Source organism: Sus scrofa, chromosome 6, assembly GCF_054392235.1.
Source record: "Sus scrofa isolate SSC_HxYL_T2T_F1_AM1 chromosome 6, Sscrofa_HxYL_maternal_Yorkshire_Landrace_v2.0, whole genome shotgun sequence".
Classification (NCBI taxonomy): Eukaryota; Metazoa; Chordata; class Mammalia; order Artiodactyla; family Suidae; genus Sus; species Sus scrofa.
This window is the reverse complement of record NC_139388.1, coordinates 138,872,554-139,016,732: the sequence shown is the minus strand read 5'-3', so window position 1 is coordinate 139,016,732 and position 144,179 is coordinate 138,872,554. Positions and strand designations below refer to the sequence as shown.

The 144,179-nt window shown below is 35.9% G+C and overlaps 1 protein-coding gene across 2 annotated transcripts; it reads right to left on the bottom strand.

The window, feature by feature from the left end:
• Positions 1–25,274: 25,274 nt before the first annotated feature.
• Positions 25,275–125,377, bottom strand: ADGRL4 (adhesion G protein-coupled receptor L4). 2 transcript variants are annotated; one of them, XM_005665360.4, is made up of 16 exons: positions 125,278–125,377; positions 123,672–123,821; positions 73,622–73,774; positions 65,599–65,748; positions 65,077–65,147; positions 64,033–64,215; positions 63,741–63,924; positions 62,041–62,157; positions 58,090–58,295; positions 52,871–53,044; positions 50,970–51,173; positions 48,430–48,650; positions 48,234–48,300; positions 28,593–28,684; positions 27,076–27,244; positions 25,275–26,703 (listed from the first exon to the last, which is right to left on the bottom strand). In XM_005665360.4, exons 1-16 carry the CDS (start codon positions 125,297–125,299, stop codon positions 26,641–26,643), a joined length of 2,226 nt encoding a protein of 741 aa, XP_005665417.2. In that variant the 5' UTR covers positions 125,300–125,377; the 3' UTR covers positions 25,275–26,640. The 2 variants fall into 2 exon arrangements, with proteins under 2 accessions (XP_005665417.2, XP_005665418.2); XM_005665361.4 differs by lacking the exons at positions 25,275–26,703; positions 27,076–27,244; positions 28,593–28,684 and adding an exon at positions 37,094–37,957.
• Positions 125,378–144,179: the final 18,802 nt, after the last annotated feature.

Sequence of the window (144,179 nt, the reverse complement as noted above, 5' to 3'; positions counted from 1 at the left end):
TTTCCCAAATCCTTTTTTTTTTTTAGGGCTGCATGTGCAGCATATGGAAGTTCCTAGGCTTAGGGGTTGAATCAGAGCTATAGCTGCTGGCCTACACTGTAGCCACAGCAATGCTGGACCAGAGCCATATCTGCAACCTACCACCACAGCTGATGGCAACTCCGGATCCTTAACCCACTGGGTGAGGCCAGGGATCAAACCTGCATCCTCATAGATACTGGTTGGATTTGTTTCTGTTGCACCTCAATGGGAACTCTTATTTCTCAAATCTTATTTCCTTCCACTATATCCTTGGCTCTTCCAACTAGCCATACTAAGTCTTTGCTGTTCCTTGGACCTAGGAAGCACTCTCATATTGAAAGTCCTCAACTGGACTTCACTATCCCCAAATAGCAGCAGTAGTAGCCAATTATAAAGTATTATTATGTTCAGGCACTATCTATGGGCTTCATGTAAAAAATAACTGAATACTCAGTGTCAAACTTCTGAGAAAGAAATTATTTTCATTCCCATTACAGAGATGAAGGAAACTAATTCATGGAAAAAGTATCTTACTCAGTGTTACACAGTGAACCAATAGCACAGCCAGACTGAAGCCCTAGGAACGAGGCTTCAGTGTCTTTACATTTTCATTCTTTCACTTCCTTCAGGACTCTGGTCAAAGCCCATTTCAAAGACCTGACCACCCTACCTAAAATAGTATCCCTGGTATTCTCTCTTTTTCAGGCTCAATTTTCTTCCAAGCATTTTATCAGCTCTTAGCATTATATTATATATTTATTGGTCTTTACCTGTATTCTCCACTATTATATGAGTTCCATGAGAGCAGAGACTTGATTTGTTTGCTTAACTACCTGTCACATAGGAACATTCAAATACAGGTTGGACAAATTAAGTTACTGAGTTATTACATGCTTCCTATGTGCCAAGCACTATTTTAGATACTTAAAATGCATCAGAGATCCCTGTTTTTGTTCATATTAGATGAGGATTTATGGGAAGAAAACAAATGATAATTATAATATAAAAATAATTTATAAAATGTAAAAGCAAATTATACAAGTAAAATTTTTTATTATGTTTGAAGGTGGGAAATTCTATGAAATGAGAAGGAAGTATAGCAGGGAAAAAGGAGATGAAAAATGCTCTTGAGGGATTTCCAAATAAAGACTTGGAGGTGAGGGAGTGAACTGTGTGAATATGGTAGAGTGGAGAGAGTAACTGGGGCAGAGAATACAGCCAGTGCAAAGGCCCTGAGGCTTGAGTTTGACTGGAGAGTTGTGTACTGTGGCTGAGTGAAGTAAGGAGGAAGTTAGAGGGAAGAATTGAGGTAAAGGAATTCAGAGTCAGGAGAGAAGGAAAGGGGCTAGTTCACTAAAAGACTTGAGGCTTAATGTCAGTAGCTGATATTCGAACAGAGAAGTGACATGAGTTTACTGGATGAATAAATGAATGAGTGATTATTAAAAAAAAAAAAAGGGAAGCCAGCTCCACTAAAAACAGCTCCACTAAAAAAAGCTAGCTCCACTAAAAAAGCTAGCTCCACTTAAAAAAAGTCTTTGGCATTACTGAACAGTTCTGCTTTGGGATTGCACCTGTTTCTGAACAAATCCCATGACATTGACTGTGGACCTAGGTAGCAAGTTTAGCTCAATTTCAGTCAGTTGCCCATCGTAAAAAAAAAAAAAAAAAAAAATCGCTGTGGATAGAAAGTACGTTTATATGAGAAATTTATATGTGATTTATTTTTCTAACATTTAGTTAGGTTGGAAGAGAAGGAACAGTTCCCCCAAACTCAGAGTGTGGTCCCAGATATGGCTCAGGACAGTAAATATTTTGCAGGTGGAGTAATGCAGCAAACAGTAAATTCTAATTAAATTTGTCTCTTTCAGTCATTGAGAAACATTCTGTTTGCACTTGTGGTGTCAACTTTAGATTATCTTCATTAAAGTCACTGTTCCAGGCACCGGGGACATAAAATTAATTGACCAAGACATGCCCTCAAGAAGCTCACATTCTAGTGAGACAAACTATAAACAATTCACATTAATACGTAGCACTTGGTTCATTATTTTCTCAAAGCAGTGTTCACAAGACACTGTTCATGGATTGCCCATATCAGAACCACCTTGGGGGCTAGTCATTAAAATACAGATTTCTGGGTCCCATCCCAGACCTACTGAATCAGAATCTCTAGGGATAAGGCTTAGGAATCTGCTTTTATATTATAACCAGCCTCCTAAGGATTCTTACCCACACTAAAGTTAGAGAACAACCACCATGTATTATTTTTCTTTCCTCCAGTTCTCCTTGGTAACAGCACTAAGCACAAAACCAGCTGCAATGAACTGGTTTACAGCTCAGCAGAGTCACAGGGGAACTTGTATGGTAGTCATCCTGCTGCAAAGCCTACGCATCTGAAAATTCAGAACTGAAAGTAAAACAGCGCAGGCCCCCAAGCTACTCTTTAGATTTTAACCCATTGCTGTGGTTGTCTGTGTTTAGAACCTCAGTATTACTGTGGGTGATACACTTTTTAAAAAATTTTATTTTCCATTGTGACTTAATTATTTTAAGAAACCCTAGGCTTTTGGAGAAAGTCATTCTTTGAGCCCTGATAAGCCAACTGTTGTTTTCCTCAGGTCAAATAAACCTTGTTATCTAAGTTAACCTGACAGCCTGGTTGGTGGCTGGTGGTTCAACCAATACCTTCTTTACATTACAGAAAGAAAGAAAAGGAGAAAAAAGAAGGAAGGTAGGAAATCAAAAGAGAAAATTAAAAAAACTCTCATTCTCGCTCATTAAAATTTTGGCCATAAGCCTTACTTATGATTCCCTCTACAAAGTGTTTACCTATTTATCTGTAGAATTCACTTAGAGAATTGACCCTGATGATAATCAGCTCACTGTACACTTGTGCCTCTTTATTCCTATGCTTATTTCCATTACCTTGGCCTGTAGCCCTCATGTTCCCGAGACTAGCTTGCTTCAATATATTCCTAGTAGTTCCCTTTGCTTTTCTGTTACCTAGCCCCAGGATTCAGCACTGCTGCCTGATAAATATTCCTAAAGTATCACTTTCATGATGCCAGTGTGTTAGGCTTCTTGAGCTAAAAGCACAGTGTTTTACTCTGATCACCTTACATTCAAGGAGATTATTGGAGGCAATTGTCTTCTCTCTTAGTCTCCGTTGTGGACTGCGTGGTTTCACAATAAGTTTCTTTCCTTTTTTTAAAAAAATTATTGGAGTATAGGTGACTTACAAGGTTGTGTTAGTTTCAGGTATATAGCAAAGTGAATCAGTCATACCTGTATGTATATATATCCATTCTTTTTCAGATTTTTTTCCCATATAGGCTATCACAGAGTTTTAAACAGATTTCCTCCAGCTATGTAGTGGTATCTTTGTATCTACAAGTTTCCTCTTTCAAATTCTTTTTTTTTTTTTTCGTTTGACTGTTCATAGCAGCTCTATTTATTTATTTATTTACTTACTTATTCTTTTTATGGCCACACCTGAGGCATATGGAAGTTCCCAGGCTAGGGGTCGAATTGAAGCTGCAGCTGCTGGCCTACAGCCACAGCCATAACAAAGCCAGATCTGAGCCACATCTGGTCTGCTACCTATGCTGCAGGCCATGGCAACGTCGGATCCTTAATCTGCTGAGTGAGGCCAGGGATCTAACCCTCATCCTCAGGGATGCTAGTCAGACTCTTAACCCAATGAGCCACAACTGGATCTCCCCACTTTTGCATTCTTACTCTGCTCTGAACAGTCCTTTATGCAGTCAGTCTGGTTGGCTTAACTAATCGTCATCATCATTCATCTCGGGCAGTTTACCCACTCTGACCCACATAGTTATCAGCTCGGCGCTGAGAAGTGGACATCTTTGCTTTCTAAGCAGGAGCCTCTGATCGAAGGCATCTGTACCTTTCAAGTTCAGGAACCTAAAGTAACTCTGTTATGACCATAACAATATCTCCTCTCTGGATTTCAGTTTCCCTGATAACATGATGCTTTCCTAACTTTTCAGTTTTACTGCTGATCACTCTGTAATATGTGCCATGCTTCCTGCTACAGTGATACCAGTTTCTTTCATGTGCTTCTACATACTCTGCATATGTCCCCACTTCTGGCCCACAGTGCTTACTCCATAAAGGCCATGTACCTCATTCATTTCACTCTATCGACACTTTCCTCACTGAGCCAGAGTGCACTCATTCTACAAGAAGCGTGTTCATCACCTTTATCCAGCCTCTTCAAGGATATTTTCCCATGTTGATCCTCCATTTTTGTCATTTTTTGAACATTATAAATACTGTCCTATTATCTATGACTTATTATTCAGATTCTTTATTTAGTGTGGTTTTTTTTTTTTTACACAATATTTTGTTCTTCAGTTGGCTTCTGTGTCACACTGGCTAGCACTGTCCTCCTGTGTATTAGGGCTATCTACTAATACGCTTGTGTGACATTGTACCCAGCCCAGTTCTAGACACACAGTCAGTGCTCAAATAACTGGTGTATAGACAATGTGAAACAGAATAAGCAATTGTGAAACAGGAAATTCCCTAAATGATTGCTACAAAGTTGATGATCAACAAGTATTACCCAGAAAATATCATGCAATATATTTGGTCAATAGAAAATTTATTTTCAATCTGCATTAATTATTAATGCGTGATTCTTTTTTCTAAAGAAAGGGAATTTTTAAAAAACTTTTTGATATGACTCAAAAACTATAAAGAATTTTTTTTTTTTTTTTGTCTTTTTAAGGCCACACCTGCAGCATTTGGAAATTCCCAGGCTAAGGGTCAAATCGGAGCTATAGCTGCCAGCCTACACCACAGCCATAGCAACTCTGGATCTGAGTGGGATCTGTGACATACACTTCAGCTCACAGCAATGGGGCCAGGGATCGAACCCATGTCCTCATGATTACTAGTTGGGTTCATTACCACTGAGCTCCAGAAAGCAGTAACAGGAACTCCAGAAAGAAAGTTCCTTGAATGAAGTAGAGCCTTTTATTGAAAAGGAAAAAGAAGAGAAAGACATTTAAGGTAGAGAAAATGTCTCAAACAAAAGCATGGAGACAAGGACATTTATGATGTGATCTGGAGTTCAGTTTTATTGAAGCAGAAGTAACGTCTGTGCCCATCACTCTCACTTCCAGGTTGGATGGTATGGACCACAAGGATTGGAATTTATCATGCAAAACTTTGTAGCTTCTGTGTGTTAACAGAGTAGCCGGCATATGTATATCTTCAATAAACATTTGTTGAAAGATCACTCAGGTTAGATTAAGAAATAAGCATTTTAAAAAATGAAAAGGAAGTATTCTTCAGAGCATCCCCAGAAAATGCAAAACACCCATAAAAGTATAAAAGAATTGTATACACATTTTTCGGTATTATAACCACACTGCCTAGTAATGAAAGTAAACTGATCATTTGAGAGCAAGCAATTAAAAAGGCTTAGTAATGAGGGCACTAAAGCAAATATTGGTTCTTGCAGCACCAAATGCTATGGAATGAGATTTCTACTGGGTATACAGAAAATGAACAGTGGATCTGTGACAGGAGCAGTAAAAAGTAACCCATGTTTAAGTGATTCAAAAGTTCAAAGGAGTTCCTGTTGTGGTGCAGTGTAAACGAATCCAACTAGCATCCATAAGAATGTGGGTTCAATCCCTAGTCTCGTACAGTGAGTTAAGGATCTGGCTTAGCTGTGAGCTGTGGTGTAGATTGTAGATGCAGCTCGGATCCCATGTAGCTGTGGTGTAGGCAGGCAGCTATACCTCCAATTAGAGCCCTAGCCTGGGAACTTCCATATGAACAGATGTGGCCCTCAAAAAAAAAAAGAGCAAGAAAAAAAAAATTCAAAAAAAATTTTTGGCTTTCCTTTCCAAGATTCTTACCAGTTTCTAATGCTTTGTTAATGTGTGCCTGGGTTATCAGTATAAGAATAACTTTTTGATTGATATTATTCCTTGTTAAAGATAACCTTGTATATACATTTTCTTATATATGTATTCTTTCACATAAGTGACAGAATAGATGGACCTTTTTCAGATCAGCAGGACTTTTTCAACACAGTCCTGGAAACTCCTTTAAATCACCATGAGTGAAAAAAGGAAACATCTAGGGCTTGAATGATGTTACCAGGCCTTTCTCTTCATCCCTTGACTCTATTCCTTGTTGTGTATCAGTTTGAAATTTTTCTACTCTTGATGAGTTTTTCACCTGTGGTTTCTAAGGAAGCTTCTGGTGGGTCCAGTTCTCTGTATTTACAGCTTAATAGCACTAGAGGACATAGACATTCTCTCTCTAATGCTTGTCTTCAGAAAAGACTGATGACTCCAGCAAGACATGTAGTTCCCATGAATTGTTTGCAAAGTTGGGTTTTATGATTATTTTAGTTTTGATTTTATTCCTTCCCTCTCTGACACCTCACCTCCAGTGGCCAAGATGTACTGAGCACCCCATGTAATAGTACTGCAAGATTCCATGTATTAAAGGGAGAATTCTCAGAAAAAAGTGATGTTGGCCATTTAACTTATGTCTACAATTGTGATCTAAGAGTGGAGATTATGTTTCCTAAATTGGAAACAATGAGTAAGCAGCACACACCCTTACACAGAACACCATCCTAACAAAATTTATTTTTGCCTTATGATAATTTTTAAGATTGTATTTTACAAAGTTGGGCACAACATAGTCTATCCCATGGGTTTTCTTCATTTGGTCTGACCACTTTCTAATCGAAAGGTGATGTCTAACTCCTTCACCCTGCCTCCCAAATCTGGATAGTAACTAACAGAATATGCTAGAAGTGATACTGCAGGGCTTCTGAGGCCAGGTTAAAAGCTCTGTTGCAGTTTCTTTCATGGTGTCTTGGAATGCTCGTATGGGGGATACTTCTTCCTCTTAGAGCCCCGAAGTCACACTGACTTGGCTGCATGTCGATGATCTGATCAGCAGTCCTAGCTAAGCTCAGCCTTTGAGTTATCCCAGCCCAGGCACCAGCCATGCGAGTAATTTAACTCTCTTGGAAGTGTGTCCAAAGTCCCAGCTGTTTCAGCTCCCAGCCATTTGTGTCACTTCCAGAGGAGTCTCTAGACAAAGGAGAAAAAGGTAAGCCACACCACTGCATCCTGGTAGAATCTCTCGCCCTCCAAATTAGGCGGCACAATGAAAAATCAGTTGTTTATACTACTAAATTTGGGTTGGTTTTTTATGAAACAATAAATAACTAGAGCAAAACCCACACTGTCAGTGCCCAGCATGAGTTTTGGCAGAGGACAGAGAACATATTTCCCCCCTAACATCTGAAACACAATTACTCCAGATGAAAAACATGTTCTAAAAATAATATTATCAGAGAGGGATTTAACTGATAGTATAAAGACAATCAGTTATGTTATTTTTAGAAGTTCAACTTTGAAATCTTAATGTCAATGAAGGATATTAATTAAAGGAGAGAAATATAAAATAAAATCTAGGAATAGAGAATTTAGTGATCAGTACCTACTTGGGAGAACAATAAGAAATTGACTTGATTGAAGTATATGGAAGGTAGTAGGAGGGAATATCAAAGCAGGGTAATTTACTGGGGTCTTATAGTCTCTGCTGTGAAATTAAGATTTAGATAAAGACTAAGTGTGTTAAAATGTATTCTGTCTAAAAGTTTTATACCAAAAATGGTAAGTTGGTTGTCATAATCACGTTTCAGATGACTTAGAGGGAGTCACAGTCCCACCATGCAGCGACTAGAGAGTCTGTCAGGAAACATGAGAACATGTTGAAATGGTGGAAGATAAATAGGATAATTGTCTGACCAATTATAATTAGGGGTTAATTATAAAATTTTGCTTCCTATAGATGATTAATCACTCAAACAATTCCAGAGAATGATCACAGATGCCGTGAGGGACAGCTGAGAGAAGAAGCTTCTTTTGAGGGATTTTCAAAATTTACTGGTTAGTATAGAGATATAGTTTTCAAAAATATCCATGGAAACAAAGTTGCTTTCATTTGCAATATTTGTGATTTTAGGTTTTTCACACTAGTCTTGTTGATTAGGGATCTTAAACCAGACTAACAAAACATGTTGCACTCGATGTAGTGTGCTTTTGGTTTAATATGTAAAATCCCAGTCACTAGCAATGGGGTTTAGAGCAAGTAACATCCCTAGAACTTAGTTTTAACATTGGGAAACTGTTATTTGATGATTTCATTTAGTTTGTGGAAGAATAAAGTGGATAAATAGATGTAGAAGTGCTTTTGTACACTATGAAATCATGTACACATAAAAATTCTTGAGATGAAACTAGAAGACTCAACAGTAGATTAGAATGTTTCAGTTATATCAAAGAAGTATGTTATAGGGGTAAAATCCCTGAGAGGTATATATACTGGATTCTATATGAGATTATAAAGAGGAATGGTTCAGCCCAGGCTGAAGACTGGGGAGCACAATCAGATGTTGGATTAGAATAGACCCATTTTATAGGATGAGGAGTCAGAAATGGGTGTGGCGGTAACAAATCATAGGTGTACAACATGGTAAGGCTAAAGGTGAGACCTGAGGCATCAAGGGAGATGAGTCAGAGAAACAGATTTCAATAGACCGAAGGAAGGAAGTGAGAAAGAGACCAGTGGACATCCTTGGGAGAGTCAGAGACTATGGTATGATCAGTTTGCCCTATCAATGGTCCTCTTGGTGTGGGGCTTCCTCCCTATGGGTTTAATGGGGGCATCCTCTTCATTCTTTTAATTCTCAAAATGGCTATACCTGATAATTTAACTTAGAGAATGCCTATCCATGTCTCAAGCTTAGACTCTGAAAGCTAAGGAATATAAAAACTGTTGTCCTAGGTGGCTCAGGCTCATTGTCATTGACCATGCCCTCCAATTATCAGGGCAGTAATGGTACCCTGTGTAACACCTCTACTTTGTATCATGAATCCCAAATGTAGCTACTATAATTTCCTTTTTCCCTTTTGAAATCCCGTTGTCTCCAATGTTGTCCTACCACCTTGCCCTCCTTCTTTGGATTGTTCATTCTATCAGCTTGGGTCTTCACCCTTTTTCTGACCTTAGAAAATGTCCAGCTTCTTTTGATCTCTTGCCCCTGAGCCACAGGCCACCCTTGCTCTACTTAAGCATTTTAATTTAGTGTTTGTTGTCAGGGTCAGAACCTCAAAGAGATTAGTCAGCTATGGCAATTACATATTCTGTTAGGTAGGTGTTAATGTGGTCAGTTGTATTTCAGGTCAGACATAGAGGTTATCTCCTATTTTCATATGTTATTTGAGTGATGGAGCAGAACGTTATCAGTACGAGGTAAAGCCATGTATTTGAAAGTAAACAGAAATTGGGTGATGGATACAGCTTATAAATAAAATGTACAAAGTGTATCTTTTCCACTTGCAAATATATTGTCATTTACTGGCATGAGAACTGAATTATATTTCAAGGTGAATTTTTAAAAACAATTATTAAAAATTTAAATAATCTTTTCTATTTTAGAATAAAAAGTTTAGATTTACAGAAAAATTGTGAAGATAGTACGAAGTTCCTATATACCCCTAAACCTAGTTCTTTGTCACATGGATGACACGATCAAAAAACACTGATACATTACTCATTATTATTACCTAAAATTCATAATTTTTTCAGTTTGCTTTGTTTTAATATTTATTTAGATTATATTTAGTTATGGTCTTCTTAGCTCCAGTGTCTATGATAATTTCTCAGGTTTTTCCATGTTTTTGATGACTTTGACAGTTTTGAGGCATACTGGTCAGGGTATTTGTGGAATGTCATTCATTTGGGATGTGACTATGTTTTTCTCATTATTAGACTGGGATTATGGACTTTGGGAAGGAATATCACAGAGAAAAATTGCCACTCTTATTCTATCAAGACTTACAAGATATGTCTAGTGGCATGTCTTATTACTGCAGATGTTGACCTAGATCATCCCATTGAAGCAGTGTTTCTCAGTTTTCTCCACTTTTACATTTTTTTCCTCTTTTCCATAGGGAAATCTTTGGAAGGAGGCCACAGTGAAAAGTTCATAAATAATAAGTGAGATTAAATCTGCATCTTTGAGTAGTATGATATTTACTATGGATTATTTGGACTTCTACTGTATGGAAAATTTGTTTACTCTCTTCTGTGTTCTTTCTTCCTTCTTGCCTGCCTGCCTTCCTTCCTTCTCCCTTCCTTCTCTTTCTCTCCCCTCCTGCCTTCCTCCCTCCTTCTCTCCTCCCTCCTATCCTTCCATCCATCCTTCCTTGCTTCCTCCCTCCCTCTCTACCCCCCTTTCTTTCTTTTTCCTTCTTTCTGTCAATCTGGACTCAGGGATATTTATTTTACACTTTGGGCTATGATCAAAGGCTTTATTTAAGTATTTATTTAATAAATTTTATTTTTTTAAGGGAAGTTTCAAGTTTCCAGCAAAATTGAACAAACGATGAACAGAATTCTCACATACCTTGTGCCCCCACACAAACATAGCCTCTCTCACTATCAACATCACACACCAGAGAGGTACATGTATTATAAACAATGAAACAACAATGGCACATGATTATTATTCAAAGTCCATACTTTACACTGAGAGTTCATTTTTGGTGTTGTGCATTCTATGAATTTTGTCGAATGTATTACAGAACATATTTATAATTATAGTATCATATGAATAATGTCACTATCCTAAAAATTCTCTTCTCTGCATATTATCCCTTCTTCCTGATAACCTCTGGCAACCACGGCTCTTTTTGCTGCCTCCATGATTTTCCCTTTTTCAGAATGTCATACAGTTGGAATCAAATGTATGTTGCCTTATCAGATTTACTTCTTTAATTGAGTAGTAAACATTTAAATTTTCTTCATGCATTACCATGGCTTGATAGTTCATTTCTTTTCAGTGCTGAGTAATATTTCATTGTCTGGATGTATCAACGTTTATTTATCCATTCACCTACTGAGGGACAGCTTGGTTGCTTCCAAGTTTTGCCAATTATGAATAAAGCTGCCACAAACATCCATGTGCAGCTTTTTATGTGGACATAAGTTTTCAGTTCCTTTGGGTAAATAGTAAGGAGTGTTAATTGCTGAGTTATATGATAAGATATATAGTTTTGTAAGAAACTTCCAAATTGTCATCCAAAGTGCATGTACTATTTGACATTCTGACCAGAAATGAATGAGAGTTCCTGTTATTCCATATTCTGGTCAGCATTTTGTATTGTCAGGGTTCTTGATTTTGGCTGTGTTAATATAGTGGTATTTTATTGTTCTAATTTGTATTTTCCTAATGACTTACGGTGTTGGGTTTCTTTTCATATGCTTATTTGTCATTTATATCTTTTGACGAGGTATCTGTTCAGATCTTTTGTCTATTTTTTAATCAGGTTATTCATTTTCTTATACCAGAGTTTTCAGAGTTCTTTGTATACTTTGGAAAACAGCCCTTTTTCGGATATGTCTTTTGTAAATATTTTCCCCAAGTCTGTAGCTTGTATTTTTATTCTCTTAATATTGTCTTTTGCAGAGCAGAAGTTTTAATATTTAATAAAGTCTAGCTTATCAATTATTTCTTTCATGAATCATGCCTTTGGTATTATCTAAAAAGCCATTCTATACCCAGGGTCACCTAAATTTCTCCTCTGTTATCTTCTAGAAAATCTGTGGTTTAGTATTTTACATTTACATAGTTCCAGTTTGAATTTTCTTGAAGGCTAAAGTTTTGTGTATGGATACTTTTTTTTGTATGTGAATGTAATTATTCCAGTCCCATTTTTTGAAAAGACTGACTTTTCCACAATGTATTGCCCTTACCTCTCTGTCAAAGATTACCGTGTTTCAGCTTTAACCTTTGGGAGCTTCTTTCCATTGGTCCCTTTGATGTATTTCCATCATTCAAACAAACAAACACACACAAACAAGCAGGAGTTCCCATTGTGGCTCAATGGGTTACTAACACAACTAGCATCCATGAGGATGTGGGTTCAATTGCTGGCCTCGCTCAGTGGATTAAGGATCTGTCATTGCTGTGAGCTGTGGTGTAGGTTGCAGACATGGCTTGGATCCCGTGTCGCTGTGGCTGTGGTGTAGGCTGGCAGCTGTGGCTCCAATTCAGCCCCTAGCCTGGGAACTTCCTTATGCCACGTGCGCTGCCTGAAAAAGAAAACAAACAAACAAACAAACATTTCTGAGCACTTACTTGCTTTCTGGAACTTCAAGAAAGATAACTAGGCTCATCCTGCATATTTCCTGCCCCATTCCTAGGAAGAGTCATGTCTTCAAGGAGCCCAGTTCCTTTTACTGAAGATTGATATTCACAAATCAAAATCTGAATGTTAGATGTGCTCATGGTTATCAGGTTATTGTTGTTTCAAAATCTCTCAGATGATCCAGCAAATAGATGTTTGTCTACCAACCCATGTATACAGGCGTGTGCACTGCCCATAAACACACATGTACATATTTCAATACCTAATCATCTCTATCTATACTAAGCCGTTCATACTGATATGTCCAACTCTAACATATTATCTTGTATATCATTCTAGCTTTCTCCTCTTGCTTGACTGTAATCTCTCACTCGAAAAGTGAGAAATTTGCCTATCAGCATCGACCTGACTTTTATTTAATTGTTCCCGTATAGATGTAAAGTGATTTCTGAATTGTTAACCCACACCTGCATGGAAAACAATTTTATCAACTAGAATAGAGTGCTGCTGTACATCTCTTTTTTCCCCTTTAGTCCTATAGACTCTACTCATTTCCAAAGTTACCTCATTTGGCACTCTTTCCCCCTCCTCCTTTCAGAGAGGGTGTATCATACATTTGCTCTAGAGTTATATTCTCTTATAATATTCTGCATTATATCCTGGAATCCCTTAACTTTCTAAATGAGTTTTTAAAAAAATTACTCACATTAAGATTTACTTTTTGTGCTATAACTTTATATGTTTTTTGACAAGTGTGTAGTGTCCCATATCCAACTTTACAGAGTATAGGGTAGTTTCACCGTATTGAAAAAATCCTTTGTATTCCCCCTAGCTATAGATACATTGCCCCGCTTCTCCCTGGCAATCACTGATCTATTTATTGACTTTAAATTTTTGACTTTTCCAGAATATATATGGAAGTATACAATGTATAATCTTTTGGGGCTGGCTTCTTTCACTTAGTAATATGCATTTAAAATTCCTCCATATCTTTGCATGGCTTCATAGTGCTTTATTTTTAATCACCAAATAGCATTTCATTGTGTGGCTATCTCACTATTTGCTTATCAGTTCACCTGCTGAAGGACATCTTGGTTGTTTACACTTTTCAGTGATTATGAATAAATCTTCTATAATATTCATGTGTAGCTTTGTATAGACATTGTTTTCAAGTCAATTGGATAAATATATAGGAACACAATTACTGGATTATATGGCAAGACTATTTTGAGCTTTTAAGAAACTCCAAAACTGTCTTCTAGAAATGTGTTGCATTCTTGCTAGCAGTGGAAGAGTTCCTGTTTCTCTGCCTTCTTTCCAGAGATAGGTATTATCACATTTTTGGATTTTAGTCACTATAACAAATATGTGGTGCTACTTGTTGTTTTAATCTGCATTTCTCTAGTGTCAAAAGATGTTGAGTATCTTTTCATATTCTTTATTTACCACATGTATATCTATCTGCTTTGGTGAAGTGTCCAGATCTTTTGTCCATTTTTCAATTGTGCTATTTGGTTTTTATGGTTGAGTTTTAGGGTTCTTTGTATATTTTGGATACAAATATTTTATCAGATATGTAATTTGAAAGTACTTTCCCCTAGTGTGCGGCTTGTAATTTTACTCTCTTGACAGTGTCCTCGCAGAAGAGAAGTTCTTAACCTTAAAAAAAAAGTCCAACTTATCAAGTTTTCTTTCATAAACTATGCTTTTGTTATATCTAAACTCTTATCCCCAAACTCAAGGTTATATAGAGTTTTCTTCTATGTTTTCTTGCAAAAGTGCTATAGTTTAGCATTTTATATTTAGGTCTATGATCTATTTTCATGGTTTTTTTGGTGTGTGTAAAGTCTGTTTATAGGTTTATTTTTTTATATGGATATTTATTTTTTCCATCACTATTTATTAAAACTAGTGTTCTTTCTCCATTGCATTGCCTTTGTACCTTTGTCAAAAATCAATTGACTATATTCGTGTGGGTCTATTTTTGGAGTTTAGTCAACTGGACACGGTCCCCAAAAGACTACTCTCATTTAGACACCAGCCGTAAGTGTAAGGGGTCCCCAGGACAGCCCCCATGTAGACCAATTGGTTACTGTGATTGTTAGTTTTATATGTCAACTTGGCTAGGCAATAGTATCCAAGTATTTACTTTGATACTGATATGGATGCTGCTTTGAGAGTATTTTGTAGATGTGGTTATTACCTACAATCAATTTACTTTTTTTTTTTTTTGGCCACACTAGTGGCTTATGGAAATTCACAGGCCAGGGATTGAAGCTATACCACTCAAACTACCGCAGTGACAGTGCGGTATCCTAAACACACTGAGCCACACAGGAACTCCAACAATCAATTTACTTTAAGAAAAAGAAATTACCCTCAATAATGTAGAGGAGTCGAATCCATTCCGTTGAAGGCCTAAAAGTAATCAGTGAAGTTTCCTAAAGAAGAAAATAGTTCTTCAATAACAACAACAAATATATATATATGCAAAAAAATTTTTTTCCTTGTTTCTCTTAAGAACTTGACTGCTATAACTACAAATTCAGGAGTCCTCATGATCATTCACAGATTTGATAATTCACTAGGACAACTAGCTCAGGAACATATTATACTTATGATTAAAGTTTCATTAGAGTGAAAGGATACTAATTAAAGTCAACCCAGAGAAGATTTGCATAGGGCAGAGTCCACGAGGGATCCAAACAGGGGACATCTGGTTTTCTTCCTCCTTTGTAGTTATAGGCAGCCTTACCCGCTCCTGGCCACCATGCGAGACAATACTCAGAGTATTGCCTCCAAGGGAAGTAACTTGGAGCATTTGGTGTCCAGAATTTGTTTTTTTTTTTTTTTTTTCACTCTTTAGGGCTGCACCTGCGGCATATGGAAGTTCCCAGGCTAGGGGTCGAATCAGAGCTACAGCTGCTGGCCTATACAACAGTTCATGGCAACCCCAGATCCTTAACCCACTAAGTGAGGCCAGGGGTCAAACCCGCATCTTCATGGATACGAGTCAGGTTCATCACCGCTGAGCCACAAAGGGAATTCCGGGGTTGAGAATTTTTATTGAGGCTTGATAATGTATTTCATGCACAATTGACCTTTAGTCTCCAGCTCCTCCCAGAGGGGTTAATGCTTTTAGCCCCCAGTTCCTCTGGAGGTCAGAACGAATATGGTGTGGCCCAAATCTCCTGCTGTGAATCACACTGATAGACTGATCTGGTGGTCAAAACTCCTAGGTCAACAAAGACTCTCATCAGGCCAGACATTCCAAGGGTTTTGAGATCACCTTCCAGTTACATGTTTTTTGTTTGTTTTTGTTTTTTTCTGGCATGTGGAAGGTCCTAGGCTAGGGGTCTAATCAGAGCTACAGCTGCCAGCCTATGCCACAGCCACAGCAACGTCAGATCCGAGCCTCATCTGCAACCTACACCACAGCTCACAGCAATGCCGGATCCTTAACCCACTGAGCAAGGCCAGGGATCAAACTTGCAACCTCATAGTTCCTAGTTGGATTCGTTTCCACTGCTCCATGACAGGAACTCCGAGATCACCTTCCAGGAGTTGAAGGTAAGGGTAAGACCTCCCTTTGGGTAGGGTTACTTCTTCACTGCACCTCACATAATATGAGACAAAAAAATTATAGGTGTTTTAAATTTCATGAAACAGAATTTAAATAGGCATGGCAGTGACAGTATTTACCAGTGCTGGAAAAATACACATTTCGAGATTTTTGAAGAACTTACTGTTTTTCCTTTTTACCATAAAGTAAGTTGTAAGTTATAATATGTTTGAGTGGTTTAGAACACAAACTTTTTAATAGGAAACAAGTCAAAAATGGTCAATTTTGGTACGTAGGCATCTTAATTGTTGTAGTCTTTCTATGTCATTATATGTTCATCTTTACAGGATGTTGTTTATCTTTAACTTTGCAGGACAAAGAAGAATGTCCCACATGGTTTTCCTTCATGGATGTATTCTTTTAATAAGAGGTCAATTCTCTACTTATAGCAATCATTCCTTGCTTATAAAGTGACATTATTTTTGTGTGTGTGTTTTTCAGTGATCAGGTTCCTGTATACAGGTCTTCTCATTGGTTTCCATTAGCTTATAATCCTTTTGGAAGACTACCTCTTGAAAACGAATTTAACTGAAACCAAAATATGTCTTCATGCCAAGTGTCTTAAGGTTTGCAGTGCCACCAGTAGGCCGTTATTGCTCACTTTGGGATTTAGCTGATTAGAGACAGGGCTAAAGGAAGCAGGCCAGTTTTGTAGAGGTGGTTATTTTCCCTTTCGCAGTGAGAAGTGTAAACTGTATGCTTAAGGCCTTGTAATGATGTGTGCTATATTCACAGGCTGTGTTGCTTGGGTGGATTCAGAGAAAAATACTTTCTGAACATAAGATTCTTCCCCCTTTCCCTAATATCCCAGGCTTCCCCTGCTGGGTCCATGGGGTGATTACATCTGACACAGTAGTCTGTGATATGCTCTTCTAACTTGGAAATGCTGCATATGAATCATCCCTTAAAAGGGTCAACCAGGCAATACCCTTGAATGCTGTTTTCAGATTCTGTAGACACCTTTGCAATTCTGTGTAGCTTCAGGGGAGGCATCCCTGCACGCAGCTTTCCTTTAAAACATCTCTAATTTCCTCACTAATTTATACATGCATTTTTCCTTAAACACAATGACGTTCCTTCCCTTTCTCTTTTGTACACTGTCGTGGTGAAGCAGAGACTCAAAAGTTTTTAATGCCATGGATAGCGCCCTTTTAACTTTTGAGTCAGTTGTTTTGTCTTAAAAAAGTCCCACAACTAGATCTGGGGAAGGTGAAATCTAGTTTTACTGGGGAATCTGTTGTATGTCATAGTTTTTTTTTTTCTTCTTTTAAGGGCTACACCTGAGGCATATCGAAGTTCCTGGACTAGGGGTCAGATTGGAGCTGCAGCTACACGCCTACACCACAGCCACAGCAATGTGGGGTCCGAGCTGCATCTGTGACCTACACCACAACTTGTGGCAACACCGGATCCTAAACCCACTGAGCAAGGCCAGGGATTTAACCCACATCTTCCCAGACATTATGTTGGGCTCTTAACCACCTAAGCCACAATGGGAACTCTGGTCATAGCTTTTTTACTTGTCATGGAAGGAGAACATATGACATATTTTAGGTTTGCTCTCACTAAATATTCAATATATAAGGGTATACTTCAAACTTTTGAAGTAGATTCCTTGTATATGTAAACTCCCTTCCTAATTTTTCTGATATTAATATTTGTCTTCTCTTATTTCTGGTCAGAGTACTATATAGTATTCTTCTGTAAGATAGTATCAACCGCCAGGAGCAGTGCCAGAACTGGATAAGATTATATAACCTTAAACATACTTGAATATACATTCTTTTACCTTCTAAATAATAGTTCACATTAGTTTAGAAAATACTACATTATTACTAGCTATACAATGATTATGTTTAGAATAATCATTATGAGATATCCATTATAATGTATATGCCAGCTTATAAAAAGAAAATATGTTCACCTGAATGTTTGGATTATAATTCTTTGAGAATTAAATATTTGCAAGTAAGGTCCACACTTGAAACTATTTTGAAAGTTATCAAGTAAGTGAAGGAAAGACACTGGTAGTTTTTCAACACTGGCTTTGGATATTACACTTAGATTTAGTATTAAGATCTAATTGTATTTGATATTTGCGTATATATTAGCCAGGGAGAATTTTAACTAAATTACTCCCACTCTACTACAGATATGAACGTGGGTTCTTAATCACCCAATCATTTGTTACATTTTATGAGTAAGATATTCCCTTGTTTTACTTCTAATTAAAGCTACTGAATCTTCTTCTGTTGTTGTTTTACAGAAGAAATATCAGCTACATTCCTGGATTAATTGAATGCAAAAGAATTTTATTTCACAGCTTACAGATGCTTAAGTTTATTCTCAAACAGAGTGCTACTCAATGTTTTTGAGCAACTCAAATGATGGAGTCAATAATTATGGATGAGTCACAGTGGAAGGAAGTGAAAACTCTGTATTGTATCACTTCAGTAAGTTCCAATCTATGTTCTGTGAGGTCTTTCAGAGCTTAGTGTACTCAAGGGGGAAAAAAGAAATGCTCTGAGTTTAAAAGGTGTGGCAGAAGTCTTGTTGTGGCTCAGTGGTAACAACCCAACTAGTATCCATGAGGACGTGGATTTGATCCCCAGCCATGCTCAGTGGGTTAAGGATCCCACGTTGCTGTGAGCTGTGGCATAGGTCGCAGACATTGCTTGGATTGAGCATTGCTATGGCTGTGGTGTAGTCCAGCAGTTGTGGTTCTGGATAGACCCCTAACCTGAGAACTTCCATATGTTGCAGGCATGGCCCTAAAAAGGCAAAAAAAAAAAAAAAAAAAAAAAAGGTGGGTGGGAGTATGACAAAACTATGTTTAGCTAACATCAACATTTTTGTTTGTATATTTTTAGAGCCAGAAGTAATACTCAAAATATTTTATGTATTAAAAAAATTGGGAGTTCCCGTCATGGCTCAGTGGTTAACGAATCTGACTAGGAACCATGAGATTGGGGGTTCGATCCCTGGCCTCGCTCAGTGGGTTAAGGATCCAGCATTGCCGTGAGCTCTAGGGTGGGTCTCAGGCACGGTGACTCGTCCAATGCTGTTGTGGCTCTGGTGTAGGCTGGTGGCTACCGCTTCAATTAGACCCCTAGCCTGGGAACCTCCATGTGCCACAGGTGTGGCCCTAGAAAAGACCGAAAAAAAAAAAAAGAAAAAATCGACAGACTGACTCAGAGTCAGTTGTAAGAGTTGGGTGGTGGTTATGGATAGACTGAAGAATTTCTCAAAATTTTTACTCATGGAATGGTCTTATTATTTTATTTTTTCAAATAGAACCCTATTAACTTTAATCAGAATATTGGTGTTTGGAATACTAGGATAAAGTATGGGAAATACTGATATAGACACCAATTTTTAAATCTACATCTAGATTAAGATATGATAGCAAAAATATTTGCCCGGGTCATATAATTTGGGACTTTTATAGCTTTTATTGCTTTCACTGAATTGTTCTTTGGTATGACTTCATTGGACTATACTCAATACTCAAGGACACTTCAGAAAACAGTTGCAGTGAATTCATTTATTTGTCTAATGAAATGATATTATTGAGATACATACATATTAGCAAGAACATAAAATTTATGGTAGATTATATTTTCCCCCAAATGATCTCAATAATATTCCCTTATTCATATGCTTTTATGCATGTGACTTTGTCACTCCATTAAAAGGTGGATCTAGGAGTTCCTGCTGTGGCACAGTGGGTTAAGAATCCAGCTTGGCTTTCTGTGAGTGAGTTTAATTCCCAGCCCAGCACAGTAGGTTAGAGGATCTGATGTGGCCCCCGCATGGCATATGTTGAAGCTGCAGCTCGGATTCAATCCCTGGCCCAGGAACTTCCATATGCTGTGGGTGTAGCCATATATAATAATAAAAAAGATACAACAAATAAAAAATGTGGATCTATTTTTCCAACCTCTTAAAAGTGGGTGGGCTTTGCAACTATTTCGGCAGAAGTAAAATATATGCTTTCAGACACCTGGTGGTGAGAAGCCTTTCAGCCTCTACCAAGGCCTCCTGGAATGTTTGCTTTGGGGATGCTTCACAAGGACTTGAGAATCCACACTGTGTGAAACCCACATGACATGGAGAGACCATGAAAGGGTGCTAGGTTGGCAGCCCCTGGTGAGACAGCCGTGTCAGATGGCTGTAGCTCCAGTGAACATCTGACTGCTGCTTCATGAGAAATTCTGGGTGAGAGCTACCCTAACTGAGCCCAATCAACCAACGGAAATGTGAGAAACAATAATAAATCATTTTTCTATGTCACTAGACTTTGGAGTGGTGTGGTTACACAGCAACAGATCACTGGACAGAGCCTGAATGAATAAAGCACTTATATTTTACCTCTATTTTATATCTCTACGCTTACTTCTCCTTTGACTCAACTCTTGTATATTTTGCATTTAGGATATCTAGCTATATTTTATCCATGTTTATAGAGTGCCTTCAATGTATCTTTTAAGAAGGTTGAATATACATAACTTTGTATATAAAATCACCTCATGCCCCAGCCCCCCAAATATATATATATATATATAAATCCACTTAACGTTTTCTGAGATTTATATAAAAAGAAAACAGGGGGATGCTAAGAAACACCATTGTTCTTTTGTTCTCAAGGAAATAAAGATTTGGTGAGCAAAAAGTTTGGCTATATAGACTTATTGATCTTATTCAAGCTATGAACAAAAATCTACTTGGGAAAAAAATCACATAACACTAAACATGTCTTATACTTTAGAACATAAAAGAATAAAAAGCTATGTTTCTGACCTCTAAGGCATTTTTTATTAGAAGGATGAGGCATGAAGGTGAATGTGACAGATAATACAAAATGTCTGAGTTCTTAAATTAGTAACTAATAGAATTCCTGGTTCATTTATCTCAAAAATTTGCAATATCTAGTTTACTAAATATGGAAACTAGAAATTGCCTTTATATAATAACAAAGCCATCTCACTGTTCAGGAAACAATGCTGAACATTTAAAGAGCATACATAATAGATAAAAACAAATGCATTTTATGTATGAATAAGAGGCATTTATTAAAGAGTATTTCTTTCTACTCAAGACTCTTTCTTATTTTTTTTCCTCAAGTATTAAAATAGCTCGTTTGCTTTTGCCTTTAAAGAAATCAAGACTGTGTTTTAAAGAAGCATGGTTTCTATGGTTTTGCATTAGGCAAGAGCAAATGAAATGACTGCAAATTGTCTTGAACAAAGAATATGAAGTACCCAAATGATGCCAATATGAATTTCTCAGTCTTTTATAAGAATATATGGAAAGCTGAGAATACCAAATTATCTTTGCTTATATATACCGTTTAAAGAAGAGATTATATTTCTGAAGTTCATATAAATGCTAATATATTAATGCTATTTAATATATTTAAATAAAGTATATCAATGCCCCTTCGTACAGGAAAGCAATTTTAATCAAACTGTAGGACATTAGTCTTGCAGGGACAGAGATTCTATATGTACAGAGCAGTGTGGGGTCTGGAGTATGTCCTGCCTCCCAAGAGCATGTCAGCAATGCTGAATATTTAAAATCCTCTCTGATATCCTACAAGCTTTACCATGGATGGCAGTGAAATTTGAGGTTTTGGATGGGGAAGGATGGAGATTGGGGAGGTATGTTGGGAGACAGTAGAAAATAAAGAAAACTACAAGATTGAGTATAATTTGTACTGTTTTCTTGCCTGTTTCAGAAATAACTTGTTAAATCAATAATGTGGAAATCCTCACTCCATAAAAGAAATTTATGTATATATTTTATTTTTAGTATAATTTTTATTTTTTTAGGGCCGCTCCTGGGGCATGTAGAAGTTCCCAAGCTAGTGGTCAAATCGAAGCTGAAGCTGCTGGCCTATGCCATAGCCACAGCCACAACAACACAGGATCCGAGCCACATCTGTGACCTACACCACAGCTTGCAGCAACACCAGATCCTTAACCCACTGAGCTAGGCCAGGGATCAAGCCAGCATCCTCATGGGTACTACTCAGATTCTTAACCAGCTTAGCCACAACAGGAACTCCCAATGTCTATGTTTTAATTGGGTTTTTACAAGTAAATTCCACCTTGTACTTATAACAATCCCTGGCACTTAGTAGGTGCACAGTCAATAGCTCTTTAGCCAGGTTGTAACAATTATAATTAATACATCAATGTCACTTGCTATGGGCTAAGCACTGTAGTGATTATCTTCCGTGTATCAGTTGATTTAATTGTCACAGCAACATCATTAGTGGGTACTGTTGTTATTGCCACTTCCTAGATGAGAAACAGAGGCACAGGACCACAACTGCCCTGAGATCCCAAACCTCACTGTGAGTAGAAATGGAATTCTGGCCCCAGCACGCTGACTACAGAGTGACCTGCAACCCCATGGTGCAGTCCCTCTGAGAGCAAAGTTCTAAGATGTGAGAGGTGGCTGTTTTTTCACACCTTCCTTTAGGAGACTCTGTGAGACTGAGCTGAGTGGGAAGATCAGATTGGGGAGCATTTAAATGGTTCCGCAGTGGAATGGGTGGCTCTTGAGAAACCAGAGGCGATGTTGTTTTGAATAATGACTTTCCTCACTTGGGTCACATGAGGTCCCGCAGAAAAACCTCCTGCATTAGATTGAGTGAAAGATGTACTTGTCATGATTGCCGAGTTGGTTGAAGTGACAGAATAAATGACCTCACTGGAGTGGTGCTGCTCTCCAGGAGTCCAACGCACAGAAAACCAGGGGGAATTTTAGGGTAATTTGAACAATATTTGCAGTGGTGGCAGCGCAAGGCTCTTTCTTCACAGCAGGCAGCAGTCGTGGGGAGTCTTTTTTAGGGCTCTGTTCTTATCGCCTAAAACTTACAAAGCTTAACTGACTGCCAGGACAATTACCACCCCCCCTTCCCGCCGCATACCAGAGGTTCTTTTAGATCCACTTCCAAGACATTAAGGAAAAGAAAGAAAATAATCATTTTCAGGTTGAACAGCCTGGCCCCTGGATGCTGAAATATGGCAAATTGCAGCCCAATAGGAAATGAAACCACATTTCTTAAGGACAATTTTGTGAGAAGCCTATTATTTTTTCCCTTATTTTTGAATGTATAAAATTATAATATACATTATAGATTTTATTATTTGCAATGCCTCAGAGTGGGGGATTGAAATTAGAATCATGGTACATTGGCACCAGAAGAGATCTATTGAGGCTAAACTAACCCTCTCATTTGATGTTAATCATAACTACCGTAACATCTACATGTATAACATCTGAATGAAATACCCGGTAAACTGTTCTGTACTTTCAGATTTCCCACTGATCTTAATGCTTGCTCAAGCCTTCAATCTAAGGCAAGTCATTCAAATTCTTTTCACTTAAATGAAAATGCTCAGAGACCTTTGTGGATCTCATGTCCTTGGCATGGTTTTCGCTGAAAAGTTACAAGAAATAACAAGCAACCTCTATATCAATGAAAGGGTTAGAGTGCTTTGGCTTATCAACATGGGTTCACATCCCTCCTAAGAAAAAGAACAAATAAACAAACCAAAAACTGTTGGCCTCTGGTATTTTTAACAACAAAACCAAGCCTTATAGCATGGAGAGCATTATTCAGTCTTCAGTTTTTTTGTTGCTGCTGTTATATTGTGTGTAAAAATATTTTCTTCTAATTGCAGGGTAATCAATCAACCAACAAATATTTTTTTTTTATGATGGGATTATTGTGTGTCTAGTTAATAGCAAATTTTTACCATCAGGGAGTTTATCTTAATACTTCACTGATGACCATTAATATTGTTTGAGGCCAACCTTAAAGTATTAAGTTCTTCGACTATCTTGACATACTATAACCCTTCTCTCTTATGAAGAAGAGTTTGTAAGTTAATATTTATTAATAGTTTGATAACTTTAGGGGTAGAAGATTTGAGATTGCTGGGTCTCTCTTCCATCTAACTGCACGATGGTTAGGGACAGGCACGGAGGGCTTTACCTGAGAAAGTTGCCTCACCTCATACTGGGTTTCTAGTATAGAGTAACCAAAGCATAAGAGCAAGGGCCAGACTGTTGAGAGGGTCCAGACTCTCTTATCACATTAACCATGTGGTCACAAAACAGAAGAACACAGTAACACTGATTTATGAAGCAAAAAATAGAAGGTATCTGCCTTTAAGGAAGAACAAAACTTGGTACAATGAATGTGTTGAGCTCAGGCTAAATAATGGCCATACAATGTGATAAATGTTAAAGTAGAAGATGGAGTGATGACATGAAGGTGGGAGTGATCAACTCCTTGTGTGAATCCAGAAAGGCTTTACAGCAAAAGACACATTAGGCATAAGCAGATGTTTGTCAGAGTACTGATGATAACAAGAAGGAAATTACAGAAATAGGGGATTTGGTAAACCATAGTAACTTTGGGAAAAAAATAAACAGTTTAGTATAACTGAAGAAACTCAGAGGGCAAATGTGAAAACAAGGGAGGTAAGTAAACAGATATAAGAAGGTCTGAGATTTCATGCTAAAGAATACAGGCTTCATTCAATTATGTCTATGGGAAGGTTGATGGAAACAAAATGCTGGAGTGAAGATTTTCCCTAAAGTTATGAACACTTGCTTATCTCTAAAGATGGTGCTACGTACATACATATTTCCATAGTATTAGTTCTCTATAGTTGCTGTAACAAATTATCAATAAACCTGTGATGGGTGACCAATGAACTTTGTGGCTTAAAACAAAATGCATTTATGATTTGCAGTTCTGGAGGTTAGAAGTCGGAATTGGGTCTCCCTGGGATAAAACACAGGTACAGTAGGGCTGGCTTCCATCTAGGAGCTCTGGGATAGAATCCATCTTCTTGCCTTTTTCAGCTCATAGAAGCTGCCCACATCCCTTGGCTCATGGACTGTTTCCACCTCAAAAGCCAGCCATGTGTGGTTGAGTATGCCTCGTGTTGCATGGCTTTGTTAGGCTCCCTTTTCTGCTTCCATCTTTCATTTCTAAGGAAACTTATGAGTACACTGGGCTCACCTGAACCTTGATATCAAGGTACCTGATGTCAAGGTTAGCTACTTAGCTGTTAGCTGGTTAATTCTCCTCTCCATGTAACCTGACAAAGTCATGTGTTCTGAAGACTAGGGTGTGGACATTTTGGGAGGGCCGTTATTCTGCCCACCACACATAATTTAGACACATGGATTGAACAAATTACTCTTTCAGTATCATAACACTGTCCCATGACAATAAGGATAACAATAGGTCAAAGGCTTACCATATAAGAGATCAAAAGATCTAATAAAAAGTCATTATCACACATCCTCTAAACCTGTTTAAGACACTGCCAGGTAGCTCATCTTTCTTAAGAAAATGACTCAGCCAAGCAGGAGAAGGATTCATTTGGATAACACTTTATTTGTTAGAGCAAGATTTGATAGACTTCATTTTAACAGCTAGAAAAATTAAGTTAAACTCACAACATTTAGTGCATTGGCATACTTTCATAGGTAGGTGCAGAACAATTACATACTTTTTGAAATAAAATCACTGCTTCTTTATTTTGATGAGATTTGAAGAGAGACAGAAGCTCTACATTTTAGCAGATATGTTTTAAAGAGTGGAAAACTGTCAGAAAATAGATCCACTGTGAAAGTTTCTACAGTTCTCAGTGGCTTCTTTGTTATAAATAACACTTTTAAATGTGTACTTTTCTGAACAGAAAAAAATAGAAATTCACTTTATGAATACTTTCATATTTACAATGCCCTTTTAAAATAGCAAGTTAAAAGGGAATATTGCAATGTGAACTATAATATTTCTAAAATTAAAAAAATAAAGAACTCAAATGTACTAGTAATGAGATACAATATTTTTTACTACCATGAAAGGTTATAGAATTGAGTACTTCAGGTTTATGTACATTATTTTTACATTTACAGGCATGAACAATATTATATTTTGACACATTTATGTACTACCAAATAAGCATGTGAAGTTACAATCTGTGAAATAAGTATAGAAAGAGCATATACTTCATTCTAATGTCAACCTAAAAACAGAACAGAAACGTTTAGTTTTTTCTTCTGTGAGGTTTGGTGTTATTGTGGAATATCAGAACAGAAAATGGATTTAACAAATACAGGTCTAGGTTGTTTCAGTAGAAAATTAAGCTCAGAACAATTCATGAAATGGTTAAGATGTGTTTATTCAATTCTTTGTTTTACCTCTTTAATTTCTCATCAAGTTTACAAAACAAGAAGGCTGCCCAAGATACATCTCATTGTCATAACAGTCATTCCCTTTCTACTGTTTTGTATTCTACCCCTACATTCTCTTATGTTCCCCGTTCTGTAACGGAGCTCATTACCAAGGTGATAGGGGACTAGTTTCAAAGGCAACATGAGTCACAAAAATATCAAGCCAGTGGTTTCCTTCAGGATATTCATATATTTTTTGTGTTAGGAAGAAAATCTTTCCTTGGGCACAGCGATATCACTCTGAGAAACCAATTACTTTCTAAATATCGGCAATACTATTTTCAACGTAACTAAGTCATGTACGAAAGCGTACTATAGCTATATAATTTGATCGCTTCTTATCTACAGTTCCTACACAATACACAGAAAAACTGATTTAAAATAACTGACTATCTAGTAATTAATAATTTGATAATTTGTTTGAGTCATTTTTAGACATCAGCCATACACAACTTGGATTTTTTTTTTACTTCGGTGTAGCAATAATTATTCATTGTTCTCTATTTACCTCAAACATCCAAAACAACAAGGGACATTTTTGAACAATCTATAATATTCTTCTTGGATCTAAAAAAAGAAAAAAACAAATGAAAAGAAAAAAAGGAAGAAATGTTAAACATAATTGCAACAATCACATCAAATTATTTTCAAAGCACATTAAATGGTTATATTTGGTTTTATAAATTATTATTGCTTTCTGCTCTGTCAGAATATGCTCATATTAATAAAAGCTGTATTTTTTTTCCTATGAGCAAGTTTTTAAAAAGCATTTTTCCCTACAAACAACTGGGTGTTTTGATTATTTCAATACTAAAATGTACTGCATTTAGGCAATAAAGGCACAAGTCATAAATTGAGGAGAATGAAAATTTTTACCAATTTGGTAACGGATGTTGCGTACATATAATCTAAGGTTGACCAAAATACCACATTGCTTACCTTTCTAGATAAAACACACAGGAATAAGAAGATGAACATCCCCTGGAAGGCATTGCTGACGGTGAAGAGGTAAGCGGTCACCACCGATGCATGCACAACGTGGAGAACCCCAAAGATCCAGGTGGTGCCAAGGAGAAACAGGAGAGCCAAGGCTCCTCTGGCGCAAGACCTAGAACAGATGTGAGACGTGACAGCTTCTATGCATACTCAACACGTCCCCAAAGTCTTCAAATTATGTGGGATGTCAGTTTTTGTGTAGTCAAGGAACCTTTGGACAAAGACCAACAGCAATTTTGGGACTGACACATTTGCTCTAGTTACATGGGACAGGCTAGGGTAGACCACTACCCTAGAATGCTTCCAAATTCCAGGGAGCATTATTAAATTCTGGTCTTTTGCAAGCCATGTCATTAATCTTAAAATATTTTGATCTGGTGTACTGTGCTATGTATGCTTTGATTTCAAATCTAATGTTGCAGTAACTCCCTAAGGTAAGGCATAATATCTCTTAGGACATATTCTCCCTAAGAAACCTTTAAAAGTATACCATGTGGATTTGGGTCAGCACCTGTGCAGGACATCAAAGGAAGCTTCTGCTTTCTTTTCAGATTTAGTAGAGAAGAATGTGTAAGATGTAAAACAAGATTTTTTTTTTTTTTTTGCTTTTGCAATACAGCTACCTCAAAATAAATTCATGTTAGAATACTGATTTCTTAAAAATTAAAAAAGAATACAGACACGACCTCACTTTTGCATATTTTCAACTTACTGCCTGTGAGCTTTGATAAAACAATATCCAATCCTGCTCACTAAGGACCTGCCTTGAAAATAAGGCAACTGATGATTGTTTTTTCATTCATTCTAAGTGCAGTCATTCTTTACTGCAGAAGATGTTTCAGCAGTAAACCTCAGAAAAGGAGTCATTCTCAACTTTATTAAAACCAGCTAACTACATGTAACTGGATGGTGAGGAGTAAAAGAAAATCGATCAAACATTTGCTAAATCCTAACTATAAATCTCAGGAAAGATAGTGAAACTGCAGGAGTGTTCCCACGTGACCTGAACGTCACTGTTTCTTATGTTCCCTACAGTACACTTCAGTTTTTCCTGAACAAACCATTTTCAAGGTCCCAATAAATCAATTAAAGGGAGGGAGTTGAAGGAAAATTCATGGCACCATGCAAACTAGGAATCACTAGAAAGAAATACAGTTACTAAGCTCTAAGAAATGCTTTGCTAAAGATGATCACTAAGGCGGACTTTTGTCTTAAAATGCGGTCATCACCTTTTCTTTTGAAGGGCAGTATGTTTAAAAAAGATTGCTTTACTTACCCTGTAATCTGTGTTGATTATAGGCTTATTTAAACATATTAAATGCTGTTTAGCAGGAAGTAATTTAAATATGATGGAGGAAAGTGTGAAAAAAACATTTAAACAATTGTCCTTCAAAAAATTATCTGTACTTTCTACTAAAGCTTTTAACTCCTAATGAAAATACAATGGAAGAAACACTTACCTTATGTTCTCATAGCAACTAACTTCTGGTTTCAACCCCGCAGTATGGCGAAAAACTTTGTAAATGATAACTCCAAATGCCAAGAGGTTAACCTGAGAAAATAATTTCAAAAAAGAGATAAATTGACAGTAAATTAGATACAGATAAAGGAAATAAACAAATACCAAAGATATGAAATAAACAGTTACCGGCAAATCATGGCATTTTATGTATATTAAAAAGTACAAACCCTCTGGTAGACTTATGCAAACAAATATGTGGTTGATCTTTACAATATCATCGAAAATTGTCAGTACAAATCATAGTACAATTTCCCAGATTGTATTGAACACCTGTTCAAGAATTTCTTCAGATGTTACGATCATGTCTACAGATTGATGAATATCATCTGCTGCCAATAATATGGTTAATATACATATTAAGATAAATTTTGGGTTGAAAACTTTATGAATGCTTGCAAAATCAAGCTTTTGTCCGTTAAATCATGTGCTGTTTCTCTGAAAAGAAGTTTTAGTGATAATTCTGTCAACCATTTGAAAATTTAAACTGGAAAAGAGAAATTGAAAGGAAATTAGAAAACAACAAAACATCCTCAATTTTTATTACGGGAAAATGTCTGAATGTACTTTCTTTTTGTATGGCTCATCTAGCTATCTCTCCTAATATTTATGTTGAGATTTCCTTTCCTTAGATTAACCTTATACACTTCCAAAATATTAATCAGTGAAATATATGTTTGCTTGAGGGCATATATTCTTATTGCTAAACATTTATCATTCTATTATTTATATTTCCTAATATGGACTATATAGAATATGCAGAATTTTAGCCTTCCTAAAATGACTGCATTATGAAAATTTTCCTCTACTTTTCATTCCTTTTCTTATATTTTTGGAGACCTGTAAGTCACATTTGCAGTGTCAGAGGATTAATTGAGGGGTATATTTAAAAATGCATATCTATTTTAACATAAGCATACTAATATTTCAAGTATTAAAATTATAGAAATAATTTGTAGATTAATCATTTATTGAATATATTTCATTAATCCAAACATTTTTCAAAAGCCATTTTGTAATAAGAATAGTGAAGTGCAATATTTTAATGTTAAACTAATCCTTCTACTAGAATTTCAGAAACTTATAGAAACATTTTTTTCTTCCATATTCTAAGAAATTTTATAAAGCTCCTGAAAATGAAATTTATTAATTGCTATTACATATGGTTCAGATAATTTCATGTTGTCATGTCTCCATGGAGAGGTCCTTGAGAGAAAATTTTGGAGGAATATGGAGCCAGTCCCTTCTTTCTGCTTCCAAATGTCTATTACTTCTAATTATATGATTAATTAATTCTAATTACAGTAATGCTTTCATACAAAGGAAAGACTTCAATTGCAGAGGGGAGATAGAATATATTTAAATTGATTCAGTCAACAAGTTTCACCTTCTTGTATGCTCAAATAACTAACTGAAATGACAATTTAATAATATTTAATTTTATAAACAGCCTTTGCTACTTATGAAAGACAGATACAGAATATTCTCTAAGTTTCTACAGCTAGAGCTTCTTTAAATAAACTTGGAATAATCGCTATATTTAATTTTATAGATATAATTTGGTTAGTACAAATCTTATACTCAAACCACTATTGGCTTGAAAATTTTCAAAGAATTTTTATGTGTTTATAGTAAACTTGTAATCTCAACAAAAGAAGAGTTATGATAAGCCAACTTTAAATGATAACATAAGTGTTCACTAATGCAAAATTTTTCCACATTAGAGTTTAGATTTATAATATTTACTAAAGTTTCTTAAACTTCCATTTTTGATAAAAAAAGGTTTGAGAAATAGTTGCTCATCTTGTTATGGTTTACCAGAAATGCATATACATTTTGGATATGCTCTTTTACATCACATGCTCAAATACTGAGCAGTAAAAACGGAACATTTTCTATGGGTGATCTAGTTCTGGAAAGTACATGTTTTCAGCATAAAAGGGAAAATATTTACAGACTTATAAAAACCAGGTGCTGCTGGATAAACAGAAGTCTAATTCTTAGTCCCTAAACTTATATTTTCCCAATTATAAAATAAAATAGATTAAAGCATTTTTATCAAAATGTGATGTAGTTTTATTTATTTATTTATTTATTTTTATTTTTTGTTTTGCCTTTTCTAGTGCCGCACCCGCGGCATATGGAGCTTCCCAGGCTAGGGGTCTAATCAAAGCTGTAGCCACCAGCCTATGTCAGAGCCACAACAATGTGGGATCCATGCCACATCTGCAACCTACACCACAGCTCACGGCAACACCGGATCCTTAACCCACTGATCAAGGGCAGGGATTGAACCCGAAACCTCATGGTTCTTAGGCAGACTCATTAACCACTGAGCCGCGACGGGAATTCCATAAATGTGTTATGGTTTTTTATAATGGAAACAATCACAAATACAGTGATTGTATTATCCACATTTGATGACAATAATACAAATATATGAAGCTTTTTACTGGCATGTACTCAAAACATTTTATAAAGGGCCTACTAAGTGTCTGGTATAGTGTTGACAGCTGGGTACATATCAATGAACAAAACAGACATTGCCCTTTGCTCTCATAAACTTATGAGACAGTAAACAATGGACAGTAAACAACAAAAAAAATCATACAAATAAGTATAATTCTACAAACTGAAAAATGCTACAGTCACAACTGTAGACTGTTAGGAGAGACTAAACAAAAGTGGATTAGAATGAAGTTTCAGGAAACACCTCTCATAGGATTTAGCACTTAAACCAGGACCCAATTAATTATAATACATTAGCAGATCAAGAATGAAGGAGGAAGGCAGCCTATGAAGGAAAGTGACATAGAAAAAGCCATGAGGCTTGAGAGTCAAGAATGTTGTCTGCCTATAAGGAATTAAGGGCAGTGGTGGCTGAGGTGTAGCAAACATAGGAAAGGGTAGCAGGAGGCAAGGTAGACAGGGATGAATAGTTCTTAGATTTTATCTTAAATGCAAAAGTTGTTTAACCTTTCACTCAAGAATCCCTTATGCACTATAGTCCTTTTCTTCGAGTACAATGGAGGAGATGACCAGTCAACAGACAAGTGCAACACCATCAGGAAGTGCCATGCAGCTGTTTACAGACAGTACAAGAACACAGGTGACGACACCCTAACTTAGGATTTCTAAGCCAACCTTGAGTGACCAGTAGAGCCAAGGAGCACAACACAGAGAGATTACATGCTTTGTCTGGATCTCAGTCACTGGACTCATCAATGCGTGCTCACTTCCTAGGTGATTGGACTCAGTGGCTCCAAATAGTATCCTTAGGCCCTATCTGACTTCTCCACTTGGAAATCTAATAGGCATCACAAGTTAAAAAATGAAATTGGGAGTTCCCGTCGTGGCGCAGTGGTTAACGAATCCAACTAGGAACCATGAGGTTGTGGGTTCGATCCCTGCCCTTGCTCAGTGGGTTAATGATCCGGCGTTGCCGTGAGCTGTGGTGTAGGTTGCAGACGCGGCTCGGATCCCGCGTTGCTGTGGCTCTGGTGTAGGCTGGTGGCTACAGCTCCAATTGGATCCCTAGCCTGGGAACCTCCATATGCCGCGGGAGTGGCCCAAGACATAGCAAAAAGACAAAAAAAAAAAAAAAAAAAGAAACTGATATTCTTCCCCCAAAGAACCTATTTTTTGCTGTAAACGTATACACACAAAGGCATCTCATTTTCTAGTTGATCAAGCTTATTCATCAGAAAACCCTTCATCTCTACCTTCCAAACATATTCAGAATGTGACCACCACTTACCAACTTCACAGCCCCTGTCCCAGAAGAGGCCACCCTCATGCCTCTCCTGGGCTATCTTAGAAGCCTCCTAGTTGGTCTCCCTGCTGGCATCTATGCCTTCCTACAATCTCTTCTCATTAGTGCAGAAAAGATTGAGTAAGTCAGACCATTTCCCTTGTAAGAACCCTCAGGCACTTTCCCAACTTAGAGTGAAACCTGAAGATCTCACAACAATCTCAAGATCTGAAATGAAACATCTCTTCCCTCAAGTCCTACTTCTCCATCCTTTGATCCCTTCTCTCTACTCACATGGGATTTGCTGTTCTTCCTCCAGCACACAAACCATGCCTTCAGACTGTTCTACTTGCTGGGCCCTTAAATATACCCATAGCTCATTCCCTCACCACCTGTTTAAATGCTTTTCACCTACCTGCTGCCTCCCCATGTACTTTTATGAAAAACGGAAACTGCAATGATAAAAATCAGACTGGAGTTCAGCTTTGTGGAATGGGAAGGATGACACTGTTCTTTGCTATCTTGGACACTGCAAACTCTGCATGTCAGTTTTCTTCCTGTCTTCATCACTAAGAAACTGACAAAGATGCTCCTTCACTAACCTGTGGTCAATCCCTCTGAGCCTTCCTCTCATCGAGGCCTCGACCTTGGGCTGCAGTGCCATTCTTGCAGTGCCCAGTTTTAGTAGGATCCTGCTGAATTAGCTTAGAAAGGCTCTTCCCACTCGTGATATCTGATTACTTTTCAATATCTAATCAAACTCCTCTTCTCTCATCATTGATATCTGATCACCAGGCCTGTCACTCAGTAAGAAAGCTGTTAAAATGAGTTTAGCCAGAATTCTCCCCACCTTTGATGTCTCTTCTTAGGAATTTTCCATCCACCACCCCCACCATCCTTCTCCCCTACACATCACCTGTTGCTTGGCTAAACATTTCCTGCTGTCCTTATTGTATTCAGAGTTGAGCTCAATCTCCTTATTTCAGCAGTTTTGACACCTATCACAATAATCTTGAATAAAGTCTTCCTTACCATTTTAGCAAGGGTCAGAATAAATTTTTTCCTTAACAAAACTCATAACTAAATCCCAGGTCACATTATAATATTCAACAAATTTGGGGTAACTGGAAAAATCTACATTTACTCCTTTTACACTGCCTGCATTCTCTCTTTATCCATAAATATATAAGCTACTTTAAGTTCTTTTTCTAACAGAGTCAAAAATCCTTAAACAAAGAATCAGTATCATCTAAAGATACATGGTTTTATTTACTTAGAGGTGGAAATTAAGTTGAAACTATGTATTTTACATGGTATGGAAAAGTATCTTTTGGGAGGGAATGTTTTATGAAATAAGTATGAACAGTCTGAGATGAGATAAAATAAAAAAACTCAAAACAAGAATATATAGACTTAAAAAGTATTTCTGATAAGAAATAATTTGCAATTATTCCAGAAGTACTTACTTTGAGGACTGATAGAGCATTGTCTGTATTTTATGTTACATAGTTGAGAATATATTATTAACACTGTGCTTAAAAGCAGTGTCTACAGCAATGAAAACAAACTTGAGTACTTTGTAAATCTTTAAAATATAATAGAAATCAATAATATTAACCTAAATTAGGAAAATGATGCCTTTAAAATGATTCATGCTTTCTCTCATCAGGCTTTACCTATGTGTACTGATTTTATAAGCTATGGTTCCGTTATTATTTATCTCTGATGTTAGTGTCACAAAAGCACAAGGGCAAATTAATGACTTGCAAATGAACAAAGTCATCCATCATCATTTTTGCCTAAGTTTTTAAAAATCAGTTTTAGCTTGTCAACCAGGAATCCATAAAACTTTTCTAGGAATAAACAAGAGAAGGACATGAGATGGCAAACATAAAAGTCTGTAATTCATTGATGCACTTTAGAAGAGAATGAAAATAGCTGTGAAAAAAAAATCATTCAAAGGCATGGAAACTTAACCCTTGAGAGGAAGTAATATTTTAAACTTAAAATCAGTCTCCTCAATTTGTCTTAATGGATATTTATCTATACAAAGATCTGTGTCTTGATGTCACTGATACATGCAGTTACTTCAGAGTTTGGCACACATGTTCTGACATCTAGCAGAGTGCATTAAATATTTTTAATGCCTTAGTTTCTTAAACAAGAAATTTAAATAGGTGGGATCCTGCTGATGAGAGATAGGGAGCTAATTCTGAAAGATTTAGACCTACAGGTACATTCAACCCAAAGGTTTCAAACTCAGACTTCAAAATGAAGCATCCTAATCAGTCATTTTTTCCTTTCTTAGTCTTTTTCTCAATAATTGATGAAGCCATCTATATGCTGATGTCAGATCTTGCCAGAAAGGATGAGAAGATTTTTCTTACAACACTTTTAGACCTAGGCTTTAATTTTTCATATATAGCAAATGAGATCTTGTTTCTTTAAGAATGTGTCATGAGGGAGTTGTGCTGTAGTGTAATGGTTTAAGAATCTGACATTGTCTTTGTGGTGGCGCAGGTCTGATTCCCAGCCCAGAGCAGTGGGTTAAGGATTCAGCATTGCTGCAGCTGTGGCTTGGGTTTGATCCCTGGTCTGGGAACTTCCATATGCTGAGGGTGCCTCCAAAAAAGAAAAAAAAATGTGTCTTGATCACTATTGATATATATTTTCAAATAATTTTATTACCTTTAAATTAACTGGCCTAGGACAAACCTTCTTCTGCCAAAAGCTGGATGAAAGCTGGATTTCTACTTGACCACAAAGAGTCCATAAAAATATAATAACAAAAAAAAAACACCTCTTCTTCAATCCTAAGTCACTGCAGAGATGGCTAAGTAGTTTTCAATTTAAGCTTTAAAATGAAAAGATGTCATCTATTCATTAAAAAAAAATCTACTAACTAAATCAGCATTAGCACTTACGAGTTTTGTCTTCTGATTTTCTTGTTTTAAAAAATTATTTTCTAATTGCAATCACTCTTTTATATGCCTTAGTTACAGTGATATTCACATAGTATTGGAGTATGGGGTAAATGGAAATAATATGCCCTCTCCAAAAACAATGTCTATACCTTAAGGTCTGGAACCTGTGAATACAGCAAAAGGGATTTTACAGCTAGAATTAAAGGTATGGACTTTAGGATAAGAAATTTGTCCTGGCTAAAATAAGTGCTCTATGTAAACATGTGAGCCCTTAAAAACAAAAGAGGAGGGGAGGAGAGATTCATCAGAGACATGTAGCAGAGGGCAGAAGAGATGAGGCAGAAGTGAAGGTCTGAGAGCATGAAGACCAAGTGGGCCACGAGTCAGGAAGAAACGTGGGAAGCCTCTGCAAACTGAGACTGACCACAGTCCAACAGTCAGCAAAGAAAAAGATCACGTGAAACAGAATTTGGCCAATATCTTGAATAAACATGGAAATGAATTCTCCCCAAAGCCTCCAGAATGGCTGATGCCTTGATTTTAACCCAGTGAGCTTGTAAGCAGAAGAACCAGCTGAGCTGTGCTGTAGACAGATCTCTGACCTGCCACACTGTGAGCTAATAGCTCTGCAGGGTTTTAAGCCACTCAAGTTTGCAGTAATTTGTTATGTGAGAAATACTCTGTATTAATTTTCTGTTGCTGATTATATATAGATATGAAATACCCTATAATTACAGGGGTTTTTCTTCTTCTTCTTCTTTTTTTTAATTTTTTTGCTTTTTAGGGCTGTACCCATGGCATATGGAAGTTCCTAGGCTAGGGGTTGAATCAGAGCTGCAGCTGCCAGCCTAGGCCACAGCCACAGCAACGCAGGATCCGAGCCTGGTCTGCAGCCTACACCACAGCTCAAGGCAACACCGGATTCCTGACCCACTGAACGAGGCCAGAGATCAAACCTGAATCCTCATGGATACTAGTCAGATTTGTTTCTCCTGTGCCACAATGGGAACTCCCCAGTGTTTCTTACTTTTAAAATAAAAATTTAAATCTAGTTTAAAATAAATACTAACTTATTTATTTTAAATAAATTAAAATTTAATTTATAAATTATTATAAATAATTCATATTTATTATTGATGTTCTAAGTATATGGTGGATAATCAATTACATAAAAACATTTATTATTTGTGGATTCTGCTCCTGTGTTTCCTAAAATAAAAAGATCAAGACATGTTTATAGATTGTCAATGACTTCCTCTCCAGCAAGTCATAAAAGCAGTTTGTACTTTCAAGTACCTGTCACATTTTCTTCATTATAGTACTTACCATTCTTGGCCCTTCTCATAATATTGCCAGGTTAGTAAATAAAAAATAGAGGAGGGCAGTTAAATTTGAATTTCAGATAAATAAATAAATTTTTTAGTATAAGTATGTTCCATACGATATTGGGGAACATACTTACACTTAAAAATTAATTTGCTGTTATCTGATATTCAAAGTAGACTGGGCATCCTGTGGTTTTTATAAAACCTGTGCCTTCATAGCTTCTGAATAATTTTCACATCTGAGGACACTTAATCAGACTTGGGCACCCAGGCCACAACAAAAGTCTTAATCAACAAGTGGGCAGAATACTGCCTCATTAGGAAAAAAAAGGCTTCCCATATCCCTTGAGGTAATAGTTATGTAACTGCTCTATTTTATTATGGCTAAAATCCCATGGAAATATATCATCACCTTAAGAATTAAAAAAAATCACGCTTCATATTTTTAATGTTTCCACTTGGAATATTTTAATAGCTGACTTTTTTTCAAAGTTTGAAAGAATAATTTACTTGTCGCCAAACAGAATTAAAAGGTGAGGAGAAGTAGACATTTATAAACATGAAGAACAGTGACCTCTACAGATATAAGTGAATTTCCTGAGCTTATTTTTTTTGTTTTGTTTTGTTCTAACTGTAGATGGTTATAAGCCATAGCAATATACTAGAAAAGGAATAAAGATGAAGGAGAAAATCTATGTTAAAAGTACAGCAATTGCTGGATTTCATGTGACAGACAATGAAAGCTGAGTGACGGAATCTCTTTTGTTACAATACAAATGAGGAAAAATGTTCCTTGTATATACTTGCTGTGTAAAATGAGGACAGAGGTTAATAACAGTTAGAAAAGTGATATAAACTGATATAAATCATTTGACTGTTACTGAGCACCTAAGACAGAACTCATACAATTAAATTCAAAGATGTATCTAAAGTTATCACCAATTTAAAAGGTAAAAATAGAAGAATGATGTAGGATTATTCCCCAAATTTAAAAAAATTTTCCCTTTTTAACTTTTAAAGGATGATTCTTTTAATTCCGTTTCTTTTTTCTTTTTTTTTCTTTTAATGGTAACTCCATTTATAGAATCGGCATCCTTATCCTCATGTACATATCAGAGATCCTGCGACTGGAAAGGACTCCATGACAGGTACTTTTTACCGATCCCACTGCTTGTGAAAAACTCTGATATCATCTGTTTGGGACCTTGTTTTATGCAGTTAAACCGAAATGCCAATGTTAGAATTCCTAGTGAAAGCATGCCATAGAAGACAGATCCAGGTAGACAAATGGATGCAGCCATTATTCCTAAGGTGAAAAGAAATAAAATAAAAGTGCTAAGTTATAACAAATGCTTCATATGTTATTTCTTCTGAGAGTCCTCTCAAAATAATCCCATTTCCATGATGATGTTTTCTTTCTTTAAATTTCCTTTGGGGAAAAGAATTAACACTTTTGACTAACTACTGTACTTGGTGCATCATTCATTTATTCATACAACAATATTACTTGAGTGACTACTACTTGGCCAACCTCAAGGATACTATAGTGGGAGAAAATCTGTAAAGTTTAACTCTCCAAGAGCTTATGGTCTCCTGGGGGACAGATATGAATTAGTTATTAATTGGTCATTCAAGCTAATGTCTGTGTAATTATAAATGGAGGAAAGTCTTCAAAAAGAAAAAAAAAAAAAAGGACTTCTATGTAGGCTTATACCAAACAGATTGATTATAGACCAGTGAGTTAGGGAAGAACTTTCCTCGAAAGTGGTGTCTAATTGATACCTGAGAGGAGTTAACTGGATGAAAGACAGCCAGAGGAAGGCTATAAGAAGTGTTTTGTGTAGAGGTGCTGAGATGGGAAGGTACACAGAACCTCTGAGAAACTAAAGCAGCCAATGTTATCCCAACACAAAAACCCACGGGCGAGTTGTGTGAGATGAGGCTGCTGAGCAGACAGGGGCCAGAACACACGCAATGCCTCCGAGGGCAAGTGTCCTCTTTACCCCCATGTGCTGGGGCCTAGCATTTGTTACTTCTGTTGCCCAGTGTTCAGCTCAGTTTAGAATTTACTCGAGTCTTTTATTCGTTTAGTCTTATTAAGGTAAGTTTGGTAAGCTCCACTCCTAGCTTCTGTCATGGCTCCTGGGGAAAGGTCTGAGAGTCACATATGCAGTGGCCATTCTGACTTTCAAATGTACCTGAATATGGAAGACAACCAGCAATATCCTGCCTTTCTTTCCAGACCCTATCCAGATACGGGGTAAGCATCCCCCTTCACACAAATATGCTCAGGTCCAAGTGGTCAGGCACCATTACCTCCTTGGCTATCAGGGACAACAGAAGAAGGATTCAAAATGTTTATCACTGTCAGCACGTAGTGCTCTACTCCAAATAATTTTACTCCATAGAAAAAATTACTTTTGAAAATAGTTTTTGGAACAGAGCTGATTTGAAGTGTTTTTATTGCCTACATCTCATTTTGAGAAAGGACTTGACTTTGATGATAAATACATGAATAGGTCACTCTTATCATCAGCTTTGTTAGAGGTTTTAGACTTGACACCAAGAGCAATGTAAAGCCAAGAAAGATGCAAACAGTGGGTGAAGAAATGTTTGGATTTGCTTTTCCAAAATGTTACCTCAAGCTTATCAAAGTGCTGTCATGCAGTTGTTTGTTTATACATGCCCACCTGATACGATGTTTGATACAATGTTATTTCACTTAGATCTTCCCAGGTCCTAGCACAGCCTTATTTAGGGCTTTAATACTTCATAAAATTTTGACCTATTCTGAAGGATTCAGAATACTGTGCCTATTTTTTCTTCCAGATTTTTTTCTTTTCAAACTTTTATTTTAATACTACCTATATTGATAGAGTAGTTCAGTTAAAAAAAATCACACAGATTTTTCAAAAAGAAAAAAGAACAAATTATTTTTTCTAAAGAAAAGAAATCTCCTAATTAGAAGGATGGAAATAAGGACAATTAAAAGTGGCTGTGACAACAAATTTACCTTTCAGCTTTTTCTTGAGAGAAAATGAAAAAAGGAATTTGAGCAATGAAATGTCAGGCAAGGCACTGAAAAGTACTTACGGATGAATATCAGTTAAAAGAAAAGTTAACATCTAGACTCTCTGTATTCCACATATTGATCCAGAGACTGACATAGTCAGGTTTCGGGTAGTATATTTTGGTTAGTTGTTAGATACGCTTGCCAAGTATTTAGACAAAGCAACACAAATGGGGGGGGGAGGAACATCTGCATTAGACAATATTTCCCTCATGTTTGACAAGATGGAAAGTGATTTCTTTTGACATCTGCGCTATATAAAACAAAGGCCTGAAAGTTCATGAATAATGATTAGAAGGTATGCAGTTGCTGGGTCTCTCAAACCAGCGACTGAAACCGTTGGTGGAATCTGGATGATGGAGGACAAGTTTTCCTCGGAACTGACAGAGACCTACTCCTTCCAATTTCTTGTGCAAGGAAAGATGGAACAGCACAGGATGTGAACTTGGAAAGCATGAGCTTCCCTCTCCCACTCAGTAGCTGGCTGATCCAGAGTAAACTGCCTAAGGTCTCTAAGCCTTAAAATAAGTTTCCACTTACTTAAAATACATTCAAAATGGTGACTCTTACCCAAATGAAGGTGAATTAATCTCTACGGAATAAAGGCTGTGCCCTAACACTGAACAACTTGGGTTTTCATTTTGAATAGATACCATCAGGAGGCTTTTTTTTTTTTTTTTCTTTTTCATCAGAAGGAATTCTAAATGTTCCTTTCTTGGGAAGCCCTGAAACTAGACACAACACTTTTATATGAGAAACAGAAGTCAAGACAAAGCCACACAAATAGTCCATTCTCTCAGAATAAATACTTTATATTTTGCAGAGACTACTGAAGGGGACAGAGGGGCATGGTAAATACTTATAGGGAAGATTAAATATTTTCCCATGTGTTGAATAAGAGCTCAGCAAAGGATAGCACAGACTGACTCAAAGAAAGGCTCACTCTTATAGATCAGCTTCGGGGTAAGGACACTGTTACACTCAGAGGATGATCAGAATTAGAAGAATGACCAGAATATGTAGTGTGCTCTCAGCCAAGTTTAATGATTTTTATGTATTCCTTGTGAGTAGAAGCTTGAAGCCTTCATAAGAACATACATAATTTGCTTTAGTGTAACAATTCTTCTTAAGGAACTTCTTTAAAAAGTTATAAATAGCCTAACCCCCACAGGTACTTATAAAGAGATAAGTCAAGATTATAGTTACTAGATCTAGTGAAAATCTAGTAACACATTATCCTTAATTAAATGCTATTACTATCTTAATTTTGATGTATTCCCGAAGCTTTTGTGAGGATTAACTGAGATGCTAAAAGGGTTTTGTAAAGATTAAAAGACTATACAAATGTAAAGTGAATAATAATTCTAACGACTATTTTGCTCTACCAATATCCCTAATGATTCCCTTCTCTCCATTTCATTTTCTAATATCCCTCACTCTAAAGCTGCATTTATAAGAAAATACCAGTGATGAATGAACTTCACCTTGGTTGGTTTTTTCTAATTGAGTTTGAGAGACCCAAGGGATTTTGTTCAATGTTTTTTCTGGGGGGAGGATCTCTAATTTCTATGAAGTTATTCAATTTTTATGAAATTTTCTAGTAGAAGTCCCAAGGAGATTATCTATGAAGTATTTCCAGTAAGACTATAACTCCAACGAATGGGAATACATTGAAAACTACAAATGTATTATTTAAGTTTTTTTAACTCCACTTTCTCTTTTTAAAATTCCAGCTACCTGTTTCAAGAAGGGCAGAATAATATGAAAAGAATAGCTAAATGTTATCAGCACCAAAATTCTTATTAATACACAATATGGAGAAAAGGTTAGAGTATTAAAGTGCCTTGAACCACAGAGGTCACTAAAAGAAGCATCTAACAAATAGGCTGCCATTAAATTAAAACATGTTATTAAAATGTTGATGCTGTTGTACATAACATTTAAAATTTGCAATGAATACTGTTTCTAATAAAGCTTCAGTGGGGTCATCTAAAGGACACTGCCCAAGCTATGACTTTAATTCTTTTTCTTAGATTTATGCCATTTAAAGAAAGCTGCAAATGCACTCTTATAAAAGATATTGTATATCCGACTCTCCATGAGCAGCTCCCAATCAAGAGAATTGGGAATGTTGCCCCCATAAGAGATTTGATTGTGTCTGCAGACAATTTTGGTTGTTGTATCTAGGTGGTGATGGTGGCAATGGTGCTACTGGGATCTGGTGAGTGGAAGCCAGAGATGCTGCTAAACTTCCAGATAGCACAGGCCCCCACAACAAAGATTTGGTCCTAAGTGATGTTTCAGAATCTTGGTCTATCATAATTTTTCCTTTTGGTTTATAAATTCCAATTTAGCCATTAGACAAAACACAGCAGGTGACAATATATAGTGTTGGCAAAATTGTTGGGAAATGGACATTGTCCTATATTGCTGATGGAAGAGTCAATTGAAGTAAATGTTTTGGAGGCAATTTGTAAATTTAAAAATCTGCCTCTACTTCCATTTGTACTTTTTTTTAAAAAAACTGAAGTTCTGAAATTTAGTTGATTTACAATGCTACATTAGTTTCTGGTGTACAACACAGCGATTTGATATCTTTATACCTTATGCACCATACAAAGTTATTATGATATTACTGACTATATTTCTTGTACTTACATGATACTGCTAAGAAGAACTTCCTAACACATTTAAATAATAACTATATGTAAGTGTACTGAAATGACGATTCTTGGTGCAGCATCATTTGTAATAAAGAAATATAGGAAACAAATTAAATGTTCATCAATAAGGAAATGTTTAAATTAGAGGATCCTCATAACATGTAAAGATTAAAAAATGGTAGAATTATATATCCTAACAAGGAAGATAAATATGATATATTGCAGGTTATATGTAATTCAGATCATTTGAATTTATAATCAAATTTCTTGCTTACATTTATATATACATATATGCATACAGTCTATATATATCTCTGTGTGTATGTGTGTGCACACATACCAAACGTCAGGAAAAATACAGAGCAAATATTAAGAAAAAGAGTAGTCAGTCATGAAGAATATGATGTATGTTTTGAAACATTCACTTTTTACTTTCCATAGTTGTGATATTTGCATTTCTTTCAAGCTTAGGCAATTTGTGAAATTAAAAAAATGTAATAAGAATATATTAAATGACAGCTAGTATACATAGACATGCTCTGTCTTATAAGGGTTATGTAAGGAATTCATTTTTGAATAGGTTTTAATAGGTATTTCCTGTGAAAAGTGAACTAAGAGATTGTAGACATAATTACAGAACAATTTGAGGAGACCACCACAAAAAACTGAGTGGAATTCTCGGCAAAGTAGCAATACAGAAACACCCAGTTATAAGAGTTGTGATTTAAATTCAAATGAAAGCTCTCATTTAAAAAAAAAAATAAAATGCCTTAATTGGACCCACTTTAATTAGTATGTGCCTCAGTCAAGCAAATTAAATTTTTCAACACTGAACATGTCTATGGGAAACTTCAATTTCTACTTAAAAGTTATATTATTTTCACAAACTCTTCTTTATATTTGTGTACTTTAATCATTTGCACAGTTTTAGTTGAAATAATTCAGCATTAAAGATTAAAAATATTGAAGAAAGAAATAAATTATGGAAATTATCTGCAGTTTGCAGCTTGCTTTACAAAGATTTCGAAATCTCTTTCTTGTATGGCTCAAACTTTCCAAAGCATGGCTGGGCCTTTTGATGTATAGTTATAATCTTAACATTCTAAATGTACTGATTCATAGATAGAATCAGTGGGGTCACTGGTTCATACCTCAGAATTCTAAGAGATCTTTAATATTAGTGAGCCAACACCCGAGGGTACTTTCATTTGATCAATGCAGAATATGTTGCTGCTCAAATACCGAAGTAGTTAACACTTATCAGAGTAGATTCAAAGCTTGAAAGTTTCTTTGAAACAACATACCTGGGGTAAAAGAAGCTATCAATGCTGAACTCAGTTCTTACGCATTTACATATTCTCTTAAAGGTATTATCATTGTAACCCCAAACCAGATATGCCCCAGGGCTCCATTCATAAAAACAAGCAAAGAGCATTCACTGGGAAATAGTCTTAACTTCATTGAAGAAATACAAGGATTCCATGTAAGAATTAAAGCCACTGCCAGTTGTTCTATAGACTTGTCTTCTCAGTGTACGAGTCTTCTCAGATTTGTTCAGAGAAAACTGTAAAAGCTATCTTACCCCTCAGTTAAAGCCAGGCATAACAGCCACGACTGATTATCTACTTAGATCTGAAGGCTCACTTCTGTTTTATCTTTATTCTGGAAAATAAACACTATATAGTCTATTAAATTTCTATTGCTTTTCTTTAAGATATTTCACACTTTGTTTCTTTTCATTTAACTTTTCCAGCAAAGTGTACTAGAGACACACGTTACTTCCATGAAGTAACAAGCACATATAATCACATCTTGCTATAATTAAACAAATGCTGTCACATCTTCACTAATATTTTAAAAATTAGGGAGTTCCTGTTGTGGTGCAGTGGAAATGAATGTGACTAGGAACCATGAGGTGGTGGATTCGATCCCAGGCCTCACTCAGTGGGTTAAGGATCTGGTGTTGCCCGTGAGCTGCGGTGTAGGTCCCAGACACAGCTTGGATCCTGCGTTGCTGTGGCTCTGGCATAGATGGGCAGCTGTAGCTCTGATTTAACCCTTAGCCTGGGAACCTCCATATGCTGTGGGTGTGGCCCTAAAAAGCAAAAAATAAAAATAATAAAATTAGGACTTATGCTTTATACACATACACTTATGCTTTTCACACAGACACACACAAATTTTTGTTGTGCAAATTATGGTTTTAAAATTAGTGCTTTGATATAATTTTTAATACAAAAGGTGAAGCTAAGACAGCCAAAGATTGCCCTTCAAATTTTTGTGTACTTTCCTTTTTTAATTTTTAAAGAATAGATGCTTTTTCTAAAAAAAAAAAAAAATTCTTTTACCACATCTTTGTTGGGTTGGGCTGCTCTCATTATTTTCATTTTACATGTGAGGAATCCAGAACACAGAACTGTCAGGTAGCTTAAGAAAGATCAAAGGGTGTTTTTTCTTGCCTCATTTATTTCCATGGCCTTTATTAGTGGATCAATTAAAATACACAGATAATTATTGAGGATTCGATATCTTCTCTGTTCCTCATCTCAGTGATGACTTCCAGCCTGTTTTGATCTCCCACATCTCACCAGTATCACTTATATTTGATTAGATGACATTCTTTGTCATTTGTTTGCCGTGCTTTCGAGAAGCAATTGGGCAGGGGATAATTCTTCTATTTCCTTTGTTCTCCCACCATGCCCAGACCACTTCAACCATGGTGAATTAAATAACATGGCCTGGCATCTTTACCTACCAGAATATCTCCAAACATAGGTTGATGCTTTTCAATTCAGTAAATCTGTGCAGACAAGTGTGGGGGTTGGATGGTTGGTTCTAGGATATGTTCCTCCATGGACAAAGCTCAGCTCCTCTGCTGCTGGGGGCTGGGAGGGTCTGATTACTCCTTGTGATGGAGAGAGCTTCATGACATCACTTTGGTTTAACTGATGTTTATTACTGCTGGTAATCTTGACTTATGTGATGGCCACTTATATGGCATGTGATTTTCTTAGGGTAGCTATTTTACTTCCATCTTGTCCTTTTCTATTTTTCAGAGAGGGTCAGCCATGCCACCATTCGACACTTCTATTTGATTCACTTGATCTGGCAACCTTCTGGGCAGCTCTACAACTTTTCTTCACTTCTCTAAGTTTCCTGTGCTTATAGGATAGCTGACACTTCTGCGTGTTCCCCTCATCATTTTATTCCTAGGTACACTCTATAATAACCCTCTTCCTCCCTGATGTCAAGGGGACAGTTCAAGAAGCATGCAGCCTATAGGAAACTAAAAGCAAATCTAGGCGCTCTGCTGGCATCTGACCCAAAGTCAGGGGACATATGTCAGGATATCATAAAAATTTGCTCATACTCTGCTCTTGTATATCAAGGAGACAGGACAATTCCACAGGCAAATTGGCATTCCATCTGGGATCAGGATGAGTGTTTCACACTGACTAGTTCTGTTTCCATTCTCTGCAAACCTGTGGGAGTACTCCTCCATAACTTGTCTTTAAGGAGATGGGGGAGCACTTATCTTTTTTCCTCACTGGCAGGTTAAGGAAAAGCTTTTCATAGAGAACAATGCACTCCCTCAAAGACAAGAGACTCCTAACTCTGAGCCACGACCCTCTTAGCTCTTCCCCTCTGGTCCTCTTACTGGGCTACAGCTGGTTCTGCCGTCTCTTTGTAAGACCCCAGAGAAGTGTCTGGCCCAAACTATTGGTGGCTCTTTTTCAAATGTTGGGTGCTCAATACCTCTTTCTATTTATTTATTTAGTATTTTCTTTCTAGGGCTGCTCTTGTGGCACATGGAAGTTCCCTGGCCAGCCGTCAAATCGGAGCTGCAGCTGCTGGTCTACACCATAGCCACAGCAACTCGGGATCTGAGCTGCATCTGTGACCTACACCACAGCTCACAGCAATGTCGGATCCTTAACCCACTGAGAGAGGCCAGGGATCGAACCTACATCCTCATGGATACTAATCGGATTTGTTTCTGCTAAGCCACAATGGGAACTCCTCACTTTGTGTTTTAACTCAATATTATTCTGCGCCAACAGGAAAAGTTTTACTTAATGTTGTATCAAACAGCTGAATAACAATAACAATAATAATAATAACAGTTAAGAACAACAACAAAAATATGCTGGCATTAGCACATAATGCCAAGGATAACCAGAGCAATGGAATTTGCTTCCATTCAATAATTATTTAAAGAATTTCTACTGTTTCTAAAGATACAAAAAAGATAAGCAGTATTCAGTTTTAGGGTCAAACTGAGGGGCCTTATGCATTTCTTAAGTAGCCTAACCCTCTAGTTGAATGGAATGATCATCATACCTAAACCATAACTAATATTAATTCCAGATTAGGACAGTGTGTTGTTGTTCATTTAGGCTTCTGGGAATGTTTATGGGACTCGTTTGTAGATAAGCCCATCTAAAGTCTGCCCACCTTATTCTAAGATAATCCAAAATTATCTTTTCCCTTATAGAAGCAAAAGTAAAAAAAAAAATAATTTCAGGGAACATTTCTCGCTTCTTACTGTAGAGAAATATGCTCCTATTTTTCTCTGTTATCAGGAAATTTCTAGCTCACCACTTCATTTAAACTATAAGAATTTACGGATGCACAGAACTTTCGCTTGTACAAAACAGTATCAATGAGGAATCAGCAAAACTAGAATACATAGGTAGGTAGTGGCTTCACACAAAATTTTCAGGGCAATGCATGAAAATATATGAATAAGACATGTTCAGTCTCTATTCTCACGTGATTTGAATATTTAATTCTAAATACCCTAACTCTGAAGTTGTTTTAGGTGAAATCTTGCAAATGGTTTCTTTTTATATTACTAGGCTCATTAGGAGAATTATAAACAGTTTTCTGCAATGATTAGGGAAATACCATCTCTGAATGCACTTTATTTCACCCACACCATTAAAAATTAAGCCTCGATGAAATTTTCTGCTTTGCATTTCAGGTCTTTCCCCACTTAGCAGCTTCCTCAAAACCATAACAACACACAGGGACAGAGAAAGAGAAAAACAAATTCAAAAAGATAGCTAGCTTTTGGTCAAAAGATACAGATAAAGTTGTCCAAAATATTGTCACAATGCCTTCACGGACAATTCATTCTACTGTAGAGCCTTGTCAGACTCCCAGTTTCATCGACAGAATATCATATTCACAATGGCTTTGAAAACTTATAGCACTTAGAAATGCTCTGGAGACATATAAAAGTGTCTTTATTTGGAATGGAACATAGAATGGCTGCCAAATTTGTAGGTTTGAAACCACTTCCAATAAGAATTAAAAGGCTTTCTTCCCAGCTGAAATAGGGCTATCAATATATGACTTGTCTGCTCATGGGAAATAGTGGGTTCTTGTCTCTGATGTCGCAATTTAGTTTAAAATCACTTTCATGATGACAGGGTACATGAGGATGATAAAACTATAAAGATGACAGTCTAATCTTCAAAGATCACTGATCATCGATAAAAGATTAAATAACGTAAACATCTGAAATGCCAGATTATCAGCTGGTTGGTACACTCTCAGTACTGAAGTACACTGAGATACAACTGATATGTGAAAAATGCTTTTCCTGCATATAATGCAAAAATACATCCTCCCAAGAGGGGCAAAAGAATTGTAAAAGCTGTGAACTGAAAAGGTATATGTTTTTTTCTCAATGGTGATTCAATACATGTAAAATGCTAATAAATGAGAAACTGTCAATTGCTCAAAATTGTTTTCCCTGCCAAAGTAATGCCTGAGGCTGAGAATTTTAAGCACCCTTAAGTCATAACTTTTTGAATTCTAACCACAATTTTAAATATACTTACAAGAATGATCAGACATGCTGGTCCTATAAAACTCCAAATAAAATTGTTTTCTGTGCTAAGCCAACATCTGAAAAGTAAAGAAGAGATAAAATCTGTAAATACGTTTGTAGGTACTGCAACAAAGCAAAATTGTCAATGATATGCAAAGATGATTTAGATTTCCATTTCAAATATTTATGAGATCATCTCAACTTACACTTTGGTGGTGCCATAATATCTGTAACCTAATGATGCTGAAAATCCAACTACCACAGCTGGGCTGAGATAGCCAAAGATATAAAAGTTCTTGTGCAAAAATCCCTTGTTGTAGATGACTCCTACCACAATGAGGTAGAGGTGGATGCCTTCAATGCACATCCATGCAAAGGCAGCTAAGAAGAAGTAATGCAGCAGCCCTGCGATGATTGAACAAAAGAGCTACAGAGCAAAGAAAGAAAGAAACCATAAGCAATGCTCAACATTACCATAACATATAATCCTGACTTTCTCCAGAAATCGGGCCATTTTATACAATGCTTGGTCACATTAAATATCCTTGTTAACCGCCAGTTTTTTAATTTTTATCACTTCCCTCGATTTAAAAGAGCTGTGCTTTATTAATGTGAAAGTTTCGCCAATCCTGTGATAGAATTAAGTTGCTATTCTTATCCAGAGAGGTCTATGTTTTATACATTTATAAATTGTGGATTAGTCATACGTAAACCATGATTATTCCAGTGACTTTAGTTATGATTTGAGATGATTTCTGTTTTGGAGATGGCTTTATTTTATTCATGCTCAAAGAATGAAAATTACTGCTAATACTGTGTTAAATGAAACATATCCAGTATCTTGATTAATTTAAAATACTGAATTTACAAAACAGACAAATGATGATATACTTTACAAAAAATATACATTTAGGAGTTCCCGTCGTGGCGCAGTGGTTAACGAATCCGACTAGGAACCATGAGGTTGCGGGTTCGATCCCTGCCCTTGCTCAGTGGGTTAACGATCCGGCGTTGCCGTGAGCTGTGGTGTAGGTTGCAGACGCGGCTCGGATCCCGCGTTGCTGTGTCTCTGGCGTAGGCCGGTGGCTACAGCTCCGATTCAACCCCTAGCCTGGGAACCTCCATATGCCGCGGGAGCGGCCCAAGAAATAGCAACAACAACAACAACAAAAAAAGACAAAAGACAAAAAAAAAAAAAAATATATATATATATATATATATATATATATTTAGAATCACTGTAAGTTGTAAGATTTACCAAGTAAATTTCAGATGGATTTCAGTTAAATACTATTTATTAGTATTAATTTCACACTTAGAACTAGAGTTAGGCTTATAAGTAATAATAGAAACCAAAGTAGTTGCATACTTCTGAACTGACAGAACAAACAATCTTTTACAGGAGAGATAACATAATAACATAATAACATATACCTATTGCACTTAATAAAAGTATAATTCAAGAATAATGATATTACCTACTAAAACTGTACTATATAAGGTTGAGGATAGTGATCTGCAGTGAGATTTGAAATATGGCTTGAAAATAGGAAGAATTTGACAGGGAAAATAGAATTGAAAATAAACAGTATACGGAACGGTTTCATGGTGAGGATGACAGTGGAATGAAACCGAAGGAGGAGTTAGGCATTGCAGGATAGTGAAGGGTACACAAAATTGGAAGGTGTTATGAATACCACTGCAAGCCAAACAAAAACAGATACAGCGTTTATAGCCCACCGTATACTATTTAAAATAGGTGCCTGGCGGCATCTACTTCAGAAGAAAACCTTGGTAACTGAAGGTTTGTCTCAGTACTTGAAAGATTACTAATAAGAATGGAAATAAGGAGGCAATTTCATCTTTTGTGGCCATAAGCCTGCACTTCTCCAGTCTCCAAACGCAGAGCCCGATGCACCTATTGCCCCAGGAAGGCCACTGCTGTGCTTGTGCTTCCGATGGCTGCTGCCAGCCACTGACCGAAGACAGCGAGACTTGCCTGCTCTCGCGATACTGGCCTTGTGACTCCGACTCAGGGTCCGCTGCAAAGACTCCTTGACAATCACGCTGACCTTTCCTTAGAAATGCACTACCCTGTAAAGTGCTTCTACCCACTCATCCTTTCTCCTCTCTTTCCTTAACTCAGGGTCAGACCTGCATCCTGGTCTGAGGACTCTCCAAGACTCTCTCTTCCCATTTTCTTTCACAGCCATTTCACCTAATAAATTTATTGCATCTTTTATCTCACTTTAGTGCCTGCTTCCAGAAACACCCAGACTCAGAGAATATGGGAACTATTCAGGAAGGCTCTAGATCGATAATAGTGGAAATTGGTTAGAAAAGTGCAGTTTCTAGATTGAGCTAATTTGTCATATTTCAGTCTACGAATCTTAGCCGCTTTTGTGTTCACTCCCCGGGATGAGAGAAACGTTCTTTCAAATTCTCCCGCTCTCCTCTGTTTTTGTTTAACGACCATGTAAAAATAAAACAAAATAAAATTAAAAAAGGTTATTTCTTCAGTTTGTTGCCAAGTTTTCCCAGTTCAGCATGATGGACACTGTGGTTAATGGAATTGATGAGCAAATTGCTTAAATATGTTAGCATTATCAAACATGGAAAAGACTTGGAACAAAATAGTGTGTTTGCCCTGTAAGCCCTTACTTATAAGTCATGTTTCTATGATATATATACTTAGGAGAGTCAAAACTTAGAAAATAAAGATAGCGGGGAAAGGAGATCAACTTACCTTATTAGTATTTGTATTGATCCCCACAAGAAAAACAAATTCTGCAAGGAATAGGCTACAGCAGAGATTTTTGTGAATTGTTGTCCTGGTGCTTTGAATTTCACTGAAGAACCAGAAGGTAAAAATGCATATGGCAAGGCAAATCAGTGAAATAATTATTCCTAGTTGAGTGATCCTTGTAAGAGTATTATAATCTTTAATACCCTAAGGGAAAATAATAATACAGCAGTTAAGAGAATAACTCAGGAGCTTGTCAAAGGAACTACAACATATAATGAACTTCCTTTTTTTGGTGAAACATTAATCAAGCTGTTCATAAAATGTAAAAATACAAATGTGCATTTAGATGAGAAAAATTTTGTACTTTTGAAAAAGCTCAATATTCAGAGAAATCTGATATAAATCATGTAGCACCTTAACAGTTCTGTAATTAGCGATTTTTTTTCTAGGCATAGTATATATTAGTGTATGGTTTAACAATGTTATCATCATCAGCTTCATGATATTAGAAAGGCAATTCATTACCGTAATGTGAAAATGGTTAATTAAAGCAGATTTATTAGTGGTAAGAACGAGTCTTATTTCTATGCAGCAATTCATTTAAAAACATTAAACAAAGGTATCAGAAATGGTTTAATTCTAACCAAATGGTTTAATATACAGAATAGGGACATTTTTGCTTACTGAGCATTCAGAAAAAAAAATTCATCTTTATCACTGACATTATGTTTGGGCAGATTTATTTGGTCATGTTATATGTGCGATGGATTCTAAGTAAGCATGGAAATAAACCTGTAATTTAATGAAGATTGTGATATATGGATATAAAATTAAAAATACACAATGTAAAAGGAAGATATTGCTGGTGTACAACACACATAATGAAATTACTCACTTTAGAGAGATTTTCGTGTATAAAAACCTTGTGGGGTTCTACATTATTAAGACATGGTATTAGTTATAAATGTGCTAATACTTATTGACCAGGTATAAATTTTTTTTTTAGGGCCACATGAATGGCATATGGAAATTCCCAGGTTAGGGGTTGAATAGGGGCTGTAAGCTGCCAGCCTATGCCACAGCCACAGCAACGCCAGATCTGAGAAGCATCTGCCACCTACACCTCAGCTCATGGCAACACTGGATCCCTAACCCACTGAGTGGGGCCAGGGACCAGGGATGGAACCCATGTCCTCATGGATACTAGTTGGGTTCATTAGCACTGAACCACAACAGGAACTCCTGAAAGATTTTTAATACATTTATCGTGGGTAAAAATAAACTTCTGATACAAAGGCAAAAGCCCTTAAAGTCCATGTACATCAAAATATATACATGGTCCTCAAAAGCAGTATTAAAAGCTGAGTCAATGGATAGATATTTAACATATACTTCATGTATATTATATACTAGTTAAGTCTTGAACTAAAAATAACCAAAAATCCAGACTATGTATGTCATAGAAGGCAGGCAGGAAAAGAAAGACTAAAAGGTAATGTTGAGACTGTAGAAATAAATTAAAAATACTGTATATACCCAAAGAAAGTATGTAAAATCATTGTGTTGAATTATATAAAAAAGGAGGAAAAATAGATTTATTAAAAAAAAAAAAAAAGACAGGGAGTTCCCATCATGGCTCAGTGGAAATTAATCTGACCAGTATCCATGAGGATGGGGGTTTGATCCCTGGCCTCCCTCAATGGGTTAAGGATCTGGCGTTGCTGTGAGCTGTAGTGTAGGTCACAGATGTGGCTTGGATCTGGTGTTGTTGTGGCTGTGGTGTAGGCCATCGGCTACAGCTCCAATTCGACCTCTAGCCTGGGAACTTCCATGGGCACGAGTGTGGTCCTTTAAAAAAAGAGCAAAAAAATTTATAAGTATGAATTGGAAAGTTGCCTTACAACGGAAGAACCAGAAGACATCAAAATTGCAAAATGTGTCAGGTGATTACAGCGGCATGAGGTGTGGGTCTCATTGGAGTACATCAGCTCACAGCCCTCTGAGGACCAGCTTCCATTCATGGTGTCAGGTAGGTAGTTCCAAAATGCACACCGACTACTATCCTTATCTGCAGTCTGAAAAAGAGACATTTTACTGATGGAAAAAAGAGAAAAAGTTATACATATGGTATCATTTCTATTATATTTAAAATACATTTTTCCTATCAATATAATTAAAACCATGACTAAAAAGTGAAGCTTAAAAGCAATGCTAATAAATGAGTGCTGCTGTTGTGTGAAAGAACTGAAGAATATCCTGCAACCAAGCTCTATCTTACCAGTACTGTGTCACAAAATTGTTTTGAGAATTATTATCAATTGAGATCATGTATGCCATTTAGAATGGTACACGACATATCATATTATCTTCAATAAATGTTTATTGACTATGCACTAGATATTAGTTATTTATCCAGGTGCTAAAAATGTAACACTGAACAAAATAGAAAAGTGTTTGCACTGTTGACTTTACATTCTAATGAGGAGATGAGAAATTATTAAACAAACAAAAATAAACCAGGGAAAGGAGAACAGAAGTAATCTGAGGAGGCTTTTCTCAGGGGAAGATGTTTGAGAAAATACTTCAATTAAGTGACAGAGTGAGACCTAAAGACTTGGGAACAGGCAGTTCCAGACATTTGGAATGGAAGATGGAAAAGCTCTGAAGTGAGACCCAATGGGGGTCTTCCAGAAACATCTAGAAGCCAGTGTAGTTCCAGCAATGAATGAGGTAGAGTAGGGAGGATAAGATCAGAGTTAGGCAGGGGCTGATCAAATAGACTGCAGGATGGTTGTTCAATAAGGAGCAGAGTTCTCCTTATATATTAACTAATTGTAACACAATAATGCACTATAAGATTTAATAATTTGTTTATAGAATGTTGTACAGCCTATGATTATATCTTGTAGAAATAAAAACTATTTACAACAACTTATAGTTAACCAGGTGATTTCTCATCTACTTTTTAAATTTGATCCTCAAGAGTTCTATGAGGTGGGTATTGTGCTGAGATGAAAAGATGTTAAAAAAAAAAAAAACCCAAGATCAATTCTTGATAAGTAACACGGAGTCAAATCCAAATCTTCAGACAACTGTTCATTAAAGAAAAATTTTAGTTGAGTCTCAAACATGCAATGGGCACTGTGCTAAGAGCCAGGGAGTCTCAGATGAAAAGGTAAAGCACCTTCCCTCAAAGATGACAGAAACCCAGATGATTTTAATACAATTAAACAATTGTTTTAATGGCCTATATACAAAACCCAACACTTGCATCAACAGCTGGAGCACTGGTGAATTTGACTGGAATAGGTCTGGGAAGATAGTGATTGACTAAAATGGGAGAGGTGACGAGAAATTTTTTTTAAGAAAATTGAAACTCTGCATCCAGTTCCCCTAACACAGCCAGGAAAATGCCCAATCCCATTCTTGCAAACAAACAAACAAAACAGGTAAGCTAAAGGAGCCAGAAGGACTCTAAAATTGGGGAACCAGGGTCAGCTGAGCGTGTTTTTTATCATTCAAAAAGCCTGGGACTATCTGAGGGTCTGTGTGCATTGCTGAGCCCCACTGTCCATCCCATTCTCTTCACTCTCCCAATTCTTGAAGCACACTTCTGTCTTTAGGCATGGGACTAAAAGGTTTCTGGGAAGCTAAAGTCTGAGAGCAATGACTTTTAGGTGGTGATCTTCAGGATCTTCCAGTGAAACAGCCAGTAACCAGCCTGATGAAAATCCTCCAGTGAAGCACACCACTGCCATAAGCCACCTGAACACACAACCATCTTTCAAATACCTCATTATTAGATATGAATGGACAGCCATGAGCCAATGGACCTCTGAGGACACACTCTAGCATCAAAGACAGAGAACGAAAGCCAACAAGCCCAACAGAGGCAATCGGAGCAACATAATGCAGGGAGCACAAAACAGTGTTTTGTTTTTGTTTTGGGGTTTTTTTTGGATATAAATAATAACCCAGAGAGATACTACACCCATGAAATAAAAGCAGAATTAAAAAATAATAAGGATTTTCTATTATCATTAAGTATGAAGTAGAAATAAAACATGTTAGCAGAAGAAAAGAAATTAAAAATGGAAAAGAAAACATAAAAAGAAAAAAATTAAGAGATTTAGCTTGGGAGTCTAATATAGAAACAACAGGAACAACAAGAGAAGAGATCAGAGACACTGGAGAGGAAGAATTTACTAAACAAATAATAATAGAAAATTCCCTAAAATTTGAGGCCACACATTTTCAGAATGAACAGACTGATATAGTGCTTAGTGCAATTAATGAAGAAAGATCCACAGCAAGATTCAATTTTGATTAGAATTCTGAGAATGAAGATCTCAAAAATTTGAGAGAGAACATGCAAAAGAATGCAAATTTTAGTAAAATATTAATTGCATTTGATTTCTCCAGGTTAACCTGGAAAGCTAGAAAATAATGAACAAGGTCTAGAAAATTCTGAAGTGAAAAATATGCTCAATTTATAACTCTATACCATGGAATTCATCTAACAAGTGCAAGGATAAGACAGAAATATACATACTTATCTAATAAGATAACACAAGAGCTCAAAACATGGACTTCCTGGGCATTTTTTCTCAAGAGCCACTGGAGAATGTTCCACCAAAATACAGAAATAAATCAAGAAAGAGGAAACACTAGGTTAAGAAAACATTGAATCTGACACAGCAAAGAGGAGACTTGATTGTGCAGGATGATGTGACAAGGATGTTCAGGCTGAAAGCTGTATAGTAGGCAAAGGGTAGACCATCTAGATAGGATCGAATGCACAGAGGCCTAAAAAGGATGTCTCTAGAACATTAAATTAGACGATAATCCTATACATTTGAATGTTCTACAAGGAGATTTATAATGCTATCAGAAAGATTGGGAATGAATTGGTAATGGATAAACAGATATCTAAGCAAGCTAAATTAGAGGAATTTGTTAATACGAGAGAAATGGTTCAGACTCTTTATTCAGCTGTGACTTTTTAATTTTGATTTTTCCACCAAAAATCTGGTGACATATGGGAGGATGGATAGCTGGGGGAGTGTGTATCACAGGGGAAGTGTGTGTACGAAAACTAAATCCACATTTCCTATACATAGAAGTCAATAAATAATACCTATTTTTTAAAAAAGCTTGAAATAGAAAGAGTTATTGGTTGTGGGTGAGGGAGATAGAGGGTCAATGGAAAATGATTTCCCTTCTTGGTAGAAACTTGAGGCTACTTGTTAGATGAGATACTGGCACCAAAATGTGGAGAGGTCCCCGAGAGGTAAAGTAATAGACACAGAACAGTTTCTAGGGAGGGATTCGGAGAATAGCATGGAGCAGGAGAGCAGCTTAGCTGCTGGAAGCATGGATTCTGGAGAAAGATTCAATGGGTATGAAACCTTGTTCTATCAGCTGGTAGCTTGTTCTACCAGTTCAGTGACTGCAGTCAGGTTATTTAATCTCTCAGTTTCCTTCTCTGTGAAATGGAGATAATGGTACATAACTCATAGGGTTCTTGTGTGAATTAAATGAGCTTTTTAAAAGCAAAATAATTGAGAAGAGAGCCTTGTTCTATATTAGCATTATTAAAGTATTGGTTGCTACTATTATTATTATAATTATTATATATATATATTACTATAACAATATGATTAATATTCCTCTAAAGTAATAAACATAGGTTAGTTGGTAAAGGTGTAAATAAATTATCAGGATCTGTACAATGGAATATTACTCAGCCATAAAAAAATGAAATAATGCCATTTGCAGCAACATGAATGGACCTAGAGATTATCATACTGAGTGAAATAAGTCAGACAAGAGAAAGACAAATACGATTTGTCACTTATATGTGGAATCTAATAAAAATGATACAAAATAACTTGTTTGTAGGACAGAAACAGACTCAAAGGTTTTGAGGTCAAACTTGGGGTTACCCAAGAGGAAACCAAGGGGGGATACAATGGGCTGATGGGGTTGGCATGTGCATACTACTATATATAGGGTAGTTAACTAACAGGGATCTACTGCATGGCACAGGGAGGTGTGTTCAATGTTCTATAATAATCTATATGGGAAAAAGAATATGTATGTGTACTCATATAACTGATTCGCTTTGCTGTAAACCTAAAGCTAATACATTATAAATAAACTATACCCCCAATTTTTTTTTTAATTATCAGGGAATCAGGACGAGGAAGGTGTTTTATATGAGAGAGCTTCTATTTTACTAAAGAATAAAATGGGATCCAAGTTTTGCCTTTTGGAACTTTCTGGAATTTTTTTCCTTGAATACTTTCAATCTGTGTTTGAGAGAATTAATGGATGTGGGACCTGTGAATATATAGGGCTGACTGTATGTTCTTTTAGTCCCCTGTTTCCCATAAAGATGCAAATACTATTGCCCAGCTTCAAGGGTCTCCAAATGGAACTTCTGAGGCACTTTAATTATGTACTAGGATTGAAATTGAATTGAAAGCCCAAGAAACCATCAACCCTAAAAATGTAGCAAACAATATGATTTCGAGTTTCCCTGCTCACTTCTAGGTCTATAAAAAATCTAAACACTTGGTTATTTCTAATAATGTTTTTTATTTTATGGTTTTAATTATGTATGGGTTTGAAAAAAGATTTAGAATAAAAATAAAAGAGTAAAATGATCTCAGATTATTTATTTATGAAATACTATAAACTTTATGATTTTATTTTAATCAGCACCCAAACCCCTGAACATATGATTTTAAATGATATTTAGTAAACAAACACCCCCTCATTACATAAGTAACATTTATATCTTTGATACTTTTTTATATTTCTTCCTCAAAGGTATGGAGAATTCCAAAATGAACAATGTGCTTAAAAATAAAACTAAAATATAGCTTAATCTCAGAGAATCAATATGTAAAATTGTTTGGTATTTAATAGAAAGTTTAAAGAGAACTAAAATTACAAAAATATTTTATAGAATAATTAGCTGAAAGCAATTACTCTTTTAATTTTGCATCAGTATTTTCAAACTTAAGAACTCACATACAATTAAAGAGACACCACGAAAAAGGCTAACTTCTTTGAATGCTTCGCCATCATAATAGTCACCAGAAACACAACTTACCTTTACGTGACTTAATGTAAATGTTATTTTTTCAAGTTCATACAGTGTGGGTGGGTTTGAGCTAATTGAGACTGAAATTACTGAAGAGATGACTCTTCCATCCTCTTCAGCTTCATCATAACTTTGAGGTTCCAATAAGAAGTTGTCGGATGATGAAAACAAAGGGCCAATGCTCTTATAATGTAAAAATGCAACGGCAACATTGCCTGTCAGTCAAACAAGTATATTCAGTGAAATTCTCATAAAACAAAAATGTATTTAAGCTCTTAAACATAAAAAGTGACCAGACAAAATCTTTAAGGTAGTTACACAAATACCCAGATACTAAAATGTGGGTCATAATATATATCTATGTTTACACTATCAAACAATATTAAGACAAATTCTCTGACCTCTAGGACCCTGAAACTGATCTTGGACTGTAGCATCCCCTTGGCACAAATTGTATTCAGGAGAAAAACAGTGTTAAATAAATTTACATCCAATGTTAAGAAGCAAGGTGTAAAGCGAAATTTTATTGAAATGAAATTTTGACTTATTACTTTGCTGTGCAAATATATGGATTAGAAAGATACTGGGAGAAAATTATCACAGATTTACAGTATTAGGGAAGTTTAGAAGGGAAAGAGTTGTGAGTTGCCACTGAGTTCACCCTCATGCCCACTGAAATGTTTCCTATTTAAATTGATGACACATCGTTAATGCAGTCTCAGGGTACGGAATTTATTGCCTTTTGAGGCAGCCACTTATCACATCCCTGACACTCCCCAAATGCAGCACATCAGCACATAACCCATTATGAAAAATGTTACCTGATCAGGACAGACATCACATGACTATTTTCCCCTTAGCATGGATGCTACACCTATATTAATGGATCACAAATCGCCTTGTTTCTGTAGCAGCTCACATCACTGATATTAAGTCTGTGAACAACTCAACATCGACATCTATTATCTTTTAAAATTCCTGTTGCCACTCAGGTCACATTCCTTCTCTATTTTCTGTACAGAATTATGGACGGTAAATTGAGGAACTGAGATTCAGAATTTACTCTTGGAATCAGAAGCTCTGATTTTAGTCACTGCTCCTGTTTATGTTTCCCCGCATAACCTTGAGTTTTCTCACGTATAACAGGATGGTAGTGATTCTCCTCCTGGACATTTACTAGGATAAGGTGGAAACCAAAGTAAACGTAAGAGAGTCTTCTGTAAAATTTAAGATCACTATATTAATATGATTATCATTATAATTATTACCTAGAAGCATTGTATATTTGCTTTAGATACTTGGACAACTTAGAAAGAACTCTATCATATTCATTTGTTCCCTCAAATTTTTGATGAGCATAAATTAAAATCATTAATACAAATGTTGATAATGTCATCAAAAACAAAGCTGGAACCCTCTACATCACAAAATTACACTAACAAATAATCTTCTTTGGATATGGTTATATAAGCTAGAAGCTGCGAAAATTTATCATTATTCATATTTTCTATTTTTTTTTTTCTGGGCCATACCCACAGCATGCAGAGGTTCCTGGGTTAGGGGTTGAACCCATGCTATAGCAATGACCTGAACCACAGCAGCGATGCTGTGTCCTTAACCTGCAGAGCCACCAGAAAACTCACATGCTTTCTGTCTTAAGCTAAAAAGGCACAAGACACTGCTAAGAGGTTTGCTGAAATTCATATACATTAGATGTTTTCCTAAGCTGCCAGCCTGGAAAATTTACAGCAAAGAAATAATGTTAGTATAACATGGTTGTGCTGGTGATATTATGATGACTCCAGGAGATGACAGCTAGTGCTGCATTTGCTATGGACAGACCAAGGCCTGAAGCAGAATCTAGAAACCTCTTAGCTCAACTTGACCTAGATGATGAACCAGTTCATGCAACAGCAACTACAGAGGTTGTAGTTGGGGATGGTTCAAAATCAAATCCAGAACCAAAAAGATAACATGGATTACAAAAAAAATCTATTAACCTCTCCTATCCTTTCTAAAAATATTTATTTAATATCAATTTTTGATTTTGGGTAAAAGGAGATTGAATAATAAGAATAAGAATGGTCCAAAATCCCTTTTTAACTATTTTTTTTTCTGAATATCATTTCAGTATTTGTTCATTCTTATCATCTAGAACCTCTTAATTGCCATGATTTCTCAGTAATTCTTAATGCAGTCTGGCTTTTAACTCTTATCTGATCGGTACCTATTTTCAGTAAACTAGGGGTTCATTCACTAATGATAGGACTAAAATGCAGCCCAATCAAAAAGATTACAAATCCATCTATGCCTCCCTTATTTTCCCTACTAATGACACTATGCAGCTCTTAACTAATGCATGTTTTTATTAATGGATTTAGTCCATAAATGAATAATCACATGTAGACATCACTGAGTGGGTTTGATCACTTTGTTAGACTTGCCCTTATTTTTAAGATTCAACCTTGAGGAAAACAAATTTTCTTCCTCTGCTTTCTTGAGAGCTGATATTACTGTCCCCTTCAAAATGTCAGAGTTTGCATGCATGATTATGAAATGCAACAAAACTACCATACACTCAGACAGGATCTCTTCGTGATATTAATTCCATGACAATTTCATCATCTGTCACTATGATAAGTATTTTCAATGTCTTTATTCTCAACTTCTAAACACTACTCAAATTGTCTTTGAAAATACAAGAGTTTAACACATTCTTTGGATTTGCTCCTAAATATTATATTTGTGCTTGGTTAATTAGAATATGATGCAATAGGCTAAGAACCATGGGTTCAATGGCAGTATGGCTGAGTTATTTTTGCTTTTTATGGCCATCTGTTTCTTACTTTGGAATACAAAATGACAAGAAAGAATGGAGGGGATAATATCAGTAGATTAGAAAAATTTTACATATTAGCACCATAAAAATAAAAAAAATATTCTTCTGAGAATAAATGTACGACATGCTCTTTTAACAATAAAAACAACATATTTTAATGAGATGATGTCTATAAAAAGACGTGTGTTATTGCATATTTTTAATTTCCACATATGACCACTCAAACATGTTTTGAGAAAAATTATAATTCATTGTTTTCCCTAGGTAATATATTTTGACCTATATGGGAACAACAATTCTATTACTAGCAGAGTTTTTTTTTTTTCCTAAGTGCATTGCTCTAAAAGAGCAGATAAATAGTTAAATTAAAATAGCAGCTGCTAGTTTGCCTGTGGTTAGGTGACAAGGAAAAGCTGATGAGGGCTGGTTTCTTTGTTAACTCCTTCCCTTCAAGTCTTAGTTCTGTATTATCTGTTGATGTACAAAGAGGCAAGTCTGTTAACTTCTTGTGCCTTAGTTTCATAATCTATGAAATGAGGAAATTAGGTTAGATAATCTTAAAGTTACCTGTTAATTACTAGCATTCTCAGATTCCATTTCTTAAGAAATTCTGCCTTTAGTTTCATTGCAGAGTTACTGTACAAAGACTAAGAAATGACAAGTGGAAGAGAAAGCCAAACCTAAACAATAACTTTCTTTTTGAACACACTCTTTCTGTCCTCCTCACACAATCACAAATTCAGTTTCACAATGAGGAATATGAAGAATTACTGAGGAAGAACTATTCAAAGAACTCTATGATAATTACATTAACTGCAGCAAAATGAGGAATAAAATCACAGTTACTCTGTATATTACTTTTGGAATTGTAACAATATTAGATAGTTACAGAGGTGGAGGCAAGACAAGAAGGGTCTAGATATCATTAGCTAAAATTCTTTGCAGGTATTTATATCATAAATGAAAAACCTCAAGTACAAATATGGAACTTCTGCATATAAACATAAAACATTTTTCTATAGAAAACCACACATGTTATCTACACAAACATGATACAATCAAATGTATGGTAAGTACTGGAAAACATTGAAATATTGTATATAAGATTGTCAAAGTCTTACCATTTGAATTATATGCAGCTTTTCTCTTTGGAAATATCCTTATATCATCTCCATCTACATTCATATGGGGATGAATATGTTTCATGTGATATGAATCAAAAAAGAAAGCTTTGAGAGCTGAAACAAAACCAGGAAAATCATGAATTCTCTAAAATTAGTTTAATCAATGTATTTAGAGACAATTTCATCCATCATTATTGCATTTCAATTTCTTAATTATGGTAGGTAAAATGAACACGATCTGAACATGATACTTGGACATTCTAATTTGTATTTAAAAATCTGACTCCATTTTTTTTATTTCATTGTAGCATTCACAGTTTAATTCTAAATTTATTGAATTAAAAGAAACTATGTGTGTATACAACAAAGCTATAAATCATAATAACTAAAGCACACAAGCAACTACAATGGTTTTAGAGGATGATCTCTACAATATAATGTATTATATAGAGAGTGATTGAATTAAATTATTGAATTGATAATTTCCTTACCTAGTATATTTTCACCTTTTTCATGCAGGAATATCATAGAAATTTAGGCTCCTATATGTTAGTCACAAGGCTTGCTACCTTAACTTTGATTAAGTGGTGAATCCCTTTGAGATAATGATTTTTGTATATCTACTATTGCATCACAGAAACGTTCAGAGAATATAAAATATGTGTATCAATGATTATTTCAGAGAGTGTACTTGTTTCCTTAGAATAACTTTACTGGTCCTCAACTTGATACAGATTCTTAGTGTGTTAAGTAAGAGATTTCATAAAGCAAGAAATATTCTAATTTGCTATGCTAATTGGTTTATAGCATCCAAAGGCAAAGGATTCCTAATGAGAAATTTAAATATACTACATTCAGGACAAAGAGAGATGCCCAGAGGATCTCAAAATTAAAAATATAAAAACATCTTCAAGGTCCACCACTAGAAAAATAGGGCATGGTTACACAGAATATGTTCTATCTACAGACTATTGCAGAGACACTTAAATTATGCTATTGATTGATGTGGTGTTTGAAGTCAGGGTGGCTTTTCCTTTAGGGGGCAGGGAGTGGCTGGCAGGGGGTACAAAGGGGCTTCTGATGTACTGTTTATACAGGTATGTTCATTTTGTAAAACTTCATCGAGTTTCAAATTGTGCACTTTTGATATGTGCACTTTCTTGTATGTGTGCAACACTTCAGTAAAAATTTAACTTAAAAAATTAAATGTACTACATCCAGAAACTGTCTGTACCATCATCGGTCAAGACAGATCTTACTAAATCAGGAGATGACAAGGAAGTAATGGCCTCTTAGCACCTAAATGCTAAGCAGTTCAGGAACAGGAAATGGTGGAGGTTGTAGGAAGGAGGAAATCAATCTCATTACTCATACTTCATTCTTACTACTCTAGGGATATGCGTTGATATTCATGTCTGCATTGATAAAACAACTGCTAGCTTAATCAACAGTATTTTATTTGGTGGTTGGACTTTAGTTTTTTGAGTCATTTTTATTTTTCCCATTATAGTGGGTTTATAGTGTTCTGTCAATTTTTATTCCACAACAAGTTACCCAGTCATACACACATGACCCAGTCATACACACACACACACACACACACACACACACACACACACATATTCTTTTTCTCTTCCCTTTTGAGAATAGCTTGTTTGGAAAACACTATTGCTTTGAAATTGACCTTGGCTTCTTACCTATGTCACTTGAATTAGTATCAAACTGTGTGGTCTTTTGGAAGTTCTGAGATATCCTTAAGGTAGCCTGTTCAGCAGCATGTATCAGTTTTGTAAGATGAGTTGTCCTATGGTGCATAGATAACTTGTCCCAAACTATAAATGTATCCCTTTGAACAAAATTATTCACAGTTTTTACAAATTCCTGTTGAACAAAAAAGTATTTTTTAAAAATGTCGTAATCTCACGTTAATCACAGATGTAAGGAAAATTTAAAGCTCAGTTATACTGAGTTAAAGCTCAACATACTTACAGTAAGAGTTGAATTAGAAAGGGTGTCCTTGGCTGAATTAGCAGTGCTATTCATATAACCCAGTAATGTGGATGACTCAGCTAATACTTCTATATATGTAATTACATCCACTGGTGAAAGATCTTTCGCGGAATTTCTATAGATTTCTTGTAGCAAAGCCACAGGTTCTCCTATGTGTCTCATCTGAACAAAAAGGAGTCCAAAAAAAGGAAACCAGTTTAAAGAATACCATTTTCAAGAATAAATGTTGCATGTTAAATATATTCTGAGTTTCATTTTTTTCCTCCTACACATTAAAAAGTTATCAGACTACACCTAAATCATAACACAAAACAATGAAAGCTGGAATTATTTACAAAGGATCTGCAAACATTTAATCGTTTTAAAACTATTAAAAATACAGGAAAAGAAAGGGAAGAGCATATTTGAATTGATCATTTTAAAATTAGCTTTTAAAAATTATAATAAATTATAACTAAATTTGAATTAGATTTTAATCAGAGAAAGTTTTTTACATGATTTTAACATGGAAATTTGCTTTACTTGATTATTAATGAATCTGAGATTGTTAATGAGTCAGAGATTGTAATTAGTTGTTGAGACTCACACTTCCAATTAGAGGATAATAATTTTATGAATGTCCTACTTTACTCTTTGAAATAGTATTTACTTCGATGTACAAAATCAAGTTTCATTCAACTATGCCTCCTTAGAATGTGGGAATAGCCTGGGGTCAAACTGTGTTTTTACTATTTTATTCATCAACTTCCTTTACATGTTGAAACTACCTTCCCAGTACAAGGAACAGTGAAAAAGTAGCATAAGTTAAATATGCAAAAGTCTTTTTCAGTACTTTTGGGGATTTTCAAATTAATCCTATATGTGACTCAGACGAAATACTTAGCTCTCTCTTATGTAAATAGTTTCAACTCTACATGAAGATCAGCTGCTTGTTACACTTTTAAAACATGTGACTTTGGAAAGATTTTACTGAAATCAAAATGTCAAAATAGAACAGATTTTTAATTCAACTCCTTTACTCACTTTTGTTAAAGTTTTATTAATATTCGCAGCAATACAGGCATTATCTAAATGGCAGTCTGCATTCACAATTTCTGTAAAAAGAATCAGATTTTATGTTAAGTTCTAAAACACATTTTTCTTAAGATTATATTGATTCCTGTGATCTTCTAACTTAAACATTGAAATCACATTCTTATCACTTGTTTTGTCTTCATTTATTTAATAAATGAAAACTTGTTTATTTAAAAAAATCTCATTATTTTTAAATTTTATTCAAATAAATATTCACTTTTTATCCATTAACATGAATAGTATTTTATGAAAAATAGAAAACTGTAGATACTCAAAGTAATAGGGTATGTTAATTACATAAAGCATATGCACATCTTTTATTAAACAAAACTTTGCTTATTTCTTTTTATAGATGATAAAGGACTAGCGGCACATTTCTTGGATGGTGTGGCTCTTTGACACTTCACAGCTTTGCAGTACATATTTTACACAGTGCTTTGATAATACATAAAATTTAGTGATAAAGTTTACCTTGGCAATAAGTGCCATCATTAGGTGTGAACTGTGGGTTTCCTGTGGACGTCTGGTAACCTTCTTTGCAGGAGCAGTTATATCCACCATGCAGATTTTCACACACTGCATGATCACCACAGGCAGACAAATCACTGCATTCATCTATATCTGGAAATATTTGGAAAATTAAACCTTTAACTTAGTGTTCATATGGTTGCTACCTTGTTGATAACATCATATACAGCTAGTGATTTCATACTGAAATTTATAGAGGAGTTCCCGTCGTGGCACAGTGGTTAACGAATTCGACTAGGAACCATGAGGTTGGGGGTTCAATCCCTGGCCTTGCTCAGTGGGTTAAGGATCCGGCATTGCCGTGAGCTGTGGTGTAGGTCACAGACAAGGCTCGGATCCCACGTTGCTGTGGCTCTTGCATAGGCCAGTGGCTACCGCTCCAATTAGACCCCTAGCCTGGGAACCTCCACATGCTGTGGGAAGCAGCTCTAGAAAAGGCAAAAAGACAAAAAAAAAAAAAAAAAAAAAAAAAAGAAAGAAAGAAATTTATAGAAAGCAAGAAAGTGATAAACTTAGCTGACATATATTTTTAACTTTGATTTGGCCCATCCATTTTGACAGTACATTGAAAATGTTATTCATACATTGACACTTTAATTGTTCTCTGAATAGCATGATTCATCAACAAAATCGTTACAACAATTTACATCGTGGATGATGTAATATTTATATTAAATGAAGACCTAATTTTAAAATAGGTTTAGAATTCTTTGTTTTCTTTTTATTTTTTCAGCCACACCCAGGGCATGTGGACGTTCTTGGCCAGTGACTGAACCTGCACCAGAGCAAGGACAATGCCAGATCCTTAACCTGCTGAGCCACCAAGGAACTCCAAGAATTCTTTTTTCTTAGTGTTAAATTAAATCAATTGTAACAACTGAGTTTAGAGTAATCTGCAGGACAAAAAAGAGTGGTCCATTTTTTTTTCAAAGCCTCATTTTCCTATGAAAATTAACCTAAAAATTAAGAAGTAGCAGAATATGTGATTCAACTCCCTTAAAATTTTACCACAACTTATTACCTTTTTTCAGATTACATTTTATTATGATTCTCCATATACAGCCATCATAGATAAAGTAACAAATTGTACAGAATTAAGTCTTAGATTTTCAGTAGCTATACATCAAAGCTATAATAAAAATGGTAGGTTATAAACTCACATAATTTATATTCTTAATTTAAAATTTTACATACTACAGTGAAATATGTCTTAAAAGTTATAAATACAGTATAAATGCTCTGCCAGTAGGCAAAGTTCCAGTAAGGAATGATTCCAAGGAACTGAAGAGTCCAGATCATTACCTCAAACTAATGCAAAGATTTTTGTGCTCCTAGCCTAGCTCTGACATCTCATAGCTACGCTCTGTTAGATTAATGAATAAACCTGTAGTCTTGCATATGCAAATTGATTTTTTAAAAACTAATAGAGTGGCGCAAGACTGTTTGCTATAAAAAGGGATTCAAAGTCCAATTAAAATGCCACCTAGTTAGTCATCTAAAATGTAGCTGATCCTAATTTCTCATTTAAAAAATGCAATGATGGGGCAAAAAAACCACCAGAAACTGGAGCTGACAGTAAGTCTCTGGCCAGTTCTTGAAGAAATTTCCATTAGCTAAGGTTACAGTACTGGATCTAAGAAGACAACAGGCCTAATGAAGAAGTAGAAAACCCTTTGTTCTTCTGCCAAGCCTATATACTCAAACCTACCTAGAAATTCAAGTACTCTGCTTTTAAAGAAACAAATGCTGCCCTAGCGCCTTCACCCGCTTCCTCTCATTGCTATATATGTGTTCAGAAACTGCCACTCAGGAAAAAAAAAAAAAGAAAAAAAAAAGGAGAGAAATAAAGGAAGGGGTGATGGCTGGCTCTGGAGTGATGGCAAGTTGACTCTGGTTGGCCCTGGGGATCTGGAGAATCATCAGGGACAGTATTCTAGCTTGACCTCAAGTAAACAAGCCAAGTGGAAGGACAGACAAAAATGATTATTCTTCATGAAATGAATGAAGCGAGAAGAAAATATGAGACAGCAAACAACTAGTCTTTTCTGGAGCAGTGCTGAGGATATAATTTGTGCTGCACCTAAACGAGGATAATAGCCCAATGGAGGTATGAGGAAATTCATGAAGTATCTTACATGGAAATAATTTATTTCCTTATAAAGGAAGCTATGTTCTCTGAAAACCCACATTTCCTATTTTTAGATGCCTTCTATGGCTACCTAGAAATGAAGTATTGATCTCTCTCAATTTCAAAATCATTGCAAGGTACAACTTTCCTTGGGAACTTTGTCCCAAACCCAATTTCTGAGCAGCTTCCAAATCTTGGCTTTACAAACTCCATTTTCCTCCTCCCTCCATTTTCCTCCTCCATGCACTTTGGACACACTTTGGACACATGTATACACAACCTTAGTTTCAGCCTTCTCGTGTGCATCTTCCACCCTCTGTGGTCCTTAGGCAGGAGTCTCTGCTCTGGTCCAAGCCCTCCCAGCACCCACTCAGTTGTTTGCTATCCCAGCATGTCAGCCTTGGACCAACTACTGTATTTCAGCTTATGAATTCACCAAGTGACAAAATATTAATCTGTAAAAATAATGAGGTCATACCCTGAGAGATGGACATTTGAGAATAGGATTATACAAATTTTAATATTCTGACTCCAAATATTATAAAAGAACACTCATCATCCTACCTAAGCAGTGTTTTTCCAAACTTAACCGTCCTGTTAAAAATGTGTTCTAAATAGTTTACAGTTTTAATATGCTGACTCCAAATATTATAAAAGAATATTTGTTATCCTACCTAAGCAATGTTTTTCAAACCTTAATCATCTCATTAAAAATGTTTTCTAAATTGTTTACATTTTCTTGTGTAAACACACACACACATATACATATATACACCTTTCTTGTGTATATATACACATATTTTTTCCTTTTTATGACTTCACTTGGGCTAGGGGTTGAATTGGAGCAGCAGCTGCAGGCCTACACCACAGCCATGGCAACACTGGAATCCGAGCTGCATCTGTGACTCCTGCTGAAGCTTGTAGCAAAGCTGGATCCTTAATACACTGAGCGAGGCCAGGGATGGAACCCACAATCTCACAGAGACTCATTGGGTTCTTAACTCGCTGAGCTACAAAGGGGAACTCTTTGTTTATATTATTGTTTTCCTAACTTTTTACTAAAATGTAGGTGCAAGGTTTGCTGAATTTGATACCCTTCTCCCTCTGGGCCTCAGTAGTAGAACTTACTGAATTTAACCTAGTTAATGGAGTGTGTGACTGCCACAACTGGCTCTGTGCCAGGCTAGTCGAAGAACCTGCACTATCCTTAGCATATCACTCTATGCCCCTTTGCCACATAGCAGTATAAAGAGATTCAGAAAATATGGAAAGGGTATCCCATGTCCAGATGGTATGGACCTAGCTTAGCCAAAATGAATGTGACTTGCATTTTACATCAATATCCACATTAACATCTCTTGCAATTTCTTGCAGGGCCTAACTGGTTCTAATAAAACCACTGTGTATCTTCCTTCCTATTGGGAAAGGCACTATAGAAGACCTTAATTCAAATCCTGACTCTAGCACTCATTAGCTTTGTCACCTTGCGTAATACTATAAAATCACTCTTAACTCAAGAGTTCTTTTTCGTGACAAATAAAGGTGTTTGGCATAGTGCCTAAGGTATAGCAGGTATCTGATACTGTAACTGGAAATCAGTGACTATTCATATTGTGTGTTTTCTTAATAACAGGGGCCCTGTAGGTTTGGAGAAAACAGATTGATAATGAGTGTCTCATTAAATTGCCATGTTTGGGTACTCCCCAGAGCTATAAAAGAGGAAAAAAAAAAAAAAACCCTTCCCCCATCTTAATGAAAGCTAAATTGCTGCTGTATAATTATTTCGGTCAGGCTAGAATTGACAAACTACCTTTAATAACTGATCCACTTTCTCCACTACCACCCTAACATTCAGCTTAGCGCTAGTAACTTGATTTTGCTAAGTGTAAGCACATCATAACAAGCATTTCCTTGTTTTACACATCAAAAAATTCATTTGCTACTTTTTCATTAATAAGGTTGCGCTTGTTTTTCATGTCTACAATGAGCCAGCCCAGCAGTGTTTTATCATAATCTTCTTTCAAAACATGATCATATGATTGCTTTGATTTTTATAATTCTCATCAATAACTGAATTTTCTAATGTTGTTCAACTCACAGACTGTAAAGAAAAGATAAAATGTTCAATTACTGGAAGTAATTTGCAAAACAAAATTGAATGTTAATATTATTCAAAGCAAAATTCGTGCTTATCAGAGTACCCAAGGCAATAGGACATAAAAAATTACAAGTAGTCCACGCTGCTCTTAAGCATACAGAAAACATGAAGAAGTTCTTGGGTTCTACTCATTTAGTTGTGGGAGAGTCACTTTACTATCTGATGCTTCAGTGTCTCCACTTGTGAAATGAGAGTCTGGGACAAGGACTCTTGGGAGCTGGCATCTGGAGTTTTTTACTGAGATTCCAAGAAGAAGGCAAATAGGCATGATGCTAAATCTCACTCAAAGCCTTCTGTCACAAAATCACCTCATCAGTGGAAGACAGTATTTGAATATAGATTAAAGATAAAAAGTTTGCTTGGGTCATTTCTTGCCCTGAATTGGAGTTTTTCATTATGTATTTATAGGGCTTCTTAATGACTACAATTACCAGACATGTCAAATTTAAAGATCAGCTAAACTTTCAAATCAGAAGCAATATACTACCAGGTGATACACTAAGATAAAAATGGAATAGAATTATGGTCTCTGTTCGAATTCCCTGAGGATTATCATAGTGCCCGATGAAAATTACTACAAGACTAGGGAAAAAAAGAAAAGAAAAAAAAAAAAAGAAAAAAAAAAGTTAATCATTAAGGACAACCTTAAGGAGGAATAACAATTTTCTAGAGAATGACTTTTTTTTCACTGACTAATCCACCACACAAAAGAGGTAAAAACTGGAGGACTCAAATATTTGGGTACTGGGTTTTAATATAAGTTATTTTGCTTACTGATTACTTCAAATTGTTAAAAACAGAATTAGCAAAAACATAGGGCCCTTCCACGGTATCCTCAATAATGAAAGAGCATCCAGAGTCTTAAATTATAAACGTATTGTACCCTGTAAAATGTTGGCTTTCAAACATCTTTGTGTGTTGTGTTTTCCCTGTGTCTGCAATTCTCTTTTTTTCTAAATAGGAATTCTTTACTTTTAAAGAAGACAGAGAAATACAGCCCTTTGTGAATTGAGGCGTATTAAAAGTAAACACGATCAGATGAAAAAACAGATGTCTTCTAGACACAAGAGGGGATGAATGCACAGTTAAAAGTTTATTAAATTCCAGGGATTAAGATGTTCTAAGTTAGATTTCTTCATTAACTGGAACTTTTCTAGTAAAGCTTATTGAGTTACATAGTTAGCACTGAACTCCTAAAGGTAAAATAAACACACACATAATGTTCTAAAATAGAGACAGGAGTGTTGATTTGAGAGGAACAAATAGTGAGGTACGACATGTCTTCTGGGCAGAGCTTCATAGATTCCAATTTCTTGAATATATTGTAATGCTAGATTCCAATAAAAATGTTTGCTACAAACACTAGGGACAATATTATTGTTCAACAAAAAGAGCGTTATTTTCTCATATTTTAACTCATGATTGCTCTTGTAAAGCTTGATTCACTGCATTTGTATGATTCAGATCCATGCCACTCACCTAAGTTCCCTATGGAAATACCAATGGCTTTCTAGATACATGCCTGTGATTCTCATCTCTCCTCTATCCTAAATGTGTGATTCTGGAATAACCCTTCACTTTCCTTGGCTATAATAGGAGAACAAAATCTAACTTGTTTACATAGCAAAGAAAATGCTGTGGACCATCAGTCCATGGAAAAGGATAATTTCTTTGATACAGACATTTTACTGATAAATTCTCTTTGAATATTATCTCCTAACTTATCATGTATGTATGGTAATAAGAGCATTGCCAGACTTCTCCTTAGTTTAATGATGAGAATCCCACTAGGAGTTCATCAAAGGCTTTAGTGCGATCTAGATTAAGTTTGATGTCTCTCTTTTACCTAACTATGGATGGTAGAAGCAGCACATGACTCCTGTCTGTGTTGAAAATACAGTCCTGAATTCAAGTCTCATATTTACCTCTGGCTATGTGATAGGATTAAACTCTCAGGGCCTCAGTTCATTTGTTTATTTTGTAGACTATTAGGTATAATGAATTATACTTGATGTTGGCAAACTGAACAATTTTTTAGAAACTATAACTTCTTTTCAAAGTTAACGTCTCTGGCTCCAGAGAATTTGTCTCTGAAAATTGTTCATCTTTTGAGGTTTCCAAAGAATCTTTTTTTCCCCTCGGACTATAGGATCTGATAAATTAAATATATGACCAAAATACCATCGAAAGACATTAACATATAGGTACTATCTTCAGACTTACAATATTTATAATATTTTACTTAGAGACTGACTTGAAGTGTCCTCCAGAGGATATTTTAGTAAATCTGTGATGATTTTCTAAATAGGACTCCAGTTTCAGAAAAACTGAATACAGATCATTTTCTTATTTTATTGAAGTACAGTTGATTTACAATGTTAATTTCTGCTTGCTGTATGGCAAAGTGACTCATATACATATATACATATTACATATATGTAATATTCTTTATTCTTTTCCATTGTGGTTTATCATGGGATATTGAATAAATATTCCCTGTGTTATATAGTGGGACCTTGTTGTTTATCCATCCTATACATACTAGCTTGTATCTGCTAATCCCAAACTCCCCAGTTCTACCTTCTCCTATTTCTCCTTCCCTTTAGCTCTCTATGTCTGTATATCTGTTTCTGTATTGTAAATATGTTCATCTGTGTTCTATTTTAGACTCCACATGTAAGTTATATCTTATGGATTTTTCTTTTTCTGACTTCACTTAGTATGATAATCTCTAGGTCCATGCATGTTGCTGCAAATGACATTATTTCAATGTTTTTATACTTGAGTAATAGTCCATTTGTGTGTGTATGTGGGTGTGTATCACGTCTTCTTTATCCATTCATCTGTCGATAGACATTTAGGTTTTTTCCATGACTTGGCTATTGTAAATAGTGCTTCTCTGAATACAGGGGTGCATGTATCTTTCTGAAGATACATGGGTATAGGCCCAGGAGTGGGCTGCTGGATCATATGGCAACTATGTTTGTAGTTTTTGAGGAAGCTCCATACTGTTTTCTATTTTTGCTGCACCCAATTTATTACATTTATTACACCCAATTTACATTCCCTCAAACAGTGTGGGAGGGTTGCTTTTTCTCCACACCCTCTCCAACATTTGTTTATAGACTCTTTCATGATTACCATTCTGACTGCTGTGAGGTAGTGTACCTCACTGTAGTTTTGATTTGCTTAATGCAATTCTTAAGGGTGATTAACTTTCAGCAATTAGCAGTAAAAGCACTAGTAAAGTTCTTTCACAAGTAATGCCTATCTGAACCTTTTCTAGGGAAAACATAGGGCCCACCTCAGAGTGCATATTTATGAAACCATCAATATCTGGTGCTATAAATGGTAATTATAAATTGATCATTATAAATGATAATTTTTAAATAGTATAAACATTTATTCTGTTATTTGCCACCATGATAGATCTCATAACTTTATCATTTCCTTGCTAAACTACTTGATAATCTAAAAAAAATCTATCTCTTATATCCTTGGATAAATATTCCACAGTAACTGATACAACATTGGAGAACTAAAGGAATTGAGGAAGTTTCTGAAAGTACTAACAACTGGGATACAATCAAGGGCTGATAGAATTTGGTTTGAATGTTATTTAATTTCTGAGGTAATAAGCAATGAGATAGCTACAGATCTTTTAAGTTAGTTGAACTTACCTATGCAGGTGGTTCCATCATTAGTGATGAACTTGTCTTGGTTATTGCTGGATCTGAAACCAGGTTCACACATACAATAGTAACTTCCCTCTGTGTTTGTGCAGTTAGCATTTTCACCACAGGACTGGGTTAAATTTCCACACTCGTTATCATCTGTGGACATATCAATTGACAACATTATTTTTATATAATTGAGATGAATCCCTAATACTTCCATCAGGTTTGAGATCTTTGGTCTGTAATGTGATAGTTATTTCCATGAAAAATTAATACTAAAGAACCCACATTCCACACCTGTTTTATCTGAGTTTAAAAGTGAAACCTTTGAAGTTCTCATCGTGGCTCAGTGGTTAACGAATCTGACTAGCAACCATGAGGTTGCTGGTTTGATCCCTGGCCTTGCTCAGTGGGTTAAGGATCTGGGTTACCGTGAACTGTGGTGTGGGTCACAGACATGGCTCAGATCCTGTGTTGCTGTGGCTCTGGCACAGACTGGTGGCTACAGCTTAGATTCAACTCCTAGCCTGGGAATCTCCATAGGCTGTGGGTGTGGCCCTAGAAAACAAAAAAAAAGACATACACACAAAAAAAGTGAAACCTTTGTAGCTGCAAAGAGAAATAGAATGTTTTACTTTGAAAGCGCTAAACCTAACTATTGACTCTATATTGGATTATTTTTCAAATTTTAAAATACAGTTTAATTATTATAATGTCAAAGAATATTTTATTTGTGAATGTATGATAGTCTTTACAATCAGTCAAAAGCTTACTCTAAGTTAAAAAGGAGAAATCAGAGATTACAAATTGATACTCTCTAATCATGTGCCATTTATTTTTGAACACTTACTCCTCAGAAGAATTTTTGCATTACTAGGTTTGCATCCATTCATTTATTCATTAATGTATTTATTACCTTACACATTGCTTTGTCCTATGGAAGAGTACACAGTACACAAATACAAAAGTAATTTTATCATGATCCATGGTCTTTACCCTTATACCTTTATAATATAATTTATCAGAAAAGATATAGGTTATTTTTAAAAATCAGAAAGAAGATTTCAAATAAATAAATAGAAAGCATTTCTCAGAAGTGATCATGATGGGTTGATGGAGACATTAGATCCTGCTATAGGTTGAACTGTGTTTCCCAAAATGATATACTCCAAGTCCAAATTCCCAGCATCTGTGAGGGTGACCTTACTGAGAAATGGGACCTTTGCATAAATAATCAAGTTAAGAGGAAGTCATACTGAATTAGAAGGGCCTCAAGAGTGGTGTCCATATAATGGAGGAAATTCAGACATGGAGCCACAGAGGACAAGATTATGTGATGACAGAGCAGAAATTGAAGTGATGCAGTTGCAAGCCAAGGAATGACAAGGATAGATAAAGACCACTGGAAGCTAGAAAGGCCTAAGTGAAGATTCTTCTGTAGACCACAGGAGGGAGCATGGACCTTCCCGCTCCTAGATTTCAGGCTTCTCAACTCTGGAACTATGAGAGAATAAATGTGGGTTCTTGCAACCACCAAGTTTGTTCTAGTTTCTTAGGGAAGCCCTAGGATCACAAAAAGGAAGACAAAGTTTGGGGCAAATATGCAAGCATAAGGGTGCATTAGGATGATTCTGAAGGTGGAGGGAAGCATAATCAGAAGTCACAGGGAAAAATCATAGGGGAATAGCTGTACAAGTCAAGTTTGGAAAATTTCTTGAGTTTTTATTCTCCATTCATCAAACCAAGGTTACTTGACTTTTAAAGGAGATCTGTATAACATTTAATTTATATACAGGTTACTGGACATGTAGATTGATAACTAAGGGCTGGAGATTTCTCTAAATTTTTTGTATATATTAACTCACTTAATCCTTACATAAGTTCTAAGGTGCCATCATTATTCGCTTTAACTGATGAGGAAAATCAGCCATTGAGAAGGAAAAGGAACCTGTCAAGGTCAAAAAGTCATTTAGTTACAGAGCCAAGTAGTTCGGTCCCAAAGATTTTTCTCTTAACTGTTGCATCCTACTGCCTCTGTGAGGATCATTTCAAAAGCAAAAATATAAGATCATATCTAATGAATTATGGGTCTATTTTGAGAGAAGGAAAGATATTAAGGTAGAGATTGTAGATGGAAAATAGAAAACTTTATATTTAATCTTAAATTTTATTTCCACTTAGTCATTTTCAAACTTTGCAGATATAAAAGTATATATGACAGCCAGCTAGAGGTGAATTGCTCTTTTTTCTATTTTCAAAGATGACTGCCATAGACAGGTTAGGTAAGATTTGCAGACTTTATCCTTTCAAGATATTCAGTCCATGTAGTTCTATTCCATAACTTTATTTTAGTATTTTTATGTTTTATATGTTTTACTATTCATATGTTGGCATATTGTACTAATAGGTCAACTTCTACAAATGTATTCAAAAAGATAATGAATGGCTCCACGTAATGAAAGATTATTTGCTGCTCTAGTCAGAGACCAGGACCAGTGTACAGGTCAATGGTGTGGTCTCTTCTACGATGGTTCAGGGATTGAGACTGGCTTCATCTGATGGGTGTATCACCCCATATGATCTCCAAGCTGGCTGAATTCAGTTGGGTGTGGAATTGGGGTCAAATAGAGCATAAGAGAGTTACAAGCCACGGCCACAAATGACTCCAATCACTTTTTTTTTTTTTTTTAAGAACCACTCCTGCCGCATATGAAAGTTCCCCGGCTAGGCAGGGGTTAAATTGGAGATACAGCTTCCAGCCTACACTACAGCCACAGCAATTCAGGATCCAAGCCACTTCTGCTATCTACACCATAGCTCATGGCAATGCTGGATCTTTAAACAACTGAGCAAGGCCAGGGATTGAACCTACATCCTCATGGATCCTGGTTGGGTTCATTACTGATGCACCACAACAGGGACTCCTCCAATCACTTTTATCCACATTGCATTTACTAGAATTCATTTGAATTCCATATCTAACTACAAGGGAGGCTGGTGGCTATTGGCCAGCTGTGTGCCCAAGAAGAAGAGATTTTGAATAGGCAGAGTGCTTGGCCATACCTATTCTTTACAAGTATAATGATACTTACATAAAGTATAGTGATACTTACCTACAAAAAAATTTTTTTTTGTCTTTTCTAGGGCCGCTCCCTGGCATATGGCGGTTCCCAGGCTAGGGGTCTAATTGGAGCTGTAGCTGCCAGCCTAGGCCAGAGCCACAGCAACTCGGGATGCGAGCCACATCTGCAACCTACACCACAGCTCATGGCAACGCCAGATCCTTAACCCACTGAGCAAGGCCAGGGATGGAACCCGCCACCTCATGACTCCTAGTCAGATTTGTTAACCACTGAGCCACAACGGGAACTCCGTATTTATAAAGAATTTCATAAATATTAGAAAATCATTTTGATTAATAATAAACCTTCATAAATTGACTGGAACACAAAAGGGAAGATAACATTGAATTTTTTTAGGTTATTGCGATTTCCTAAATCAGTAAATATGATTTAAATTAGTTGCATTTGCTGCAGTGGCAGCATTTTTCCTTACCTTGGCCAATCATTTATGTATTTTAAAATTTATTTCAATATTTTGGTATTGTGTCTCTGATGGAGGATAAAAGAAAAGCTATGACTCTGACTCTGCTCTCCAGCACTTGAGCATCTTGAAGGGAGGATGGAGATGCAAGCAAAGAAGAGCATGAAGTGGTGAAAGACAAACACAGGGCACATGATGAGCTCATTTCACTTGAGTAGGGAAAGAGCTCAGAAAAGCTTTCATTGAATTTTGGAAGGATGAGGTTTATCTTGACATAGTTCTTTTTGGATGTAATGTTACCTATGATGGAAAAGTTAAAAGATGTTGTGGGCAGAGAACACACAACTGATGTCTTTTCGCTTCCCACTTGACTGCAGGGAACTTCCTACCTTGTAGTTTCCAGGGCGATCCTCTCTGAGGCATGACTGACACTGTCGTCTGACTGACACAATTACTGCCATTCATTGAAGCCTCCCTATGAACCAGGCACTAAGCCCTTCATCGCTACGACCTGCCTTGCATTTTAATCCTCATATAAACCCTAGGAGGCAGGCGTCATCTCCATTTTACAAATAAGAAAACTGAAATATAAAAGGTTAGATTACCTTGCCTAAAGGCACACAGCTAATAAGTGGCACAGTCTGATTCAAGCCTTGGGTATTCTGAACGTCAAAGTGATCTCATTTTTCTTAAATATCATGTTATAAAAAGGGTTCATAATAGCTATCATTTATTGAGCGTTTATTACGTGCTAGTCACTGTGATAGGAAGATTACTGTAAAATGGAAAATACATTGTGATAACCTCAAAAGGTTGTTAAGAGAATTAAAAGGGGGATAGTGTGCAGACAACACTGAGCCTGATGCCTTGCTGGTAGTAAGCACCATACACAGGGGTGCTAATCTTATTATTTAAAAAATATTATTTATTATTATTGTTATTTATGATACTAAAAATCTGATCCAGTTACACCCTGCTTAAAATTCTTAACTGCTACCTGGCCTTTAACATGTTCTGTAAGGTCCTTCATAAGTCACAGAGACTTATCCCTTCACTATGTAGAAGTGATCTTCTAAAATTCGGGAAGCAGGGAGCTCCCCTGTGGCTCATTGGGTTAAAGATCCATTGTTATCACTGCTGCAGCTTGGGTTGCTGCTCTGGCGTGGGTTCGAACCCTGGCCCAGGAACTTCCATGTGCCACAGGTGTGGCCAAAAAATAAATTAACAAAAATTTTAAAAATAAAGCTTGGGAACCAGTTTGAACTGCTCATCCCTACACATGTATAACAATAAATAAAGAATCTATAATGTATGATCTCAAAAAGTCCAGGATTCCATTAGTATGGATAAAAGAGATCCATACTAAATAAAAAATAGATAAAAACTAGTTTACTCCTAATTGATTTTTAAAATGCCAATAATTCAAAGCTGTTCACGAAAATTTATGGAAAGGACACTGAAGAAGAAGAAAGAAAATAAAACTTATCTGTAATGTTATTACACAAAAATAACCACTCATCCTTTAAGGCACCTCCATTTTAAGGATGATTCAGATGATGCAGAATTTCTACTTTTGTATATGGCTTTACATAGAACTTCATTTTGATATTTTAATATTAACTTCGTTTTACTAAGAATTATTCCATGCTATTAGAAGTTATCCAAAACATCAACAAGATGGTGTTATTTCATTTTATGATGTGGAAAAAATACAATCTACTCACACTAGGTCTCTGGAAACAGACTTTTCAACATTTGAAACCTGATCTTGATTGTTATCCATGAAGTCCCAAGCTCAACAAATGTAAGACCTTCATTACTCTGAGGACCCCCTTCAGTTCAGATCTGTCTCCTGGTAAGACTGGCAGGACCCTGTGTCAGAGTCCTTTCCCAGGTCTGAGGCAGGCCTGTCCCTAAAACAAAGGAAGTGAGCAGCACCTAGAATACCTTGCTCAGAACACACAGCCAAATCTCTACTTTTGGCACAGGGTCATTTTAACTGCTTGGAAAAACCAGTTCATGAGAAAAACTGGTTGGTCCCTGGGAAGCATGATTATTCTTTCCACTGTCCAGAGAATAGCTAGGCCAGGCTGCACACCTAATATATTTTCATGTTATGGCATCAGGCCTCTTTTCACTTTCCCATAGACACCTCTCTAACATTTTCAGTTCTTATCCCTTGTCTCCTTGAAAGTTCAAATGCCCAGCATGTGACTTGATTTATTCTGGGGTGACTAGAAAGGTAGAGCACCGAGAGAAGGGTTTTGAGCGCCCCCTAGAGGTCAACAGCTTGGAGACATGCGCGCCCCCTAGAGGTCAACAACTTGGAGACATGTAAGTGCAAAGGCTAAGCTCTCAAAAGCTTGCTTAGGACAGGCAGGTAGGTAACTTACAGTTTGACTCTACCTGATGCCAGGCAATAGAAGGTGGTGTGACTTATGATATAGGGGAGTACAGACCTCACTTAGAGGATTTAAAATGAAAAACATTTTTAAAAGCATATTTAAAACACTTGATTTCCGATTTAGCATTTGACCAGGCATTTATCACCCCGAAGCTAAAGTTAGAATTGAGGAAAATTGCTGAAAATATGATAATAAAGTAAAATAAATTATAAATGGCTATTACGTAAGATGCTGAAGAGTTAGTCTTTATTAACATGTGTATTTAATTATTAATTTATCTATTCTGTATACAGAGATATTATGCAACTTCAGATGACTATATGTAAATATATACTCAGAAAGCAAATAAATATTTTCTTCTATGCACTCAAAATAAATTAGACTATTTTATTAAAATTGCCTGAGAATATCTCACAAATTGACACAGAAGCATCTAAATTAAGTTAAAGAAAAATATTTCATACACACTGGGTTGGATCCAATCATTCAGTTACTCAAATATTTATGGAGTTTCCCAGTTCCCAAATGTGAGTAGGTCTATACTGGGAAATAAGTAAAAATTAATCAAAAAGTCAGGATCTGGGCCCTGCGGTCAGAGTTCACATTCTAAAGCACGTTAACATAGGAGCACATAATTGAGTTCCTATTAAAATAAAAGTTTCAATTTTTACCTCAAAATTTGACTCCCTTCATAGCATACTGGGAGCAGTTTATATTAACTTTAACAGGAATTGTGCTCTCAAATCAATTATTGGTAATACAGAGAATGATGAAGATTGTATCCCTGTGGTCTATAGCTATAAAAATGATATGCAAAAATACAGAGAAAAAGAATTCACTAGGTCTGAGATATTGGTCAGAGTTCAAGAAAATGAGCCACTTTCACCTGATTGTGTTTCTGAAAACAAATTAATATACCAATGTGTTATTTGACTCCAACATGCTTTTAAGTCTTGGGTAACACATAAATCAGCAGGAAAAAAACAAAGATTGACACTAATTTTTGTGTCTCTCCCTCTTGTGTGGTTTTGAGCCCTTGACCTCTTAGCTTCTTTTATCAAGAATTTGGAAATAAAAACATTTCCTTATCAACCTCCCTGTCTTCTGGACTGGATATACAATATGGATGAATTCCCTAAACAGTCTGACTCAAATCTTGTTCCTTAAAATACCACTTATCTGAAAGTAACCTCCTCTCTTCCCCCAAGATAGTGGAGATGGGCAAAAAAATATCTTAGTAAAGTAACATATAAATTTGAATTATTTAAATACCCTTAACCTTTCCAGTGTCCAGCTTCACGATAACTAAGTTTTGAGGAGAAACTTTCTTTGAGTAGGTATAATATAGGAAAATATAAGTCTGCTTCTTTTGCATTCTTCTTTACATTGTTTAAAACAATGTATCAGCTATGTTACCCACTCTCTGTGATTCTACATTTAATCCCTTTTGCACGTTTATAAAATAAATATTGAGATTAGGCTATCACTTGAAATATTTGTTATTAACACAGTTAAACAGAAGATAATTTTTTTAAAAATTACCCAAAATGGTTAATGAGAAATATTTAGTACTCTTTCAAAAAAAATTCTTACTGGTTCACGTCTAACACACTGAGTTGAGTTAGCATTGCAAGAACAAAGGAACACACAGTCTGCAACATAGCAGGATTCAGATGAAAACCTCAATTATCAGAAGACAGATGAAAACCTCAATTATCAGACTGTACTCTGTGTAGCAAATAAACAAGTTGTTTAGTAGCACGGTGGTTACTCAGAGGTGATATCTTCAGCAAGTTTTCAGGATAAAAGGGTGAAGATTATTTGCAGAGAAGGTTTAAAAGAGAAGTGCATGCTTAAGCCAGGCAGTGAAGTATAAGAAGAATTTAGACAAGCAAAAGGGGTTCTGATAATCCATTTGGACAAAGAAAAGACCTCAGCCAGATGCCTGAAGCCTGAAGGAGCATCCTACTTTAGAGGAGAACTATACTGTTGAACACTAAGTGTGAGAATGGAGGCAGACATGGTCTAAACACTTGCGAAGAATTTCAGACTAAATGCAGTGGGGAAAGGATGACTATCATCAGACTTTACTTAATGGAGAAATAACTTCACTCAATATATTCTGGGGCGGCTTGTTCCTAGGGTTGATGGTTAGTTACTCATTTAGAAATTGTGGCTTAAATTAAAAACTAGGATCAGCATGCTTTCTACTTAATTATCTGAAACAAGGGAAAACAAACATTTTTCAGGCATTCTGCTAGATGGCTCATTTTATTTTATTGAATCACTACAATAACACAATGGTAAACATCGTTCCCATTTTACTTAGGAGACTAAAGCTCAGATGGGTTAAATCACGCTCGTTTAGAGAGGGAATCCACTGGACATGGCTTTTATACTTAAGACTACTGGGTAGAATGAGGTGTATTTGGTAAAGTGTATTTTCTAAACAGCGCATAAGCAGTGGGCACCTAATTCTCTAAATTCATGAGTGATATGGAATACCCTAGTAATGACACATTTTTGGCAACAAGCCATATAATTATACTACTTTCTGTATAATAAGGTAGACTTTCCCTGGCTTTATAAGCCACTGGCATTCCAGAATGTGAACGAGATTTTAATTTGCATTCCATTTTTTCCATCTATTGACCACAGATGGGGAAAAATAATTAAAAAGGAGAAGATATTCACCTCTCTTTTTCCAGCGCTTGAAATATGATTGGCTGGGCTCAAATGGATTCTAACAACTTGAAAGGCACAGAACTTTAACAGCAGCATCACTCTTACACACATTTTCCCTCTGGACATGATTGCCAGGATTGCTCCGTAAATTTGAACACTAAAATGACTATAACCATTATGTGATTTCTTGTGAAACAGGCCTTCTAAGTCAAAGGTGGAGCAACGCAGAAGCTTTTTGTTCTATTTCTCCCCCAGGCAGCCTGCTGGGCTCATTTGTTTTCAGGAGCATGGGTAATTCTCTTCTCAAACTCAGCACTCTCTAATGAACTTAGAAAAATCATCCTTAGGAACCCCCTCAATTATGGACTTCCTATGGCTTGTATTTTTCTGGGGAATATGAAGGTAAACATATAGCTATGGAGGTAAAGAGGAGGAAAAGGTCAGCGGAAGGAAAGAAAAAAATGGAGGGCTGCAATGAAACTAGAAATGGGTTCAGTCAGTCAAGAAAAGTAATGGAGTTATTGTTTCCACACTGGAACTGTCATTACCAACCACTAGACAAGAAAAGAAAGGTATCAAAGGGGAGACAGAATTATATCTTTCTTCCCCCCGGGAATGTCTTTTTGCACCTGAAGCTGGAAGATGAGCGCAATATACACATAACCCATGCTTCCACATAAACATACTGACATACACTGAACTATATTAAGAAGATGGATTAAAAACAATAAATCCAAAACAGAAGATGTACTTCCTCCTTTATCACTGTTGGTTATAAAACACGTAGGATAAATGTATGTTTCCCATGACCATAAAATTATTAAAGTCCAATTTAGTAAAGGAAAAGTCAGAAACATTCAATGCAAAATGTCAGAATGTACCATGGTAAAGAAAGTAGAATTATGTAAAAAGAAAGTGTTCATGCTGGGTATTTATTATCTGAAAAAATAACATGTTTAGTGGAAATGTGTTTTTTAAATTGTTGGAAGCGACAAGTTTCATTTAAAAGTTTTCTGGAAGGAAAAGTGTGCCTTTGACCATGGATCCGATTTTGCAAAGGATGCATAAATCAGGCAAAAACTACGTGTAGGATGGGCTCTGTTGCTGTTTTTGCATTTACTTATTTTTCCTAGGGAAATTATATTCTCCTGTTATACCACTGTTGTTTTTTTTGGTCCTCTCTTTGTCAGAATTATTAAAATACACATTTTATAGCAAACAAGCAGAGTAGACAAAGAGAAGAAAAGTAAACTATCTTTCTTCTCTAGACACTGGAAACCATGTCTCTTGTTCCTGTGACACACACACACACAAGCTTCATACAGTTATTTCAAATTATAAATAAGTTATTCTGAACTTTTTTCATTTCATTGTATCTAACCACTGTAATAGTAAGAGTGAACAATACTCTTATATATAGCCTTTATGATACTTGAGTGATGGTTATGAAATGGTTTTCAAGAAGCTGGTTTTATTGACTTTTGTTTCTAATCATTAAAGGGATACATATTCAAGGGGAAAATCAAATCTATGATAGAAAAATCATACAGGCTTAAAACTAATCTCCCTAAAACTGAGCTCCCCTACTGAGTTTATGATAAATCTAGTCTCTCTACCCCTTTCTTGCCTGCCCCCCGGTCCCCCTTAGGATTGATAAGAATCAAAGAAAAGAGGGGACTGAAACCAATCAGATCCTGTGGGGCCTTTCTGGTTACAAAAGCCTCTCTGTGTCCCCCGTTTCTTGTTTTTTTCTTTTTTCTCAGGGCCACACCCATGACATATGGGGTCAAATTGGAGCCACAGCCACAGCAATGTCAGATCCTTAACCCACTAAGTGAGGCCAGGGATGGAACCTGAAACCTCATGGATCCTGGCTGGGTTTGTTAACCACTGAGCCATGATGGGAACTCCTCCCGTTTCTTCTTTATAGAAAAAAGGCTTTAGTCTCCTAGGCCTTCCTCAAGTTCCGAAGAGCAGACTCAAGCACTTAACAATTAGTAGAACAACAGAGTCACAGAACTCTTGGTTCCTCCACAAGGGATAAAGAAAACAATCTGGAGCATATCTCTGAGGGGTTCTGCAGAATCTAATATTCCACCTAGTGGAGAATGGTGGCTACATGATGGCCAAAAGCACACAGACTCCAGACTGACAATAACCAGAAAACTGATGATTGAGATTCTCAAAGCCTCACCCTGTTACCTCACCACCAACCAATGAGAAGAAGGTCCATGAGCTGATCATGTGTCCCCCAACTCTCTTTCCTAACACTGTCTTTAAAATTCCTTGCCTACAAGTCATCAGAGGGTTCAGGTCTTTTAAGCATTAGCTGCCCATTTTCCTTGTTTAAATCCCTACTTAAAGGCTCTACTTTCTTTCATCACCTGGTGTCAGCAGTGTGGCTATGCTGCATATTTGGCAAGTAGACCCAAGTTTGCTTTGGTAAAAAACTCTCAGCTGCAAAAAAATTTTCCAGTTTACAAAGGAAAAGCAATCAGAATAGTATCAGATTCTTACTAATAAAACCGAGAGACAGTAGGGTAGCATGTGTAAATCACTGAGATAAAATGACTACGATGCCATAATTCAGTCATCATTCACTCATCGGAATGAAAAACATTTGTAGAAATACATGGATTTGGAGAGTAGGTCACCCATACATTCTGTGTGAAGGAAACATTCAAGAGAGTTTTTGAATCAAATAACAATGAGTTTAGAAGTTCCTGTCGTGGCTCAGTGGAAAGATATCTAACTAGTAACCATGAGGATGCAGGTTCGATCCCTGGCCTCCCTCAGTGGGTTAAGGATTTGGCGTCGCTGTAAACTGTGGTGTAAGTCTCAGAAGTGGCTCGGATCTGGCGTTGCTGTGGCTGTGGTGTCCAGAGGCTACAGCTCCGATTGGACCCCTAGCTTCGAAACCTCCATATGCTGCAGGTATGGCCCCCCCCCCCAAAAAAGCAAGTAATAATGAGTTTAGAAGACAGAGCATAACATGAGAAAATGAGATGCAGGTATAACAATGGTAGAAAAGAAATCCTGCAATATATAAATTCAAACGCCTGATGACCATATAAATATGAATATGTAGTATAATTAGGATTCTTGTAAATATAATTTCTCTGTAAACAAATATTTATCCTTAATAATAAACAAACTCCAATTAAAATGTCAAATGCAAGGCTGATTATCATCTATAAAATTGGCAAGGTATATTTGAAAATTCTTATTAGTTTTATTAAAGCTAGAGATTTGTGGTTAATTTTGTGATTAATAAACAGTCAATAACTCATTGGCTATGCAGTATCCCACACTGTATTCCTTATTTGCTGCTACAAAAGTTGTTAAAGCACAGGGCAGGATGAATAAAGACACATGCATGCCTTCCGTAATGTCTTACTCCAATCTTCCCTCCACTCGGACCTTTGGATATGTTTTCTTCCCTGAAAATCATCAGAACAGCATATGGACTGGTGGGCAATGTGGTGTCACAATCTTTTTTTTTTTTTTAATAGCAATTTACAGAACTAATGGAACTCAACTTAAACATCATTTGATTTTACTGCTCTGAACTCATTTTACTTTAAAACTTCGATATTTAAATTACTCATAGCTGTAAAGGAGAAAATAGAGTAACTTAAGAGTTTCTGAACCAGAGTTGGGGGGATAAGAGCATTCACATATCCTGCTACCAGAAATACATACACTGTGAAGTCAAGAGTCTAAAAAATGGCCACAGGTTTTTTTTTTTTTTCTGAGAAATTTCCCTTTTAGGTAATAATTCTAAGGTACAAAGATATGGTAAAAGTGGGTTCAAGAATTTTCACTGAAATAATATAACGGCAAGAGCCATTATGTTAATATAATAATAATATAATAAGTATAATAGTATAATAAGCAAGCAACCATTATTATAATATAATAAACAAGAGCCTAAATACCCATTACAAATATTTTGAATTATCTGATAATTTACAGCCATTCAAATAATATTTTGAAGAATACTGGTCAACTTCAGATAACATCCATATTTTGATAAATGAAAAATCCTGAAAAAACATAACAATGAATTCCCACCTCCCATTGCTTCCTTATTAGGTGAAATACCTGGCATCTTTTAAGAAAGATGCTTACTTGAATGCATAATCCCATATGAACTATTTTACTAAAATAAAAATGTGGCTTTTTAAAAAGCATCTGCTTGCACCATGATTTTTCTAAAACTATTAAATTTTGAAAAAGCTATACTTTTTTTTACTCTATCTGTATCCATAGCAGTTTATAATTTTGTATATTGTAAATAATATCTAGAGTTTAAAATTATCACAAAAATGCTATAATAAATATTTACATTAGGTTTCTGGTAACCATAAGCCTTCAGAATAGACCATAAATCTGACAATGATCCTTTGCTCTTGAGACAATAATTATAGCCCTGACATCCTTATCGAGTGACCTAACATAATTATCTCTATACCAGACCATATAGACTGTGAAGCTAACTGTGAAGGGGATGTAGAGTTAGAAAATTTGAGATATTGTCTCAATTCTTCTGCTTTATTGTTTTTCTTTTGGGTTAAGGTTTACAGACTTTTTTTTCTTTTTCTTTTTATACTCCCTTACGATAGGAAATGCATGTATCCTCATGTAGGGATATACGTATAAATACATTGAAAAAACTTGTCATAAAAAATATTTACCCTTCTGTCATTTACTGTGTTTGGATATTTTCAGTTCTATATTATTTCAGTATGTTTAAAAAAACAAAAACTGGTCATGATTCACTTCATCAACTGTGTGGCCTTTTAATTACATAAACTACAGGTTGAACAAGCACAGATGGCTCAAGTCACTTGAATCTGTTTAATATAACAGAATCACATTTTATGACACCATTTTTTGATGACCTACTGTACACCAAAGACCAACAATGTTTTTCACTGGCTGTCACAACAATCCCGGAGCCAGGCCATCAGGGCTACATGTACAGCCCTTATGTGGCTCCACTTTCTATGTGTCCTTGATATGGCACCATTGTTCACATATATTAGAAAAATGTGCCGTCTCTGGGTGGACACAGCTTTGTAGCCATTGGAGTATGTGCGCATGTGGAGTTTTTGTACCAATTTGTAAAAGGCATTCCCTTCTCTGTGTAAAAGAAGTCCTGCATCTTGGGACAGGGCCTAGGGAGCAGAACAAGGGCAAGACTTCAGGCCATTGCAATCAACACTTAATGCATCTCTGAAGTGCCTCAGTCAGCAGCACTGTCCTTCTCCTTGGAGCTGGCATTCACTCTTTGTTCAACTATTACCCCCAGGGATACACGGACATCTTTTCCCCTTAAGTTCCCAATTTCTTTCTGCATTTTAATTCAAGAGCTACTCGATAGTCCCACTTCCTTGTAATAGATGGGAAAGTTTTCATTTACTACCATCTTCTTCAGAGATGACAGCCATTCTACTTCCCTCAAGCTCTTTTTATCCACACCTTCATTTCCTGAGTCCTCCTGCAGACCTATGCTGAAGACCTATGCGATTCCTTTTTCTAACCAAGCATAAACCTTATCTTGACAATGTCAGGTTGACATCTTTTAAAAAAATATTTCCCAAAAATCCTGTCAAATATTCTTCAAAAATATGTCACTTGTATATTTTGTTTTATAACATACATACACATATGCATGTATCTATCTTTATTTATACATATAGCTTTATCTTTTGAAAGAGAATTCAGAAATCTAATTTCAATGATTATGCCATCTTTCTGGTGATGTAGTCTTTCAAATCTGGCAGATATCTCACTATCTGTGAGATAGTACAATATCTTTATTGTACAAAATAAAGTACAATAAGGATGGATGTTTAAAATCTACGGCTAATAAAACTAAGCAAATAATAAAATTTAAATAATACAAAATGTGGTGCCAATCTATTGGAGAAAAATGGCCATGGACACTTACCTTTTCTTAGAAAAATTTGATATGAGAAACTACAGGTGTGCATAAAAGATTGTTTTCATATTTTATTATTATTAAAATATAATTTCCATATGTTGTTATATAAATTGATGAACTATCTACAAATGTGTCACCTGCTTTATTTTTAAAATTTTTTATTATAATTATTATTCTTATTTTTGTCTTTTAGGGCTGCGCCTGTGGCATATGGAAATTCCCAGGCTAGGGGTCAAATGGGAGCTGTAGCCGCCAGCCTAATCCACAGCCAGACCACCGCCAGATCCAAGCCATGTCCACAACCTACACCACAGCTCATGGCAATGCAGGATCCTTAACTCACTGAGCAAGGCCAGGGACTGAACCTGCATCCTCACGGATACTAATCAGATTCATTTCCACTGAGCCACGATGGGAACTTCTTGTCACCTCCTTTAAACTGTGAGATTCTCAAGAACAAAAGACCATAAAGGTATTGGTATTGGCATTTTCAGACAAGGGCACATCTCTGGCACACAGTAGATGCACATTCAATTCTTGTTCAGTGAGAAGACCATGGCATTGAGCCTTCTTGCTTGTACTGAGATCTGAGTATGTCATGCGTGTTTTATTGACAAAGTATTGAAAACTTAGTATGGGATTTGTAAGAAGTGTTAAGTCATATGAGTGTTCACACTGCAACACAGTGGCTGTTCTTCTCACTGGGCAGTTAATGCTCCGGACTTCCCTTGATCCACCCACCCCCCTTTGCCCCTTTGTGTACCTGTCTGCTTTTCCTACCTGATCCCAAATGCTTCTGAGTCCACCCTGCTTACCTAGGAGTATGCTCACTCCCAGGGTGCAGCCAAGATTATCTTTCTCTTCCTCCTAAGTCTTTTCAGTGATACAGAAAACTCTAATTGAATCTGGGATTTTTGAAGTCTACTTTGGGACTATGGAAAATGAATCTTGTACTCTTAGTTTTTATATTAGTAAGACTAAATATGACATTTGTTTATGTGTTGAGACAAATCTGCCTTTATCCTAAAGCATGTCACTAAACTATTATTTTATCATTTATGTCTCACTGGTCTCAAATCATCAGTCACTTGACTGTTTTACATGATTTCTTAGTAAAAAAACAAAACAAAACAGATAAAAATAAATATATACATAATAAAATCAAGGCCCCAAGAAATAATTAAAGCATGCAAAGAAACACTGTTTTATGGGACACATAGTAAACGTATGGACATTTCTCCAATTTTTAGAAGAATTCATTGATTTAAAAAATTGTTGCTATTCAAAAAAGGTGTGAGTAATTTATAGCTATTTAAATTGAAAATGATACTATGTGTAATAAAACATCATGCTTCTAGCCCTAACATAATTGCCTTAAGGGTCAGTTAGAAATTTCTTTCCACCCTCAGTTTTGCAGCCTCATACCACTGTTTAGGTACGCTGAACCGTGTGAAGATGATTTAGCTAATAGTACAGACCCTCGGAAAAGACAAGATGCCTTATTTTCTGGACCAGTGATCTGACCCAATATGGGATGGTAAAACTGATTATATAACTTGAGACACGAATACTTAAGAGCAAAGGAGACTGATTCAAAAACTTTGTTCGGCTTGAAAAGGAATATTCAAGATCAGAGTGATCCTGATATTACTGTATAATATACATGTTTTTTATCACTCTAATGCCTTTCTAGCTCAGAGTACGCAGTTACTGCATTTTTTAAAATGTTTAATAACATCTTTTTATGACAATCCCCTGAAGTCTTACAGGGATCTCGTTTTTATTTCAGACACTATTTCTGATCAAAGCACAAAGCAGAAAAGGTTGCAACAATCACCTTAGAATTAAGCTGTTTATATCCCCATAAATGATGCAAAAGAAAGTGAAAATAATAAGGACATTGCAGGCTGTTGGGATTAGGTTGTGTTCCTACTATCTACTTAAAATGTTTTCATGTTTATTTTTCCCCTAGCACTATTGTTAGCAATGTCATTTCAAGACCTAATAAAATTCTTCCATTTAAGTCCTTTTTTTTTTTTTTTTCCCCCTAAACTGTTTCATCAATCACGGTACAACTGTGCTCTGTCATGGGGTAATTGCAAATTGGTATGCCAAAAAAAGCATCTGCAAGTCCTCATCCCCCTTATCTCCACACGGAGCAGGGATGACAGCCGATTTATTAGTTGAGATACTGTTAAGCTCATCAAATAAAATACTGTTTTCTGCTTCTGCGATGTTTTCTGTTGCAGGATCAAAATTGTCTCTTTCAAAGCCCATTTAGAGATGGCTGTGATAGCAGTTAGTTATGCCTAATGCCTGTGTTGTACAGACTTATTGAAAAATGGGAACTCCTTGGTTCCAGCAAACTGACTCATACATAGCTATTTTGGAAGAGAAAAGACATGTAATCAGGATACAATTTTCCTGGATGATGTGTTAAAAAGTATGAAGACTTTAAGTGGGGAAGATACAATTTTATTTACAGCCTGTTGCGTTTGTGTATGTGTATCTTTTTTTTCTTTTTTTTTTTTTTTTTTTCAACCACATCTGTGGCATATGGTAGTTTCCAGGCCGGGGAATGAATCTGAGCCACAGATGCAACCTTCACTACAGTTGTGGCAACACCGGATCCTTAACTTTCTGTGCCACAGCAGGGACTCCTACAACCTGTTGTTTTATTTCAAGCAAATTATTTAGTTCTATTTTGTGTCTCTATTTTCTCATCACTTACAAGGTTAGGGTTGCTCTTTTTAAAATTATTGTGGAGTCATTTTCAGCAATAAATGAGATAGTGACTCTAATGGACTTGAATAAGTTAAGCTTTTAATCTATTTTATTCCTAGTATTTTAATCTTTAAAAACAGAAATTTGACCAAGTCATAATATAGAAACCTAATTGATATTTATAATATCAATATTGTCCAGAGTTCCAATAAAATAAAAATATAATTTTTGAGATTCCTCTTTTAATGTAAAAGCTAAAATTTTAAAATAAACATACTTAAATATGACTTGAAACCCTATAATCTGTATAATATTTTGTTATGAGAATACAATTTAAGTGAAGTGTTAACTGACAATTTAATTTTAACTGTGCTAGAAAAGGAGATATTTGGAGACTTGCACTTTCTTGTCGATAGCCGATAAGACTTACAGGCTAACATAAAGATAAATAATATAGAACAACATGCTAACGTTTCATTTTTATAGTATTCCTGGAGATACCCAAACAATATAAGTATTAATTAAAAAAAAGGAGCACTTCCTTATCTCACAATCCAACACCTTTTTTGTAACAAATAATAAAGTGATTTACCGAGAACAAGTACAATTGGTACCCCTCCCACCCTCACCCCCGTTCTGGCTGCCCCTATGGCATCTGAAAGTTCCTGGGCCAGGGATTGAATCTGAGCCATGGCTGCAACCTCTGCTACAGCATTGAAGATGCCAGATCCTTAACCCAGTGCACCACCAGGCCAGGATCAAACCTGCACCTCTGCAGCGGCCTGAGCCAGATTTTTAACCCATTGTGCCACAGTGGGAACTCACAGAATCTCCTTTTAAATAAGCTCCTCTAAAAACTGATGGCTGGAAAGAATAAGAGATTATAAGCATTAAAACTACTGTACCCATTTCCACCTATCTCTTCCACTAATGATTACATAAAGATAATATATAATGATATACAATGATTATATAATGATAACAATATGATGGCTGAATACTTACTATGTGCTAGGCAGTTATATTAATTGTGTCATTTAAGCATTAAAACATACTTTTGAAAAATACTGCTCCCATTTTATAAAAATGCTGAAAACATAGAGACGTTAGCATGCTGAACACAGCACTGGAGTGTCAGATGGGTTTCAATCTGATGGCTGAGCTGATGCCTTAATATATTATCCTAATATAGAAGCAAGATTTATATTATCCTCAACAGATCTGGTGCCAAAAGAGCTATTCTCCAATGAGAAAGGAAAGTTCATTTCAGTTTAATAGTGTTGATAGCACAGGACAAAAAAAAAAAAAAAAAAAAGAAAGAAAGAAGAAGCTGTTATTTAGAATCCTGATTAAGAAGAGCCTCCATGAGATTGAAGAGAAACACAGACTAGAGTCATGTAAAACATAGTTGAATCTTCTGTGACTTGTCCCATTTTAATTTCCCCGTCAGCAAAATGAAATGAATGATGTTCACTGTAGGGTTATTATAAAGATTAAAAATCCAGGGAGTTCCCATTGTGGCTCAGTGGTTAACGAATCCGACTAGGAACCATGAGGTTGGGGGTTCGATCCCTGGCCTTGCTCCATGGGTTAAGGATCCAGTGTTGCCGTGAGCTGTGGTGTAGGTTGCAGACGCGGCATGGATCCCACGTTGTTGTGGCTCTGGTGTAGGCTGGTGGCTACAGCTCTCATTCAACCCCTAGCCTGGGAACCTCCATATGCTGTGGGTGTGGCCCTAGAAAAGGCAAAAAGACAAAAAAAAAAAAAGAAAAGATTAAAAATCCATTAAAGAGGGGAGAAAGGGATGAATACGCAGAGTACAGAGGATTTTTAGGAGTGAAAATGGTCTGTATGATAATACAGGGGTGGATACTTTTTATTACATATGTTTTCAAACCCCATAGAATGCACAACACCACAAGTGAACCCTAATATAACCTAAGGACTCTTGTTGATAATGCTGTGTCAATGCAGGTTTATCAATTGAAGCAAACATCCCACTTTGGTAGGGGTGTTGGTAACGGAGGACGCTGTGCACGTGCTGGGTTAGAACATGTACAGGACATCCCTGTATCTTCTTCTCAATTTGCTGTGAACCTAAGACTGCTTTAAAAGTAAAGACTTTAAAAATGAAACAGCAGATGTCCTCAGGGAGGACCTGGTTCTGAAGTTGCTATACAAACACCATGGATAATAAAGCATGCTAACTTTTGAGTAAATATGCAGAAAAGTAAATAATTATTTTTAGTTGCTTAGGTGATGGAATCCTACCTCTATTTCTGTACAGCATGTGTTATCGCCATACCGTATCTAGAGGATGAAAAGTCTGAGTGGATTTTAGATCAGTATGAATACTAAGGTAGTGTTTATGACCAAATCGTCAGTAAGACAGTAATAGAAACACATTACTAGGTAATGCTAAGATCAGAGTTAGTAGGTTTTCATTGTAAATCTTATCGACTCATACTTTTTTAATGTAGCATATTTAGAACAAATGGAAATTACAAATACGTTAAAAAGAATAAATTCCAAAACATGAGGAACGTACATTAAAAAAAGTTTCATTCCTATAAGCAACTCTTTACCATGTAAGGACTGTATGCATTCACAACACAGGGATAAGAGTTTGTTGAATTAGAAAGGAAACATGTTGGGAAATAAAACTATTCGTTGAAAGATGAGGAGGGTTGTGTTGGCTATTTGGTGTCACAAATGTAATCATTCTCCTGCCAAATCTGTCTCCAATTCTACGCAATGATTCTGTTTTCCGATTAATTTCGCAAATTGTAAGACCTTTCGCATAGTTTCATGGCCAGCATACATCTGCACATGTTTCCCCCCAAATGTTTTTCGTTTCACAACGACACTCCATCTGTTGTTGTCGCCTCACTCATTCTGCACCAAAAGTGAGGAAGTCTGGTTGAGGAGTAAGATTGCCAGTGGACCCTGCTCCCACCAGGTGTGGGCCTCTCAGCTTTGAATGTCAGACTGAATTCATTTGCAAAGCACATATTTCTGTCATTTTAAAGGAAGCCAGACAGGTCGCATTCTTAGACTGTTGGCATTTGTGTTTTCAGATATCTGGTTTTCTCTACTTTCTTCCTCGGATTTCCTTCCAGAGTTAGGCTTCTATTCTTATGAGCTGGTTTCAAAGCATTTTTAAAGATGGGTTTCTCAATTTGGGTTCACATCTTAGAGTTAAACCAAGATTTCTTTTTACACCTTATTTATATGCCTTTTTACAACAACTTTATTTTTGCTCTATGTAAAAGAGCAAATATCTAGTAACTCCTTTCATGTATGTGCTGGCATTCATTACATGTCTACTACATACAGAGACTGTGTGACTGTTCTGCTTAGAATTAAGACTAGTACTTTGAAACGTAGTACATAAACACGTATAGTTTTAAAAGATATTCTTATGACTATACTTAAAAGTTTCAAATATTTTATGAACAAGTATAATATAAGGAAAATATAATTGCAACATATATCAATTTCTCCTAAGTGATGTGAGGCGTATCTTATATGAAAATAGTTAAATGTCTGTAGAAAAGTAAAGAAGGACATCTATTTATGTAATGCTAACTTAAATACATAAAACACATTTTCACCAAATTTTGCCATCTAAAAGCTTTATGGCAAATTGATCTGCTTGCTATCCTTCTCTGCTTGGAAAATGTGCTAAAATAGACGTTACTGCTAAAGGGTTTTTGCTTTATGTTGTTTTTGCTATGTATATTCATTTTCTGTAATTCTCCTTTTCAACAACTCTATTTTTGACTAATTTAATTAAAAATTAAGTTGAGGGTAAGTGACAAAATCTTTAGGTGTTATCCATGAGCTTTCACTTTATTCTATTTATTTAATCACGGGAATGTATTGACAATGTTTTTTAGAGAAAAATACGCTCTCTTTTCTTCAATTGATCAGTACATTGAATACACACACATACATACACACACTCCTGGGGTAGGTATTCTGATTCAAATTATTAAATAATTACCTACAAAATTGGGGTTAAAAATCACAACTCTCTCTTATGACTCTCTGTGGATACAGGTGAATTTTAGTACCATGATCTATTTTCTTCTACGTTTCGAGGTATTTCTTAGCAACTCAGTTGTGTCATTTGGTTTCTAAAAAATTTTATAGTGTCTCTTTTAAAAATATGACTCCAAAATCCTGAGAGGTTACAAGAAAGAAAAAATGTATTCAGCTAGGTTTTTCACTTTTATACAATATTATACCCAAGGAAACACACTCAGTTACTCTATTAACATTTCCTCTTGCTGCTATAACAAATTTCCACAGACCTGGTGGCTATAAACAGCACAAATTTATTACCTTATTGTTTCAGAAGTTGGAGTCTAAACCGAATCTCACTGGGCTAAAATGTGTTGGTGGGGCTGAGTTCCCTCAGGAAGCTCTAGCAAAGAATCCATTTTCTTGCCTTTTCTGACACCCAGAGGCCACCAGCATTGCTTGGCTCATGGCCCACATCCACTGTCAAAGCCAGATATCGCTAGCTGACATCTGATCTCATCACCCACGGCATATGGAGGCTCCTAGGCTAGGGGCTGAATCAGAGCTGCAGCTGCCAACCTACGCCACAGCCATAGCAATGCCAGATCCAAGCCATTTCTGTGAGCTACACCGCAGCTCAAGGCAACGCTGGATCCTTAACCCACTGAGTGGGGCCGGGGATTGAATCTATACCCTCATGGATACTAGTTGGGTTCGTTACCGCTGATCCCCAATGGGAACTACCCTCTTCCACATTTAAGGACACATGAAATTATATTGGGCCCACTCAGACACAGGATAATTGCCCTACTTTAAGGTCGCATGATTAACAACTTTAATTTCCCCTGCAACCTTAATTTCTTCTTGCCATGTAATATAATACACAGGTTTGAAGGATTAGGGCCAGGATATCTCTAGAAGCTATTACTCTGCCTCTCATAGTTACCTATTTAATATGTTGAAGAAACACTAACAAGACTAACAAAGACTGCAGTGAGCAGTGAGAACATTTGTCTTCCAGATCCTATTATAACTGTATTGTATAATCACAGAGAGAAAAAAAAATGAATAGATAAATTAACTTTTCTGTCCAACACAAAAAGACCAGAAAAGAAATTCATTAAATAAATAAGAAACTATCAAATAACTAATATTTCCAAATTAATAGTATTCTCCCCACCAAATTTTTCAATTTTATGAATTTCCATAACCATTCCCCAATCTACTTTATATCCTCTATTACAACAGCCATGCGAAAAATGTTGGTATCCAAACAGGACTGTGGTATCCAAAACAGGACTTCCACTTGGCTCTTAGACCTTAACTCACATACCAAATCATCAACATTCCTCAAGTTTAAAAGGACCTGTTGTGAGCTATATCCCCAATTCTATTCTTTCTGCCTATTTTCGGGTCCCAGATTTCTGGAGCTTGGAGTACTCCTAGGGAATTTTCTCGCCCTCTCTAAAGATCAGTATGGACCGTCTATCTATAACTGGTTCTTTTTACCTATAAACTCTTTTTGGAATTAAAAATGTATTCTCTACCCTACAGATGACACTGTAAAAGTGAAAGGCATTATCACTGTCCACAAGAATATGGCAGATGAAAAGCTACAATTTCCAAGCAAAAAATTGCCTGCAATAATTAATGCTTTGATTCCTCAGGTGGTACTTTTGCAGAAGTACACTTCTGAAACTTTGCTGAAGTGTCATCAACTTTTTCAGATAAGAGTAGATACTTTTGTTTTTATTATCAACTTTTTCCTATAAACTTACTCTTTAACATATATGATATATACTTCCTTTTGAGAAGGAGTCCCTAAAAAACCCTCAGTGTATTTTACAAATATGAACAAGAATAAACTAATATTTATCAAGTACTTTCCACGTGCTGAAATCTATAAGTGCTTTACATGTGTTGTTTCAATTGATCTTCACAAAAATTCCTATGTGTTAGAACTTATTCGTTCTTTTTCACCAGTTAGAAAATTAGAGTCAAAGAGGTTGCCTTTTTAAGATTCACAAAGCTTAAAAGCTTGTAGTCAGGACTAAAATGTTAATCTAATGCCAAAGATCTTATTGTTTTTTCCATCTCTATCCTAACATTCCATTCCATTCTATCCTATCCTATCCCATTCCATTCCATTCTATATATTAGATCGATATCTAATGTCGATGTTCTACATTTAAACATTTTGGACTGTCAATAATTATCATTTACCACTAGCTCCAGCAGCAATTTTTAGAATGAGTTATGGGTAAAACTGAAGGAACATCTGCAAATATTTCTAACTTAAACGAATAAAAGATCATAGCCTTTTCTATAGCTCACATAATTATCTCCCCAATGGCTGGCCTTCCTAAGAAAGTAGAAACAAAAACTTTTATGGTGATTTGGAGTTCCTCTCGTGGCTCAGTGGAAATGCATCTGACTAGTATCCATGAGGACACAGGTTCGATCCCTGGCGTCCTCACTGGGTTAAGGATCCAGCATTGCCATGTGTAGGTCACAGATGCGGATGATCGGATCCCACATTGCTGTGGCTGTGGTGTAGGCTGGCAGCTACAGCTCTGATTTGACCCCTAGCCTGGGAACCTCCATATGCTGTGGGTACAGCCCTAAAAAGACAAAAATAAAAACAAAACTTTTATAGTGATTTATAAGTGGTAACTCTAACCCTCCAAAATAAACATTGTTCAGATAGTCGTGAGAGCCATAGACCCAAAACCTTAAAAATAAAAAGTTATCCTGGACTTTCATTACTTAAAAAACCTTTGTTTTCAAAATGAAGTTCAAATCTCATGGCCTGATATTTTAGTCCATTTCCCATAACTTGATACTAAAATTCCTTCATGATCCAGCCCTTTGCTATATCTCTTTTTTCACTATACCCTTGCAGCCAGTATTTCAGATCTATGACATGATTACAGATTTTAACTCACGTTTCTCATGTTCAGAAGCATTAAACATATTCCTTCTGACATATTATTCTTTTTTAAACTCACTTTTACAAAAAAAATGCTAATGTTTTAGGACATAGCTCAGATTTCATCTTTTCCTGGCAGCCTCATCTGCGCATGGGCACATTCACACACACGCCCTAGTTGGAAGGCATTCTCTTCTCCCACCAGTTCTCTCTTCTCATTGTGTTTATTCAAAGTTAGTTTCATCCTTTTTATTTACTCTGTGACTTTTTCATTAGCCTTTCTCCAGAAAAATGAGGGTAGCTTAGCTTCTGTTCAAATATTTCATATAAGAATAGATACAATAAATATTTAGTTTAAAAAACACTCCTCTGGAGTTCCCATTGTGTCTCAGTGGTAACAAATCCAACTAATGTCCATGAGGATGCAAGTTGGATCCCTGGCCTTGCTCATTGGGTTAAGGATCCATCATTGCTGGGAGCTGTGGTGTAGGTCGAAGGCATGCTTCGGATCTGGCATTGCTATGGCTGTGGTGTAAGCTGGCAGCTGCAGCTCTGATTCGACCCTTACCCTGGGAACTTCCACACGCCCCAGGTACAGCCCTAAAAGACAAAACAAACAAAACCCACTGCTTCTTACAATATAAACTGTCTCCCATAGAGGTATACAAGTCAGCCTATTTGAGTGTTCCATTGAAAAAGAGTTCTGACTTCTACAATTAAGAGTTTTACATAATATTCTTAAAACGGAAAATTTTGTAGTCATTGGGCAGTTAAAATGTTTTTATGTAGTAAAATCAGAACATTTAGCAGAAAATCTTTAGTAACTAGTTTACCACCGAGAGTACTAACTCTTATAAGTAAGTAGTAAGCCTAGAGGAATTTATGAAAGGTTCTGAAGAAATATTTTACTTTTTTGCAGAATTACAAGGCTAGAGATGAATCAGAAGGGTCACGGAATCCACCTCTCATGTTTAAATCATCCCAGAGAAATGAGGATCTATATTATTTGTTTAAAACACTCCGGACAAGTCGATACAATGACTTCTCTTTGCAGTCATTCCAGTAAGTAACACCTTTCCCCCTAAAAATCTCTTCTTAAAAGTAACACACATTTCTATTCCTAGGGTTTAAAACCCCTTTCCTCTTGCACCTCACTATTTAAGCCTGAGAATAGCCAGTAATCTCCTCCATGTAAGCAACTCGTGCGCTATAGCCTGGAGCCCTGGGTGGGTACTCCTTTTGCCTCTGGTTAAAGAGTCATTTTCCAAAATTGTGACCTCTCTTAGAATTCTTGCTGAAAGCATACAACAGCCTCCTGATTTCCACTCCTGCCTCTCAGCAAGCTCTCCCTCCAAAAGCAGTCACATTATTGTGCAAAACTCAAAAAGGACAGAATAAAAAAAAATTTGTTGAAAGTAAAATAGGTTAATACACAGTGATTAATAGACAAAGATCAGTTACGATAAAGCCATGATTATGTCATGCCCATTCCCTTCCTGATGTTTCAGATTATTTTCTGTCAATTTATTCCACTACTGATTCGGGTATAAAAATTAAATGATAACCATTTTTTTTACCCATAAAATGGTTACAGTAAGATCATCTACTTCACAGGACTAATAAAGATAATATGAATGAATTAAAAGTTATTGAATTGAGGGAGTTCCCACTGTGGCTCAGAGGTAATGAACCAAACTAGTGTCCATGAAGATGCAGGTTTGATTCCCGGCCCTCCTTGGTGGATTAAGGATCCAGCGTTGCTATGAGCTGTGGTGTAGGTCACAGATGCAGCTCAGATCCCGTGTTGCTGTGGCTGTGGCCTGGACCAGCAGCTGCAGCTCCGATTAGACCCCTAACCTGGGAACTTCCATGTGCCATGAGTGCAGCCCTAAAAAGAAAAAAAAGAAAAAGTTATTTAATTGAGTAGATACTCAGTAAATATTATCTGTAGTAGTAGTATTTATAATATTGGTGATCTTCGCTCTCCACTCTCTTTGTAAACATGTGTCATATAATGTAATGTTAATTTTCAAAAAGGCTCTGAAATGATTTTATAAAAGTGCCTGCTAAAATTATTAAAATGTCTCTTTCTTGTGTTATGAACTATGTTTAAATACTAATTCATGTAAAACAAGTTAATTAAAATTGAATTATTTAAATATTTACATAAATATTCTTTTATGTCCCTTAATATCCTTAATGTAATTACAGAAGTTTCCACTATTTTCACTTCTTGTGCTCTATATATATAATTCATTGCTGACGTTCACCTTTTATTTCTATTTTCAGTTTTCTTTACACTCCACCTCACCTGTCTATTTTGCTTTCTCTTGAGTTCAAGATTGTCTAAGAAAATGATGGTATAATTTTCTTCTTTGAGCTTTATATACTTTTCACGTTCATATATTTAATTAAATATTACTTTCTGCCTATTTTTCTGATTTCTTTTGCAATTCTAAACTCAAGCTTGAGCACTGTTTACCTGGAGAACCTCACTTCTATTTCCCATATTTTCAAGTACCATTCCAAAATATGTATGCCATTTTTGTCAGAGCCAGAGAATCCTTGTTTTACCTTTCTTCAGTGAAAGGTAAGCCAACAGCTCACACCAATACAGCCCTACAATCAAGGCAAAGGTCACACAGGCTGAGAAATCAAAGCAAACAAACTGATCATAGCTCATGTAAGGTGCTTTGACTATAAGTAATAGAAAACCTATTTTGAAGTCACTTAAACCGTAAGGCAATCAATTATCTCACAAAAGAAAAACTCCAGAGGTAGAATGACTACAGGGGTGATTAATTTAGCATCGCGACCATGTCATCAAGGTTATTTCCTCTTTTCTGCTCTATCATCCACAGTATTGATGCTTTTCCCCTCAGGCTAGCTTACTTCATAATCATAAAATGACTTACAAAGAATTTTGAATTTTTAGTCTAGTATATAAAGACTAGGGTATCTTAACATCTTTCTACAACAAGATAGTAGAAATAATAGCTAAAATAGGACAAATAAAACACAGGTACTCTCAAAGGTAAATCCTCAGAGACAAAAAGGAAGAGAAAGCTAGAAACTAGAAGGTAAAACTAAGACTTTTAGAGGTGATGATTTTCCAAGGCTTCTCTGGAAGAAGAGGAAAGGACTGAACTTGTGCAAGGTGAAGCCAGGACTAAAACCATTGTTTAAAGTCAGGACCATCAAAGGACTGCACACTCAGTGGTAGGATGGACTTTACAGAGGTCTTCGCCAGGAAAAAGAGGTGACACAAAAATTATCCATCTTGGCCTAGGCAACAGATGGGGCAGGGGGAAGAGGAATTTCAGAATCCATAACTACATGCCTGTAGTTGCAGGAACCCCAAGCCGACAAATCAATAGAAAGTGACTCCGAGATGGTAGTGATGGGGGGCCATGGTAGCTGTAAGAAGAAGCAAATGAATATGCTACCTGCACAGAAATATCCTTGGCACAGGACCCCAACACATAAAGACTGGCTAAGATAAATTCTATGACTAAAACCGAACACACACATACCATTTTTGATCATCAGCAGAAACAATAAGTAAGAAATTTAGGACCTTTTACAAATGGAATTATCAGATACAGCATAGAAGGTAACTGTTTAGGAGTTCCTGTCATGGCTCAGGGGTTCACGAATCCGACTAGGAAACATGAGATTGCGGGTTCGATCCCAGCCTCGCTCAGTGGGTTAAGGATCCCGCATTGCTGTGGCTCTGGCGTAGGCCGGTGGCTACAGCTCCAATCAGACCCCTAGCCAGGGAACCTCCACATGCCATGAGAGGGGCACTAGAAAAGACAGAAAGACAAAAAGAAAAAAGAAAAGAAAAGAAATGTTTAAAACATTACAGCCATAAGTGATGAAATTTAAAATATGTCAACAATAAAAATATTTCTCTTAATGACTCAGGAGAGTTTAAAATGATCGAGTAGAAGGTCTAGAATAAAAAATAATAGTTGAAGGTAATATTGTGGCTTGTTACAAAATAGATTAGCTATAGCAGTAAAACAATGTTGATGTGCAGCTAGAGCTGATGAAATTAGCCAGCATGAAGCATCTCTTTGTTAGGTAAAACAAAGAGATGGCTAATGAAAAAAGTTTGAGAGATAAAGGGTAGAAAGGGAGTGTTCAACTGGAATTCCAATGAGATTAAATGAGCACGAGTCATTATTTTATTTTAAGAGTTAGTACAAACGATGTTACAAAATAAAGACAACAATGTTCAAACGCAGGAAATACAATTCCAAGCCAGGTGAAAGAAAAGAAGTCTAAATCTGGACACATCACTGTGAAACACCAGAGATGATTATGTAAACATATGCTCTAATAAAGTGCTTATTAACTAATAAACTGAATGTTTGTGTCCCCCCCCAAATTCATATGTTGAGGCCCTGACCCTAATGTGATGATATTTGGAGATGGGGTTTGGGGAGGGAATTAGGGTTAGATGAGGTCATGTCAGTGGGAACCTGGTCCAATGGGATCAGACCTTTATAAGAAGAGACATCAGAGAGATTTCTCTCTCTCCCCCCTCTTGTCTTCTCCCTCCTCCTCCCCCTTTCTCTTTCTACTGTATGAGTATGAGGACAAAACGGGGAGGTGACTGTTAGCAAGCCAGAGACAAAACTCTTACCAAAACCTGACCATGCTGGCACCTTGAATGGGACTTTCAGCCTCCACAACTGAGAGAAAATAAATGTCTACACCACCCAGTGTATGGTATTTCGTTGTGACAGCCTGAGTTGATGCATATATACATCTATAAAGAAAAGGTAGATGACCTTCAAAGATAAATGACAACAGACCTTTTAAACAGTGACAACTAGAAAATAACAGACCATATGCCTTCAAACGTCCTAGATAAAATTAGCTGTTAACTCGGCATATTACATTAAATGAAAGAACAACAACAATATTATATATATATAAAATATATATATAGACATTCCCTCAAATGTCCTAGATAAAATTAGCTGTTAACTTGGAATATTACATTAAATGAAAGAAAAACAACAATATTATATATATATATATAAAATATATATTACATATATATATATATATATATATATATAGACATCTTCAAATAAACCTGCAGTGTAAAATTTGCCACCAATAGTGAAACTCGGGGCAAAGAATATTGAACCCAGGAAGAAGGAATGGTAAACATGATAGAATAGTGAGAAACAAACAGATAAATAACAAGGTAAATCTAAGACAATGTTATTGTGTAGAATACACTCAAAGAGACTACAGAACTGTGTGTTCAGCGCATTCCTGCAGCTGGCCTGCCTATGTTTTGAATCCCACCCAGTCATTAGTTAGTTGAGTGATCCATGGTAACATATAGCAAGCACTGAATGAATTAATACAAGCTAAGGTCCTAGAACAGTTCCAGGCACAAAGTCAGCAAGTTACAGCTCTTATTATTTCCATGATTATGACCACTATTATTTCAAAATAGTAATGCCTAAATTGAGGGACAAAAAATGTCCAAACTAAAATACAGGACTATAATAAAAATTTAGATAAGAATAGGTGATATGTTGAAATATTTAAGTCATTGTATTTTAAAATATATGTAGAGATAATGATTAACTTTGTCTCCTTTAGTTAATTATGCAAGCTAAAAAATTAAGGATATTACTAAAGGAAAATACACAGAAAAGGAACATGTCTTCTAGCACAAATTCTGAATAAATGTTATGTATCCATTTAGACAGAAAAGACACATCATCTATAAGAGATAAAAGTCAGGCTAGCCTGAATCTTTGGCATGATGGTAGTCAGGGCTAGAAGATACAGAAAATGGTTTATAAAGTTCTAGTGAAAAGACAGTTTGGCTTGAAGAGAGTATGTCCATATAAGAGTTTCATATAAAAGGAGTTACTGGATGTTTTTGAATATAGAGAAAAGTAGAAGACACGGTGGTCAGAAACCCTTCTTAAAATATTTGTATTTATTCATGATGAAATTCAGCTAATTAGAGAAGATAGTTTTGAATCCCAGAAATGGAGCATCGATAGTGAAAATTACTCAAGGGACGCACTAAAAGCTTTTAAACATAAAAGCAAGACCAAGCCTCTGTGGGAATCGTGGTAGACCACAATAGCAATAGCATAAGGCTTGATAAAGTGAAAATAGGATAAACAACAAAAACCAAGTAAAAAGGGAAGGGAGAAGTATCACTACAATAATCAATTCATCTTTTATAGCAGCAGGCAAACCAGCACTATTTGAAATCAAAATATGTGGTTAAAAATTATCTCAGCACTCTGAGATATTTATATTCTATTTATATTTTTTCTTATATTTACACAGTTACTTTAAAAATTATTCTCTTCTAGTTAAAAATAGAAATTCATAATCAGAAATTCTTTCAGTTTATCTTTCTTCTGTTAACCTCTAGTAAAATGAAAGTCAGCATCTTTCATTATATGGTATATTACATACTTTCCATTCTAACAGTATATTCTTTTTCTTGTGCTAAATCTAGTAAAATGAGAGTGGACATCTTTTAGTAAAACAATTATTCAACTGTCCTAATTGTTCATCTATCTATCTATCTATCTATCTATCTATCTATCTATCTATCTATCTATCTTTCTTTCTTTCTTCTATGTATCACCTATCAATCATTTTACTTTTTTGTAAAGTCTTTTTATAGGTGTCTATAGAAAGAGCTCCAGAATAGTGTAGATTAAGTACATAAAAGCTGGCTTGTGGGGTTACAGATTTTAGAGATGCTTTGCTTTCTCTTTTGCATTTTTTAAATGGCTTGGAATTTTTATAATGAATTTATACATGTAACTTTCATAAAACAAAAATAATATTTATTAACAAAAAATTGGAGTTTGTTCCTTATTTGATAAATTTAACAGCAATGTCTTAATTTTGATTTTTTAGTTGTTTTGCACAACTAACAGTATGCTTTCTCTAATGGTAATTTGAGAGGTTGATAGCCATCAGATAATCTCTCATATCCCATCTAACGGAAGATGAAAAACAAAAAATACACATAATAACCTACTCTTAGATGGCAGAAGACATGAGTGGCAAAGCTTAAGCAATATGTGAAAAATACGATTCATATTTAAGTGTTCATATAACAAAACCATGACTAACTGCCTTTCTGGCAACAAAATCTGCAATTAAGATATCAATTTTTTTAAAGGCAGTAGTCATTGTTTTTCTACTCTTAATTAAACTCTCAAAAGATGTGTATGGAATAATATTTTGCAACTAATAAAATACAATTGAAATCCAAATGCAAACTAGGTTTCTACTCAAATTCAAATATTTTCCAAGTTGTTGATTTATCATAACTAAAAGCAGCTGGTGTCCTATTCAGAATGACTGTAAACAATTTAAGTTAACGCCTCAAAAGATTATCAAAAACAGAAAGAATGTATTTTGCAAAAGAGATTGGATAGAAAATCTAAAAATGTATTTGACCATAAGGGAGGTGTTCTGTAGCAATAAGATGCTTTGAAGGCACTTTAATCTCAATACATGTGTCATAGAACAAAAATAGATTAAATCATGGCATGATGGTTTCATTTAAAAGGGATATTTTGGAAGGCGCTGTCAGTGCTATTTTTAATAGTAAATTTTCGGTCTCAGATGGATTTTTTTTCACTACCAAGAACATTACTTAAGAGTAGTTTTAAATCTCAATATAAAAATCAATATCTAATAGAAAGCACAATAATTACAATTTCTATGCATGATTTAAGACATCTACACAGTATATACAAAACAGGCTACCATGATATACTTGTTAAATAGGATCTCATAAGTATCAGCTGTTTCCAAATTACAGTGGAGGAAATGCACCCCAAAGCACATGAAAAACAATCCATTGATATAAAGGAAAAAATGTTGACATTTCTTCATTGATTTATATTGTTTCCCTTTTACCTTTCAGTAGTTACTCATCATAATGTAGAGGTGGTTAAGTATAATTTATAAATGATAAATGTACATATTTTGGATGTGTAGTCTGAAAAATTATAATTTATAGCGTGAATGCAGGGTCAAAAAAAATCACCATCATTAGTTAGAATGTGATGGATTCCCACGTCAATTCTACTTTTCTGGTAGTTATTGATCAGTGCACTGTTCTGAGGAAATTCCAAGGCAATGTTCAGTCAATGTTGATAAGGGGTACTGCTAAGGATTGAATATTTATGGCCCCTGGCCCCCCAAATTCATATGCTGAAGTCCCAATCTCAATGTGATGTTATTTGGATGTGGGGCTTTGGGGAGGTAATTAAATCATGAGGGTGGAGCGTTCATGAATGGGATTAGTGCCCTTCTAAGGGGGTGAAAGGACTACCACTATGGGAGGGTACCAAGACAAAATGGCCATTTCTAAACCAAGAAGAGTGTTCTCTCCAGACATCTATTCTGCTGGCTCACTGATCTTGAACTACCCAGCTTCCAGAACTGTCTGACATAAATGTTTGATTTTAAAGTCACCCAGTCTATGGTTTTTGTTATGGCGGCTGGAATTGATGAAGACAGAAATCATGACGGTTATCTATGGGAGAAGACAGAAAGCAGAAAGATGATTCAGCGTTTTGCCCTCAGCACTGGCAAATAATACTGCTTTGTTATTTTACGTGGTTAATTTCTTTGTTGCTATCTTTTCTTTTTCAGTATTTCAAGATTCCTGTCATTTTCCCAGACAAACCACATTTGTTCCCTCTTCTGTCCCCCACCACTCATGAATTCAAAAAAGCATGTGAAGATGCTCTAGATTCCAAACCAGTACCTGTGCCATCACGTAAGCCAGAATCTTCTGTTCTAAACCCTCACTTAGCCTCACTTTTCCTGTGCTCAAGACCCTATCCATTTTTGTATTCAGGAACCTTCTCTTTCTTCTTCTAGCCTTTCCTCTCATCTTCTTTCTACTCTTTTCTTTCTACTCAGTTCTTTTTAACAGTCTTTATATTTGGCTAATTTCTGTACTGGCTTTTTCACTTAGTTTCATTGCCCCATACTATTTAAAAATAATTTCTTTACATCTCATGCCTGACTTAACCTATTCTAGATTGGATTCAGTTACCAAAACTTTACCAAAGTAATTCTTGCTAATGCCACCACTGATCTCCATATTAAAAGAATTATTGAGTGTTTCTCATTTTCATTGGGCCTTTCAGTAGCATTTGAAACTGTGAACTCATCATCGTTCTTGAAATAACCATTCCCTTAACTTTAATGATAACACACGTTCTCTCTACCTTTAAGGCCACATTGTTAAATCCTATGTCAGTTTTCCTTTCTCTTCTAATTAAATATTTGAGCTTGGTTCCTCTTTATCTTCACTTTATGATCGCTCTTAAATATATATACATATGTGTATATATGTATTTCTCTATTCTAGTTAACTTTATGCCATAGTATTGTTGACATAAGTTAAACCATAACTCAGAAATGTTGAGTTGTATGAGTTGTTTGTATATTTTGGAGATTAAGCCCTTTTCGGTTGCATCATTTGCAACTATTTTCTCCCATTCCATAGTTTGTCTTTTTTTTTTTTATGGTATCCTTTGCTGTGCAAAAGGTTGTAAGTTTGATTAGATCCCATTGGTTTATTATACTGAGGGTTTAAAAACTTTATTATAGGACATTTTTTTTTTGTCTTTTCTTGAGCTGCTCCCGCAGCATATGGAGGTTCCAGGCTAGGGGTCGAATCGGAGCTGTAGCCTCTGGCCTACACCAGGGCCATGGCAACGTGGGATCCCAGCCGCGTCTGCAACCTACACCACAGCTCACGGCAACACTGGATGCTTAACCCACGGAGCAAGGCCAGGGATCGAGGCCAGGGATCAAACCCCCAACCTCATGGTTCCTAGTCGGATTCGTTAACCACTGCGCCACAACGGGAACTCCTACAGGACATTTTTTAAAAGTTAAATTGATCATCAGTTCCTCGGTAATAATTTTCAAATGACAAGTTCAAAAAAACAGAAGTTTACACTTGGGAGAGCCTGATAGAGATTTTCATCACTGGCCAAATGCTAAGAAGTTTGTTTTGACTTTTAAAAAATATTTAGTTGAGATTTAGTTTCCAAAGAATGACTTTTCATTCTCAATCAATTGAATCTGTAGTTAGCTTACTTTTCATTTATTGGAAAGGTTTCCAAGAGAGTATGGAGTAATCGAATGCAATGAGTAAATATTTGATCATCTTGAGTTGACATGAGATAAACTATAACTCAGAAATGTTGCCGAATTGAATAAAGATGTCTGACATATTTCCACTCAAATCCATCCTTATTCAGAATGAGATATTACGTTGATGAATGCTTCAACAGGCAGAGAAGAAAAGAATCATGATGGAGTCATTCCAATCACTCCTCTCACCCAGATCCTGTCAATGAACACATGTCCCTTGAGGTTATTCTGTGGATCCGTGATTTCACTCAGAGTTTAAGATTCTACCTAGAGATTATATTGAAATTCCCCTCTTTGAAACAAAGTTCTGCTAAATATTTAATCCTTCCACTCTGCAAAATTATTTCCTTTTTATTTTTCTCAGAATGATCTTATTAGATGGCAAATGAATCTTCTTATATATGGATCTCATTTTATATCTATCTTATTATTTACATACACATAGACATATGTATGTGTATATATGTATTTATCTATTCTAATTAACTTTATGCTATAGTATTCTGCAAGTCTTTCAAAATTGCATAATAATTAAACCTCATGTAGAGAAATATTTATATCTATCTAAACTTGTATTTATCTGTTTATTAATCTTCATTCATATAGTTTTTTGCCACACTCACAGCATGCAGAAGGTCCTGGGCCAGGGATCAAACCCATGCTACAGTAATCCAAACCACATCAATAACCACACCTGGATCCTTAATCACTAGGTCACTAGGAAACTCCATTCATTCACATATTTTAAATAGCTAATATCAATGGGAGACTTGTTAAGCCAACAAAAATATTAAGCTTTTCATAATATATAGATTTGTTCAAGTTTTCATAGTTTCAAGCAATATTAACATATTATTAATCTATTATGATAAATATAATAAGTGGAATAAACTATTTTGTGAGAACTTACAGTTTTCAAGTCTGTTTCCTACTGCATTTTATATCCTCCATTAGGTACCATGTCTTCAATGCTAAACATTTTTAAAAATAATTTATTAGCATATGTGTGTGTGTGTGTGTGTGTGTGTGTGTGTGTGTGTGTATGCAGAAGCCCCCAGATCAGGGATCAAACCATGTCACAGCAGTGCCCCAAGCAACAGCAGGGACAACACCAGATCATTAACCCACTAGGCCATTAGGGAACTCCCTAATATTCTTCTTAACTATCTTCTACTTTAAACTCAGTCTTCTACTATGCTGACTGATCAGGCGATTAGTAGAAAGGAAATTTAATGAAAATCACTCTTTAAAGGAAGCTTACTAGTAAGTAAATGATTCTTTTTCCTGAAGCCACAGCAAGACTAAAATGTAAGTTAAAGATTAACAAACTATTAATAAGGAGGGCGTAATCTACCTTTATTCTAGGTGTATGGTTAAGCACTCATATGTGCTATTCTTGTGGAATTTAGGAAAAGCAGAAGAGCACCTTGTTATTATAACCTAGTTGCTTAGATGATCTTTATCTGATTTCCTGCAAGGTTTGAGAAAGTAGAAAAGGAATGAACCTATCAAAAACAACTTGGCAGAGAGTGAATAACAGGTTATGTTAATAATAGTTCACTTACTGAGTTCTTTCTATGTGGCCATTATTATAACTAAGTGCTACATTTGTACTATCTTCTTTAAACCTCAAAAAATACCTTGAAGGTGATAAGACTATTTATATACCACAGAAAGTGGCCCAAATACGACAGCTAGTAAATGACAGAATGAGGATTTGATCCCAGGAATGGCATTCTCACAGGCTCTGGTTCTTCCACAGCCCTGCTTCCCCAAATAAGCTGCAATTCTACTTTTGATCAATCTTGGTTGAAATCATCAAAAGTGTCTGAATTTAAAAAGTTGAGGCACAGACTTTCAAAGTGGGTCTCCACTGTAATGTTTCATTTGCTGAAATCTACTTTAAAAGAAACAATAGCTATTCTCTCCTATACTTATTGTTTTACTTTGTATTCTAGTTTTGAATAATCATCACAGGTCAACATTTTATTTTAATTAATTAATCAATTAATTTGTCTTTTAGGGCCACACTCACACCATATGGAGGTTCCCAGGCCAGGGGCCCAATCGGAATTGCAGCAGCCAGCCTACGCCACAGCCACAGCAACGCAGGATCAGGGTCCTGTCTGCAACCTACACCACAGCTTACAACAACGCTGGATCCTTAACCCACTGAGCGAGGCCAGGGATTGAACCTGCATCCTCATGGATGCTAGTCGGGTTTGCTAACTGCTGAGCTCTGACAGGAACTCCCAACATTTTATTTTAAATTCTGTTCTCTAAGTGTATCATACTTCTGAGTGTGTCATTCAGATTTTGTGTGTGTGTGTGTGTGTGTGTGTGTGAGATTATCTTTTTTTGGCGGGGGGCGCATTGCGGTATATAGAAGCTCCCAGGCTAGGGGTCCAATTGGAGCTGCAGCTGCAGACCTTCACCACAGCCACAGCAATGTGAGATCTGAGCCGCATGTGCGACCTACACCACAGCTCACAGCAAATCCAGATCCTTACTAACCCACTGAGTGAGGCCAAGGATTGAACCCGCATCCTCATGGATACTAGTCTTAACTCACTGAGCCACAACAAGAACTCTTGTGTTAGTCAGTTTTAGTTACCATTATCAGGACACTTTCATTTCATTAATAAAGAAATTGTTCTGCAAATATTAAGGCATTATGAGTTGTAAGTCCTAGGATCACAATTTATGAAATGTGGAAATCTTTCTTTAAAACTGTGTCACCAATAACTGATAAGACTTAAGTTTTCTTTTCTCAACACAATAATGACAGTGTATTATGAGCTATAATCTAAAACTTTGCTTAAATTCAGATTAACTTCATACTTCTTTACTCTTAATTTAATCCTCTGATTTTTTTTAAAGGATAAGTATAAAGAGATTGTTGACTACAAAACAACAATTAATGCCACTATTGAAAAATTTCTGAAATATCTGTCTACTAATACACCGAAATTCAAAGTCCAAAACACATTAAAAAAAATTCTTCTCCACATGGCATTCCATTATGAAATTGCTGCAGTGAACATCACATTCGTTGAACAAACATAACGCTATAATCAAGCATCTGCTTGCCTTCCTGCATTGCATATACAACAGAGATTTGTTGTACTTTTTTTAGTATTCTCAATAGGTTTCTGTGTTTATAAAGGTCCAGAAATTATCTTCAGAACTTATCCTCCATATGGCACCAGGAAACCCGGCATAAGAACCTTTCTGACACAAAGGATATAGAATTCTCTTACTTCCAAATATCAAAAATTTTCCACAAATGCAGAACTATCAAACAAGTGTTAGAACCACCTCAACTTCTGTTCAACCTCATCAAATTGATTTAGTTGTCTGCACATGTCAACTTTAATTATCAAAAATGCAAAAAAAATAAAACCCAGCATATTCCTTTCCACTTTGAGTGCTACATGTTAAACATGACTTCAATTATATTTTGAATAATAAATTCTTTAAGACTCAGGATATGTTCTTGATCAGCAGAGAGCCAACAGCATAATATCACTAAACAAACATGACCCAAATTTTAGTTCTGAGATTATATCCCCCCCAAAAAAGAGATAAAGTTGAGAAGTCCAATTGGTTGAATAATTATTGTATAGATAACTGATCTGTTTAGTCGACTCAAAGAATATCAATGAAAAAAATATAGTTTGGTGTTCTTAAGGAAGATTTTATTTAATTTAACAATTTAACTCCTTTACAATTAATTTTTTCCTCTGTAAACACAACCTAAATTTATATCTGTTAAATAAGTTAACATTTAAGGTATGGAGAGCACTAATAATTACCTTTATTCTATTGTAACTCTTTAAAACTATGTTCTAAAATTTAAATAAAAATAATTTTCTAAGTGGGCTCATGTGCGCACTTTCTTATTTTTGATTTTATAAATATAGCCTTTAAAATATTATAAAATATAAAATACCACCTTAATCTATAAGTAACATCACTCTTAAAGGGTTCTACCTTCAGTATAGCAAAACAAGTAAATATTATGTCAGTTCTATAAAATCTACTTGTTATGTCATAGAGGGAGATTATTTAGACCCCACAGTAATGAAAAGTAGTGTTTATCTCTATAATGGGAACAAAGTGATTAACTCGCCAGTTCAACAGGAAGGAACGATATGGTCCCAAGTATATAGGGTTCCTTAATCCTCCCGAAGACACACTGCAGATATTTCAATTAATGTGTAGCAAGGTCACAAAATCAATTTCTTTTCTTTTCTTTTTTTTTTTACAAAATCAATTTCTTATCAGCCAAAAACACTCATACTGTAAATTTTATTTTCAAACCATAATCTCTAAATTAAATCTGTGTCCCTAAAAAAATATAGTACAGAAACTCAGTCATTGGGTTGTCTTCCTGATAGCATTTTTACAAATGGCACAAAGCTCTGTATGCTATATTTAACCTATAATGTTTGGTCAGATTCTAATCTTCCTAGAGAATATCACTATCTTTTTCCATGGCAAATAAAGGACCAAAGTGTTAATTTCCTTCTTAAAATAAGTACAAGGTTTGAACAGTTCTGGCATTCTATCTTCCAGCAATTTATTTGGGAACATACAAACGATTATAAAACGAATCTATGAGACTGTATACTAATCCACATTTCTTGGTAATATAAATTATCTGAACATAAAATTCTGAGAAGAATGATGGTGATATGGAAAACAGTATTACCATGCAGTAAATTCCACGTAAGGGGACTTCGCAGGAATTGAGCTTGTCTGACCAATCACACTCAAGATAATCACATTTTTAATGAAAACTCCTTGAGTTGAATATAAAATATCATCATCTATTACATTCAGGTGCTGGAGTTCCTTTCTCTATATTCTAATTTCTTTAGACAGAATTTTTTTTTTCTCCTAATATCTTTATTATCACCCTGCTCAAAACTACACACAAGACTATGGTAAATTTAAGTGCTGGTAACTTTTTTCTCAATGGCAATGGACCAGAATAGTTATGAAGGAACTGAAGTATTTCAATAATACTGCCTTAATGTTTTAATACTCATAAAATTGCAATTTTCATGCCATACACATGTAATTTTTTCTACATTTTTTAACATTCAAAATGTTTGACACATTTATACCAATGCTGTATAATATTGACTACACAATAGTATTATCCCATACAGCTGACTAACAAGTTGTACAAATCTCTTATAAATTCAGATTCTCGAGATCATTTTGATGATTGGTAAAATAGAGGACACAAAAAAGCATATTAAATATTTATATTATAAATTATATTATATGTGAATTATATATATTACACATATAAATTATAAATAAATATTTTATATTATACCGTAGAACATAGAATATTCTATTTTTCTGAATTTGTTCATATGATAATTTATTCTATTTTAATCAAATATAGAACATAAAAAAATAAAATTTGCTTTAATAAAAGTCCTTCACTTTGTACATATTCATGCAAAAAAGATAAAACTTCACCTTAAACAAGCAATTGAAGAATAAATACAGCTTCATGTAATGTTGTATTTAAAAAGACAAACTCATTGGAAAGAGTGATAAATGTGAGACAGATATTTTCAATAACATTTAGACTAAAATTCTTTTTTGTAATTAAATAAAAAATTACTAATATGATTAGAGGTATTATTTTTCTAATGCCAAGAATTCCACATTCCCTAGGATTTCTGTGAAAACAGCAATTTGATATGTAAAATGCAGAAGAAAATACCACAGTCAATGTGACTTCTGGGACTGAAAATCAGGGCCAGCGGGCTTCAAAAATAGGAAGCCATCAGAAGGCATTAGTGCCAATATTGCAAATGACCTTCCTTGCTTTAGGACATATTGCTTCCTAATTCATGAAAATTTCACAAGAGCAGTAGTTAAGTCAATGGAAATTCAGTCTTGCATAGTTGATCACTTAAAATGAGGTAGAAAATCAAAGACAGTCTGGAGAAAACCAATGTGAAGTTTATTAAGCAAACTGATCATTCCTGCACATTTGCCATCTGGTTATAATAGATAGTCTGTATTTACAGCAAAATACTTGGGATAGGATTATACCTAAGGTAGTCTTCATATATGAATCTTCTACAATGTATAGAATTCAAGCAGGGAGTTCCCATGATGGTGCAGTGGAAATGAATCTGACTAGTATCCATGAGGATGCAAGTTTGATCCCTGGCCTTGCTCAGTGGGTCAGTGATCCGGCGTCATGTGAGCTGTGGTGTAGATCACAGACATGGCTTAGATCCCCCATTGCTATGGCCATGGCTGTAGCCGGCAGTTGTTGCTCTGATTTAACTCTTAATCTGGGAACTTCCATATGCCCCAAGTGTGGCTTTAAAAAGCCAAAAAAAAAAAAAAAAAAAAGAATTCAAGCAAATCTGAGTGCTGATCCACATAGGAACCCCCTTTTCTTAGCCTAGAATTAGTCTCAGAAAATGGATTAAATGAAATAGGGCTTATATAAAAAAGATGAATGTAAAAATGGGGGCCCACTCTTCTTGTAATGGTCATAGACAGGTTTTTTTGTTTGCTTGGCATCTATTCACTCTCTTGATGGTAATAATCACTCAAATGTCCTTTTGAAAAGGACTTTCTCTCACTCTGTTCCCATGATTTGAAATTGAGACTCAGCAAGTCACTTTGCGATGTTAAAGGAGCTATCCCCACAGTCCTTTGTTCTTCTTTAAGACAATATATTCTTAAGAAGCAACAGAAGATGAAAAAGTATAAAAATTACATGTTTACAGTGCAATTTATATTTAATTTAAATTTCTGGATTTCTATGTGTAATCATTTTTGTAGGAGATAAAAACTTAGAAATAGACACTTTAGTCTCAATTTTCTGGTTATTTTTAAGAATTGGCTTGTATTACTGATACTTTTATCAGCTTATTGTCATACCTTTTTATCTTCTGTTGCTTTTTTTCTGGTTCAGTGGTTAATGAATCCGACTAGGAACCATGAGGTTGCAGGTTCGATCCCTGGCCTTGCTCAGTGGGTTAAGGATCCAGCATTGCTGTAAGCTGTGGTGTAGTTCACAGATGCAGCTCAGATCCTGTGTTGCTGTGGCTGTGGCAAAGGCCGGGGGCTACAGCTCCGATTCAACCCCTAGCCTGGGAACCTCCATATGCCGCGGAAGCGGCCCAAGAAATAGCAACAACAACAACAAAAGACAAAAAAAAAAAAAAAAAAAAAAAAAAAAAAATGATTAAACAGAAAATATAGGATGGTAGAAGTGCCATGTTCACTTTATATACAAAATGAAAACTAATTCTAAAAAAATGAGATAATTTTTATTGTTTTTGATGCTTTATCAGCAGTAGCATATATTATATGGCATATTAGTACACACACATATATATATGCATGTGTATATATGTGTGTGTATGTGTATATGATGAATTATGATATAACGTATGATTAATTAACACTTTAGCCTGAAGTGAAAACAGAAAATGACCATCTTCAGTTGGAAAAACATCAGCACTCTAACAATGTCAAATCAGATGATAAGTCTTAATCTAAGATTGATTTAACACAGAATTTTGAATAAGTCTTTTTGATTGTTGAAATTAGAACTTGGAAGTTCTGTGTTTACTTTTACTATTTCAGTTTAATTCTCTGCCATTAGTTACCTGATATACTCTTCTGATTCTAAATATGCAATGAATCCATCTAGATAATACTCATTAAGAGTAATTAAAACCAAATGAGACTTCTACATGAAGAAACATTTTCATGTTTCATTATAGATTACTTGGGCAAATCCAAAATCATGTATTCATGTTAAACCTTTCTTTAAGATCTCAGGATAGTTCTTAATTTGCATCTCATTAATTTTCCTTGTGAGATAAACGTGAAACAGGATGACTTTGAAAAAAGATTCCTGAAACTTAGTCTGCAAAAATGGCAGAGTCAAGTCGGATGAGAGAAGCTTTTAGTTTTAAAACCATGGAGCTGGAGGGAGTGGGATGGACTGGGAGTTTTGGGTTAGTAGATGCAAACTGTTGCATCTGGAGTGGATAAGAAATGAGATCCTGTTATATACCACAGGGAACTATATCTAGTCACTTGTGATGGTACATGATGGAGGATAATGTGTGAAAAAGAATGTATATATGTGTGTGTGTGTGTGTATGTGTGTGTGTGTGTGTGTGTGTGTGTGTGTGACTGGGTCACTTTGCTGTACAGCAGAAATTAACAGAACATTGTAAATCAACTATGACAGAAAAAATAAAAATAAAAAAAACCTGTGGAGCTGATTAGCAAAACTCAAATGACACAAGTCTGTTTTTCCTTTTCATTTTAAAAATAAAATATTAGCTTAAAGAAAGTTTTTATAATGGTTTATTCTTTTATTTTTCGCATTTTACATGTTAAAATAATTTGTAATCTTATAGAGAGGATATTTTTGAGGAAATTCTACCTAATTATTGTGGCTGGGTTTGTTCTATTGTGTAACCCTTCTTGTCAACAGGCAAAAGAGGTCATATTTCTAGTACAAGGAAAAGAATTCTTGAAATTGGCAAAGGTAATTTATTTATTTGGATGAAGTTCACAGAAGTTATGCATCCTGGAGTGTAAGCCTTGGGTTAATTTAGACTATCATTTCTTAAATAGGTTACATTTTCCTTTCAGTACAAGAAGTCCCAGGGAAATAAGCACCTCACTTTAAACACATTTTGATACACAGCTATCTAGAAGTACATTAGACTTCATACTTATCAGAATTCATTAAACAAAGAAATTCCTCTGGAGTATGTAAAAATACATTTGTTTTACGAAAAACATTTGCTTCTTTGAGAATTTTTAGCAACATACTACATACGAAGGGAGGTGTGGATACAATGTTACAGAGACATATACTTCCAAATCTTTAAATATTCCTTAAGTATTCCTTAAAAACTAGAAGGCACCTCCTCCCAAGAACTGGAATAAGAGTGGAAGAGTGAAAGAGAGAGAGTGAGACAGAAAGACAGAGAAGAGGAGAGAAAGGGAAAAATTAAAGAAAATGCTGGCCCTGGCTGCTACTCAATTCTCTACTCTGAAGTTCCAATACCACAACATGTAATAAATAAAAAAAGACAAGAAAAGTTGAAGATGAACTACCAAGAGAGCTGATGATTCCTGATCAGAAATGAAAACAAATATTCCAAAGACATCCATTTGCAGCCTTAAGACAAAAAGGACAAGATTTAGAAGCTGCTATGAAAAATTGCTTCTCTAGAGGGACCTGATCCAGGCAGTTTTGATCCACTCTATCTTTTGGGGATGTAACTTCACCAAAGTTATATATGGGTACAATTTAAAGATAATCTGTAAACTTTAACTTTCTTGTTTTTGTTCTGAACTGTCTCAATAAATAGACTAATTTAGGAAAACAGATTATTTAATTTGCCAGAACATGTCAAAACTGAGCTATGGACTACCATTTTTGGTAACAAAAATATGTTTGTATGCTAAATAATTAAGGGTACCATTTTCTAAATTTTCAAAACTATAATAGATCTCAAAAATGACAGGGACAAAATGAATATTCTAATTGTTAAAATAAGTAAATTTAAAAGGGAATTTTAAAAGGGAATTATGATGTTTTATCATATAAGAAAATGCTTGTGGTGTTCTTCAAAATGCACTAATACATTCTATGACTCTTTTGTCCTACATCATAACATTTATGTTATAAAATATTTGCATTAGTAACTACATAATGAATATATTTCTAAATAAGCTGGTATACAGTTAGAATCTAGATCAACAATGTATTAGATTTATCTTTGTTATTTTTAGAGCTAGAGATATTAGCAAAGTCCTTTAGAATTGGATTCATGACGAACAGATAATATTTATGGGTTGAATGAATGAAAATAATATATATATATCTTTAAACAAATAACAGAACATAAGCATCCAAATGAGAATTAACAACTTGAAAGGTAGTACATTTATTCTAGCAATCTCACTATTAAATGAAATGTCAAAACATTTCAAAACTTTAAAAATTGTCTTTGTTCCACACTACTCATACAAAATATTTCACCTCATATTACTTTATAACCACACACAATTTTCTTAAAACCATTCTGGCAATTAATCTTCTACTTTATCCATCAAATTTGGCCAGGAGTTTGTCTTAGCTGTTTCTGAAAATTAAATCCACTCTCAAAATTTCACAGTTACTGAGGATAAGATATAGATATATATATATTTAATTAGCTTATTTACATTTATTTAATTATATATATATAAATTAGAAAAGAGTTTTAATAAAATTTTGAGTACTGGCAGCATCATTTTCATAATTGAAATACCTTACAATGATACTTGAGTGAGAAATAGCTGATGACTACTGGTTTATGTAATTCTGGCTTTTTTTTTTTTTTTTTTGTATTTTTAGGGCCCCACCTGCGGCATATGGAGGTTCCCAAGCTAGAGATCAAATCAGAGCACAGCCGCAGCAACATGGGAATCTGGGCCGAGTCTGCAATTTATACCACAGCTCATGGCAACGCCAGATCCTTCACCCACTGAACAAGGCCAGGCATTGAACCCGAGTCCTCATGGACACTAGTCAGGTTCATTAACCATTAAGCCATGATGGGAACTACCTGGCATGTTTATTTTCAAAAATCATTTACATACATAAGATGATTACTTATACTTCATAAAAGTCAAAAGGTATATAGGTATATAAAATATAGCTGTGACTATATATATCATTATTAAAGATGAAAAATCATGGAGATGTGATGCAAAGAAGAACGGTTATTTTTCTGTTTACATTTTTAGTACAGACTTTATTATTATCACTTTATTAAATATTTACAAGTGGTGTTATTATTGTAGGACACTGTTTTGGCAGTAGATATAATTGCGTTAACTGATGTGTGTATACATGACATATACACATTTTGTATGTTCTTCATCTGTTCTGATGACTATTGGGATGCCCATCTGGATGAGCATCCTCTTTATTACTAAAGGAAAAACTGTTATGGAAGCAATCACATCTCACCACTTCTATTCGAGCCTATTCACTTGTAATCTAGCCTGGGTAGATTTATGCTAGGAGACAATTTTAATGAACATTTCTCCCACATGCTGAATCTCTAGACTATTTCTTCTTCCTGACTCTTTGGTAGCTATTGTGATATTGGTCTCTCTACCTTTACCCATCTCCTACTGCTAGAGAGCAGTTCATTATGACAATCTTCCAGTTGTTTTTTCTCAAGCATATATATGGTTATTAGATAATAATGAAAGACTGCTTTTTAATCATACAACATGTCTCCCTGAGTCAGGCACCAAGACTTCATCATTTTCTACAAAGTGCTTGTGATGTTGTTCATAATAGGCATGTCCTGAGCTATGAAAAGATTTTTTACATGCATACAAGGAGTCAATTACATCCTTCCTGACCCTTCCCAGGCTTCACCTAGGGCAATTGTTTTTCTTCTGCCCACTCTGATTCCATGAAACTTGCAAGACTCCAGCCCCACTTAATGAGTTGACATGACAGTAGAGAGACTATTTCCTCACAGCCACCCATCCTCACACTCAGCCATGCACGGTATCCTTCCCCTGGTTCCTGCTTCTCGCTTCTCACAGTTCAGTTTATTCCAACTTTGTTAAATTACCTGGGAGAGGAGAGATGTTTCACTTCCTATATTTGTCATTATTGTGCACCAGAAAGTAACCACAAGAATAGCAAGAGTAATATATGTTTAAAGAACGAAAATAACCTAATCTTATGGTTAAATATAATCAATAATTTCAAAAGCCTTTAAATGAACCCCAGATTTCTATACAAACTTTTCCATCTCCTATCTGAAAATTATGCTTACAGATCTGTGTAAGGATAAGTGTGTTATTTCCCATTCATACCTCAAAGAAGTGATAGTAGATAAATTAATACTATTAAAAGGACACCATTCTACCAATTTGGTTTAAAAGCCTGTACACTAATTATGTCAGAGGACTGATAACATGCTGACACTTTTGGTACTCTAGAGAAGGCTGGGATCCCAGCGTTCCAGTCCTAGCTTTACCACTTTAGCCTTGGGACACTGGGAGATTCATTTAAGCTGTCAGAGTCCTGTTTCTCTAATATGGAAAAGGCTATAGCATAGAGCTCAACAGAAGACAGTTAAAACCAGTCATAATGGTGTTCGTAGGTAAAAGACAGCATCTGTTGTTTTTATTTCAAATGCTTGATATAAAAATTGAAGATATATAGGGTCAAGGCAACATAAACTATAATTAACTGTACAAATAAAAGGTGCTATTGTTTTTATAGGCTGGGTATACACCCTTTTGTGGATTGACCCTTGCTAATCCATTCTTACTCTACCTAATAGGATCATCTTTCTAATACACACAATCTTTCATGTACCTGAGCTCCTCAATACCTGCCACTGGCTCTTTTTGGTTAACAAAATAAAGTCCATACCCTTGACATCTTAACTTAATTTCCACTGACCTCTCCACTAATACACTCTCTGATACATATCCAGCATGAAATACTTGAAGCTCCTTGAAAAGTACACGTGTTCAACTTCTAGGTCTTTGTTACTGCTGATTTCTTCTGCCTGGCTTTGTCACTTTGTCAGTCTTGAGAAATCCTATTTATTCTTCAATTCTAAGCTTGAATGTCACCTCCACTTGGAAAGCTTTCTTGCAATTGATTGTACATCTCAAATATTCCTCTTTTAATACCTTTTATATCATTGTATCAAGTCATTAATATAGTTCTGTAACTATCCTCACATATACTAGAAATCAAGGCCACTTCTTATGTATTATTTTAACACAAGAGCATGGCAGAATCTGTTAAGCAGAGGCCTTATGGTGAAGATGAGTGAGTTGCAACACAGGCACTGGAATTAGACAGAATTGGGCTCAAATCCTGGCTCCACTGCTTCTTTGTTGTGCCACATGAGTTTTTCACTTAACCTGCTTATGACTTTATTTCCTTATAGAAAAAATGAGAAAAACAACGGATGAAGGTGTTATGCTAACTGATATCTTGGATGTAATGAACAGTAGATATTAACTCTCCCGATGATGACGGTGATAATGGCAGTGATGATGGTGAACATGCTCACGAAATACTTGTTCACTAAAAGGACAGTTAAGTGAAATAAATTCACTACTATTAAATCTTGTTGCTGGGGGACCAAAAAATCCAAATTCTAAATAACTTGTTCAAACTTAGCTCTTGGGATGGAATGTATTTAGGAAGGTTGGGTTATTACCATAACATTTATTTGACAGGGCTTTGAGGGAGCCAAAGTTTATGAAGATGAAGAAGATGATGGTAATGATGTCAAAAGCAACAACTTTCATTTCCCGAATAGTAGGCACCCTCTGGCATAAAACCTCTTTCTAATGATTTCTTAGTGACCCACTACCAATCCTAGAGAAAGATAAGGAAATCTGGGGAATCCTTTTGGAGATGAAAAAAGCCAACACAATTCTGCAAACCCAAAATACACCTAGACTATTTAGCAGTTGAAAATACAATGTTTTAATTTCCCAAATCATGTTAAATATATCTATTTTAAAAAAAATGTCAGGAGTTGCCATCATGGCACAGAGGAAACCAATCCAACTAGGAACCATGAGGTTTTGACCCCTGGCTTTGCTCAGGATCTGGTGTTGCTATGAGCTGTGGTGTAGGTCGCAGACGCAGTTTGGATCCTGCATTGCTGTGGCTGTGGCATAGGCTGGCAGCTGTAGCTCCAATTTGACCCCTAGCCTGGGAACCTCCATTTGCTGAGGGTGCAGCCCTAAAAAGCAAAATAAATAAATAAACATCAAAAATCTGTCAGTGAACTAATAAAAAGGTGAAAAAGCTGAAAACCACTGTCTGAGCAGTTTTAAGAGGTCATTATAAACCTCAGATAGTGAATATTAAAACAAGTGACTATGTACCATTCTTTAAATAAGAGGGAGTTTTAAGTTAAGAAGAACTTGAAAAGAAAAGAAAAAAAATTCCCACTACGAATTGTGTTCTGTGTGAAAAGAAATTGCAGGGCAAAGGTCTTGAAATATTTTTATTTTCAACGGAAAATATTTTCTGCCCTTCAGCTGACTATTGACTTAACAGCAGGAGGGAAAACAACTGCATTGGATAATGCAAGATGTGTTTTTTTAAAAAAATCATTAAAAACATGATTATAAGCTGGTTGGCTGCTGAAGGTCCAAACTGTGAAAAATTACTGATGTTAATAATAATGGTAATCATGACAGCTGAAAAGTACCTAAATAACAAAAAAGCAACACTGTTTATGAAGTACTATGGTATAATTTGTAATGATTAGTGTAAAAGCACACTAAAATGTTTGATGTAATATTTTGAAGGTCACTCAACTATCAACTTACCATAATGCCATTCAATGAAATACACAATAAAAATCTAAGAGTATTTATAGAAAGAATTTTGTAGTGCTTGTAAAATAATAAATTGCAAATCCTGGCTGTATGTACAAGCAGAAATGCCTGATCTAATGCACCATTAAGCAACTGTAGCTTTGCTCCACGTTTTTTAAACATTAAACTAATTATGATGAGGTCTGGTCTTACTACATGCTGCATATTTAATCTTTTTTAAGAGCCTATCAAATTGAATCACGAGACACAACTTGTTTATGCTATAAGCAAAACACATGCAATATTAACAATGTACAATATCCTGGCTTAATTAGAAAAAGTCCATGTTATCTTAAATACATTTAGGAGTGTAATACCACACAGTTCTAATCTGAACTTGCCATTTAATTATATTTTCAAACTAATTTATATAACTTGGAAATTTTTCTCTCTCTTTTACACATAATGTTGTTCTATTGACCTAGTTTAAACTAGATTCTACTAAAAACCAAAGAGAGAATAAAGAAAGAGAGGTGAGGCTTGAGGAAAGAAGAGGTGTGGCGGTGATGGAGACCACAGACAAGAAATCACTCAAAACTGATTAGCAGATGGTGTTCTGTTCATCAAGGCAAGGGACTAAATTGTACTCTAGAATGAACTTTCCTGGTGTTCTTGTTCTGGGCAGTAGCCTAAAATTTATAAATGAAATTTACTTCTTCCGAAGAGAATATATTTCAAAATTTTCCTCCTCTCTCTCTCTCCCCAGGGTATACATCCAGGGAATGCAGGAGAAAAAAAATGTTGAATTCTTAATACTATTCTCAAATTTAGATAGGCAAGTACTAAGGGAAGTGTCTGAGGGCAATGCATACATAAGGGTATAGCCTAGATGTCATGAATTCTCTTTTTCCTGAAGCTACTGACTCTGCTCTCTGCAACCTAGTTTTTCAGTTTAAGTTCAAGGACAGTCTTTAGCAAAACTAAGATATATGAAGTATCAAAATGTATAATCAAGTATAAATTTTGACCTGAGAAGGTCAAACATTGCTCATTATGCTTTTTTTCTTTTTTATCAACAGCATGAAATCAAACAGTATAAAGTAAGACAACTTAATTTCTGGATAAGCAAAAGCAACCACGTCAAAATTAAATCTTATAATATGCTCCAAAAGAGGTAACAAAGATTTTTACCTTCACAAATTGAGACCCCATTTCCCGAAAATCCAATGTTGCAATAACAGCCTTCAGCGCCATTCCGTATTTCACATCTTGCATTTGGGACGCAAGGTTTCTTGGTACAATTTTGAGTGTAGGAACAATTCAGCAAAGTGGAAAACCCCACTAAAGAAAATAGAGAAAAAAAACACAAACGTTCCCCCAATTGTCCAGTTAAACTTCTTTCTTTCCATTTAGATCAATGCATTATGAGAAGTTCCCAAGGGTGTATTTAGGTGAGTAACAGGACAAAAGCAAGTTAGTAAGAGAATTAACACTTCTCTTCAATCTCATTGTTTATCAAGTCAATCTCAACCAAGTTAAAAGTAGTAAACAACCTAGGCTTATAAAGAAAACAGTATTCCTAGATCACTGGACGCTTTACCCTGAGGAAAGGTGATTTTAATGTGAACTGCATGATTGTAAAGCAGTTTCCCGTAACTGGGAATGGTTCTGAGCAGAAAGAAATCAAGGTGAAACTGAGTATTTGGGTCTTTTCAAGTTCAAATCTGTGTTATTTTAAGATGAAAAGTAACTTATCATACCATCCAGAAGGACAAATGCAATGATTGTTTTTTTCTGGGTTCTAAGGATCTGTTTAAATTCTGCCTTTTCCATAAGAAGGTTTATTTTCTTTTTCTTCCATTAGGAGGAAAAAAAAATCAACTTAACATATTGGTCCAAAGACTGATCTTCCATATATGTATGACTGGGTCACTTTGCTGTACAGCAGAAATTGACACAATATTGTAAATCAACTATAATTTTATTAAAAACTTTTTAAAAAAGAAAAACAACAAAAACAAAAAAGACTGATTTTCCAGAAAGGGAACACCAGACAACGCGACCAACAACACCCAGCACAGGTAAGAGAGAACAAGCCTCTATTTCAGAGTTCTTGAAAACAAAACTGGCAATGGTATTTTGTGGGCTGCTAGGAAAAGATAAGGAAAAGCATAGGACATTCCTTTTTTATTGCTGTCCTAGGCCTGCTCACTCCAAGCCTGCTTGGGATGGACAGCTATGAATCGTCTCAGTTATTATTCTGAAAACCGTTATCTGAGATAAATCATCTTTATCTGGTAACAAGAGATGCTTAAACAGACAATTCTCAGTCTTAGCCTCACCTGGGACTGTATATGCCATCTAAACCAGAATTAATGCCGCTTCAAAGATGTGATTTATTAGCTTTCTGCGCAGTATCATTAAAATGGTATTTTAAATGAACGCAAAGTCTGAGTTGACAGTCCCCCTCAAAGGCCGGAAAACTGCCCACAAGTGTTAATGGTTTGGATTTTCCAAATCTCTCTCCGGGGAAGATCAGAAGAAAGGTCAAAGTCGGAGATTTGGGGCACTTTGGGAACTTTGTCAGCGGAAATAAAAAGGTGACTTAGTCCCTGGGCCCTGAATTTTGAACTCTAGAGTTGAAAGGCAAGGAGAAAAACATCCTGAGTAGGACTAGGTCAGTTCTCCCTGGAGTCTTGGCCAATGCACTTGGCACGTGAGTTCCACCTTAGAAAGCTCCCTTTCCCTGCAAGTGCTGGCCCCCGGGGCAGCCGGGCGGCCGGGCGCGGGCACTCACCGAGGAGCGGGAGGAGTCTCATTGGCGGCGCCGCGGTGGTGGCGGTGGCGGCGGTGGCGGTGGCGCGGGAAGAGCGGTGGGGCGAGCGGGTCGTGGACCTGGGATGCGGCGGGGCGGGTGCGCCAGGCTCCTGGCTCGGCCCCCGTGACGCGCCCGCTTCCTTCGGCCACTTTCCGGCTTCTTTTGTGTGAGTGCGTGTGTGGAGCGCTGAGTCCGCAGGCCACGTCCGGCCCCGGCCCCCACGCCACCCTTGACCTCATCCCTGGCCTCTAGGCGGCCGTCCCCAAGCGCGCCACAAGCCCTGGCTGCCCCCTCCCCAGGCGCAGCAGCCAGGGTATCACCCTCCCAGCCAGTGCGCTCCAGAGCCCTGGGGAGTGTTCCTCCTGAGAGAGCTTCCGGAGCTGCCTGGGTCTCAAGGGCCTTTCCTGCAACCGCAATTCCAGGACACATGTTTTGTTTTTGTTTTATTCAGTTGCACATTGCCCTAAAGAACTCCGGGGCCAGAAGTTCGCTGGAACCTTGGTTCCAAACATCCGGGTATTTGGGTTTTCATTTCCAGTCTTGAGTCCACACCTTGTTGGGACTCAGGGTTTCAGAGTGTGAGGAAGGATATATTCGATCTTGCTTACAGTTCAGGATTGTGCCTGAAATTAGTTAAAAAAAAAAAAAACAGAAACAAAAACAAAATAAAACCAAGTGTCAAGAATTATGGCACTGATGAATATAATGCTGTTTTCCATTTTCAACTAAAATTTACCCCTCCCTTTCCCCTCCCCTCCCCAGAACACCTGGTATATCCTATACAGCTTTCCTTTAGCATGTTACTCTATGGAAGTCGATTACATAGATACGATCATTCAGGTTGAAACACAGAAACGATGCTAGTGTAAAAATTAAAAAGAACTGGGAGGCAAGGTTGCTCTCTAAGGACAGAAAGTAGATCCGTGTTTGCTGAGAATGGGGTGTAGAGTGGGGACTGATCGCAGCATCATTAAAGGAAATGTGGGGTGATGGGAATACTTGCATCTTGATTGACATGGTGGTCTCCTAAGGGCATACATTTGTCAGAACGTATCTCTTAAAATGGTACATTTTATTTCATGTAAATTATACCTCAATAAAGTTGATTTAAAGGAACAAAATGACTGATGTTGGTGTCACCCTCACAAGTCACTTCGTCTTTAAATAGTTGGGCACACCTTGTGGCATTCCATATACATTTCTGTTTAAGAAACATCTGCTCAGAATCTGCTTTGTACAGAGAGTGCCCCCACAAAGATGAACAAACCATGGCTCTTGATCTCCAAAAAGTGTATAAACTAGTGGGGCATAATAATAAAAGTCACAATAATACATATACTGAGGTACAGGCATATTTCCTTGACGCTGTATTGCATTTTCCTGAACATGCTCTAGCTTAATTCAATTCCTTCAAAAAGCTCTTGAGTTCTCCCACACCAAATGAGGGAAATGAGCAACAGAGGCATTGTGTGACTTGCCCAGAGTCACACAGCTAGTAAGTGACAGGGTAGATTCAAACCCAGGCTATACTGCTTCTGAGTCAAAGTGTAGTCATCAGTTCATGCATTTCAGGGAGTCTGAAGAGGTGACTTCAATGACTTAAATATCACAAAAAATAAGTTTTGGACTTTACTAGGCTCTTAATTGGTTTTACTTGGTTTTCTTTGAAGTTTTTTTTGTTTTGTTTTGTTTTGTTTTAACCTAGACAGTGACTCAGTGAGTAAAATTCTGGCAGCAGTCTGAATGAGGGATGTTATGGAGACATCAAAGGCAGGGAAATCAGAATAGTCCAGGAAAAAGACAACAAATGCCTGAACAAGGATAGGAGTTTTGGATGGGGGAGATAGAGATTAGAGAAAGGATTAGGTAAAGAAAATTGACATCATGTTGACATGCTAAGGTTGAGGGGTAAGTTTAGGACAAAGAGAGTGTGACTGTTTTCTAGTGGTATAAGCAGAAGTTTGGAACCTTTCACAAAAATAGGAAAGATGGGATGAAGAGTGACTTCAGAGGGGAAAAGGTAACAAGCCCAGTTTTATAATGTAAAATTTGAGATGTTCTGATGACCTGATTCCATTCATGGGAAGCTAGTTTCTCCAGTCATTTCATGTATTCCTCATATGAAGTCATTGAGTATACTCATCATTCAAAAGACATAAATATAGAAATATGTTATTTTCTGAGACAAGTTATAAACTGAGACAGAGTACCTATTTTTAAAATCACTATTGTAAAATAATTTATTCCATAACCACACACACTTACTCTTTATTTTTATACTAAAGGTAATAGAAGAAAACCAACTCCAAAAAACATCATTTTTCTCTGCAATGCTGAAACATTAACAAAAATGAGCTAAAATGCAATTTAAAATATTTTTGAACTTTTTCTTTGCAAGTGTTTCTACTAAAAATTAAATATTAAATATTTTTATCACAAAAACATGGGCGAACAAGAACTAAGCATGAAGTGTTTAGTGATGTCTATAACTTTAAGATTGCTCTTGGCCAAGATCAAAATTGCTTAAAAATTTATTACTTAAAGAAGTCTATTTTCTTAAGTAATAAATATAAGATATTGAATAATCTTTACATTACTGAAAAAAACTTAGATATTTCAATTCAAATATTTTAATTGTAAGAGACAAGCATATTTTAAAGACATGTTCTCAAGGAAATACAGAACTTTAAATTGTTATCAACATTCTTCCTTTGGGTACCACTGAGATATGTCTAGTCTTTTGAAGGTATAACAATCACTTAAAGCTTGATTCTGGCTGAGTATAACACATGGAAATTAAGTCATTTTAAGCTGCCTACCTGATTGTGGTTTTAATACACTAGTATAAACATTCATCCTTCAGTGCGAGATCTTATCGTATCCATGATTATTTCTATCTTGGGTCTGTCTGTAAGGTGCCAAATTAAACAGGATTTCCTTGAAAGATTCTTGATCAGGTTGAAGTTGGCTATGGCAAGTATTTTCTGTGAAGACCTGGGTTTAGCTCTAGCTTTTATCGTGAATAGATTCTTTAACCTCTTTGGGGACCAGTCTGCCCATTGTAGTGTGGAAATAACAATGCCTGCCTTGTTCATAGTGAGTTCTTAAGGCCACTGAAATACACATGTCAGAACTGTTGGGTTTTCAATATCTTTAATATTCAATTCCTCAAGTATAGAAAATTAGTACACGATTTAAATGAAGACCTCCATGGATGAATTTATGGTGCCCACAGAGACTGGCACAAGAAACATATCGCAGTTTTTGAACCCGCTTCATGAAGCCTTTGTGAGACTGATTCCTTACATGAGTGTTGGAAGCGTGATTGAGTTCTAAGTGTTTGGCCAGCTTTTTAACCATATCTTTAAATACCATCATTCCTCACACATCCTTTGACTTTTCTCAACTGTGGAAACTTTGTCAACATTTTGTTAATTTAGGTAGTTCCTCATTCCTTCCTATCACTCCCATTGCGTAAAGTCCATGTGGGTCCATTCGTGAGAACTTCAATAGGATTACAACTTACCAGATACATTATTTTTCACCGCAAGTCAATTTTAGTCAAACCTACATTTAACAGTGTACAATTGGCAAAAGGGCTGTAAAAGGTAAAAAAAAAAAAAAAATTAAAAAAAGGAAAATTTAGTTATGTGCAAGATTGGGAGGAGTAATCTGATGGCAACATACTCAATGTTTAAACCAAGAAAGTCTATACCAAAAATATTTACCAAAGTGAGACTTCAGTTCCTCATTATGAGGGAAATTCCACAAATGGATAAGGATTGAAGTTTCACAAGGTGAACTTGTCTGTTGATGGCTCTTAACCTAGTCTCTTAGAACTCAAAAGTAAGTAACATAATTATTTTTCCTCCATGACACCTCACACAGTGCCTTAGGGATAATAGGTATATAATTCTAAGAAAAGTGCTTAAAAGAATATGTGTGTGTGTGTGTGTGTGTGTGTGTGTGTGTGTGTGTGTGTGTGACTGGGTCAATTTTCTGTACAGCAGAAATTGGCAGAACAAAGTAAATCAACTATAATAGAAAAAATAAAAACATTTGAAAAAGTGCTGACTGAATGAATAAATACCTAGAAAAGTGTTCAGTAAAGTTTATGAGAAATGAAAATCTTTAATTTTGAAGATTAGCTGTTTGCCTCAAAAATGTCTTTTAGGTTTCCAGATATATTACATATTATTGGGATACAGCAAAATCAGTCTTTTGTATGTATGTATGTATGTATGGTCTTTCAAGTGCTGCACCCGGGGCACATGGAAGTTCCCGGGCTAGGGGTCCAATCACAACTATAGCTGTCTGCCTGCACCACAGCTATGGCAATGCCAGATCCAAGCCACATCTACAAGCTACACCACAGCTCACGGCAATGCTGCATGCTTTAACCCACTGAGCAAGACTAGGGATAGAACCCTCATCCTCATGGATACTAGTTGGCTTCATTACCGCTGAGCCAGTGGGTACTCCACATTTTTGTATTTAAATTTAAAGAAAAAGCTAAGAAGGCTCTTTGTTAATTGTAGAGTAATTCATGGTAGGGAGCAATGATTTTTGGTCTGCTGTTAAACTGATGATCTTAAATAGTCTGTTAAAGAGATGCTACAATTTCCAAACCTAGTTACCTGGAAATTTATGACTTTGAAATCTAGGTTAAGTCTATTTAATGTCAGTCAACATTTGGTATCAAATATAAAGTTTAATGTTTTAATACACATTTCCACTCAGGCATTTTTAGTAACAATATTCTAATTATAAAACTCAAGTTAGTACTTAACAGAATATTTTAAAAATTGAGTTTCCAAAACTACAAGCAGAAACACTTGACCTGGCTTTTATGGTACTAATTTTTTTAGTGAAAATAGTTGCAAAAAGCATCTGGTAAGTTTCAACCTTGACTGGAAGGGAGGAGTTCTGAGTTCCTTCCCAGCCTGGTTTTTCAATTGTTTTTTGGCCTTCTGAAAATGCACTAAATCTTTCCATTATTCTGTTTAACCTTTGCAAATATCCCTGCTTTGTATATTTTTTCTCTCCTATAGTTCTCCTTCATAAAGATTTATAAATTAGCACTAACATTTAGGAACTGATATTTTCAAACCAGGCATTGACCAAAACAAGCATATGCATTATGCTAATTGTTTGCATTATAACTGACTTTAAAACTACTTTATGAATGTATTTTCCTTTGTTGGAAAAATTTCCATGTTACAAAAATATTAAACTGACCTCATTTTTTAAAAAGGGCTGTCCTGCTAAAATAGAGATCTTTCTAAAATCACCCTCTAGTATTGTTATACTTTTCAGCTATGCTTCTAACATGTTGCAGGATTGTTTTATTCGTGGTTTATTGCTCTTGTTGTCCAAAATAATATCCTGAGAGGTTACAGAATCCATCAGGATGTACAGGTAATTTAAATTATTTATTCAGGTAGGTAATACTTCGTGCTTTACATTACATTTCATCTACCTTTGTGTTCTTCAATCACCAGTGTATTATACCTTCTTACAAGCCCCACATTGCTCACTTTTTAAGAAAAATTAACTATTGTAATTACTACTACCAGTGTGTTTCAGCTGCTTTTTATTCACTACCATCTGTTATTATTAACATGCATATTGAAGACCCACACTTTTGGTTCAAATCCTCAGGGGACATCATTATTAACTTCCTACCACTTTGAGAATTATTTTTTTATTCTCATTCTTTCCTTTCTACTTTGTCACAAATCTTTAATTGCAGACAGGATTTAATTTTCCTATTGTAATCTGTTTTATTAATACCCTTCTGTGAGAAGGGATTGACTTAAAAATAGAAAGCTATTTGGAAGTCTAAATAAACGCTAGTTTATAATCATGTGTAATTGATCTCATTTTTTAAAATTTTATTAAAGGTGGACATCACACTATGAGTTTTCCCCTTATCTCCATCTACAACCATAAATAAATATAAAAGTTCCATCTCTGGCCAACCAATTGCTAATATAATCTTGCCTACACAGAAATAATTAGATAAATTTAAGGGTAACCATTTACTCTTCTCGAAGTCATGGTAATATAAAGTCATTGTTGACACATAACTTGTAAATTAACTTTATTAAACAAGGGCTAAGATAATGGGGTTTGGTTCTCATATAGATCTTTATTCACAAACCAGTTGTCCTAGGTGCTCTTTCAATGTTCTGATATAGTTAGTGATTTTTCCAAATTTTAATTCTATCTAATACTACTACTTTCTCTAGTAACATAGTATAATGACATTTTTTAAATGTATGAATAAAAATGTTTCATTGTCATATGAAATTATATAAACACATTTGTTTTATACAGTAACTTACAAGAAAGTGATGGAAAACTAAAATGATGATCAGTTTTATTGATAGTTCCAAGAACATTTCTTTCTATGAATGGAATTCCACAGAGGGAAAATGTACTTAAAATGTATTTAATATGATGTCTTCTGGAAGTGAATCTTGATTGTGAGATGTAAACAAAATTATTTATGGTGCAAAGACAATTATGCAAAAAATAACACTCATTTTATTTTTGTGACAGATATTGTTGCTGAGCCAAGAACACTGAATGCTCAAAAAGTTTTTTTTGTTTTTTTATTAATGGATATTCAGGTATTTATAGGTAACTTTCCTAATACAAACACATATGTTTGAAATAAAAGAACTCTAAACTATAATTGTAATGACATTGTTTAGGTGTGAAATTGCCTAGCTGTGAAAGAAAAAAGTTCAGTTAAATTATTATCAACATAATCTACCTTTTAATCCTGAGGTCAAGATCTTTTTTCTCATTTTGCTGATTTAAATCAGAAAATAAAAATAAATTCTGGAGTTCCCGTCGTGGCGCAGTGGTTAACGAATCCGACTAGGAACCATGAGGTTGCGGGTTCGGTCCCTGCCCTTGCTCAGTGGGTTAAGGATCCGGCGTTGGCGTTGCCGTGAGCTGTGGTGTAGGTTGCAGACGCGGCTCGGATCCCGCGTTGCTGTGGCTCTGGCGTAGGCCGGTGGCTACAGCTCCGATTCAACCCCTAGCCTGGGAACCTCCACATGCCGCGGGAGCGGCCCAAGAAATAGCAACAACAACAACAACAAAAGACAAAAAGACAAAAAAAAAAAAAATAAATAGATAAATAAATAAATTCTTATGTAAGTAGTTAACATTTTTCTTAGATACTTTTTCTCTTTAAAAAAATTATATATTAAACACTCTCTTAAGTAGTTTTTATTTGACTTCCGGGACATGACTTTAGGCTATTGGACGGATATGATTATTCATTTTATTTTTAATAGTTTCAGTATTCTGCCATTAGCAATATATATATATTTTGTATGTTCCTCATTGCTTCCATATTTGTCAGAATAAAAGAAGTTTTATTTATACTTGCAAGAAAGTCCTTTTTAAAACTTTCAAACAATGTGTATTACTTTAAAATTGTTCATCCTCTATTGACTGTCTTTTTGTTTTTGAAGGCTGCAATTAACATTATATATTATTTATACTTTCAATGATAAGATTGTTAAGGTTGATGTGTACAGTTTTTAAGTGATGTGTTTTGTTTGCCATGTCCTGTGGTCCATTACCATAGCATTTGAAAGGAACCACGTAATTATGGTCTTAGAGGTTGTCCCGTAAATATACTAATTTTCTTCCATTTCCCTACCAGCCTTGTCAGTAGAATGGCTAAATCTCATTTTTTCCTTTTTGTTTTCATTTCCTTCTAAAGGACTTAGAAGGCTGTCAACAAAAATGGATTAGTTTTGTACTCCTGTCATCATAAAATGTTCCAACCTAACAAAGAGTTATCCTTGAATTGTACTTTATACTTTCACTATGGAAAAAAATTTGCTGAGAGATATGCCAATGAATTACTCTACTCTTATCAGAATCTTTAAATGTAAACCTCCTGGTCCATATCAAGTGTTACAATGAACTGAAGAAGTCTATGGTAACTTGCCCAGAGGTAGGTTTTAATATGTATTATGTAACTCTCAACCTAATAATCTGTTACTAAAGTATCAAATCACTCTAGCACTGAATCATCTCCAAATATTATTATCCAATAAAAGCAGTAGTCTGTATAATATGTCCAATAATTAACCAAGGCACAAGGAATAGTTAGAATATAAACTATTTCTGAAGTACCTTGCATTTTCTGGAGAACTGTGCTCAGAATATATTTATCATCCCCATGAATACATTCTTATTGGCTTCCAGTGACTTTGTATGCCCAAGAGATGACAAACTTCTTATTTTGTTGTTCTTTGGGGTTTTTTGCTATCAACCAACAGAATTGAATTGACATTTATAAAATATTCCACCCAAAATATAGCATAAACATTTTTCCAAGTGCCCATGAAAATACACCAAAATAGACTATTATCACACCATAAAGCAAATTTCTACAAATTTAAAAGAAATTAAATTATACAGAGTGTGTTTTGCTTTTTTGTTTTTTGTTTTTTGCTTTTTTTGTTTGCTTTCTGACTGCAAGAAACTCAAACCAAAAATCAGTAGCAGAAAGATAAAAGGAAAATCACCAAAAAAAAGGTGTTGCCTCGTCTACCTGGCCTAGTATCTCAATCAGAACAGGAAACTCAGCACTGGCCATGCCTGGCCTTCCTGCTCTTCTGAGTGCCTTCAAACAAGTTGCAATGGCCTATTTATCCCTCTAGTCCTCATTGATAATTTGTTTTATAGTGAATATTTTTTATCTTATGATTAAAGAAAGTAATCCAAATAGGTGATTGGAATCAGACTGAAAGAAATGTATTAGGTTAAAGAAAATATTGTGATCAGCAACTCCAAAGACAAAGTCTCCCAGCATTGTTCCAGCGAGGTTCACTCTGTATTTCCCTAGATACAGTCGTGGAAAATGTTCACATTTCATGAGAAAACACACACTGACAGGTTAAGAAATCTATATAAAGGTGACTTTATTGTGTTTTCATTTAAAGAAAGGAACAACCAATTTAAGTATTAGTGTATTTCTCCATGATCTTCTAAGGGTAACATCAGATATCTGCATTCACATCATTCATTCTCCAGCCAACATGACTGAGTGTCTACCATACAGCATATTCTGTGTAACCATCCATTATAGTTTAACCATAGAAACATCCTTAGAGAGTCCAAGGGGCTAATTCTGGTTTTCCTGAGCAAAGAGCCACCTGGGACTGGAAATGCCCTTCTGTCTTCTTTATCAAAAGGGGCTGTGCCAAACCTGACTTCCCATGGGGCCCCAAGCTGGCCATGTAATTTCTCAGATAGCTCTTGTCAACAGCTGATACCAAAACTCAGACTTCCTTCTACAAACAAACGCTAGAGAGGGTACAGAGAAATAATGTTGGTGGGAATGTAAATTGGTACAACCACTATGGAAAACAGTATGGAGGTTCCTCAAAAAACTAAATATAGAACTACCTTATGACCCAGCAATCCCACTCCTGGGCATCTATCTGGAGAAAACCAGAATTCAAAAAGTACGTGTACCCCAATGTTCAATGTTCATTGTTTATGATAGCTAAGACATGGAAGCAATATTTAATGTCTGTTGACAGAGGAATGGATAAAGAAGATGTGGTACATATACACAATGGAATATTACTCAGCCATTAAAATGAATGAAATAATGCCATTTGCAGCCACAGGGATGGACCTAGAGATTATTGTACTAAGTGAAATAAGTCAGGCAAAGACAAACATCATATGACATCACTTACATGCAGAATCTAAAAAAAAAAGGATAAAAACAAATTTATTTGCAGAACAGAAACAGACTCATAGACTTTGGGAAGGAGAGATGGACTGGAGATTTGGGACTGGCATATGCACACCATGGTATATGGAATTACTGGCCAATAGGGACCTGCTGTGTAGCACAGAGCATTCTACCCCATATTCTGAGATAATCTATGTGGGGAAAGACTATGAAAAAGAATGGGTGTTTGTACTTTAAATAACTGAATCACTTTCTTGTACATCAGAAATTATCAAAAATTTGTAAATCACTTATGCTTCAACGAAACTTTTAAAAATGAAAAAAAGAAATCTCAGACTTCTTGGTACCTAACTGACAGATAATTCCTTCCTCTACAACTGATAAGATCAATCTCCTGTTGACCTCACCAAAAGAGAAAGCAGGGCCTTTTCCAATAGAAGGCATGTCTGTATTTCACAAACAGCAGAAAATCCTTGACTAGTGGCCCTTGCCTGGGGCTGATGGAAAGACCGCAGGGCCTGCACTTTCTCTTCTATTTCTGACTTGAGCCTGTAAGTTTCCTTGGATAGGTGCTTTGCTGGACACGTCTTGCGTGTTTAGAGTCCAGTGAAGAGGACTTGGCCCTTTGTTCTCCCTTCTTATAAGGCAAACATAAGAAAGTGTTTTTTTTTTCAGAGGTGGCCGACCCCTGGGAATTAAGAAATCTGGCTTAATAGATCAGCTGCCTAACACTGGGGACTACAAGGCCTTGGGAGGTTCTAACTCCTCCTGTGAGTGGTTGGGGCAGGTGGGAAAACCTGCCTCCTGGTGGAAGAAGAAGAAACCCTAATCCAAGCTAATTTGCTAAGCAGCCCAGAAAGAATCCTCAGAGTAACTTTCAGGCACTCCTACTCCTCATACCACACAAGTTCCTATGACATGTCGCTAACGTCAGTAAAGGTGGAGTTTAGCAAGGATAAATCAAAAATTAATACTAAGAAATAATCATCAATAACGTTACATAGACTGTCATGATAGCATGGCAGGGATGGCTGGTGGCTTCTTAAGAAATATTTTTTCTGTCTTTCCTAATAATGGTACCCTGTATTTGGAGCTGTGAACTTGGCCAACTATTTTCTAGCCTACTTGCAGCTTGGAATGCTGAGACTAAGTACTGGCCATTGAGGCATAAGCACAAACTTTGGATTTCACTTCCAGAAACCTTTTTTAAATAACTTTTTTTTCTCCCAGCTTCTTCCATCCTGCTGCTTCTGACACAGTGGTAAAAATCACAAATCTGTTATGTTATCTTAGGCTTAGAAAAAGAGCTGCAGCCTCTTTCGGTGGAGTGAGAAAGTAGAATTGTCCCTGAGGACTGTCAATCCCATGCCGCCTCCGGAACTGACGGAACTGGGTGTCCCAGTCTTCTGTAATGTAAGAAAAATAAGCTGCTACCTTATTTGAGCCATTGCTATTTTGAGATTTACTCTTAAGCATAGATAAATCTAGTCCCAATTGACAATGTTTTCTGAACTAGCAATGATTTAGATTTGAGAGAGCTGGAGATGAGGACAGAATTGTGTTGATATACCAGAACAAAGGACTGGCTGCCATGGCAGTCTGCATGTGAGCTCTGTACCAACATAATGCCAGGCCGCCATCTAATTTGTTTTTGATTCCCCACAGGTAATGATCAGAGACTGTTAGCGAAGGAAAACTGAGGCTCAGGTAGGAAGTAAGAAACTTAGGGTAAGTCAAAGCTACCACATGACCTGAACTTCAGTTTAGGGAATTCCATACATGCATTCACAAATGAATATATACATATGTGTATATTTATATATATGTACAGATATAGCTATGTGCCTATATGTGTGTATATATAGTTCTACATAGACACAAATATAGTAACTTTTTGAAAGTATGGCTGCTTTTCATACAGCAATACAACACAATATCCAAAATCAAAATCTTTATTTTCAGATTTTTTTTCACTTATTTATCATGTCCAGGAATTAAAATAAAATTAGGATAAAATAAATGTTTTCTCAGTATTTACTGTGAGATAATATCTTTAATATTACATCTTTCTTTATCCTAATTCTTTGAGCATAATTAGCTTAGTATAATAGATCCTTAAGTTGTAAATTAAATTAAAGAGATCGTCCCTGATTAAAATGTGAATGATACATGAAAGTACCTCCATGTGTGGCAAGCCCAAATCCAAGTGATTTAAGTGATCATGTCTCTATCCTCTGAGCATTTTCCTTAGTTTATTAAAAATAATGACAAACCTTCAAGATTTCAAAGAAATCCATAAGGATTTTGTTCTTGAAACATTTCTAGAGAGTTGACATGGTGACTTTAATAGATTATGAAGACAGTCATTAAAAAATAAAATAGTATTTATCAGAGTAACATGAAAAAAGCATCCCAGCATGCTGTAAGTGATAATGGGAATTTTTATTAATTTATAGCTATCACACAGTATTTCTGTAACACAATCCTGGGCTTTGAGAGTGAAGCAAATGTGGCTTACTGGTAAAGTCTTTTGGTTTCTAAGAGGTTGACATGTTAAGTGAAATATTTAGAACTGATAGTACAATTAGCAAAATTATCAGTTCTGGTTTTCCTCTCAAAAGCAATTATTAGCTAATATTCGCTTGCAGATATTGGTGGATTTTCACACAAGAGTTAAAATGGATAACATTTTGATCTTCATAAGAAGTCTTTTATAGTTTTTGTCATCATTTTAAGCATCTTAAATCTTTTGCTATCTGTCAAAACTTATTTTGCATGATCATAATTTTAAAAATTTTACAATTTATATTATCTTAGAAATGTGTTGATATTGATGTTTTATTAAAAAATTCATCAAGAAACATGAAGAGATATTTGAAGTATATTTTTCAGCTATAAATACAAGAGAGATTCAACATAATGGTCCATTCAAGAACAAAATAAGAAGGGAGTTCCTGTCGTGGCTCAGTGGCTAACAAATCTGACTGACTAGGAACCATGAGTTTGCAGGTTCCATCCCTGGCCTTGCTCAGTGGGTTGAGGATCCAGTGTTGCCGTGAGCTGTGGTGTAGGTTGCAGACACAGCTCAGATCCTGCATTGCTGTGGCTCTGGCGTAGGCTGGCAGCTACAACTCCAATTAGACCTCTAGCCTGGGAACCTCCATGTGCCGCGAGTGCAGCCCTAGAAAAGGCAAAAAGACAAAAAAAACCAAAAAACCAAAAACACAATAAGAATAGTCTAAAGTCTTTTCATATTAGTGATGAGGGACACTTTGTTTTGTGATTAATGATTTATTTTCTCCATTTATCATGAGGCTTGACTTTACACCCTTACTTTGAGTCCTTCCATAGTCTGCCATGATGCTGTTACTTCCTGTAAGTGGAATGTCCCACATGAGATGCTAAGATCTTACAGGGACAAATCCTGTCTTGTTCAGCTGTTAAGTAATTCTAAGTCACCTACTATGCTTACACATTGCTGCTCACTGTGAAAACATATCCTGCAAAATCTATCCCATGGATATTTTTACAGCAATAATGCCAAAGAGTGTCTTGACATAAGTAGACTCCTATTGCAAATTCTCTGCAGTTGTTAGCTAATTTACCAGTTAAACAAACACAAAATAAAAACAACCCTGAACTGCTTTGGAGAGGAATTTCTCAATGTTTAGCAACAGCCTCAAAATTATTCTCACTTTTTGACTCAGTAGTCTCTGTTCTTTACATATATCCTAAAAAAAACCCAAAACAAAAACATTCCTCCACCGTAACAAATTTTGTGCACCAAAATATTTACAGCCACTTTAATTATAGTGCTCAGATATTGGAAACAATTTAAAAACTCAACAAAAAGGAAATAAGTAAGAAAACCATGCCACAACTAGTCCATGTTATATTATATGTTCATATAAAATTAGTGATAATAATAGGGGAAAACTGATATTTTGGTATTTTTTTAGCTATTTTCAAAATGCTGCTATTTATTTATTTATTTGTGTGTGTGTGTGTGTGTTTCTAGAGCTATACCCATAGCATATGCAAGGTTCCCAGACCAGGGGTCAAATCAGAGCTGTAGCTGCCGGCCTACACCACAGCCACAGCAATGCCAAACCAAGCCATGCCTGTCACCTATACCACAGCTCACAGCAAAGCCGGATCTTTAACCCATTTAGTGAGGCCAGGGAACAAACCTGCGTCCTCATGGATACTGACCAGATTGGTTTCTGCTGAGCCATGATGGAACTCTAGTGCTATTCCTTTATTTAAAACAAAAATAGTGTTGAATTCACAAAATGCAATGAGAGTAAATATATGATACATTTCAAATGCAATAAATTGTAAAAATATAATGTCATGGAGTAGAATCGTAAATTTTTACTTTTCACTCAAATATAAATTAACATAGTAAGAAATTTTTGGTAAACCAAAATACTATAAAGTGAAAAGATAGATATAATTATGAAATATTTAAAGCAAAACAATATTTGAGCTTTTTAAAAAGCACTATCTTTAAAAAAGTGTCAATATTGTCAATATTAATTTTTGCATATATTTTTATTCCCTGCTGCTAAAGATTTTTCTAACTCTACTCAATAGTATGATGCAGGCAGGCTATAAAATAATTGCAAATATTTCATTCTAAATCTTTAATCTTCAGATAATACATTCCTTTTACCCCCTGGTTTTGCAAACTTTTTATTGATGACAAAGTATATATTTCGTTCTTGTTACAAGGAACAGTTTCCTGATTTGTCTTTTTTCTTTAATTATACCACGGATAAATAGGAGCCTTGATGCATACTTACCAAACACCAGTGAAAATACTGTTTGTTATGTTCATACTTTATTTATTTGGAATGTCTTTGAAGTAGAGTAAGACTTGTTCTGGCAAAAGAAGATCTGCAATATCACAATACACCTGCCTGTTTAGACTCACTGGCCAAGAACTGGCTAGACTTATAGATTAGTTATTGATTTGTCTTTTCACATTAATTGTATAAAAGTGATCTTCATTTGGATAAAGTAATGATACAGATCTTAGATTTTTAAATGCTAACATGATGACCGAAGGCTAAAAAGATATCAGTGTATTGATTCTTAAAAATAGCCCTGGAATAACTGAAGTATAACAAATGCTGTTTTAAATAGGTTACTTATTAAGATGGCTCAATGACATGGAAAATTAGTATGATAAAAGTCAAGGTAAAAAACAGAAAGATAAAACATTGTAGTATACACCATAGTTTTAACGATAATAACCAATAACTACTGTTTAGTAAATGTTTGTTAAGCACCAGCCATCTGAAAGCATTTGGTGGATATAATTTACATTTGAGATAACTATCAGATAAATGTTCATTACCATTTTAGAAATTTAGATCTGGAGTTACCGTCGTGGCACAGCGGAAACACATCTAACTAGGAACCATGAGGTTGTGGGTTCGACCCCTGGCCTCACTCAGTGGGTTAAGGATCCAGCGTTGCCGTGAGCTGTGGTGCAGGTTGCAGATGCAGCTTGGATCTGTTGTTGCTGTGGCTGTGGCGTAGGCTGGCAGCTGTAGCTCCAATTACACCCCTAGTCTGGGAACCTCCATATGCCTCGGGTGTGGCCCTAAAAAAGTAAAAAAAAAAAAAAAAAAAAAAAAAGATCTCAGGCTTAGCAAGAATAAAATGTGTCCGATGTCATCTACTGGTGAGTGCCAGTGTCTGGGTCCCATCTCCTATCCTGTGGTTTTGCCTGTCACATCAGTGTTTTAAAATTAGTTTGGCCGCAATCTGTAATAGATTTCTTTACAGCATTGTAAACGCAGCATGTGGACACACACGCAGAAACACACACATAACTTTGTACATATAGATATTAAACTTTTAAGAGTGCCATCTCCTAACTTACTTATCCTTTTTTGCCTGTGTCCTAACAATTTGGTTCTGCATTTTGACAAAGTAGATCCACCTCTTCCTGTCAGAGCAACAGGAAAACAAACTTCCTCTTTCCAGGAGTGGCTACAAGAAGTAGCCAAATATCTTGGCCAATTATTGTCAGAAAAACATCTGAATATCAATTACGGGAAAAAAAAAATCACAGTTTTAGTTTTCCAGAAAGTGACCTGGCATTCTAATAGAGAAAACTAAACTGTGTTCAACGTAACTTGTTTACTTATCTGGAGGTCTGTCTTCTGACTAGCATCCTAGTTGACTCAGATGGATATCCCTGTTCAAAATCAAACATATTATGGGAGGCAAGTTGCTTGAAGGATGGAGATCAGAAACAAATAGATCTGGCTTTGCTTTCTAAGGAGATTCCTGGCTTTATTCTCAAGTTCTCTTACTGCCCAGCTCTCATAAAGGCAAATTCATGGCAGGATTTTAGATGTCTATCATAAAACTTTGTTCCTTCATGTATTGAATAGTTATTAACATTGTGCTGAGAGCAATATACTGGGCAAGGTAATGGGGATCTAACTATGATGAAGCCCAACAAGGCTTATGCCTTTGTTGTTTATACTTGCCATATTTAAACTACATCCTTAGCGCCTAGAACTACTTACTTGAATGCCCAACACATTTTCAAAATTAAACATCCCCCTTTTGTTTTGCCTCCCCAAGCAAAATATCCAAAACCGTATTTACTTCAAGTACAATGCCATCCTAACTCTTACTTTCGACACAGTCCTTGGAATCACTCTTGACTCTGCACTTGCACACCCCCAAACTCACCCATCAGCAAGTAATGTGAACTCTATCTTCAGCATCTATTTAGAATCGCTTTGCCTTTCCCTGCCACCACCACTTTGACCCTAGTCTTGAGCCACCCTTGTCTCTTTCTCTCCTGGATTTCTCTGTAAGTATCTTAGCTGGACATTTTATTCTCACTTTTGACGTAAAGCAATCTGTACTGAGTACCGCAGTCAGAGTGATCTTTCTACAATCTAAGTCATACCATGACACACCTCTGTCAAAACAATCTATGTTCACTCAGACCTGAAGTCAAAGTTCTTCCGTCGGGTACAGGATGTTACATAATCTGTACTTACTTTCACTTCTCTAACTTCACCTCCTATAAATCTTCTCTCACCATCCCCCATTCAACTCCACTAGTTCTGGCCTCGTGGGGGAATTTGTTCTTACAAGTTCACATCTGAAAAGTTTTCCTCTGAGTTTTACATGCTTGGTCTGTCTCAGTCTCCAGCTCAGCATTGTCACATTGCTCTGGAACTTCAGACATTTGCTGAGATGCTACATTATAAGTGAGACCCTTCCAGATAACTCTAAAAACACAGCCCTAATTTTTTTTTATTTTTTTATTTTTAGGGCTGTGGCATATGGAAATTCCCAGGTGAGGGGTTGAATCAGAGCTATGGCTGCAGGCCTATGCCACAGCCTCAGCAACACGGGATCCGAGTGGCATCTGTGACTTACACCACAGCTCACGCTACACTGGATCCTTAACCCAATGAGCAAGGCCAGTGATCAAATCCAAGTCTTCATGGATATTAGTCTGGTTCATTACCCCTGAGCCACAATGGGAACTCCCAACACAGCCCTGAAATTATGACTGCTTTTCCCCCTTTCTCTTCTTTATTTTTCTCCACAGCATTTACCATCATATGAGGAACAATATATTTTAGTTATTTATTCTGTTTATACATTTGTCCTAATAGGCTGTAAAATCCATAAGAGTAGAGACAGGTCTAATTTGAACTCTTTACTACTGTTGGACCAACAGCATGTGGAATCATACCTGGCATATAATAGTAAATATTCAATGAGTGATTAAATTAAATAATAAATCAATCAAATTTGAATAGTAAATGAATAAAGACCCTGGGAATGAATAAGACAAGATTGTTGCCTTCTGGAGTTTACAGTCCAGAAGGAGACATCATTAAACAAACAGTTTTATTTTATGTTGTATATTTTATATATAATATATACACAAATATATATATTTAGAAAAATGAATTAGATCCACTAGAGACAACTGTGTATACTAGTTGCCTTGATAGTCTACTTGCCACATATATCTTTGTATTAAGGACTAAGGTGTTTTCTGAAAGAGGATCTAGCCTAAGAGAACAGAGCATCAGGCACACAAATTTGTGCCATTACCAAATTTGTGGAAGAGTCCACAAGACCATCCTTATATCTGAAATCAGAGTTCAGGGTTTTCCAGGATAAGCCTCAGTTTTGATAATTTATTACAAAGGACATTTAGAACTCATGGAAAATGGTTAAACTCATGGGTGCAGTGAAATTGCAATGAAAGGACACAGAATAACATCAGCCAAGGGAAAAAGAGACATGACGTTAAGTCATGGATAGTGTTAACTTTCTAGCAATGGTGTGAAAATATGCATGGAGCATTACCAACCAGAAGTCTTGTGTAAAACAAGACTTCGTGTGCAGAGGTTTTGGTCACATAGAGATGTTTGGCCATCCATGCGGCTAAATTTACTCTCCAGTCCCTTAGATGGTTCAGCTGATACTGCATGACCCCAAATCTTCACCATAAATTACATTATTAGCGTAGTCTATTCAATATGGCCCCAAGCCTCCAGGTGAAAGAACCAATTTTGGCAGGCAAGACATTCCAATAGCTTAGATGTCACCTACCTCCCTGGAACCAAGGGCAAATATCAGATCTCTCTTTGAGCAAGGTAAAAGTCTTTACTGCACACAAAGCTCCATTTGTTAAAGGAAAATATTCCTTCTGAGGAGAGCATGGTTCCTGTCATTCGGATGTTTTTCATAGTCCAATTCTGTCTGACCAGAATCTTGACCATCATTTATAAACACATCTCTCTTTGTCTTGGAGAGTTATTTTAATTCTACTTCAACCACGTGGTGAGCAGGGGAGCAGCCATGTTTCTACAAACTCTGACATCCTGACCATAGTTCCAAGGATGGTAACCTAATTCAGTTGAAGACTTTTCTCAGAATTTTTATGTCTCAGAATTTTTAAATTGGAAAAAGGGAAAGCCATTGCCTTTCTGATGCAAAGCAAAAGATATGAAAATGGACATCAGTGGACAGACAGTTTTTGTGGATGCAGGCGCTGGAGAAAATGTCTAAATGTTATTAATACTTTGCCAAGCAATCTTTTCTGTACCCCAGTTTCTTCATCTTTAAAATGGGGACA

Bases quoted from the DNA above. Each gene is read 5' to 3' on its own strand.
- ADGRL4 (XM_005665360.4), bottom strand. From the start codon at position 125,299: ATGAGACTCCTCCCGCTCCTCG. The intron at 123,822-125,277 runs GTGAGTGCCCGC...TATTTTCTTTAG, and splicing joins GAGACTCCTCCCGCTCCTCG to TGGGGTTTTCCACTTTGCTG. The intron at 26,704-27,075 runs GTAAGCAATGTG...TTCTTTTTTTAG, and splicing joins TGTGTGTTTTATCTAGAAAG to ATCCAAGAAGAATATTATAG.